This window comes from Solea solea, chromosome 11 (genome assembly GCF_958295425.1).
Source record: "Solea solea chromosome 11, fSolSol10.1, whole genome shotgun sequence".
Lineage (NCBI taxonomy): Eukaryota > Metazoa > Chordata > Actinopteri > Pleuronectiformes > Soleidae > Solea > Solea solea.
Genome location: NC_081144.1, coordinates 15769937 through 15891832, shown reverse-complemented (window position 1 = coordinate 15891832; position 121896 = coordinate 15769937). Strand labels below are relative to the sequence as shown.

The 121896-nt window shown below is 40.3% G+C and overlaps 7 protein-coding genes across 11 annotated transcripts; 4 read left to right on the top strand and 3 right to left on the bottom strand.

The window, feature by feature from the left end:
- Positions 1-2649: 2649 nt before the first annotated feature.
- hes2.1 (hes family bHLH transcription factor 2, tandem duplicate 1) lies at positions 2650-3990 on the top strand. Its single transcript, XM_058643548.1, has 3 exons — positions 2650-2781; positions 2885-3068; positions 3180-3990. The coding sequence occupies exons 1-3, from the start codon at positions 2692-2694 to the stop codon at positions 3539-3541; spliced, it is 636 nt and encodes a 211-aa protein (XP_058499531.1). The 5' UTR covers positions 2650-2691; the 3' UTR covers positions 3542-3990.
- Positions 3991-12275: 8285 nt separating this feature from the next.
- Positions 12276-13619, top strand: LOC131468876 (transcription factor HES-2-like). Its single transcript, XM_058643549.1, has 4 exons — positions 12276-12406; positions 12515-12610; positions 12728-12815; positions 12918-13619. The coding sequence occupies exons 1-4, from the start codon at positions 12317-12319 to the stop codon at positions 13247-13249; spliced, it is 606 nt and encodes a 201-aa protein (XP_058499532.1). The 5' UTR covers positions 12276-12316; the 3' UTR covers positions 13250-13619.
- A 1679-nt stretch (positions 13620-15298) lies between these two features.
- On the top strand, positions 15299-63186 carry acot7 (acyl-CoA thioesterase 7). Of its 3 annotated transcripts, none has more exons than XM_058644216.1 (10): positions 15299-15410; positions 16881-17081; positions 22343-22460; positions 23612-23768; positions 30469-30560; positions 30843-30957; positions 31578-31664; positions 48087-48203; positions 54067-54251; positions 62673-63186. In XM_058644216.1, exons 2-10 carry the CDS (start codon positions 17032-17034, stop codon positions 62769-62771), a joined length of 1020 nt encoding a protein of 339 aa, XP_058500199.1. In that variant the 5' UTR covers positions 15299-15410; positions 16881-17031; the 3' UTR covers positions 62772-63186. The 3 variants fall into 3 exon arrangements, with proteins under 3 accessions (XP_058500199.1, XP_058500200.1, XP_058500198.1); XM_058644217.1 differs by having other exon boundaries at positions 15302-15410; positions 16940-17081; XM_058644215.1 differs by lacking the exons at positions 15299-15410; positions 16881-17081 and adding an exon at positions 20752-20988.
- A 4873-nt stretch (positions 63187-68059) lies between these two features.
- LOC131468690 (probable G-protein coupled receptor 153) lies at positions 68060-98944 on the top strand. Of its 3 annotated transcripts, XM_058643206.1 has the most exons (7): positions 68060-68491; positions 81409-82040; positions 85722-86151; positions 90358-90547; positions 92282-92311; positions 94512-94531; positions 95903-98944. In XM_058643206.1, the coding sequence occupies exons 2-7, from the start codon at positions 81667-81669 to the stop codon at positions 96752-96754; spliced, it is 1896 nt and encodes a 631-aa protein (XP_058499189.1). In that variant the 5' UTR covers positions 68060-68491; positions 81409-81666; the 3' UTR covers positions 96755-98944. The 3 variants fall into 3 exon arrangements, with proteins under 3 accessions (XP_058499189.1, XP_058499190.1, XP_058499188.1); XM_058643207.1 differs by lacking the exon at positions 92282-92311; XM_058643205.1 differs by lacking the exons at positions 92282-92311; positions 94512-94531 and adding an exon at positions 92816-93000.
- Positions 98945-102801: 3857 nt separating this feature from the next.
- her3 (hairy-related 3) lies at positions 102802-104204 on the bottom strand. Its single transcript, XM_058642329.1, has 4 exons — positions 104105-104204; positions 103895-103990; positions 103707-103788; positions 102802-103403 (listed from the first exon to the last, which is right to left on the bottom strand). Exons 1-4 carry the CDS (start codon positions 104156-104158, stop codon positions 102943-102945), a joined length of 693 nt encoding a protein of 230 aa, XP_058498312.1. The 5' UTR covers positions 104159-104204; the 3' UTR covers positions 102802-102942.
- A 5829-nt stretch (positions 104205-110033) lies between these two features.
- Positions 110034-115175, bottom strand: LOC131468276 (taste receptor type 1 member 1-like). Its single transcript, XM_058642334.1, has 6 exons — positions 114930-115175; positions 114382-114697; positions 113526-114251; positions 113148-113354; positions 111820-111940; positions 110034-111423 (listed from the first exon to the last, which is right to left on the bottom strand). Exons 1-6 carry the CDS (start codon positions 115112-115114, stop codon positions 110504-110506), a joined length of 2475 nt encoding a protein of 824 aa, XP_058498317.1. The 5' UTR covers positions 115115-115175; the 3' UTR covers positions 110034-110503.
- A 3001-nt stretch (positions 115176-118176) lies between these two features.
- On the bottom strand, positions 118177-121485 carry LOC131468209 (taste receptor type 1 member 2). Its single transcript, XM_058642212.1, has 6 exons — positions 121301-121485; positions 120748-121054; positions 119893-120618; positions 119526-119732; positions 119298-119418; positions 118177-119192 (listed from the first exon to the last, which is right to left on the bottom strand). The coding sequence occupies exons 1-6, from the start codon at positions 121483-121485 to the stop codon at positions 118264-118266; spliced, it is 2475 nt and encodes an 824-aa protein (XP_058498195.1). The 3' UTR covers positions 118177-118263.
- Positions 121486-121896: the final 411 nt, after the last annotated feature.

The window sequence follows — 121896 nt, the reverse complement described above, 5'->3', positions numbered from 1 at the left end:
CTTTCTCACGGACCTTGATGATATGAATTAATTGGGGGCATTTTAACGATTATTATAGGCTTTTGTTAAGGCCTAGTATTATGTGATTTCTGATATAAAAGGAACATGTAAAACTGGTAAAATGTGAACTTCTTCAGTCTGAACCGGAGCATTGTGGTCAACAAACAGCAGCCTACAGTGCCGTGCAGACGCGTCACAGTCATTCGGATAATGTTGGCGTGTATTTTGGCTTGGGATGCCAGACATCCTTTGATCTACAGAGTACACAGTCTGAAAAACCCGGAGGTCTGGAAAAAAACAACCCTCCGTGTAGTCGCGATGGCGACGATCACCTGCAAGTCAGTCCGTGGACGCTCTTGGTTTCACGGTTCAATAATCCCGCGCATGCAGTCTCCATCTGCCACTGCATTTTGGCTCGTGTCAGCCTCATGCCGTTTGTACTGTCGAATCGTTTCTCTCTTATCATTATTTTCACCCCAAAAATCATCCAAGCTTTATGTTTTCTGGTCAACACAGAAGAAATGTTTACATTTTTATATTTTAAACCAAATTACATTTCTACCAGAAAACTGACGATGTTTGTTGTTTTAACAAAAGTTCGTGATAAACAGCAACACGATTATTATGGAATACACCCTTCACGCGTGTCTTTTGTCTGACTTATATCAAAAGTCCGTCGTTAAACTAGAAGAAGACAAAGACGGTAATCACATGTCTTTTCTGTACAGTTGCTGTAAAGCCCATCTTCATTCCACCTCTCTGTATGTCCCTCAACAAAAGGATCACTGTGAGCTCAGTTTGCACAGATGGATACCCACGCTGAAACCAGGACAAAAAGGCTCCCAACCGAAGCCTTTCTTTCTTGAACTTTTTTTTTTGTGTCTTATCTCGGAGAGCCCGTTTCCAGACTGGACTTGGTGGCAGTTATGTGGGGCCCCATGGGACAGGACGCGTGCAAAACCACGCATATATAATGCCTGAAGGGTTGAAAACCCCTCAAACTTCCACAGGGGAAACATTTCCAGTGTACATTAATATATCAATATTATTATAGCCGAGTAGTAAATGTGCATCGCAGTTCCGTGCGTAACGTTGGTGCGTAAAGCTGGAGTTTGGTTTGTGCCATTCAACGAAATTCAGCACAACACGGTCAACAATATTACATATAACATTTGTACATACATCAAACATTTAAATACATACAATATTTAGAATAGATTGTGTTTCAGTCCGTGTATATTTCCTCGTCGACTGTGCGTTACGAAATTTCCCTTTTATCTTATGGTGCTGTATTTCCTTTTCAACAGTTGCGCTATTGTTTTATGAGCCATGACTCAAGCCTAACTCTCAAAAGACAAAAAAGAAAAAAAAGAAAAAAAGCGTTGTTGAACACTGATGGTGTGGAGCCTGGTGGGATGCTGATGGGAGCAGCAGCGCGCTGGTGCTGCGCTGACAGAGTGGGGGTGGGGTGGTGCGTAAAGAGACGGAAGACGAGGAGGGAGGGAGGTTTGTCCTCCATCTGCTGCGCCGCTGTGGCGCGTGCCGAACGCGTGAGCCCTACTGGCAGCTCACAGCACTGTATGGTTCAAATGGCAGCAGCAGAGATTGACTTAAACTTTTATAAAATACAATTAAATAAAAACTAATTACATTGTTAGTTTGAAACGCAAACACGGTTGTGTTTATGTAAAGAAATAAGGGATTTATGAATAAGTAACGGCCGAGTCTTTAATTATAAGTCATATTGGTATTCATCAGTGTGTTTTGCGTGCAGTTTTTGTACAGAGTTAGTATTGCATCGCTCTATTTGCACACAGATACAGTTCTAGTCGGCAGATAAACTCTATTCTGCATGTGTTGCAGGTTATCACTCAGACTCCTCCCCCACTAGCTGTTCCAGGTAAACACTGTTGTTGATATCGGAGAAAAGCATCTGGGGCTCCATAAGCAGATGTTAATCCATACATAGCGTGGCTTGGGTATCTGGTTTATTAATTTTGGGATAGATTACTCCTGTCACCTCAGAAACACTCAACTGGTTCTGTGCTTCTTTTGTTGAGTGTTTATCCCACATTGAGCCCTTGGGTATTAATAAATGTAGGCTATAATCATTATTATTTGTTTTATTTATTTATTTAAAGTTTAACATTTTCTTTAATAAGGCAAATGAACATTTAGATGCGTCCTGACTCATTTGGCAGTTCATGTGTGGTGAATTTTCGATGCAACAAAGGCAGAATTAAAAACGGAAAGATTATTATTTCAATAATAGAGAAATCTTAAAATAAAACGGTGCTCAGGAATCTGGAATATCATGTAGTAGAAATTGCCTATGTATTGCACCAAGGATAACGACTGTTTGACTTCTGTGCGTAATTGGATCTTTGTTGAACGGTAAAACGTGAAATGTTAACGCAATAAAGCGCAACACCATCGCGAAACCTTTGCATACCAGCGCTAGACTCAGGGGCCCATCACGACCAGATGGTCCAGACATGAGCGCCACTCATTTCCCAAAGGCACCGCCCCACCCCTCCTCCCGTGTCAAACGCTCGACACAATGCTTTGCGTCCCCTCCGCTCTGACGCGCTGGAGCCATATAAATAGGAGGCGCTCCGGCTCAGTCTCACACTTCAGCTCAGCCGCTCCAAGTGAAAGCAGCTCCCATCACAAAGCACAAAAAACCACGAAATGAGTCCCAGCATCACAACCGAGGCCAGCCTGCCTCTCCCTAACCGGTCCACCGTGGCTCAGAGAAAACAAGCCAACGAACTGAGAAAGGTAAGGAAACGAGAAAACACTTTGTTTATTTGACTGCGAATGTTTACATTTCTGACTCCTTTGATTGTGCATCGGAATAACAGTTTGCCATGATTTCTTTCAGACGTTGAAACCCTTACTGGAGAAGAAAAGACGCGCTCGTATCAATGACAGTCTCAGTCATTTGAAGAGTCTGATTCTGCCTCTTGTTGGCAAAGACAACGCACGCTATTCCAAGCTAGAGAAAGCTGACATTCTGGAAATGACAGTCCGGTTTCTCAGAGACCTTCCTGCCTCTCCAGTCAAAGGTGAGCATCATCTCCTGAACTGCTGCCAATTGTATACAAATATTATATATTTCTTACACGGCCCATGTGAAATTGCAGTCACTGACCAAATCTCCCTTTCGTTTCCCCCAGACTCTACAGACAGTTACAGAGAAGGCTACAAAGCCTGCCTCCAGCGCGTCTCCACTCTGCTTCCCAAAACGAGCCTGGATCAAGACGCGTGCCAGCGCGTCAGCGACTTCGTTCAGCAGTCTATGTCTGCCACAGTCACCCCGACCTGTCTGAACTGTTGCGCTCAGAGCTCCAGAACTTTCCCACAGATCCAACAGAGACTCCTGAGCCTCAAATCCAGCTTCAGCCCCAGACTGGAGAACCAGTCCAGCAACAGCAGCAACAGCAACAGCAGCAGCAGCAGCAGCGGCGGTGCAGTGGCTCCCAGCAGAGCACAGCCAGGCCCACAGCCTGTCAACGCTGCCATGTGGAGACCTTGGTAGATTAGATGCACAGATAGAATTGTTGTGATGTATTTTCGTAAACTTGTATTGTATTAGCCTAACTATATAGTAGTCTTGATTGTGTCGTATGAGGTGATTAATTGTTGGAGTTGAAGTTTGATAATTGAATTCAACATTTGGCTCATTTTGCGTTAAAGGGCACACGAGCACGGATCTTAAAGAAAATGTAAAGTCTATGAACTTTCCGAATCGCAATCCTCTTTGGGGTGTCAAAGATATGGGTTGTAGGCAACACTTTTGTAAAACCCCAAGGGTTATTTTATTTGAGGTTTGCACGCTGGACTTAAAGTATTTTGGTCTGTGCAACATAATAGTCTGTAAACACTGTGTGTTATATAGGAATCATGAATGGCATGTAAGGACAAGCAAACGTGTTTTGTGACTCAAACACTGATCATTGAAAATAAAATGTAAATAATGTACGCTCATCGAACATGACTGTGTTATTTGTTCTTTATATTATTTTGTGAATACATATAAGATATAAGTGTCTTAAAATCATTTAAATTCATCTTAAAGAGCGGACTCTTGGTTTTATGAATGGAATGAAAAAGGCGCGCAAACGCATAAAGCCACAGGTCATCCGCAGCCCATTGATGCTGCAGAGCAGCTGCTCCATTGTGTCATGTGTGGCGCCTCTCGCGTTGCCGCCAAATCGGTGGGAATAAGTTGCATTGGTCATGTGATGGGACACTGAGATGACTGCTGCTGTGAATTCACACTCGCATAACCCACACATAACACACGCGTGGTTCCTACACGTGTACAACATGCTGAATTTTCATAAGGAACTGTGCGTTTACATTTAAACATACAACAGAGTCTCTACGTTTTAATCCATACCAGTGGTTCATAGTGGCTCTTTGCCTATAATTAGATGATGAGTGATGATGATATTGTTTATTTTTGGTCATCCAATAACAACAGACATGAAACAAAATAGAAGATACTCAAAATAAAACTGACCAAAAAGGTGTAAGCAACACCCTTATTACAAACAACAGTCTAACTCATTCAGACATAAATGACACACAGCCCTATTAATACATTTGAATCACCTAATTTTATAATAATTGTCTTAAGTAATAATTTTACTATCAAAACAAATAACTATCAAATAAATGTATTCTTAAACTGTATTTTTGTTGTTACATATGTTGTCCTCCATCTTTAAAATTCCCCCCTTTCATTGAAACTTATGAAATTATTTTATATGCAAACACACCTTTTAGCTCATATTTGTTGTCATCTACAGGTACAATGATATAAGCTTAAATGTTTGTTTGTGTGACAAGGACAAACAGGGTTTTCATTTTCTTTACTCGTGGCAAAACTACAGCCATCATTTCATAAAAGATGTGTCCATCTTAAAACACTTGCTTGTAATGAACACATTGTAAGATACCATCCACAATTTAAAGCTAATTGGGGCTTTGGCAATGCATCAGTGACGACTTTTTTGAAGAGAAGTCCCTGCACACTTCTTTTTTTAAAACTCACACTAGTGAATAGTTCTGCATGAACAATATGTTCTTTAGCATTAAACTAATGCTAAAGTTGAAAAATAATTGTGGAAGTAATTCTTTAAAGCAGTCTAAGAGCGCACATGCACCTTATTTATTAGAAAATATTAATAAATAAATACTCAATAAACGTTTTTTTTCCATTCATAATTTTGATAGTTTATGACTGAAGTATTTTTAAAGCAGTTATAGTTCAGTTTTCAGATGGCAGGATATTGAAGTTTATTATTTGCTGTAGTGAGCTGAGTATTTGTATTTGGCACGTTGGTTGGAACACAAACAATTTGGAAATGTATTGGGAGTATCCATTTCAAGCGTTCCATATTCTTATTAGTGAATAGATAGTGTTGGTATATGGTACATTTTGAATGTCTCTGATTCTTTTACGCAGTAGTAGAAATAATACAGTAATATGGTGCAGATTTGTTTAAATTGCCAAAAGCAGTTGAAGGAGAAGTGAATCTGTTTGTTTTTTGTGGAGCTTTGTGATTTTTAAATGGCTGGTCATGGCAAAAAGTGCATATGTTTTATTATTAAAAGCTTTGTAGTTTCAAAGAGGCATTGCATAGATATCAGTATCAGTATCAGTAGATCCTCAAAATGATATTCATTATAGACAAAAAAGTGCTATGAGACAACCTTTTTGAGACCATTTAGACGTTTTAAAATGTTTTATGTCTCTGTGTCTTTTACTGTTACTGTTGAAAATAAATGACCATCAATGTGCCTTTTTGTTAAACCCTTTTATTTCAGTGCAAAAATAAAATCACGGCTGATTTGATTATCAACAAGTGTAAAATGCAAGTGTTCATATGCTCCAGGTCCATACACAGTACAGATTCATTCTGGCATTTTATTTTCATTCACAAATGTGTTTACAGGTCCCTGTCAGCTTAGTACATCTGCATATAATTGATGTTTGCCCACTTTTTATGACAATATATGCTTTGGCAGATGTTTATTGATCATGGGTGAGATCTCAGGAGTAAGATCTGGACTCCGCCCTCTCCAAATCTGCAGGTTTCTTGCCGACAGAATTGATATGCTTTAAACAAGCATCCCCCCCACAAGCATCCCTTACTGGGGTAGAGGTTTCTGGGAAGAGTAAAGATACACCGTCTAGTGTGATCATCTAAGTCCTGGGAAACTGTAGCTGAGGTGGCACAACTTCTTTGAGAGAGTTGTCTTCAACACTCTTGTTTACTGTAGCTGCTGTTGGGTTTTAGAGAGCTGTTGTTGTAGATTTACAGTCTTTCCAGTCGGAGCCTCTGGAGTTTAACTTGGCCTCAGATTATTGTAGTTTGGTGTGTTGTGTGATCACGCTCTCATGCTTTCAAGGTTGTTACGATTGTTCATCTGTCTTCATGGTGGAGGTATTTGCATACTGACTTTATTTATGTCGCTCTTTTCATACAAGGCAATGCAACTCAAAGTGCTTCACAGGATAAAAACATAATCTAAGAAAACAACCCACTGGCCCACCCCCAACCCAGCAACTATTTCAGCCGACAAATGGCTGGTATTATGTAAAGAACACAGCAATGGAGGAGTGAAGAAGTAGGGAAAAGAAGAGAGGAATGGAAATGAGGAATCACTATCATAGAACTCACAAAGAACCGCAAGAGAAAACTCTAGAGACTAAAATACTAATGGGTGATCTAGCAGCTGAGCTATACTCAATCAATCAATGTGGGTAAAGTTAAAATCTAATCTTAGACTTAGACTCTCTTTTATTGTCATTGCACAGAAAACATAGCAGTGAAACTGGCAATGAAATTTCGTTGCTTGGAAACCGGATAAAACAACAACACAGCATTGAATTTTGAGGTAGTTATTGTAAACTATGACTCAAGAAAAAAAAAGGATATATAAAAATATATATATATATATGTATATATATATGTATATACAGTGGGTACGGAAAGTATTCAGACCCCTTTAAATTTTTCACTCTTTGTTTCATTGCAGCCATTTGCTAAAATCAAAAAAGTTCATTTTATTTCTCATTAATGTACACTCAGCAGAAAAAAAACAGAAATGTAGAAATGTTTGCAAATTTATTAAAAAAGAAAAACTGAATACTTATGACCATGTGATATTTCAATATCACATGTGATATTTCAATATCACATGGTCATAAGTATTCAGACCCTTTGCTCAGTATTGAGTAGAAGCACCCCTTTGAGCTAGTACAGCCATGAGTCTTCTTGGGAATGATGCAACAAGTTTTTCACACCTGGATTTGGGGATCCTCTGCCATTCTTCCTTGCAGATCCTCTCCAGTTCTGTCAGGTTGGATGGTGAACATTGGTGGACAGCCATTTTCAGGTCTCTCCAGAGATGCTCAATTGGGTTTAGGTCAGGGCTCTGGCTGGGCCAATCAAGAATGGTCACAGAGTTGTTCCGAAGCCACTCCTTCGTTATTTTAGCTGTGTGCTTAGGGTTTTCCAAGAATATCTCTGTACTTGGCCGCATTCATCTTTCCTTCAATTGCAACCAGTCGTCCTGTCCCTGCAGCTGAAAAACACCCCCATAGCATGATGCTGCCACCACCATGTTTCACTGTTGGGATTGTATTGGGCAGCTGATGAGCAGTGCCTGGTTTTCTCCGCACATACCACTTAGAATTACTGACAAAATCAATCTTGGTCTCATCAGACCAGAAAATCTTATTTCTCATAGTCTGGGAGTCCTTCATTGTTTTTTTTGGCAAACTCTATGCGGGCCTTCATATGTCTTGCACTGAGGAGAGGCTTCCGTCGGGCCACTCTGCCATAAAGCCCCGACTGGTGAAGGGCTGCAGTGATAGTTGACTTTGCGGAACTTTCTCCCATCTTCCTACTGCATCTCTGGAGCTCAGCCACAGTGATCTTTGGGTTCTTCTTTACCTCTCTCACCAAGGCTCTTCTCCCACGATTGCTCAGTTTAACTGGAAGGCCAGGTCTAGGAAGAGTTCTGGTTGTCCCAAAGGTCTTCCATTTAAGAATTATGGAGGCCACTGTGCTCTTAGGAACCTTGAGTGCTGCAGAAATTATTTTGTAACCTTGGCCTGATCTGTGCCTTGCCACAATTCTGTCTCTGAGCTCCTTTGGCAGTTCCTTAGACCTCATGATTCTCATTTGCTCTGACATGCACTGTGAGCTGTAAGGTCTTATATAGACAGGTGTGTGCCTTTCCTAATCAAGTCCAATCAGTTTAATTAAACACAGCTGGACTCCAATGAAGGAGCAGAACCATCTCAAGGACAATCAGAAGAAATGGACAGCATGTGAGTTAAATATGAGTGTCACAGCAAAGGGTCTGAATACTTATGACCATGTGATATTTCAGTTTTTCTTTTTTAATTCATTTGCAAAAATGTCTACATTTCTGTTTTTTTTCTGTCAAGATGTGGTGCTGAGTGTACATTAATGAGAAATAAAATGAACTTTTTTGATTTTAGCAAATGGCTGCAATGAAACAAAGAGTGAAAAATTAAACGGGTCTGAATACTTTCCGTACCCACTGTGTATATATATATATATATATATATATATATATATATATATATATATATATAAAACGGAGGTCATTGACAACTTTGACTAAAGCTGTTTCAGTATTACGATTTACCAGATTGAAATGTTTCAAATATGTTATTGGTAGTCATAAAATCATTTAAAATAAATAATAATTTACAAAAAATCGAATCATTTCTGATTAAAAAAATAAAAAATCTCCTCCTTACAAAGTACTGTCTACAGAAGGGATTTTAATATGGCAGTTTTAAAAGCAGGGGAAAACACCTGGAGAGAATAATTCACAATACTAAGAACAAATTTAGCTAAAAAACTAAAAACTGATTTAAAAAGGGACGTGTAGGAATGGGTTCTAAAAGACACGTAGTGGGTTTTAAAATTGAGATAAGCACTTCGGCATCATTGAGGACCAGGACAGTCTCCAGCGAAGCTAGATTCATTTGGGATGCAGCTGTTAAGTGAAGCCCTTTGTCTCCATTCTCCATATGATTGCTGCACCATGATATATGTATTTTAATGAGGGTTGATTACTGAAATGACTTAGTTTAGTTGATAACTAACATTTAATTGCTGTCAGATATGTATTCATTTTAAGTATATGAGAGGTTTTTAAGGAGGACAGTACAATTAGTTTATCTTAAGAAAGCCATGTGGTTTGAACTCTTGTGCTTTGGACATGAGAAAGCACATGTGTCATTTGATAAATGTATGTAGGACACAGAATGTTTCCTATAAATATATTGTATTAATATTAAATATAAAACGTGCTGCTATGGTTATAACGCATTGATGCCATCATTTATTTTACTGTTTTTATGGCTATTGTCTGATTCTAGCAGTGAACCCAAAGCAACTCTGAGACAACACTACTTGTCAGAAGTCATTGCATTATTCCAGTCGAATATGATAGAGCTACTGCAAAGGCAGCATTATTAAATGTTTTCATTTCACTGTATTTGGCATATTTTTGTGAAACATCCGTGCAGAATTCAAGCTTTCATTTCATACAGATGTACCTGTAATATGGATACATCACTGCATACAATATCATATACAACATATCAACCTGTTTCCTTTCACTCCGGTGACTGAAATGGTTAAGACTCATCGTTTGGAGACCAAACACTATTTGTTTGTAGAATTTGTAGAAAATAATGTTTGCCATTGTTTGTGACGCTGGAGCCTGAACATCACGCAGCATCAGCATCAGCAGCAGCAGGGATCAGGTGGAGTCTCACTCACTCATTCACTCACTGCTGCTGCTGGTGGTGACTCTCTATCGTGTGACTCTTAATTCCCATGAATTGTCGGAACATTTCCAGACAAAGGCTCCCTGTTATCCGGCCTGCACAGATGGGTTACCGACGCCGAATTTGTTTGAAAAGACAAAAGAGGACTCTAACCGTAAGAGCAAAACTCGGCAGAAGTGTTACCCCCACCCAGTCCTCTCCTCTTCTCTCCTCCTCCCATCCCCCACCTCCATCCCTCCGTCCCGGCGGGTCAGTGAGGGGCGCGTGCAGCAAGTGTGCCTCTCAATTTCAGGGCTGCAGCGCGTACATTTCCCCCCTCAGTGTCACGACGACCTTTACATTTCCATTCTGTAGATTTCTTTTATACATACATACATACTGTACATATATAAGGTGTCAGACTTTTTCACTCTCAAGCAGTTACTGTTCATGAATTACTGCTGCACTGTTAAAATGAAAATAAATGACACCAGTGCAATATTTAGATGAATTAAATGTTTATTTCGGGTATAGGTTTATACTAAAATATAAAGATGGCTCCAAATCCCTCAGAAAGCACTTCCTTTTGTTAAACTGATTTAATGGGTTAAAGTTTTCTTTCTTTCTTTCTTTCTGTCTTTGCTCATTGGTATAGGCTTCACTAATCCTTATGACAAACATATTTCACCCCCATCAACAGACAGAGCTTCGTGTTTCGTCATCTTCATCATCATCATCATCATCATCATGTAACACTAATAAACACGCGTTTCATGATAGCGTGGACGCTCAAATATCCAGGAGTCAAGCTGTAGAGGAGACAAACGGGGAGGAGGGGCGAGTGGTGTGTTTCAGTTGGACACTAACGTGGACTCATAACAACAAGCATGCAGATGGGACACCCACGCTAATGCGTGGAGATCATGTGTCATGTGCTTGTAAAGTTTATAGTGAAAGAACTTAAGTATATGCAACGCTGTGTGTGTGTGTGTGAGGTTGGAGTAGCTGTTCGTGATGCTGGTTTGGAGTTGAAGGAGGGTGTGTGTGTGCGCGGGGTGTGGAGGGTGGGGTCATAGATGGAGGTGGGCGGGGTAGAAGGGTAGGTAACAGACAGCCATCTGGTCCCCGTGGCGCGTGCTATGCGCGTGGTTCCCCTGAGTGCAGTGGTATTTGATGGGCTGTCATGTCTCCGCGTTTTATTTTATTTTATTTAAACTCTGCACATCTTAAAGACGTAATACAGAGTTTTATTTGTACCTCACAAAGCATGATGGCCGATTATCAACTATATGCTTAGACCAAGTCCAAAAGAAAAACATTGGTTTAAGTTAAAATGCCTCGTGACGTTTAAAACCAGGCTGCTTTTATTTCTGCGACGGTGGCTATTGTGATAATTAAATATGCTCATCCACCATGCATCCTCTGTTTTTTTCCAGCCCCCACGTCCATGTGTGAGTCTCTAGCAGCAGGCATACACAGCCTACAGGTAGACACTCCCCCGGGCTGAAACTGCATAAAAACGTCATATGCAAAACTATTGTTGTCCAAATCTAAGCGCAGATGTTATTTGAAAGTATAGCGTGGCTTGGGTGTGTGATTGGACTAAGAGTCTGCGTCTCTTTAAACACTTTAACACACGCAAGCGTGACCCCTACGTCAAGATGTATGCATTGCACCCTGCTGTGGGTTTGCGCATTCATTTAATATAAAAATGTTTGGAATTAAATGATAAACAGATATTAAAGTGAGCAAACCAAATAAAACTGAAAACCTCAGCGTTGAACAGCAACAGGGAATTCAGCAGGTATTTAAATCGTATATATACTGTAAACTATTTTTTCTATCACCGAAAAATAGTAATGTAATGAACCTTTATTAATAATACAATATTTTTTATTGTAGTCTGTTATATTTTATAGATATATGGGCCAGTAAATTAATACTATTGAGACAACCTTTCCCAAACTAACAGTATATGTGTGCGTAATTACGCACCGTCAAAATATATGCATTCAACCACCAAGTCTTTCCATTTATATGTTATAATCCTTATTCTTTATTCTTTATTTATACTGTAGGTTGTTAAGTGTAACAAAGTGTAAACTAAGGAGTGTAGGATTTGTATTTCTTGCTCTGACGCTCTGTGCGTCCAAGCCATGCAGACAATTTACGCACGCCTTTCTTCAGCTTCTTCAGGCACTTTTTGTTTGATTTGGTTGATGGATCATATCGCAGACACGCAAGTTGTTACGCTTGGATTAGAGTGCAAGACAGATGGTTATCTTTGCAAATGAGAAGCGTTTGTGTTGTTTTCACGGAATACGTAGCTGGTTCAAATCATTTTGTGTCGGCTTGGGGGCGTAGCCCTGACGCACAAAGACCGAAGCCAGGAGGTGGATAAATACCGCAGCTCTCAGCCGTTAGAGACACTTCTTCCCCGACTTCTCTTTCGAACGCTTCTTTGACACAAAGACGGCGCTGAAAATGTCTCCAAACATGACTTTCGAAGCTATTCAGTCTTTTTCTCCAAGGCCAACCGTGGCCAAAAGAAAACAAGCTCTTGAGCTCAGAAAGGTAAGCGACGTTACTGCATTTATACTGCATTATTTCGGGCATTTTCGTCAGTGTTTTTCTCTTAATTTAAGGAATGAATCCTAAAAATTGATTTAATTTGTTTTCCAGACTATGAAACCGTTGATGGAAAAAAGAAGGCGCGCTCGTATCAACGACAGCCTGAACCACTTGAAAAACCTCATCGTTCCCCTCACAGGCAGAGATGTAAGTTGTTATTTCCATTTCGATAAATGCAAAATACACATTTTTATTAGATACATCGACACCAAGCTAACGTTGTGAATAAGACATTAAACATTTGTTGTTCATTATTTTCTCCAGAAGACTCGTTACTCCAAACTTGAGAAAGCAGACATTCTGGAAATGACTGTGAGGTTCCTCAGTGACATCCCATCGGTTAACGTCAAAGGTGAGCTGTGCTTCTGTTTGTTAAAGACGTTTTCTCATTCATGTGTGCCAAGATGATTCCTCTTTTGTGAACAACGGGACTAACTCGTCATTGTATTTTCAGACTCTGCAGACGGTTACAGAGAAGGCTACAAAGCCTGCCTCCAGCGCGTCTCCACTCTGGTTCCCAAAACTAGCCTGGATCAAGACGCGTGCCAGCGGGTCAACGACTTCGTTCAGCAGTCTATGTCTGCCACAGTCACCCCGACCTGCCTGAACTGCTGCGCTCAGAGCTCCAGAACCATCCCTCAGATCCAGCAGAGACTCCTGAGCCTCAAATCCAGCTTCAGCCCCAGACTGGAGAGCCAGTCCCGCAGCAGCAGCTGCGGTGCAGTGGCCCCCAGAGCACAGCCAAGCATGCAGCCTATCAACGCTGCTATGTGGAGACCTTGGTAGATTTTTAGAACGCATTCACTCGTCGTCACTTGTAAATATACGCACTGATTTAGTGTCTCGTTTCCGTTGATGAAAAGCCAGAATTCATCGTTAAATCGTATTGTTGAGTATTATATACTTAAATTTTGCGCGCGAGTCTGTTGTCCTGCATGAGTTGACAAGTTTAGACGGTCGTATTTTTTTAAAATCTGCATGTATGTAACGGTAAATATTTAGTCATCTTCGCGGACTAAGTTGTTAAGGGCTATTGAAACAGCCCTGTAAGACCCAAAGGGTCATTGTATGTATACATTTGCACTATAGACGTCAGTGTTCTGAGTCTGTGCAGATGAAATTGTAGACACGTTATGTGTCACTGTAAGTATCTCTGTTGGGATTGTGTTCTATTTTTGCTGTTGATAGCAAATGTTGTATATATATGTTATATCGTTAAAAATAAAACTACGCTTTTGTGGTTAGATGTTGTGTTGTCTGGGTATTTTGATTGTAAGAACACTGGTGGTCTATACTCGTGCGTAATTACGCATCATTAACGCACAAAGGGCTTCGATCACACACACAAAGGGGGGGGAAATACTCCTTTATGTGACTGAACGATAAACAGAAAGCAGTTGAAATAACAGGGACGAACCACCACAAAGATCACAGCAGGGTTCGCGTACACACACACACACACACACTCACACTGCATGTGTGCAGCAAAATGAGCTGAAATCAATGACAGTTTCACCAGACTTTGAATTGAACTCGGTGCAGCAAAGGGGTATCGTCTATTATATAGTATATATCTATTGTATATTTTATCATCTAGTCTATAATGTTTCACCAAAGAAGGAGAAACGGTGAACGGAACATCTGTCATCTGAAGAGAATGAAAAACCGTTTGACTCAATGTTGTGGTCAAAGGCGCCCACATCAGGCAGCATGAAGTATTACCTTCTCCGACTTGTCGTTTTTAAACGTGGTCTATGCTGCCCTCCTGTGGCGATTAGAGGTAATGACACGGTGCTGTTTTCTGCTCTTTTAACAACCGTCAGCAAAATCAAAATACCCCCATTTTAAATATCAAAAACAATGTACGGCCCACCAAAACATTTGTAATCAAAACTCTGCACTTTACCTTAGTTATAATAATAACAACACGTTTTTACTGTTGCATGTATCTGTTGCCTTTACATCATTACAAGCCTGTCTGTTCATTCCTCCCTGATCTCTGCCATCAACAAGGTTCTTTCACTTAGAGAACTGCTCCTCATTGACTTTTGGAACATTCTTTGTAAATGTTGACCGTTGAGATGGTTGTGCATCTAAATCTCAGTAGACTGGCAGTTTCTGAAATAACCAGACCAGCCTGTCTGGCAACAACAACCCATTTCCCCATTCTTATGTTATCGCGGCAGGTCATCCTGACCATGTCTATATGTCTAAATGACCGGAGTTACAGTCATGTAATTGGCTTGTAAGATCCACGATCCATCCATTCATCCACCTATCTTCAATTTGTGTTAAATAGTTGGACAGGCGTACCTAATAATGCGACCATTGAGTGCATTGTGAATGTGTGGATTGTAATAGACTGTATAAAAACACATGCTGTGGCTTGGTTATATTACTTTTGATTACTTCTTAAAATGGACTGAATATTTTATGGCTATTTTAAACTTGACTGCAAAAACAATATGGCAAACAAATGGCGCACTACCAGGCCCACTATGACATTGAATTATTACACGTCTTAAAACTGTAAACAGATCATTGTAGTGCCCCATACAGCCCCTGTCTGTATGCCCCCTGACTATAAAAGAAATTAGTTATTAGTTATTTATTGTTCTATTGATATATGACCTATAGCATTCATTCTCAATTGCGAGTGTGTACTAATACTCCATAATTCGGTTTAAGTTGTGATTTCTGCAGCTTAGTTAGGAGTGTAATTGTGCATTACTGCCTCCTCCTGTATTCTATTTCTTCTATCTTTTTCAGCTAAGTCATCCTTTTTCATCCTGTGTTTCCTTTTTTCTTGGGTTCTTTGATCTGTTAGGTCGACATGATGAACTGACGGAGGCAGATGATCTGCTGTGGCCACCTCCTAAAGTGAGAGGCTGAGAGAAGAAGAAGAAGACGCTGGCTAAAGAGGTATTGCAGGGAAATGACAGATAAGGTTTGTCTCAGAATGGATGGATGTATTTGTGTCTGTAAAGAAAGGGCTATGAGAGATAGTGGCAGGAAGAGTGGGAGATGGAACAGACGGGTTACAGATACAATGAAGTTAAAGGGAAGGGACAAAAATGGGAGGACAAAAATGTTTTCACGCCCCCCCCCCCCACTTGTGAGAACCTGATAATATTTATTTATTTATCTGTATAAACCACTGTATGAGTTGTCCTGCCCTGCCTCTCACGCCCCCCAACACCTCACCTCTGTGATTAAAGAACAATGAACCGCAGCATTACACTTCACAGTGTGCAGCTTGCTAGAAATTCTTATTATGAAAATAAGAATTTTCAGGATTGGAAATAATCCTCACCAGTTTTGGCATTTATTTATGCAACTATGGTCTATGGAAGAATTGTGATGGGGGAGCTTTGAACTGTGTTGAGGAACCTTGTGCTGCTTTGAAGGACTTTGGAAGATAGTGAAGAACTTTGTTGAAGAATTTGGAACTGCAGATTAAGAACTTTGTAAAGCCTGCTGAAAAGAATTGTTATTAATATTGTTATTATTATTATTATTAATAATATTAGAAAAAGGACTTGCCAATACCAGTAATCCTTGTGGAGAACAAAACCAACCTGGTCCTAATGAGACAGAGCAGGAACAGGGTAAGTTTAAGGCTAAAACTTGTGTCTGCGCTCATGCTTGTGTGTGGGAATCAAAATAGGTGATATTTAAACAGTGCTTGACTTACTGTATGTATTAGACCACCACCCAAAGCCACAGCTGGCCTAAATGACCAGCATTGGTAAAAATCATTATTTTATGTTACTGTACTGGTTAATATACCAGTATGTAGAAGCTCTTTAACTGACATTACATTTTTAATGCTAATGCTAAATTACAATTATTATTGTTGTTCATGAAATGTACTTCTTTATAAAAAACAGAGAAAAATAGAATAGCACATTCTCATTCCTTGATGATGATTTCAAATTGTAGTTATATACTTGCATTCCTGAACAGAAAAACCTGTTTTAGTGGTTTAATTTTATTTCTTGCTTGATTGACCTCAGAGAAGAAGCCCAGTGAGTCAAATGTGAGCATAAAAAGGTGAATTCAGCAATGTCTTTGAAAGATTTCTAAAATATTTAAGTTTTCTCATTTTTATGACAGGTGGTCTAATACATGTGTACAACACTGTATATCTGTCACACAATATTTGTTCAAACCTTATGGTTTGCCACTGTAATGTTTGGTGCCCTTATTTCACTGGAGCCCCCCTGTCCCTGAGACGTCTGTGCACGTCACTGTGTCCCAGTGTACTCATACAAACCTGTTCACTCTTCACATGACATGTTAGACACCTGTCATTTTAGAGGCGTGTAGATCTCTCTGATCCTACCTACATGGGCGGGGCTTCCCGTCTACACGCCAGTCTACACATGACATCTGTGTCCAAATCTTTATTTCATAGTATTTCCTGTCCGGATGAGTCATAACAGGCCGGCCGGCGTCTGATATCCGCTTTTACAGCAGCACACAGGAACCTCGCTGCAACACAAGAGAGCAAGAGAGAGCTAAACGTCAGCCTCTTCATCATTGTCCTCCTCACCATCGTCGTCATCATGTCGGTACCGCAGAAGCGCGAGGCAACATCCTCCGTCCAGTTATGCAGGTAAGACCTTTACGACACATTAACACGCGAGGGAATATACACTGACTGACCGACAAGTGACGAAGAAGAGCGCGTCGCTGCGTGATGATGATGACCAGATAATCCGCTTCATCATGTCCTCTTACAATACTCAGCACATTACTGTACACTCACACACAGTCCCGCAGAGATTTAACTGTGTTAGTTTGTCATTCTTGTACTGGTGTGTGTGTGTCTCTCTCTGTGTGTGTGTGTGTGTTCCCTGTGGGGTTTTCGGTGTGTGCGTCAGTGCAGCAGCGCACACCGTTTCGCCGATTATGACCTCACCTCACCGCAGCAGGACACCAGACAGACCCAGATAACTAGCAAGGACACATTAATTAAGGTCGCTACTATTTCACCGAAACTCCAATTAAAAAGTTTTACGTCACAGCGCATGTCTGGAGCATGTGTTTCACAGTTCCGTGCGGTGAATGTGTGTAACTGCTGAGCCTTTAATGATTTCCCCTCCGCAGACACAAACATGTGTACATGTGTCCGCCAGCAGGGGGAGACATTTCCCCTTGTCATAGTACCTGCGGTGGACACAGTGATAAAGAATAGATAAGTCTCAAAGTAGAACAAGAAGAATGACAATAAACAAGAAGAGAGAGAGACAATTCATGTAATTAAAAAAAAGACATAGATTTTTAGAGAAATTGGATATAGTATATATAGAAATGAATGAATGCATTGGTAAGCAGGAAGCTAAAAAAAAAAAGGAAATGTAAATTTTGTTGAGTTGGGGAAAATGGGGTGGGAATAAATAAGTTTATACTTCCTCCCACTCCTTTTTGAACATGTAAGCTGATAGATTGTGTGTCTGCATCTGTTTTGTTTTTACATGTTCGAAATAAACAATTAAATTATTTATTTATTTTAAAGAGGGGTGTGTGCTTGGGGTTTTCATCGAGGTTAAGCTCCTCTACTAAATTGCAGAGTCTCACTGCTTTTCCATATACGTGAGAGATGGAAAAAAAAGTAATGGTGTTACTCTTTATGAAAAGTAAAAAGAATGAGGTCTCCCTTATATAAATGAATGTTTTATGTATGACAAATTTACAGAGGGTAATGATTGTGTTATTTGCTAGGCCATGTGTAAACCAAGCAAAACATTCTATCTTGTTGGCTGAAAATAAATGATACATTTAGATGATAACCAATCATATAAAAGCATCAGTGGTGGACACGTTACTCCACCGGAAGTTTTACGTATTACTAATTATACATTTCTCCTTGCTATCAAAACTAATTACATTACTCATTTTATTACAATTACTATAACTAATTTAGTAAATACATATAAACAGTGATGCACAACAAGCCTGTTTTGGAACTGAAATCACATTATTCAAACAAAAATGAACAAAGAGCAGAACAAAAAAAAAAAAATAAATAAAAAGCACTCAATTCCAAACGGCACTGTTTTCTGCCACGACTTGTTGCTTCGTCTACACGTCATCTTAAGGTCACATTTAAAGGATACAAAAAAGAGGGAGGCTCACATAAACTGCTGTTTCAGCACAACAGTGTGATGCTGTAATGGCAAGTATAATGATAATTTAGTTTCACTTAATGTTTTTCTATTGATTGATAGACTCCTGCATATTTGTTTTAAGCGATCCACGTACATCTCATAGCAAAAAGACACAGTGAAAATGGTACAAATATGTTATGTAAACACTGCAGGTCCTGATCATGTTTCAAAGTAAAAGCACTCCAGTGTTTCCGTTCCTCTGTTGAGTACAGAGGAATATTTAGATTTTAAAAGTAGGTTTTATGATGTTCAAAGGTAAACTATGTAAGATAAAACATACACACTGAATACACAGTAATGTGATAAGAAACACTTGACTTTCAGGGGAAAACATTTGCTTATACCTAAAGGTAACTAAAAAGTTCTCACACACCATGATCTGTGTTGAAAAATATGTATGAGCCAGCAATGGTTTTAGGTGTGGCTGTGCTTCCAGCCTCCCCCCGGAGGAACCTGTGGCATTTTTCCGTAAATAGTCTTGAGTTATTTAAAGGTGCAGTGTGGTGTGCAAAATTTAGGTGAAATTACTTTCATTTGGCACAAATGTCTTTGCCGTTGTTCATCAGACAATCCCAATATGTTTTGATAAATAAAACAACTAAAGCTGGGGATGAACTACACAACTTTCAAAGTTGTTAGTGATTTTGAAAAGACTTGGAGTCCACACTAACTGACTGCAGATTTTTATGACATCAGTTGAATTGCCATTGTTGTTTTGATATTCCCGCTACTTCCTGTTGTCTTCGTCTCCTGATGCTATTTCCTGTATCCCACCTACTCTTTTTCATTGGCAAAATGTGTTTGCATTTGGTTCAGTAATCAGTACACACTACCTGATAGCTTCTTGAGTTTGACTGACTGCAACTGAGATCGGGTCCAAGGTTATTATAGTTGACGAGTTGACGAGTTGACGAGTTAACTATAGTTAACTAAATAACCAAAACTAACTAAATAACCAAAACTAAAATTGAAAAAACACTCTAAAAACTAGAGTTAAAAAAAAACCCCAGATAACTAACCAAAACTTAATTGTGTTTACAAAACTAACTAAAATCGTAGTGAAAATGTGCTTAGATTTTGTCTTTGTAAATTTATTTCATACATAAGCCCTTTGGGTTCATATGAAGTGTATTTATTTTTTCTCTGCCGGGAATTTTGAAAGGTTTTCATTCCTAATTAAATGTTTACAATGTGGGACATAAATCCAGATGTGTCTCATGAGGATTATTTAGTATTATTTATGTTATGTTCATGTGTGTCTTTAGTCCGTTGGCTATTTGATTTTTAGTTTTCACACTAACTGCATCCAACCACAGCAGTATTATGCACATTTTGCACTTGTAGACTGCTATATTTGACTCATGGATGGTTGTTCATCCGTCCTAATACATTTTTAAAATGGTATCTTTTGTTAGGTTTTTATGACACAAAACTTATTATGACCTTTTTGCATCTTGCACCGGGCAAATACTCCATGTTACACAAATCGAAATCTAATAAAAACTAAACTAAAACTTGGCGTTTACAAAAAATAAAAACTTATAAAAACGATCTAACCCACTCTAAAAACTAATTAAAAGTAATTTTAGAAACAAAAAGTCAAAACTGAATAAAACTAATGAATAATCCAGAACTATTATAACCTTGGTCAGGCTTATTACCCTCACATACTTGCCGATTTGAGTCTTTACCCTACAGACTCGGATCAAAGTGGGTGATTGTGTCTGTTACATTTAAATTGAAATACCATATATTAGTTCTTTTGCTTTGCTATTTTAACAGCAATGGTCTGTACCACTCACACCTGATTTCTGTGCCAACTCACCATGCCGACTGTCCCCAACTAGTGCTGACTGGAGCAGACTCTGATTGTGAATTGTGTTCCTATCTAAGGCAGATTTTCGTGAAGACAGCCCACATTCAAATTTGACACATGTCTCGTTACAGACAGACAGGTACAGAGTGTAACCACCTTACGCACTTCCCTCACACAAAACCTGTGATTATTACAAATTTCATTGGTCACCTGTTGCATTTGTGGGTGTGGTGTAATCCAGTTTGACCAGTCAACATTACTAAGGCGGGGTTTACATTAAACCCTGCCAGATATCGGCCACTGCACCAACACCAGGGCCCACACACTCTCAGCAGACGTGAATGTTGAGTTCAGAGAGAGCAGAAGAGTCAGCAGAGTGCCGTGATGCGTTGCTTTAGACCTTGGAGCAGAAGGGTATCGGATGAGGTGGATAAGACGGCAGTGGTGGTGGAGAGTCAAAGGCAGCAGGTTAGCAGAGATGTCAGAAAAGATGAAGAGGCTGCAGCTCAGCAGGGCTCCAAATGTATCCTGAGCAGGTATCTCTCTCTATTTCTTATACACACAGTATGAGGTGTGCTGCTGAATATACAGGAATCCTTTTTGTACCGTTTTCAAAAACTGAAGTCAATACATTAAGAGTAGTAATATTATATACTCCAATTATCCACTCTACTGAAATGTTTTAATTGTTGACACACAGTGTCAGAGGAGTATTTAATGGATACTGTGCTCATCAAAGATTGTTGGTTGTACTCGATAGTCTGTCGCAGATTTCATCCCCACTACTACCCCCCTGCGACAGTAGCTCAGTGGTGGTGCAAGTCGTCTTTCAACTTGAAGGTTGTGGATTTGATTGCCCACCCGCTAGAAAGGTGTGTGACAGAAAAATGCGTTACACATACTGTATGAAATGAATGTGTAACAAAACTGTAGTATAAAGCAGCTTTATAAATATATAAATACAGACCATTTACCTTTTATCATAAGTGAGTTTTATCCTAAGGTAAGCATTTCCAAGTCCCACAACTCTTCTGATATGTTTTTCACTAAAGCAGGGTTTATTTCTGTTTTTGTTCAAACGAACTAAATGGAACTTAGACTGACTTCACATCTGTACTCTGTCATTCATCGAGTGTCTGTCTGATTTCCATGATTAGTCCGATCTGAGTGCATACTTTTTGTTTGCAATCTCAGAGTATGTCAGCAGATTAGACTGTAAGTCGCAAGACTTGTTTGACTCACACTGAACAAACGCTGATGTCGTTGAGGTGAAGAGCGATGTCAGAGATAATGAGACCGTATATATGTTGTATCTACAAGTAAATCTCATCACATATGTTCTTGCATTTTATCACCATCGACATCTTGGGTTGTTCTTGGGTTGTTTTTTTCTCAGTTATTTATTTGATATGATTTCATCACACAGCCTTATGCCATGGTGAAAGGCATAATAGCTAAAAAAAAGACGTTTTAGTCTTAATAATTTAATAATTAAGGAAACTAAAGTTCCTTTAGTAAATGTCCAGGGAACGCATATTATGTCCAAACAAATTAAACCACATGTGAAATCAAATGATTTAGCACATTATGTAAATGCTCAATGTCATATCAATTAATTAATACATCCATAATTTAAAGTACTTTATTGTCCCCACAGGGCTTTGGCAAAAGTCTTACGACATAACATAGAATAAAAAAAAGATAAGTCTTGCATCTGCCCTAAACAACATAAAATATAAAATACATTATAGAAAGGACCTGTCATTTAAACCTAAAACACACAAGATCCAGCCAAAAACAATGTGACAATAACACATGTTGAAAACGTATCATCATCATCATCATCATCATCATCATTGTCAGTACTCACGCACATATTCTTTACTGCAGGATCATGCGTCCAGACGATGCCAACATCGTGGGCAACGTCCATGGCGGACACATCCTCAAGATGATCGAGGAAGCTGGTTGCATCATCAGCACAAGGCACTGCAACACACAGAATGGGGTGAGAGACTGCAACAATGGCCGACAACAGCATCAAAATAAAATTGTTATCGTCACTTATACTGCGGGTGTTTAGGTCATAGAAGGAGAAGCGTGGGTGTAAATCATCAAACAAATGATGTTTGATAGCACGATGAGAAAGAAGTGAAGAGTTAAAGTTGGAAAACATACAGTTAGTGACATACATTGTCCAGTTTTAGTCAGTTTTAGGTGGTACTTTCAGTTTAGCTTTTCATTCTCAATCATTTAAATCTCAATATAACCGTGTTGCAGAGATGATTGTGTATTGTTTGTGTAAGGTATCGCATTGCTCATATTTTATTGTCCCATTTAAAATGCTGAACTTTCACCTACTTCACTCTTGAATCATTTGATCTCACCTGCTGCTGCATTCTGCTCATATTTTCACTATGACCCACATTTCACTGTCCAGATAAGATTTTAAGACAAACAACGTCATGGACAAAACATGTTTTTGTATTTGTTACTTAATTAAACTTCCTCCTTGTGAGTGTTCTTCAAACATCTTAAACATCAAAGTCAACCTTAAATAAGGACTATTCATCATTCAACAAGTAGTTTCTTTTTAGTTGAGTTCTTTCCTGTCACGTGTATTAACCAGGTAAACGCTGAATCACAGATGATAATAATCAACTGTATTGTATCTGAGGTGTTGTTTTGTTTGAGGTGATAAAAACACAGTTTCCTCTGTCTCCACACATTCGGATTTATCTTACACAGACGTCACGGTACCTTGAAACTTATTTGACTTTGAAAGTCACCAGTTCATGTCTGGCACTGGTGACAGAAAGTAAAATGAGTGATGGTCGTTAAAATCCTCCATAAACATCTTGGAGTTAGCTGTAAATCTTCTGCCTTTCCAGTTACTTTTTCTGCTTGAAAAATAAAACACCTCACAGTCACAAATTAATCTCATTTGGTCTAAACATGAGAAAGTACAATAACAAGAGCCAATAGGTTGATTTACATTGTTTTTATTGGATTGAATTAACTCCAGTGACTCTGTGATCTCTTTTCCAGGTACTGAGATTCAAAACTTAATCTACGGCTAATCTGCCCAACAGAGAATCATCTTCTGCCACTGATAGTTAGTTAATGATAGTTTTACGGTTTGCTGTCTCACCTCTTCAGGACCGCTCTTTGGCTCTTCTGGTCCGGGTGGAGAAGACAGAGTTCCTGTCTCCTGTGTTCATCGGTGAGGTTGCCCACGTGACGGCTGAGATCACGTACACCTCCAAGCACTCAATGGAGGTGCAGGTCAAAGTCATGGCTGAGAACATCCTCACAGGTGGGTGACTCCTTTTGAACTGTTGCACTGTTGCAAATATGAAGGTATAATGTCAACTAATTCAAATATGCAAGGTTTTTTCTTTGTTTTCCTTTTTTTAATATTTATTTTAACAATAAAGGGAGAGATAAGAACGTCTTCATCCCTTCACTAACTGTCATGCACAAAATACACAGGGTCTATTTGTCTATATGTGGTCCAGGAAAATATTATAAATGTATCATTTCATTGTGTCACTTACTGTCTTTAGTAATGTTGAATTCCTTAATTGTTCATAATACCTGATACCATACTGTCATTTGTTTGTGTTTGGGCTGGTTTTTTTTTTTTGTTAATTTTTTTTTCATCGGTTTGATCCATATACTGGCTAAATATTTCAATTCCAGGCAAGGTCTTCTATGAGATTGTAGAATGGTCTTACAGTGACTGACCAGTAGAGGGCAGCACACAGTAAATAATGCAGTTAATAGAGGTATGGGAGAGGAAGAGCTGAGACAGGGGAATAGAAACTCAGAGCCATGTTGTTTTCTAGTTTTAGTAGAGTTTTTGCCAAGTGCTTCAGTCGGCAACTCTTGTTGTTTATTGATTATTGATTTGTGTGCATTTAATTTGCTCAGCGGACATACATATACATGCACACACCATGTGCTTGTGCAGGCTTACACACACACACACAGGATCACATTGGGCTGACCTAGCATTGTCACTGAACCTTTAAATGCCAGTGGCAACAGTGATGCACAGACTATCTGAAACTACAAAATGCCCCACGTGTGGCACCCTAGTGTAACTGCATGAATTTCTATCAAGGGAGAAGTGATATTGTCTTTACCCATTAATACATGTAAACACACACGAAACACATCATTGAACATTGGTGCAGTTGCTTGGTACATCTCACAGGCCTGTATTTTGTCATTTAATTAGTCTTTAATTAGCAGCTATTGGCAACATGTCCATCTTCCATTTGACGATATTAAAGAGAGTGACACACCGAGAAAGAGACGGAGAGGAGAGTGAGGCGGAAAGACAAATGGGAGGAGAGAAGCAGGCAGACATATCAATGGGCATAAAGATGGCTGCGGGAATGTCATGATGGAAAGAAGGATGAAGGAAAGGAGGTGTGAGAAACAAAAGAAGTATCCCCTAGACAGTCGTTGCCCTAGCAACAGGCTTATACTGGTTGGTTGGTTGGCTGGTTGCTGGGTTGGAAGCAGGTTGACGGAGGCGGAGGCAGTGATATGAGCTGACAGGTGGAGAGCAGTGTATATACATACAGGCATCATCACAGACACCCTCTTGTCACCACAGTGCGCTGCCAGGAAGGACCCCAAGCAGGAAGAGACCTAATGGAGAGAATTTGCTTCAGGGAGCGTTTGTGTTAAATATTTTGTCTCTCAAACTGTTCGGTGTTTTTTCAGCACAAGTCAATTGGGCAGGATGAGCACAGATGTTGGGGGGGAGAAACATTAAATGTAAAACAAATTCATGCAGCTCACTTGATGAGAGCCACCTTTTTTTTTTTTTTTAGAATTCATTTTGTATCTAGTTCATGTAGTTTACACATGCACAGCTACGTGTATTATATGTATGGACGTCACCGTGAGTCAGATCTGAGAACATCATATTTCATTCTAACGAAACCGGAAAAAAATTTGCAGACACACGTTGAGCTTCTGTCCCATTTTACGAACAGGAATTATTTTCCTGCGCTGTGCAGATGAGCTTATATGTCCTCAGGTCAGACACACACAGGCAGCGTTGACATTAAAGGAGAGCCAGAGGAGGCTGCAGCTTGGTGGTCTATTAGTTCATATAGGATGTAGGTCATACGTGTAAAAATGTATGTGTGATGTGCGCATTTGAAATGACACAGCGGTGACCCATATAGACTTATGGATGTTTGTGTTTCTATGGATTTAGTTTCATCTAAACCTGAAGGATTGTCCATTCTTAGGCACAGAACGTGTAAATGAATGGATGTTTTTATTTGTTTTAGATCTAACATTTGCATGATTTTATTCATGTTTATGTGTTTATCGTTTTGCACCGTGCAGATAGATGCATAGTGTTGCCGTGTGGTATACTTGCAAGTATGAGCATGGACATCATGTGTGTTTTCATCAGTGTTTGGCCCTTTAAAAGGTTCCTGCAGGGCCGAGGGGAAAGAGAAGATAACGGGAGCAGACGTTATTTGCCTCTGTCACGTTGGCTTAGTGTCAGGTCTCACACTCACTGTGGCACAGTCAGATACAAACTCAGAGTGGATGTACCTGCGCACATGCTCCGACACAACGTGCACACCCGACTCACAGACACACACGGTCATGTAGGGGAGACCGGCGTGTATACAGAACCTGATCTGCACATGCTGACACGTTGTGCTTGAAAAAGTCACACATATACACATTCTCACACCCGGACAGATTCACGCTGAACACACACACACACATTTGACTTCTTTGCAGAAGACATCTCAAACTGAGGCAGGACTGGTCGGGTTCTCATCTTCCTGATTGCACTTTTGCCTTATTTTGGGCATTGTTAATATAAACACTAAAGGAGGAATGTGCAGCCATACATGCTTTTCCAGTTTCGTAAATATACATGCTTCTTGTATACTGTGACTGAACTTGTATTGCACTCTTCTTATTTATACATATACAGCACATTCGTGGTTTACTTCACATGTGTACATCACTCTCTCTTTCATCTGTTTGTGTGTGTGTGTGTTGGGGGAGGAGGCAAGCGTCCAGGTTCCACAGTCAGTCAGGCAGCATCTCGTCAGGCAGTTCTCAGTCATGGCCCCCCAGGGGAAGGCTGCATACTGTGGGCACGAGCCGTGATGATTGTCCCTGCTGGGGGGATCGCACATGCGCACTAATACGCTGCACATGCTCATTCACACGACCCAGCACACACTTGCGCTCACAGATTTGCATTTATGCTCAAACATGTATGTAAAAAAAAACCACATACATTCTGTACACAGTCACACTAACACACATGCACACATCTAACATGATACACAGAGATGCAGAGTTGCGTCTATTCAGGAATGCACACACACACACACACACACACACACACACACACACACACACACAAGATTTGCCGATATGACATTGTCACACAGAGAAAAAACAGTGAATGTATTGAGGCTTTGAACCCACACACTTAAGCAAAATTCCCACAGAGGTAATAATGCTTGAATTTCATGCACACTAGGGTGTACATTTGAATAAACACAACATGCACACACACACACACACATATATATGCATACATAGAGCTGAGAGCAATGCATTATGGGTTGATGCTTAAAATAATCATGGCAGGAACTGTCATGATCCTGGTGGGTCACACAACTGCACGTACTGAAACATTGCTGTGGGAATACACGCACACACACGCACACACAGTGCTTTCCATGACTTGAGAGGACATTAGATTGACTTACATTCATTTCCTGGAGACTTACTCTAAACTTAACCATAATAACTACTGGCCTAATCCTAACACTAACCTCAGTTTAACTTCAAAACATATCTTCACCGTAAAATGTAATCATTCATGTTACGGGGAATTGATTTTTGTCCCCATTAGGAAGGCAAATCCCCATAATGTGACTGTGCAAACAGATTTATGTGCCCACAACATAATGAATACCAGACACAAAGTTACAATAAATGTTGTATTGCAAGTATTGTTTTTCGGCTTCAATTGAGCTCCACAGTTTGTATTTATTAATTTTAAAACATTTAAATAAAAGACCGTAAGTAAAGGAACATTAGTGAAAAGAAAAAAGCCAAAAATCAATTATTAATGAGGCTAGCTCGACTTTGGGAGCCGAGAAAATAATCCATGGGACGTGTCTGAGATCTGTAACAGGACAGATGCCAACAGTGCTTCAGTGCTGAAAACAAGAGAAAATTTAGATTCTCCCAGCAATGTGTCAACTGTGGAGGTGTTTCTTTTCTCACAGTTGGATCTTCAATTTTAGGATTCAGTGTGAGAAGACAGGGGGAGTACTGTGCTCACATTAACAGTATTCAACACTCATGTGCTTAAAATACACCTTAATGTTTAAATTGAGTGTTGAATGACCTTTGTCTGTCACAAAGCTCGGTCCCAAACTCTTCTCTACTTTTGGCATGATTTCATTTATTCCTGTCAGCCTGTAACATCCCACAGTGCAGCTGTAATGTAGTTAAAACTAATGGAGCCTTGGCTCAGCACAGTGGAAAATGTGGTTTTGATCATGGGGATCAAGCACGAAGAATGAATCTTGCCGCACTTTGGCTGAGCCTGGAACATGCTGTTCAGGAAGGGGGAGAAAACAAAGGGGGGGGGGGTTCTGCTTAGAGGAAGAATGAAGGGTTATGGGTCCGAGACAAAGCGGAGAGCAGAGGGCTGAACGAGTACAAGGCAGCAATAAATCAAGTTAAACTGCTTGTGGTGAAAGAAAGTGATGACGCTGAAGAGGACAGAAAGAGATCAGTGCTGTTAGGAGGAAGGAATAGAAGGAAAGGCAGAACAAGATTAGAGATAAGTGCAAACTGGGTTTGGGATGTTTGAGAACAGGAAATGTGCATTAAGGAAGTTTGAAGAATAGTCTGAGTCACAACTTAAATGTAGATTTAAAGGGTTGGTGTTGTTTGTTTGTTTTTGCTTTAGTTTTAACCTGATTTGCGGCATGTTTGTCCACGTACTTATTGGTTACTCATTTTCCTCTTTCTACATGTCTATGTACTGCTGCATCTGTTCTTTAAATACACCATCAATTTCAGCATTTCAACATTTTCCTACCACTGTCGGGTATCTTGCAAACTGCAGTGGCCCTGTTACATTTTCTGAAGTGAGAAGAAACCATGCACAAAGTCACTGATTACCTCCACTAAAGGTTTTAAGGTGAAAACAGTGACTGGAGCTCATTATTTTATCTCCTTAATCACGTGCTTGACAGTGTCAGTACTTTGAAGGATGCAGGCGATAACATGGTCAAACATTGACATTGAGAGATTTAATATTCAAAGCCCGCTGTGGCCACAAGGGTTATCTGTCAGACTGGGAATGGTTCTTTCTCTACTGATTCCTTCCAGGGCTTCACCCACCAGTCCTTGTCGCTCTCTTCTCCTCCTCTTCATCCTCCATCCTAAACACAGTTCAGTTAAAAGGTCCAGCAGGAGCTAATAATAGACTGGAGTCACTCAGTCTTGGTAGAGTCAAGGATATGTAAATATGACTCTCTTTCTCCTGTGTGCAACTTCCTGGTTGCTGGCAATGGCAGTGAGAGGAGGAGGAGAGAAGTGCGGTTGGTATGGTAACACAGCACAGTTGTCTACATGCATGGTTTTAACTTGGGTGTAAAATGCAAATGTTATTCCCTAAGAGTAGCCTGTTGTGAGCTACCACTCCCTCAACTTCACATTTCTCCATTTTAACTAATCCTCTGTCATGAGTTGTCCTGCATTTGTGTCCATGCTAATGTAGTGGATGCGTAAATGAGGTTTCACGGTATGTATTTGACTCAAGTAAAAAGAACACGTGCAACCGTGCAGTCATTTCAACACGTCAAACTCATCTAAATATCATTCATCCTGGTTAATCCTCTAACCAACTAAACTAATTCATCAAATGGTGCATCCACAAGTGAGAATCTTGATGGCAGTGGTTTAATTTGAAGCAGCTGGCCCTGTGCTGTCTTTAATCTGTGTATGCCATGATAACACAACCTCAAAATAGCCCCCATCTCTGTCTCTGTTAAGTAATTTAGTGAAAAAGTGTAGGCAGAACAGAGCAGATATCACTATGACAACCTGTATGCCTGATTGCTATGAGATGTGATTTGCACGCAGCTTTTGTCCTTTTATGATTCTTACAGTAACTGTCTTTAATGAAGAAGAACTAATGCCACCGCCTCCTATGGCCAACATGTTGTACAACAACAAGTACACAAAGGTCTGTGTTCAGAAGCAGTACTTTTCATTCACTGATGATGACCATGGTTTTATCCATGCATCTGCAGGACTAGAAATGTATAATACTATATAATACTATCATTTACAACATGTTTTTGAGAAATTGTTTTCTTTTCCAAGATAGCCACCCTAACCATGCATGTATACATATATATGTAAACAACAGCAGTCACTGATGTATATAAACACACACTTTTTTTTATATACTTTTTTCAGTTGATGAAATCATCTTTTCACATAATATTTGTATTAAGAATAATGTGTCAACTGACAAAAGCATGAATGTCACAACATACGGGTTTATATATATATATATATATATGTATATATATTTTCACGATACAAAAAAATGCTTACCCTAAACCATCAGCAAACCTCATCCAGGAGGATTTGTGTGAATGTAAGCTTGATACGAAATGAAGGATTGTTGTGGAACAATGTTCTCATTTATATTCTGTTCCTTTGTTTGTAAAAGAAAGACTAAGCCTTTGACAGCACCGATGGCTTTATATAACTTGGATTGCTGTGTGTTATGTCAACAGCCAGCTCGAAATGGTTTGCTCCATTTTTGTTTTGCTTCGAGGACACGTTAAAATGTGACTAGTTTGCAGCCACAAACCTGAAATAGATCAATATGTCTTTTGGTTGAAGGAAGCTGTTAAAGTTCTCATTGAAATGTTCCTCAATATAAAAATTCAATCTTGTCTCTGTGACTACAGGTGCCAAAAAGCTGGCCAACAAGGCAGCGCTGTGGTACGTCCCCTGCTCGCTGCAAAATGTCGACAAGATTACGGAGGTGCCTCCCATCAAGGTACATCTATCCTGACCTTAAGAGATAGAGTTTGGTCTGTTTTCCTCTTTCTAGCCGCCTCTCTTACTGTGTATGTGTATGTGTATGAGAAATAACACAGAGAGATAATCCATGAGAGAGAGAGGCCACTGTGTGAAGATAAAAAATATTGGCATTTAACAGTGTGAAAAGTCCATTTGGCGCATGGAAAATCAGTGTGCTAAAATGATGTTGTGCATATTTAGATCTATGCAGGGAAAGGGTTTTTCATGGACGTGAATGTGTAAATGACTGTGTGGGTAGTATGCCAGTGCAGAGGAAGAAGAGGAGGGCAGGAAACGCTACGAGGGTCAGAAGATGGAGAGACTGGAGACCAAACTGAGGATTGAAGCCGTGGCGTCCCCTTCACCCAACCCAGGTAGTGACCTTTGCTGATGTATCACTGCTAAACACTGACGTCATAATAACTTTCTAAAATGTCCCTTGCATTTATCTGTTTTTGTAGTTATGATGGTGCATTGTTATTTACTTGAGTCTTCCACTGAGCTTGTGCAATGTCATCAGCAGTGACAGCAGTGGATAACTTAGTAGTATTTTATGTTATTGTTATTAATCTTGAGTCTTTGTGAACAGACAGGCAGACTGGAGCCCGTCAGAAGGACATCAGGACAGTTTACTTATGAAACTTTGTGTTTTCAGCCATACGATTTAACAATCTTAACCAGCATTTTGTGAACTCTGAAGCTTTGAATGTAATGTACGGTCATTAATGTACATGCATTTATTTTTAAAAGGTATGATCTACAGGTTTAATAACAGTGATTTGATCAAAAGCGCTTACTGTGCTAGTAATGTTGTTAAATAATTATTTATGCTGGGTTTAACTCAGGGGATGCACCAAGGGAGTCTGTCTGTGCTCGATGTATGGACACATGCAGTTTTGTCAATGTTGGTTTGTTTTGGTAAAATACACATCTTCTCAACTTCTTCTGTGTGTGTGTGTGTGTGTGTGTGCGTTTTGTATTTTTTGCACCACAGAAAAGCACACCGTTGGTTTCAGCCAGTCCAGCCTGATCCATCTTGTGGGGCCGTCTGACTGCACCATACATGACTACGTTAATGGAGGTGAGTACAAGTGTTTTACAGTTGGCTGATTGGGTTCTTAGGTTGATGCGTCACATCCTGTCCAGAGACAGTTTCAGAACATGTTGGTGAGAAAGAGAGTGTGTAGCACATTTAACTACCTTAAATGTGCTACATAGAAATAAACTTAACCATAGCGTACCTTACCGGTCTTGCTCTAGCAGTAGTATCTCAGGTTTATTAAGAATTTCTTCTGCATGATTGTTTTTGCTGCCCACAAAATATAATTCAGCTTTCATTGGTGACCAACAGGTTCAGAAATCAGTGGTTGGTGTCATTTACCTCAAATATTGTCTAAAAAAAATCCTGAAAGGAGTTTGATATTCTTTATGTTAAAAGAGAAAGCTGATGATGTGTTCTCTCTCAGCAGCTAAACAACTGAACAAATCCTACAAAATTGTTGTTTTAGGGTGGTAATAGTTGCAAGTTCAGCACCCAGTTGCCCTCTATCACACCATCTATAGTTACCTGTCATATTTATTTATCACATATTGGATTGCTTTGCGAGGAATAGGCCAGATCATCCTCAAAATGATCATGTATGGAATTCGTGCATTGGGAATAGTGCAGACAGCTTGCAGGAGGAGATCATAAGACACAGACGTTTGGAAGGATGGTGGGTGGGAAGGTGAGAGAAATACAGTATGAATAGTGAGAGCAAAGAGATAGACTGTGTAGATTTGAAGTAAAAAAAGAAGTAAACATGTCAACATCTCACTAATTGCACGTTTCCCTTTCTTTTCTGTATCAGACAATGTTCTATGTTTCCCATCTTCAGCATTTTTCCTCATGGTGCACCATCAAGGTTCCTTTAAGTCGTGAGAGCCTTTGGCATTAACCCCAACACTGTACATCACGACATCGTGTCCTGTGGTGACAGAGCAGAGTCACAGACAAAGAAATACGGCCCAGTTTAATGTAAAATGAAACATCCTTCAAAGAGATTTTCATGGCCATAAGTGCGCATGCTCTCTGTGAGCATGTCAACACTGTGTTTATGTGTGTGTTTACAAACAACTGCCTGGGTTGACGTAGTTCTTTGATTCTTGAATCGACAATATTCTGTGCTGTTATGAGCAAGACTGTAAAGGTAAAAAAATCAAAATGACACTGACCAAGCATTTGTCACTAAACTAGGACAACAAAGGAAAACCAGCAGGTCCCTGTAGCAGGAAATGCCACCTCTAATTCTGTGCTTATCTGACGAGATAGTTGGCTCATTATTTGGTTTTTGACCTTGTATCTGTATTTTAATCTACTATTTTCTCTGCGTGTTTATAAAGAAATAAGTAAAACTTTGTGCTGTAGAAAAAAAATCAACTGGAATTGAAACACATGCTTATCCAGATTTAATGGTTTAGCCACCTATAGATAAAAGTTTAATTATCGAACAAAACAAACCTCAAATCCTGCCTAGAAACCATTCTGGCAACATCTGTAACAAATCCTACAAATCCTACATTTTATCAGCCCAGAACAGATGCTTTATCCATGGAGGTTCATCGTCTTGAGCAGGATGTTGCCAAGAGAAGGAGATAGGACAAGTCGGGCAGGAATGGAGGAGCAGGGAGCAAGGAGAGACGTGTTGCATGAGGCATGGCTGCCTTTTTAATTTGAGAGAGCTCACTGAGGAATCTGTCCAATTGAAGATCATATGTGGAACAAGCATGCAGGTCATTTAGTATGCAAGCACACACACACACAAACACGGCTGCACTCTCTGTACATGCCACCGCTCATTAGGCAATGTTCCCTGTTGTTCACTGCTGCTGCTTTCACTACACTTATTTTGTTTACATAACCGAGTCAGGTCAGGCAGTCCGGCTGCTAGCGCTCTCTCCCTCTCTCTCTCTCTCTCTCTCTCTCTCTCTCTCTCTCCCCCTCTGTCTCTCTCTCTCTCTCCCCCTCTGTCCTTTCACTATACCCTTGTGGGAGAAAAGCAAACTGACTTCCCCACGACAATAACAGTTTATTTGGAAACTGCATGCTTCCCCATTGTGCCGGTAAAAGTAAAAAGCAGCCGACATATTATGAGCCTCAGGAGATATGAAGAACATAAACATAAACATCTGAGAACAACAAACACATCATTTTGTGTACACACAGAGAGTGAATTAGCATCTTTAAAAAAAAAAAAAAGAGGGAATCCTGACAGACGGCAGATGGTAATAGCAGAGCAGCGATGAGACAGCACATCCATACAACCAGGGATTTGATAATTATGTCACTAATACTAATGCAATTACACATGTGTCACATTAATAATATCTATTTGGTCAGGATTGATTTGACAGCCATATGGAATCCCAGTCTGTCTTGTCTCAGCGTCACAGTCCTTATTTTAGTAAGTAAAAACACACGATTACAATAACACTAAAAAATCTGATCTTTTTTACCGACTGTTCGTAGGAACTGATCCCAACACTGCAAAACATTCCTAGAGTCACAGGTTCCTGTTACCAAGTTAACACTTTCAAGAGTGAGTGGTATGTGTGGGTTCAGTTATTTGAGTCTTAAACATATCTGCTGCTTGTCAAGTGCTTGGCAGTGGGAAAACACTGTCACTGATAAATACCAAAACTGTTTACAATACCAGATGTTATGAGGCCGGGGCCTGTGACTGTACAACTGCAGACACCTGGGTATCGGTCTTTAACATGCATGGACATTTTCTAAATGAGGTGAAAGATCAAAGCATCTGAAACATTGAGTCTCATTAATTTGACATTTTTCCTCTTATTTCTCTCTCTTTCCTTTTCTTTCATTTTCTTTGTTGGAGCTTCCCCCCCCCACCCTTTTTGCCCACTTCTCCTCATTATCTCATGCTCTTTTTTCCTCTCTCTGCGAGTTCCCCTCCCCTACCCTCCTCCGTGTTCTAAGGAAGCGTAACAACCCGTTTCTATGGAAACAGCAGTTGATTGCCACAGGTGGACACCATCGCAGTCCTGGTTAAATCAAATTGACAGAAAAAAAGGAGGAAAAAAAACCAAAAAGAAAACCCAGAAATATTGTTAGATGTTGTGTTTTGATGTGTTGCGCTCTCTCTCTCTCTCTCTCTCTCTCTCTGTGAGAAAGACACCAGCATTCTGCGCACACACCTTGACTTAATGTGTGTGTGTGTGTGTGTGTGTCAGAGAGGGAAGAGGAAACCCAGATGTGTGACTATAAAGCAGATCTGATGCAGATCTGAGGCACCTCGCCTGAACATGGGAACACATCCATCACTGTGGCTCCATATATTATCTGTCCTCTGCTGTGATCCATGCTCAGTGACTATATAAACATGTCTCTGCCTGAGACATAGGGATTCGGGGAGACAGGGATATGTCCACTGGAGCTTGTGTGATCGACCTTTATAAAGAGAGAGAGAGAGAGAGAGTGTGTGTACTCGTTTTTGTTACCCCTTTAGGACCTTTTCTGGTAATAAACACAGTAGTTCTCAGAGGCCAAAGTCTGACTATAATGAGGCAGACCCTCTTTTTTTTCAAAGCTCTTGTTAAAGCTTTGAATTGTAGTTATGTTAGGGCATTTACTCTATAGTTTAGGTTAGGGATAAGGCTTTCCTTTAAGCTGTCCTAATGAATGGAAGTCAGTGCAGTGTCCCCCCCAAAAAAAGCTACGCATGTGTGTGTGTGTGTGTGTGATTTCTGACATAAACGCTGACCTTATCATGACCAGTAGTCCTCATGGAGACCAAAACCTGGTCCTAACGAAGCAAACATTCATTTCTCAGGGACTGTTTACATTTAGGGCTAAGATTTGAGTTGTGGATAGGTTAAGGTTTGGGTTGGACACTAACTGCATATTGTTAAGGTTAGCGATAATGCTTTGTTAATTAATTATCTTGTTCATTCTTGTGATTTTAATGGAAAGCAACTCTTAATTTTTGAAAAGCACTATATAAATAGCAGTGTCCTAAGAAGAAACCTGCATGTGTGTGTGTGTTAGGGATGAGCCGATATGATACTCATTATTGGTATTGGACCGATATTGTCCAAAATCACTCAAATCATATCAAATGTTTCACTATACAGACTGTAAAAAGGTCGATAACAATCAGCCATGTGGGCTGTTCCTGAGATGAATATGTTGTGAAATATTGTGAGGTTTATGTCTTTGAAATTACACAGAATGGCACAAATGTCTAAAATAACTGTATTGGACTGATATCAGCACCGGTAGATACTCCAGTTTGTGATATATCGCGCATTATTCATTTTTTTATGTGAATGAATGAACGGATCATGAAGTGAAACATTCCACAACCTCTTCCGTTGCCTACAATTATGAACTGACTTATATGACTTGGAGTTAGGAAAATGTAAAGGATGAGATGTAATGTGCACTCGTGTATGCCTCATGGTAAACATCAGCGGACGACTTCTGCCCTCCATTAATGAAGCAGGCGAGTAGCAAGTGTGTTAGCAGTATATTAGCATAGTTTGCATAAGAATGGAGTCTTCTAATATCACCAAGCAACCAACTTCTAGCACAACACATTCTCCAACAGAAAGGCCACAAAAGCAGAAAGAAAGAAAGTTTAATCAAGCGCAAGCTGGTCAGCCAAACAGGAAAGTGACAGATGCTGAGTGAAAACTGGTGTTGCTTTAGTTTCCTCATCAGTGTGCATCTTGTCCGTGAATAAAATACTGCAGCCTCCTTTGTCATTGTTTTGGCTCAAGCCCAGGATGCTCACTTGCAGATGTCATTAGCCTCCACAAGCACGAGCATTATAATGAGCCTGTAGTTCAGTTATGGCCACACGCGTTGCTTGGAACAACTGTTTTTGGAACTCTGGAACAAGCTGCCCATCTTTAGCTTTGTCCAGGATATCAGCCCTAAGTTCAGCTCAGTTTCTGGTCCTGTGCTGAGAGAATGCAGCACAGGACAGTAACAATTGAAATTGGGACATATTGTGTTATTCTAATGATGGCCAGAGAGTTAAACAACTCGTAAAGTGAGTAAAACAAACTTGGAACTGTGACTGTCAGTGCATTTACATGCATGTTAAAATTCAGATTTTAGTCTGACTAAGATTCGAGCCAGTCTTAATCGGACTATGAATCACATTATCCAGTTATGTTAGTCCGATAAGTCTCGATTTTAGTTGGACTAACTTGTTACTCCTGCATGTATTCACTTAGTCAGACTTTGCGTTCTATGCCTGCACCAAAATTTCCCCCCCGGCAGCGGCTTTCTCTGGACAACCACAAAGGCCATGCTTGATCTAATGTATCATGATTAACATATACAGCAGGTATAGAAACATACTGAACCACAATAGTTTACAGAGAGATACAGCACCACCTACGGAGGCGGAGTCACACATACACTGCCGCATGTATACTTGGTCTTAGTCAGACTACAGCTTTAGCGCGATTAAACTGTGCATGTAAATGTACTAAGTGATAAGATTGCCCTCTCACCCCCTAAATACACCCCTGCCTGCTTTATTACAAGCTGGTTTGAAAAAGGTAGTGATAATGGTTCAGTGGTGAAGTCATTGTGTCCCAGTTTAAAACAGAAAGGAACTGGGGGGCCATGTTGTACATTTAGAAAATGAGTCTGCAGGAGCTTGTGACCTTTACCATCACAGCTGGAGGGGTGTTTTATCTGAAAGCCCTTTATCTGATAGACTTTCCATCACAGGAATCATATCTCATTGATTTTCCCAGTGAGCTAATAGTTTAACAGCATTTCGGACAGCATTCACCCCCAATTTGCAGAACTCAGAGTCACACATAAATACGTTAAGATGCTACCCAGTGTTTAATAAAGCACTCAGCTGCTGGAATGGTAAAATACACAAAAGATCTGCAGCTTGTGGGACTTTGTAAGAAGATGTGGGTGGGTTGCTGCGTGGCAGTAATGTTAACAGGAGCCGTTTCTATAGTAACAGCTCATTAGGAGGCAGTTTGAGCCGTTTGATACTGTCCACGATTAAAGCACATATTGGGGAGGGGATGAAAAGGACAGGAGGAGGTAGGGAACTGTCAGTGGTGGATAAAGGTGGGCAGAGGGTTAGAAGAGGGACGAGAGGGTGGGAATGAGATAAAGATGGAGTAAGTGATAAGAGAATATGTAAGAAAGGCAGAGGTCAGTGATTCTTTGCCGCAATCTCTTGGTGTTACAGTCTCTTTCCCCTCACATCACTGGGTGCTTTGCTCGGAGTGCTGTGTCTGAGTTGTTTCTAATTAAAAGGACTTTAAGTTAGTAGACAGAGTTGATGAATGACAAGAGCTGCCTAGAAGAGTCTCCACTTTGTTCTCATGCCTGCTGCTGATGGACGCCTCCAAATGTGAATGTTTGGGTAAATCATCACATGGGATCTAATCACAGAGGCATTCTGCCCTGTGGCGAACTGGGCTGCACTAGGAACTTGGTTACTAATTGCCCCTTTTCCCCATTTGGAGTAGGTTGTCTTTCCCCTTCACCCGAGCCATCTCCATCCACCCTCCCTCCTCATTCCACACCCTGCCTTTCGTGTTCCCACCCTACGGCAAAGGGAGAGTCATAGTGTGCCATGTCACCCTGTGAATGTGTAACGCCAGGCCCGGGGCTGACTTGGCCTTGCTTGTCCTCATTTCCAGTCTCACACTGAGCGTCGCTTCAACCTTTTACATCGACTGTACAAGGAGAGGGTTGGGGTTGTTGTTTTTTTTATGCAGGGGCTGCATTAACAGTTTCACTGATGGCATGTGACTAATAAAGACAACCATCTATGGTATTCAAGGACAGCACTATTCTCCACTTGATGTTTTTCAATGTTTTAGTTACGAGGTTGCACAAGATGAATTGCTGCAGGAAGCAGGGCTGACAAGTGAAAGTGAAGCACACAGTTGCATTAAAATAAAATAAAAATGCTTAGGGACGCAAAAAAGATGACAGTAAAGGAGAGTCGGTTGAAAATCCTTTGTCGGTCTGTGGGGTAGTGACTGTTGTATATTTCATGTATATTCAAAAAATGAGTGTGTTATAGATAATAAGAAATGTTGATTGGTTGAGTTTTATGTGAGTGTGTGAGTGTATATATATATATATATGTATATATACATATATATATATATATATATATATATATATATATATATATATATAGTGAAGCCCAGGAAGTAAGAAGAACTCGGTTTGAATGGAAGTCTATGGCAAAATGAGTCTACTTCTCACTTGAATTATTGTTATTATTGTTATTATTATTATTATTGTTATTTTCCAGAGGAGTTAATGGTCTCAATCACTAATTTTAGGTCGATTTCTGGATGGCATGTGACTCACTTTGTTTGCAGTGGCATGTTGACAGGAAATGGTGCCAGTTTCAAGCCGTCAGAGTTCACATCCCCTGAGTATGAACAATATATGACGTGATGCCCCCGCAGTTCATTTCACCAATATAGAAACACTATGGAAACAGCCAGAGTGGAACGCTTCTACGTCACAATAAAAGCATGTCAGATAAACTAGATATTAAAGTTCAGGGTTTCTCATACATTGAGCAATTTAAGAACACAACGCAAAGTTCATCGTACATTCATCTCCCTGCCTGTGCTGCTCTCTCTCTCCCTCTCCCTCACACACAGACACAGAGATACATGCATGCACACACACACACACAGATTAACATCTGATTCAGCTGCCCCTTCTCTTCGCACATAATGCATACAGTACATCCAATATCAAATGCAAAGAAGAGGGATATTTGGCACAGAGATGACGTATCAGCGGTGTACCTTACATGATACACACATTTACACCATTATGCCCACTATAAAATCGCCCTCCACTGCCACAAATTGTTCGCTGGTCTATGGAAAACACTGAAGTTAGTTTGTTGGATTATTTACCTGATATGACGTGATCAGTACACAAGCAGAATCTGTTGCTTGTGGATCACGCTGTCTTCTATACTTGCTCTGAGGTCGTTTTATGGCAGTGATCCGACTCTTCTGCAGATCTGGTAAAATATTCTCCCCTTTGCTTGTTCCGGACTGTTTTGGTATCCTGGGGCACAAGCTGTCCAATCGCCTGTTAAGAGATGAGTTGCATGTTGTCTGATATCTTTCTGCCACAATTGAGTTGTTTTGATTCTGACTGTTGCATGATGGGATCATATGAAGTCAGCTACCACACCTCTACAGCACATGATGTCAATTTTGTAAATTGTGTTCCCATTTAGAGGAAAATAGACGATAATGTGGACACCAGTGTGACTGACAGGTAGTGTCTTCTAATAGGAACCTGGTTGCAGGTGACATCTGTGAACTTCCCAAAAACTGACACTGCCAATATCAAGGCTACCCATCGGGAGTTGGTTTTGCAATCAGAAGACTACGTTTATTTTTATACACAGTCTATGTCTGCACATCAGTCATTGTTATGTATCCATGTGCCTCACGTCCACATTTGTCCTTCATTTCCCCTGACAAACTTAATGAAGCGTTCCTATATCTGTCTCAGACGTCTCCGTTTACTTCTGTAGTCACAACGAGGATTGCAATTGAGCCATTTTTAGAAACTGCTGAACCTTTTTCCCCCACAATGTGACAATTTTGTAACCACGCACATTTCCCTCCCAGCTCCGCCATCACAACCAAGTCTTTGTATATGACAGTATTTTCAAACGTGGAGAAAATCACGTGGAAAGTCTCTCGGGGAGTGTGGCAAAGTGAATAGTGTGAACCAACTGCTGTAATTATCCCCCAACACCCGCCATGCTCTTTTTCGAGGCATCTGGAGAGCTGCAAACAGTGGGAGCTGGGAAACGAGAGCATGCGACCCCACTCGCACTACTCCACTCAGTATCAAAAACCCTCAGAATGTGAAAATCAGTCCAAGCCCAAAATAACCATGTCAGTTTCTATTAAAGTAATTTCACAGAGCGTCGCAGTCCGTGCTATTCTCTCTTATTTTTAACTGGTCCAGTCCAGCCATTTAGATATTACCATTCACTTTTTTACCTCAGCACGCTGAGCAGGGTTTCGTTTGAGTGCGGCTGTTTCTTTATTTACCCTGAGGATCATTTCATTCTTGGAAGAGCCCTCATATATTACAGAGAAACACAATACACTTTCATCCTGTCAATATTTGTGCATGGAAGATCAAATGAGATGAAATCTCGAAAAGGTCAGGTCACATTGATTCAAGGATTAGTGTGATCAGCTGATTAGTGACAAAGGCAACAGCGCAGTATATGGCCTAATGCAGTTTGTATTCATCATTTTATAATGAGTACATTTACATTTCATTTGTAATCCTTGTGTCCCTGTATCACAAGTTAATTTATAAGAATACCTAATAGACCTAATAGGTTCAATAGTTTATCAAAAGCAAATAACTTTTAATTTATTTGAAAAGCAAGCAAATTTAGTATGATCAGAAAAGTGGCCTCAGAAGGAGACAGACTTTATGTTTAGGTTTTGTTGTTACCAGGTAGGGACACACGGTGATACAGTGGCTAGCATTGTTGCCTTGACTGGTTCGACTGAGGGCCTTCCTGTGTACATGTGGGTTCTCTCTAGGCACTCCAACATCCTCCCGCTGTCCAAAAACATGCACATTAGGTTAACGGGACCCGTGTGTGTGAAAGTGAATATTTGTTCATCTCTGTATGTTGTCTCTGCCTTTTGCACTATTTCAGCTGGGATTGGCTCTAGTCGCTTGATTTGCATTGTAGGCAGTTGATAATATTGTTGGAATAGTCTCTCTGTCATTTGGTGTGGCGCAGGTATTGTACAGTGTTTTAATGCACAGTGGCTGTAAAAATCCACTTCATACTAACATACATTTGATCCAATAAATGTAAAACTACTAATTAACAAAAGCTGCTTTATGGTATCTTAACTTACAGACCCATTAGCTTCCATCGCAATCCCAAGGACGTCAATGTTTTTAAAATGGATCGGGTGGGGCCCACTGAAACTGACTCACGAAGGGTATCTAATGAGTTAAATGTCTAAATTCAATTTTGTACAATACAGCGTTCAATCTCATCGTTGTGTCAGGCCATGATGAATCTCCATTAAACGTTACATGCTCAGACACGACCACTCATGGCAGCAGCCGTCTCTGGGGAAATTTTCAATCTGAGCCGAGATCCCATCAGTTCTCACAAATAAATAAATACATGAATAAATCCTCACGCTTGAAACGTATGCTGTCACCACCTTCCTGGAAAATGGCCACATCATTATCATTAAACAGAAAAATTGTTTATATTATGCTATTAACACAACAACAACAGCAACAGCAACTACTATGACTGTTACCACTACTGCTGCTAGTTAAAAACAATAAAGAGCAGATTTAAATACTTGAGTTGCACAAAACCCAACAGAGAACTGCTAAAAATGAGGGAAATAAAATAAAATGAAATATAACGTTCTAAAAATAATATAAAAACATAAATAAAAAATCAGTTTGGAGCCATGAGGATGACATTGTATGATTAAAGTGAACTTATAAAGTTGAAGGTGAAAACAGAGCTTACTTCTTGAGAGAGCAAACATCTCATTTAATTTGAAATCGTTGAAGTCTTTAAATGTGATTTCAGGAAAAGGATTTTGCTTCTATCAAAAAAGGCCTGATCCCCTTTGATCCTCAGCTGACCACACAATCACATGTAGACGTCTGAGTTTTGGTAAATCATCATTTCCTATTTTGACATTCCAGCTGCGAAGTTAAATGCCCGTAAGTAAGTGAAATTAAAATGATACTACAACGTTAAAGAAGAGCAAGATGTCAATGTAACAGTGGATTTAATTCCTTATCATCTTGTGTGGTTCTTGTTACAAGACACACTGCATTTGAGAGCAAGCAGCACTTTCTGGTTATACTCCTACACTTTTGGCTGGCATAAATGAAGATGGTGGTACGAGCCTTTTTGGCCAACGTAGCAATCAGCAAGCAGACCTATTGATTTTCTGTAACGTGAGAAATACAAAAAAGCGGCTCCTCAGAGAGAATGACTAAGGCAGCTGGAGTGTCAAGAGAAACATCTGAATATCTTTAAATGAGCATACGTTCACAAAGGCACTCACTCTCACGAGATGAGAAACAGATGCCATCCTCTTCCTCACTTCTCTCAGTTACAACCCACCCATGCGATCCAAGATGTCACACTTTCTGTGAGAAACTCACAAACAACTGTTTGCGTCCCACATGACACAAGCTGCCACAGGGCCTAATGTGTGGTGCAGTCTGACCCAGGTGCAGGATTGTAAGTGTCTGTGTCCGCACTGTGATCTCTGCTGCAATAACTAACTAATGGGTTTCAGGCTTGATTTTTATTGTGAAACTGTGCTTCCCTGCTAACAGTGTTGTCTCATGCTTTAAATCGTCAGCAAGCTTTTAGTGTGACAAAGTGTTCGGTGAACAAGAGATGCACGATATATTCGGCACGATATCGGCAGATAAATAGGCCGCCAACTGTTTATTTATTTTGCTCAATGAAGAAAATGTATAGCAACATCTGCTGCAACATGAGTATGAACAACATTAATATTTAATTTAACTACAGAAGAGACTAAATTGCATAGGGAAAAAAAACTATATACATATCAGTTATCGGCTCAAGCACTTCCAATATATCGGCAAAAATTCCAATACCTTGCCTCCCTACAGTAAACCTTTCAATAATACATTTTTTATTATTATTTATTTATTTTTATTTATTTATTTCGGTCATGACATTTAGATCACTCATCACATAACATTGCAGTTCACACAATATACATAATCGAAAGGGAAAGCGGGAGAAGCAAAGCTTAACTAGTCCCGCCCCCATTATCATCATACATTTCATTTCCTCTTTTTTTTTTTTTTTATGACATTTTGACAAAGAAAACATGTTTCAGCATCCGGTAGCACTCAGAGATATAGTCTAGCTCTAGACAGTCAACTCAGACTCCATGTGTGTCTGTACATGTGTCCATGATGTTCCGTCGCGCCGTCACACCGTTTCCCACAGTGTCTACAGATTTCTGTCCCTGACCTTTGTCATACTTTCTTTCTGTGTCATTCTGTATCGATTAGTAGTCATCTCTACATACTTCTTTTTAAATACACTCAGTTTTGCTGATTTTTTCATCTCCTCATCCAGATTGTTCCACTGTCTGACCCCCGTGACCGATACAGTAAAGGATTTTAATGTAGTTCTTACCCTTCTCTGCCTAAACCTCATGTTCCCTCTTAGATTGTGTCCCTCCCCTCTGTTCAGGAATAATGTCTGTAGATTGTGAGGGAGGTTTTTGTTGGCAGCCCTATAAATCATCTGTACTGTGCGGTATTTTATTAAGTCATAGAATTTAAGTATTTTTGATTTGGTAAATAGTTGATTTGTATGTTCTCTGTAACTGGCATAATGTAGGATTCTCAAGGCTCTTTTTTGGAGTATAAACAGGGGATAAGTAGTGGTTTTGTAAGTGTGTCCCCAGACCTCTGCGCAGTATTGTAGGTGTGGAGAGACTAGTGCGCAGTACAACAAGTACAGTGCCTTCTGGTTTAATAGTTTTTGTGCCCTCCAAAGTATGGACACACTCCTGGCCAGCTTGCCTTTTAACTGTTTGGTGTGTGGCTTCCAACTTAACATGTCATCAATAATCACTCCCAGCACTTTGTACTCATTAACCCTTTCAATGTCCACTCCATTAACTTGTATGTTAATACTAGTCTTACAGCCTTTTTTCCCATACAGCATATATTTAGTTTTCTCTAAATTTAGAGATAGTTTATTTATATTAAACCACACATGTAGCTTGGCCATTTCATTATTGACTGTTTCCACTAATTGTTTAGGTCTTCCCCCGAACAGAAAATATTAGTATCATCTGCAAATAATATTAATTTCAGAATATTGGATACCTTGCATATGTCATTAATGTATAGTATAAACAGTTTTGGGCCCAGCACTGATCCCTGTGGGACCCCACAAATTATGTCCAAGCAAGTCGATGTGCAATCTCCCATCTTAACATAGTGAGATCTGTTGTGAAGATAACTCTTGACCCATTCCAGTGCTATGCCTCTTATACCGTATCTCTCCAGTTTAGCTATCAAAATATCATGGTTGATGGTGTCAAATGCCTTTTTCAGGTCTATGAATATTCCTATTGAATGTAATTTTTGATCAATGGCGTCAGTAATGGTTTCCACAGACTCAGTTAAAGCTAGCGCCGTCGAGTGGTTTCTTCTGAATCCATATTGGCTATCATATAGCAGATTGTGTTTGTTAATGAAGTTGTCTAGCCTATCGTTAAATAGTTTCTCCAGAATTTTTGACAATTGTGCTAGTATTGAGACTGGTCTGTAATTAGTAAATTCATGTATGTCACCTTTCTTAAACAATGGCACTACTTTCGCCACTTTTCTCATTTTGGTGGGAAATGTCCCAGTTTGAAATGACAGGTTGCAGATGTGTGTTAAGGGTGAAACGATTTCAACTATTACTTTCTTGATTAGCTTCATGTCGAGGTCATCAACATCCGTGGATGTTTTTGCTACACATTTGTTGACCAGGTGTGTAATCTCTCTGTCCTTCACTGGGGTGAGAAACATTGTGCTTGGGTTTCTGTCTCTGTCCTTATCAAAGTGGTCCCAGTGAAGGAGTGAGTCAGGAATGTCCTTTGCCAAATTCGGCCCCACATTGACGAAAAATTCATTAAATCTTTCTGCTATGATTTCTTTGTTATCTTCCTTAGTGTTTTTGTCCTTGAAGTAGAGAGGATAGCTAGGTTTGGTGTTTTTGCTTTTGATCACATCATTTAGAATGTCCCATAGTTTTTTAAGTATAGCTCATGTTTTCTGCCAGCAGATTACTGTAGTATTCTTTTTTGCAGTCATTTAGAATGCTATTTAGTTTGTTCCTATATTGTTTGTATCTCGTTTCTGAATGTTCTGTCCTTAATCTCATGTACTGTCTGTACAGGGTGTTTTTCTTCTTGCAGGCATTTATCAACGTTTTTGTTAACCATGGTTTTCCCTCCTTTTTCTGATTTGTGTGTCTTTTCATTACAGGACAGTGTCTATTATACAGCGTGTTAAATATTTGCAAAAAGGAATCATAAGCATCATTTACATCTGTTTCTTTGTAGACCTCGTTCCAGTCCTGCCTCATTAGTTTGTTTTTCAGTGTAAGCATCCCTTTTTCAGTCCTGACCCTTCTATATATATTTCTATTCAGTGTCTGTGTCACAGTGTGCTTCCAGTCATAGATAGTAAAGATTGGCAGGTGGTCGCTTATGTCATTTATCAGTAGTCCTCTTGTTATGCCTCTCCCTATAATATTTGTGAAAATATTATCAATTAGGGTCGCACTGTGTGTCGTGAACCTGCTTGGACGTGTAATGAGGGGTTGTAGGCCCATCGTATACAAACACAGCTTAACACTATATTTCTGCCTTTCGTCACACAGATTTCAATTGTCACACATTCCATTACATATTCAACAGCTTCAGACATATTGTGTAAATAATCTCATACTCAATGTTATTGTCAATGAACAGGGCCACTCCTCCCCCACCTTTATGTCTTCTGCTAACATTGACCAATTTGTATCCATCCAGGTAAAAATCTGCGCCTTTATCCTCATTAATCCACGTTTCCGACGCCGCAATGATGTTGAAAGCATTTTTTAAGTGTTGTAGGTATTCCTTAATGTGGTCGAAGTTGGTGTATAGACTCCTGCTATTGAAGTGAATGAAAGACAATTTCCCATCCATCTCAATGCATTCGTTAAATTGGTCTTCAGTGTAGTACTGGCATTTCTCAGACACGTTTAGGTATAGATGGTTATCCGGGTCAATTATTTCATTTGGGTCTGTTAAGGTGTGGTTCACATGTTCACAGCTCCACATTTTCTTGCTCAGCCATCCTCTCTAATATTTCCATCATCGTTTTAGTCTGTGTAGTGACCCTTGACCTTTGCTGTGCTGTAGTTATGGAGTGTTCGTGAGCCATACCTTAGTTGTTATATTCCTCCAGATCGCCCTCACTCCTGATTTGCATTATTTTGACTTCTTCTGGTGTAGCTCCATTTGTTTTAATGTAGATTCTGCAGTTTGCCGTCCAGGTGTGTTGGATCTTGCCTCCTTTCTTCAGCTGACGTGCCTTTCTGGCGATGTCAGCATTCTTTTTGGTGAGATTCTCGTTGATGTAGACGTCTGAGCCTTTGAGCTTCCTGCCCTGCTTCAGCAGTGCCGTCTTATGACTTCTGTTGGTGAATCTCAGCACGACAGCTCGTGTTCCATTCTCCTGTCTTCGTGGTAAGAGGTGACATACTTCCACATTGTTGAAGTCCACGTTGATCTCTCTGCCCGTCAGGAACTCATCCACCTGCTGTTGCACAGATTTGATTTCTGATTCATCAGGTTGCAGCGACCGATCGTCCGATGGCGCAGCCGCCCTTGCATAGCTCTGACACTTAATCTTGAGGCCATTGACAATCACCTCATTTAGTCTTCCCAGCTGGTCCATCTCCTCAATTTTGTACCCCAGCTCCCGCAGCAGCTTGTCTTTTTTTGCGTTCTCCTCCTGGATCTTTTTGACTTCCACTGTCACCCCTTCCAGCTTCTCCTTGAAGTCTTTTTTTGCGTTCTCCTCCTGGATCTTTTTGACTTCCACTGTCACCCCTTCCAGCTTCTCCTTGAAGTCGGTCAAGAACTCCTCTCTCATCGCCCTCATCCCAGCTCTCAACTCAGCTCTCGTTGCCCTCATCTCGGCGTGAATCGCTTCCATTCCTTCATTCATAGTTTCCATCATAGTTTCCATCATTTGGTCAACTTTAGTTTTCACCATTTTCTTCTCACTGAGTTTTTTTTTTTTCCCCTCAGTTATCTCAAAGTTTTTCTCAAGTTGTCTCAAGGTCGGCCTTTCTCACGGAGCAGCTGCTGTTGCGTCCTTCCTCTCTGAGCGCCAACACACAAAACATTACACACAAACATTAGTTTGATATATATATTCTCAGCTGCTGTACTCACCACCTGCAGTCTTAAAATGGTGGCTGCTGTAGTCTGTAGTGTATTCTCTTACAATTTGGTGAGTTTTCATGGCGAGTGCAAATGAGCAAACATCCAAAATGTTCCTTTCTCCCTCCCTATCTTCACTAACATGTGGTTTCATCCAGTTCAGTGTTTCCAAAACTTTTTTGTACGGGGATGACAAACTATTGGGACCTGAATCACAAATCAATTATGACTGCATTTTATTGAAGCTGTAAATCCCAGTAGTTGGTAATGACCAACCTAGATCACACTGTTCAGTTCCAGTAATAATCTCTCCTTTTAAAATCACTTTAGAGAGAAATGGGCTTAATGGACCGTGAACTGTGGCAGGATGTGACTCAGCATTTCTACGGCCCTGCTCGGACATTCCGCGCGTGCTAATGAAATCAAACGTCGCTTGTGTTTGACACAGGTGTGACCATGAAGCTGATGGACGAGGTCGCCGGCATAGTGGCATTTCGACACTGCGAGACAAACATTGTCACCGCCTCTGTGGATGCCATCAACTTCCATCAGAAGATCAAGAAAGGTGAGGATGACACAAAGACTCTAATTAGAGCTGTGGATCAGTGATACATGCAGATGTCTCAACAGCTTTAAATAACCCATACCTGCGTAATACAGAGTGCTGTTGTGCTGGTACAAGAAGCTGTGACTTCATTTTCCCTGAAGCTGCTTTTGCCCACAAGTGAACTCTAAAACTCATCACACTCATTACAGCGAACCCAAGTCTAAGTCTTTCATTCATTTAGTTTTGAAGTGCTGTGCATAAATGTTTGTTTTCTGCATCTACGCAGCAACAGATGCCGTGTATATTCTGATTTTCTTTTCTGAAACTGGAACACTTTCGGACGACACAGATGATGCTCTGCGGGCAGTTACTGTGAAATACAATAATCCAACTCAGATCAAACATACTCTAGTGCAGACACACACACACACACCCTCAAATATAAGACTGTTACTCAAAGTGCTGGAATCCAAACACGCTAAAAGTGAGTGAAAACAGTTTCCTCGACGTGGTGAAGAACAGTGTATGACATGTACATTAAATAGGTTTATCTGAGCTCAGTGTTTGTGCTATCTGTTCATGCGCTGAACATGAGCTGATCCAGACGTCCAGATGTTTTGATTATCTCAGGATATGATGTTAACAATGGACCAACTGCATCGCTTTCTATCATTGGAATATAAAGGGGGTAAGACAACCTTCATGTACGAGCTGCCAAGTCCAACTGTGATTGCATCACATTTGCAGCACATGCCTTTTCAAACGCTTTTCATTTTGTTCAACGGTAATAAAACATTCATTCCAAAAGTATCTTTACATGGGGTTCTAAGTAAGATGGAGGGGGATGTGGCACTGAAGGTTTTATTAGGTTTTCAGATCAGAAATCTGAACAGTACAGATGAGACTCATGTCCACGTCTCCATCACTCCAGCTGCCTCCATCTGTCCTCTGAGCTCTCAGTCTTCCACAGTGACTTAGGTATTTTCCATTTTGCTTAAGGTGGTCAGGTCTCACAATTCCATTGTCATACTAATACTTGCTTGCTGATTCCATTTGTATCGTGATTCTGATTTATTATGAATCTACATTACTGCAATTCTTAGTACTGCGATTTTCTTTTGCTCCATGAACCAAAATTGAATTATACTCATACAATAACACACAAGTCACAGTTACAGGTATCTGGAACTGAAAAATATAGGATTTAAATTTGTGAAATTTTCGCAAATTCATCCTGCGGGCCAGATTTGACCCTTTTGTGGGCCAGTTCTGCCCCGTGGGCCATACGTTTGACCCCCCTGCTTTAAGCTCTTTCTATTCACCAAGCTTGTAGGGATATCGCTAAACTATTTTTAGAATAGTCTAAAAAGAAAACAAAATCACGATATATGGATTCTTAGTTTTTTCTTGCCCCTAGAGACGTGTGTGTACCAAAAACAAACCAAAAACAAAACCAGACAATAATTGCAGCTGCATCTCTACATTGATTCAGTCATTTTCTCAGGTTTATTCCCTTCCTCTTTGACTTTAAACCATAGCCAGTTAATTATAGATAAGAGGTATAATTTCCTGCACAGATTCAGCAGAGGTTGCAGTCAAATGTTGCTTCTAAATTTCACATTTTGCACTTTTTTTTTTTTTATCACAGGGGAGATGAAAAATTGATTGAATAAATATATAGTAGGTGAGAATAGTAGGGTTTTAAATCTTCAATAAATATGGCCCACCACAACTAAAGGAAGCTTGGTCTTCCTTTCTTAGTTAACTGTCGAGGATCTTTGAGCATCATGAGCATGTCAGAAGTATATAAATTAAATGCTGTTTTATACAAGCAGTAAAATACTGTCCTTAATATGTTCTCTTCTTAGACAATCGCCATTTTAGCTTCAATATTCCTTCGGAAGGAGAATAATATCAACAAACACAGAGTACAGTATTTTCCATTGTGAGTGAGGACCACACACCAGCAGTCAAATGGACTAAATGAACATTAAGGGAGATGGAAAGCTATAGGTCCAGAACATTAAACACACCGAGGTCTCTGTCTGCACATGGCTCATGTGGAGGAGGTTGAGACGATTTGTTTACGGCTTTTTGGAGGTCCCGCTGTGTCGAGCTTGAGCAGCCCACTCGTCTAATTACTCAGATTTCTCAGTCATGTGGGGTTCAGCGGCAGAAGAAAATCCCTGCAGAGCACAGCAGAGACAAAGACACTGACACATTTAATGGAATAAACTATTTTACAAGACCCAACTTTTAAGAGTTAGAAGAAATTCACCATGTCCACTCACATTGTGAGGCATGAAGATGAGTGTTTAAAACGGTAGGGCTGATCTTTGTCTACCTGCACAATGAAGTGTTGGGTGAAGTTTTACTGAACAGTTGTACAATTTTGAACTAAGATCAGTCGTTGAGTTGCTGTTCATTGATGTACCACAGTCATGTTGAGTCGGTGCTTCTCCCTCATCACAGGAAATTGCCCAGAGGAGGAAAAAAAAAAAGACTAAGACTGAGAAAACAGGGAATACAACTTCAATAGGTGGATGTTAGATGAAAGGAGGGGGAGAGAAAGAGATACACAGTGGAAACATAATGCATATTCATAAGGTTTGCATGGTGTTTGTTTATCTAAAATCTATTTTTATTGATCCAGCTTGATTTGTACAAGAGACCCTTGGGTAAATTTGCAGCCTGGGATTTGAGGAAATCCAAGCTGAAGCTTTTTGTGACTTATTACTGTCAAAAGTCCACTGCTGCTGCGTGTCACTCTCACCATGACCAATGGAACCTCCTCCCACCGTCACAACAGTTTAAAGACTCTTACTTGTTGACAGTAGTGTAACGTATGTAAAAGGGAAAGAAATAATGATGTGTGCTACCTATAGGCCCCTTAAATTATAACCAATGTGGAGACACAAAGTAATGGTTTGAACAATGCCATGTGCACGCCTGTAATCTGAGCTACTGAATCAGAATCAGAAACAGATTCATAGCAGAGTAAGTAATAAACATACGAGGAATTTGATTTGGTAATTTGGTGCATGAGACAACACAATATAACATACAGACAACACAATACAAAAAGAAAACTTCAACATTTAGATAAAGATCTGCTGGTAGATCGTTTGAGCTACAGTGGACTATGTTGCTAATAAAAAAACTTGATTTTACTAAATGCAGCAGTTTCTCACATTAAGGAAAAGGTGCAGTACTGTACTTTCTTTGATGGTAAATAAAAAATGTCTTTTGTGAAGTTGTGAAAAACAAGGGCTGAATATCACATTTACTTTTCTCTGGCCACTACCAAATACAAAAACATGTGCGTATAAAAACATTTATAACAGCAAACAAAACACCACTCACTCAATTTCTTGAACTTGTTTTTGCAAATCTATGGCTCATTGCAGTCCCAGCTTAGTGCATGTAACAATACAACTCAGTATGGACTCTCCTCACAGCAGATTAGTGGCATCAAACAGTTCCTTGCAGATGGGGCCAGTTTTTCACGTTGGCTGACCTTCAGTGCTCCACAAGTCCATGATCTACTTTCTGAATAAATCAATTATTAATCCTGAAGGTCTTTAAAAAACATAACCCAGTCTTTTCAAGGCTCATTTTTTGGTGTAATGTCACTGAGCTGTTCATACTTCACAGTACATCTGCACCACAGCTGGTTTACCTGAAACCTGACACTTTTATCTAAATAGTCCTCTACACAGTTCCAGCACGACTCCACTTGGCACGTTTTTTTTATTTTTTGCTTTTCCTTTAGCGACAGTACCTGGCACCTTTGTTTTTTTTAGTACCTGTTTTGACGATGTTCCACGTGAGCTGAGGCGATACTAAATATGACGTCAACAGACTGCTGGCCACTGATTAGACACAGTGCAGAGCATTAACGCGAAGTCCGACACAAGAATGACGTCAAGAAAGAATGATGTCAGGATTTTTAAGTCTTTTTAACTGAACAACGTCGAACTGTAGATCAGTTAAAAAGACTTAAAAATCCTGACGTCATTTACATTTAAGCATTTAGCAGACGCTTTTATCCAAAGCGACTTACAGAAGAGGAATAATCTACATAGAAGTTGTTCCACTAGATAAGAACAGTGGACTGACAGAGGGTGGGAGTGTCGAGTATCGAAAACAACTGCTTTACAAGTCACTAGTCACTGGTTTGTGCGTGTTGCGTTTATAATGGCATCACTGCCGTTTCATGCAGCTGTGCTATGATGACTGTGCCCATGTTGAGGAGGTACTATATTGTAATGGAAACGATACCAAACCAAGTAGAGTCATGCTGTGCTGTGCTGTGCTGTGTCGTGCTGGTACTGTATAGTGGAAAAGCTCCAAAAAAAACAACTAAAGGCCTGCAGTATGTGCACATACTCCCATTTCAGAGTTTTATCAGGGATATTCATTGATAATGCTTTTTGAAATATACTGTAATGCTGATGCAATATTATAACCTACTTATCTGGTAGAGGTCAGCAATCATTTTTAATTATTGTATCTTATTCAGAGCTGAACCTGCTTCTGTGAGCTGAGGGAGTCTTGTCTAAGGCTTTTACAATAATGGATGTGACTTTTATTTTTGCCCAGAAATACAAGCCTTGGAAGGTCCCGCCTCTGGTAGACAATTTGTGGTGTAGACACAGTGTCCTTCAGGAAAATGTAGTCAACACTGTTAAAGAGGGAGAACATAATGTTGGATAGAGCCATGTATTTATGAAAGAGACTGAATCAGTTGATGCAAAATGGTTTATTCCAACAGAAGCCGGGTCAGAACCATTTCAACACAAAATGTTCTCCTGCTTGTTTGCTTCTGTTTACCATAAAAGCAGCATCTCTTACTCTGGCCTTACTGACCCAACCCATCAAAAGGATGTTTCACACACAAAGAGCTTTTCAGGCCTCTGAGGATGTTTTCCTAAGCTAAAAACGTTAGTACAGTCATTCCTATTTGTTGATGTTTTCCATCAACCTTGTTTTATTGTCAGAGGAAGTGTGCTAACACTTTGGTTTTTGAAAATGTGCCAATAAAAGTCTGTTGGAAAACTTTTAAGAGCTGTATCATGTTTAGAGACAGTGTTGTTTTCACTTGTTGTTGACACATCATTGTTTGTTAAGGTCATTTTTATGTTATTTTTCTCTTTTATGAGATCTTGCTCATGTACTTAGGATCTTTTTTCTCAGGATAACACCTCCTCTCATTGTTTCTATGGCAACAGATGCAATAATACTGTACAGCCTGAGGAGAGAGAATAAGGAAACATATGAGCAGGGCGCTGTAATATTACTTGACTTTTGTCCCCAATCCCTGTAGCAACAAAAGGTGATGAGCAGTCATTTTTGATGAGTGAAACATTAATGCATTAGATGAAGCTCGGGCTGAAAGCAGAAGCAAGTGTAGAAAAAAGCTCAGGATAAGTGGACATGATGTCCCCAACATTAGCATCTTTAGAATGGTTTTACTTAAATTATCTGTTCAGTTCTGCTTTAACCTTCGAAGACACATCCTGAATTTTAATAATCCGAAAAGAATAGAGCACATCACTGAGAAAAGTGTAATGCTGATTTTCACTCGGTGAGTCAGTGGAACAGACTTCATGAGGTTTACATTTTCCACAGGTGACTTTGTCTATATTCAGCTTCTTTCATGTGCATGTGTTTGCAGTATGTGTTTCTAGTTTGATTTCTATTCATATTACTCAACATCTAGATTCTACAACTAATTGAACACTACATTATTATTATGTGGATGGCTGGAGGACAAAGAAGCTTTTATGACACATTATACTTTCAGAATATGAACAGTATTTTAGTCTTGTCAGTTTAATGTCCAACATAGTTTTCTTATCTCACTTTTCTTTTGTCCAAGGCGCTGTGGTGACCGTGACGGGCCGCCTCACCTTTGTCAGTGGCAGGTCAATGGAAATCGAAGTGTTGGTAGATGTTTCCCCACTGATCGCGGCAGAAAAAGGGAAATATCATGCCGTCTCTGCCTTCTTCACCTTCATCTCCCTGGATAAGGACAATAAGCCGCTCCCTGTTCCTCCTCTTAAGGTCGGTACCACACTCTGCTTTCTGCAGCTTCTCAATCATTGTTTAAATTCTATAAATAGGACTTTCACACAAAATGTGCACCCTTCTTATTTTCCAGAGATGATTTGATTTAGCAATTTGATATTTTGATGTCAAAGTGACATGACACTGGGCTTTTGAAGGTCATTAGCAATGAAAATCTACATCGACACTGTAATGCAACAGCTTCATTTTCAACCCAACCCAATGTAATGGCTGACTAAATGTCAGTGTGGTCTTATTTAATCTTCTCTTGTGTCATCGTACCAGTCCTTTTGGTCGGTGACATCTGTGACTTTTGGAAAGGTCACAGAGTGAGAAATACTGTCCTTTATTTGGCAGTTCTGCCTTTTAGTGTCTTTTCACCGCATTAAATCCTTATATCCTCTGTTTAAATCAGCATATTAAATGATTTCCTGGTGCATAACGACACCTTTAAAACTCCATTCTTCCTCAAATCCCCAAAGAAAAGATATTGTTGATGATCATTGATTTTAACATTTATTTAATTTCAATGATAATAACGATCCGTTCGTATTTTCTCTACCTCAGTTGAAAAGCTGTTTTATTAGACTTTTTTTCTCTGCTGTTATGAATCAGGTTTTTTTATTTATTTTTATTTGGTAATGATGACAATAGTTTTAAATTTCAGTCATCCAAAATCCAGCACAATGGGATTGAGCTGAGTGGGCAGCTCCAGTGAAATGTGATAGATTGACAGTAGCAGGTCGTTATTCTGTCAAAACTCACAGGGTTTGCACCTGAGCTAATCATTAAACTTTGATCATGCACAAAGTACTAAGTAACCCCTTGAAAGTGAAGGCGATAAAGTGAGAGCAACGCTGTTTCCTGTGATAACCTGCACATTTCATTTTACCTTACTTTAATGAACAAACCAAAGAAAAAGTCTGCAGAAAAATACACTTTAACACGTCCTTATACTTTCTGAGAACAGAACTGTTTGTACCCGTGGCAGAGTTGTGCATCTAATCTGTGTCCCTGCTGCCTTTTTCTGAAGGGCCTGTAAGTCTCCACATTTCCATGTCACAAAGACCCAATGCTTGCTTCCCCCATTGTCTGCCTCCCTCTATGAATTCATTACCTGGTTTTCCATCTCACTCAAGCCCCTCATGGCTTGTGTTCTAAAGGCAGGGAATTGCAGTGATGATGGGAGTCATTGTAATTTCTCTGTTTCAAATTTATGAAAAGAGAGGCAAAAAAAAACAACTTTAGTGATGTTAATAATTCATCCTCAATGCTATAAATGGAAATCTAAATGGAAATCTAAATGGAGCCCCGGGCTGCCTGCGCTCGGATGTTGCATTTTAGATAAACAAGGGCAGGAATCAAGAAGTTTGTGTGTATGAGTGAGAGAGAAAAGGTTGGACAAAGGTACAATATAGACAAACGTGTGTGTGTGTGTCAGAGAAAGACAAATAGAGCTCCTCCCTGTGTGTGTCTGTATGTGTGACAGGGGGCTTTGTGTGTTGATGTGCCTGAACAGATCACTGAGTACACATGCATGTAATTATTTATATGAGTGAGCGAGGGAAGAATGTCGAGGCTCAATCACGGCTATTTCTGTCTTTGGAACTCTTTACTGAGAGCGTGAACATGGGATGAGGTTGACACAGAATGAGGAGGAGAGGGGACATTTGTAGTCTGTCGAGTCTCCTGGATATAGCTTAATATCCAGATTATTGCTGGAGGCGCTACTGGAGAAATGATTATGGGTGGAAGTTCCAGAGCAGCATCCTGCAGTTTGTATAATCACCTGATGAGGAAACCCAGGCTTTGTGATGGGGGACACTTAAGAGGACCCTGATTATACCAGGGTTCGCGATACGTGACGCTCACTTCGGAAACACAACTGACCCTTTTAATACTAAAACACCTCAGAGCTTTTCAGATTGTTCATAGCGCCACCGTCTGTAGCAACGGAGTACATTCAATTCTTTCCATTTAAGATTATTCGGGAAATACAGACACTGTTGCATCACGTTGTTCTAATGTGATATTTATGCACAGTAAGGCAGTCTAGCAGTTAAAGTAACTGCGAGACTCTTAGTGTTATATTAACACTAAATGAGTTAAATGGAATACAATTCCCAGATGATTAATGTCCTAGTTAGCGGTGTTTAATAGACACTTTTAATGTTACCTTACACTGCACGTACTATGTAGATGAAGGCAGAGGAATGATTGCATTAAGGTTTAACAGATGATGTTCCCACATGTTAAATTTCACAATCTCAGTCTGCGTCTAGTTACCATGGAAAACACCATTTCTGCTTCCAGGGACAATTGAAATTATTATTATTGCCAAATACAAAACTGCCTTAGGAGATTATGCTGTTATGTTATATAATGGTATGTTTTTAAATTATAACCAATGACACCCATATACACAGTTTAAACACTGTATTTAAATTCCCTATTATAAATAATATGAAGACTATAATAAACAGGCAAGGTGAATTTGATCTGTTGTGGACACACATTATGAGATTTTCACCTTAGACCTCACCTATGTTTTAAGATGTACTGTGAACATCACACAGTATTTTCATAATATTCCTCTGAGCACCAGGACAAGTCTCCTCATCCTCTCCTTTATTTACATTTTCACTGAATGTCTTATCTTTCTTTCATTCACCTCCAAAATAAACTCCCCCGTAAAGCTAAAAATAAACGTTGGACATGACACTGTGGCAGCTTTTGCTCCAGTTGTGTTCTATAAATAGTCTGATCGAAAGAACCGCTTCAGCTATTTTTGACTGCAGGTGCTTTTCCCCCATTCTCTCCTCCTGGCTTTTTCTCAAGTGAGCCTACTGCATTTACTATCTTTAGATTTTCCTATTTTAGATCTTCCAGGGGTTAGGGACTCTCTCTCTCTCTGTCTCTCTCCCTCCCTCCCCCACCATTTCTCTCTTCTTTTCTGTGTCTGTGTGTATGTGGGGGGGGGGGGGGTTCTCGATGATCTGTCTCTAATGTAGGCATACTGTGGGTGATGCTGGAGTGGGGAATGAGGACAGCATGAGCAGAAGGGAGGATATCAGGGGGATGCTTCGCCTCTCAGCAGCAGTACCCTTGAAAATCACTGAAATAATAGATGGACATGCTGCGCCAGCACAGATGTAATCAAAAAGCGCCTGAGAGCAACGTGCTGTGTTTTGGAACAATTTAAAGTGTTAGTGGCTGCATCAAGGTTAGAAAAACATCCTTGTTACCAGATGGTCAGCCCTGTGAGTTGTTATCCCGGCCAAACTGAGTAGTAGCTGGTGGTGGGAGCGTGAGGATGTAGTGTGGTTACACTGGGCAGAACCAAGTGTGGATGTCTAATATATTGTGAATGAAACTGTGGTTGTTGCCCACAACTGTACAATTACACAATTTACCAATCACCTCTCACTCCCTGTATTTGTCTTGCCTGTCTCCCTCACATTCACCCTCTCCATCAGTCTTGCTTTTCTCCATTTCCCCCTCCTCCTTCCTCCTTCCTCCATCTCACCCCATCCTCGCTAGCCCAGGCTCAGCTGGCCTCCCGTGACACAAAAACAAGCCTGGTTGTCATGGCAACTTCCTGTAGTCCACATGAGGTGATGTACATTTATTTTTAGGTGCCTCCCATTCAAGACAATCAGAGACAAGTTAACAGGTACACTCTCGCCACAGTCGCAGCTGTTTCTTCCTCTGTGGTGATCCGAGGCACTGCACCGAGAACATATTTACATTTGCTCTCACAGCCCTTCAGGGCATGAATATGTCAAGGATGCTTAAGTTTTCATGATATCTTATTCATGAACATGCAAAAGAGCCCTGTGCTCTTCCCTATTTATAACAAAATCGAAATCATATCCACTTCTCAACCTGTTTTGTGAGGAAATGCGACGCAACACTTTCTATGTTGATTCTTAGAAAGGTGATAGGTGCTGGGTCAATTCAATTTGCGTCATATCCCGTATCATCACTTTGAAGCCTGCAGATTGACCAGTTTGACCTGTGCCGTGACAGTTTTCACCTGATCACCTGCTGCAACCAGGCTTTGACGATACCAGCTATCAATCACACGGGTGTCCACTCAGATGTGCCACGCATTTCCATCGATTTTCCTCTAAATGGGATCATTATTAACAAAATTGGCTTGATTTTCTATTGAAGAACACATAAAAACTAGCGATTCAGACATGAGATGGAGACTCATTTTCTTTTGCAACTCCCCTGGTGGCAAACTGCTACTTCTGTCCCACTTCCTGGGTTTAATTTTTCAAACCAGAAGACAACATCCATTTTATATAGTCTATGGAAACATGTGTGTGTGTGTCTTTCAGTTTTTTTTGTCCCTCTGTCCTAACCATTTACTGAAGGTTATGACATTGCGGATGAATATTCTTCCTGTGTACTCTTATTCGTGTTATGTGAGGCGCTTATTTACAGCTCAGTGCTACTTTGGAGACACTGGCGTTTGGCAGTGCCACTGATGCCCCGTGTGCCCACTCTAATAACAGCTCGTGCCAACACAAAGGAGCCCCTCTGGCATTTTGCTGGCTTTGTCTGAGCGATTCTTTTTTTTTTTTTTGTACAAGCCTTGTCCCTGTTCCAGGTTTACACCATTTGGTTTGTCACTGTGCAGCTAATGGATGACCTGCGTGCCAGGTGAAACAGCTGGTTGTCTTGGCTTTTTGACCATGTTCATACAAAGTACTAGGTGCAAACTTGTCTTTGCTCCCACTGGAATTTTTGTTTGTTTGTTCCATTGTTATCTGTAATAGATGACCTTTGATTTATTTATCCGTTTTGTTCTATTCTTGTAACCCTATTTTTTTTATTCTCTCCATTCACACAGTTCTGTGGATGGATGCTTTAGTCTCTTTGGTCCACACTAAAACTGGTGCAGACTCTGAGCCATTGACCTGCAGATCTTTGACACTTGCAGAGTTGCAGGCAGAACTGGGGAATGTGATATATTATCTCTTCACTCTTGGAAAAAATCAAATATTTAACTCCAAATAATGTTTCCAAATTGCTTCTGCATTGTCTTTCCAAACTGCCTTCACGATACATGATGTCTCAAGTATGCTTTATGAGCCACAACATGGCGTCCATTGTCAATGATAATAACACAATTATTACAAGTTAGTGCGACATTGAGTTGCCTTAAACACAATGGGAATAGAAATAAACACACTTAAACACATAAAACAAGCATGCGTGGTTTTTGTGAGGTTGACAGGTTCTGCAGCGGAGAGTCACCGTGTAGTAGCTGGTGATCCTGTGTAATCATAGTTATTAGCGGCGATGGGAATACCAATTACACGGGGACACCAAAAGGACATTTTGAGCATGGCATTGAATTGTCCCATTGAGTTATGCAAATGTGATCCACATTAGCATAAACATATGCATGTGCAGTCGAGCAATAGTGTGCCCATAATGCAAACACAGAGACACATAATGTGTGCTCATACATAGACTGCAGAGTAGAAGAATGTGTGTGAAGTCTTAACAGGTAGCAAAATAGTGAGGGAGTCATTAAAAACCTATAATAAGAGCTAAAAATAAAAAAAAAATACTCTCGGGGGACGAGCTGAATAATATTGCATCGCAACACAACAGGAGGTGAGAAAACCTCCTTTTTCATTGAAAATAAAAGAGTACATGTAGGTCCTCTGTGGATTTGTCTCTCTAGAGACAGGAGTGAAAAACAGGACAGGGATTTTCATTCACGTTAGACCCCAATAAAACAATAAGACTGGAGATGGGTTTTTTTTACCTGTTCACTGAAACATCTCAGGCTATAATTCAGTGTATTCTAAAAGTGCAATTAAATAATGAATTAACCGTTCTGTCAACACATACTGGGGCTTTGCACTTAAATTTAATTTACACATGAGCAGAGGTTCATGTTAACATCTTCCCTCTTGGACAGCTGCTATCTTTAGAACATTGTATTGACTTCTTATCATGTTACGCAGTGAAATCAAGTAGATGTTTATCATTGGCCACTGCAGAAAAATTCTCTCCACCCATAATCATTTGTCATTATAGCTTATAGTGATTTCATTGTGTTGTGGTTACCCTGCTGCAGTGTCTCACACTCACTGCTCTACTTTCTGTCTGACTGACGCTCACATTTAATTTAATTTACACACAATAGAGTCTGTGCATATTGATTTAGAATGAGCAAAGAGTAAGTTTTAAAATACAAAGAATATGGAACCGTGGTGAATATTTGTCTCTCGCTTTCTCCAATTCTATGTTTTCCTTTGAAAGTCGAGGCTCATGGAATGATCCATCATGGAACGTGTTTGTAGCTCAACCTCACTTTTTCAACATACTCCCATCACATTTGAGCTGTGAGCAGGGTCTCTGATAGGATTTTTATTTTTTCTTCTCATATCCGTTACCACCCTGCTCTCTCCGGAAAGTTACGGTGCCATCTGTGAGTGCTGCTGAGTGGCAGGTGCTCTCGACTCAACCGACCACCTGGTGTTTAACAGAAAAGAGCCTCCGTCAACAGAAACATTCACTTTTATAGAACGTTTTGTGTACGAAAAACAAACATGTGTCTGTGTGCAAGCTCACATACAACTTTCCTCCTTGCTCGCTCAGAACAATGTGCGGATGAGGTGGTGGGTGAGCAGGTTGCACCATAATAGTAAGTGTTGACACTGTCACTGGCTATGTTGTTTTAAGTCACGCAGTTGCCAGGCAATCTAATTAAACTGCACAGGCTAGCGAGTGCTTCCTCCCACTAATCAGCAATCAAACTGAGCTAAGTGAGGGAGAAAGAGAAGATTTGCTCTCCAGGGGCTTGAACATGCTGCTTAGAATTTAAAACTTAAGTGTAAAATGATAATTTACAGCTGTAAATCCACAGGGGCTTTACCAAAAATCCTGGTTATGAAAAATATAAATACATAAACATGTATCGGGCGGGAACATACATTCATTTATCTTTTAAGAATTTATCTTAGGACCTTTCTTTGTGAAGTTTGCATGTTCTGCTCTTGGGCACGTGAGTTTTCTTCGGGTACTCGGGTTTCCATAGACATGCAAAGGTTAACTGGACACTCTAAATTGACCATAGGTGTGAACGTGAGAGTGAATGGTCATGGCCCTGTGATGGACTGGTGACATGTCCATGGTGTACCTGACACATCACTCTAAGTCAGCTGGGATTGGCTCCAGTGGCCCTGCGACCCTCATGAAGAGGATAATGTAGTAGATAATGAATGAATTAACTTTATCTTATTAAGAGCTGTGAGGGCGGGGGGGGGGGGGGTCAATCCCAGCTCACTTAAGGAGGTCTGTACATACTCCACAAGAACAGAAAAACGCAAGTCCTCATAGGGCCCTCCCACTGCAGCACACGCACTTCAAATTTCTGACCAATCACGCAATAGCTGTCGAACGCCACACAAGGAAAAAACATTCTGCCCAGATGACGTGTCGAGAACAAGCTGCGAGAACTCCAAACCAGGGCTGCGAAAAAAGAAGTCTCACCCACAGATGTGCTGTGATAGCTTCCCTTCCTCTTTTCCAATAACATCTTATATATCTCCCACTTCAACCCCAAGTGGTCTCACAAATGCGCCATTTCCGGTTGTAAAAAAGGTATTTGTGTGCAGGCGTGCTGTCGTGTTCAGATGCATGTAGTTATGAATGCAAACTGTCAAATCTCACCACAGGGCCAGCGTACAGCCATTCACACCCACAGTCACACCTATGGTGAATTAGGAATCTCCAATTAACCTAATCCCCAATCTGCATGTGTTTGGACTGTGGGAGGAAGTATCCAGAGAGAACACACACACACACACACTCCACACATTAAGGTCCTCGGTCAAACCATCTACAGGCAAACATGTCAGTTTTTTAGTTTAGTCAAACTGGAATATGAACATGGTGACCTTCTTGCTGCGAGGTAACAATGTCAACCATCACACCACATACATATTGAATATATTATAACTATCACAACCGTTTTTAACCTGTTTGGAATTAAAAGTGTAGGTCAAGAAAATTAAATTCCAGTATATTTTAGCAATTTTTGCACATTTCCTAATGTGGAAAACATTTGTCTTGATAATGAATGAATGAATTTACTCATGGTACTGACTGCCAGTGTGATGTAAACGCACCAGTGTTCTGCAGATGTTATCCCTCCTGCAAATCACCACACAGGGTTTAGTTCCACGTCTCTGAAACTGCATCTCACTCTCCACGATTCATCATTCATTCACTTCACCAGGAAGATGAATGGGTTCCACTGTCGCACAGACCGGGACGTTTGATGAAAACATCATCAAGAGCCGCTGAAGTCATTTCACCGCAAGTTGTGTGTAAAAGATGAATGTGCCTGAAAGCAAAACGGTTTGTTTTTTTGTGCTTGTTCCTCAGATTGAAGGAGAGGAGGAGCAGAGACGTTTTGAAGAGGGCAAAGCACGTTACCTCCAGAATAAAGCGAAGAGACTTGCCGAACAGCAGCGCCAGCAGTGACGCCGCTGCGTCAACAAAACATCACGACGCCTGCGACGACCGACCCCACACACGTACAATATGAAGGAGTTGGCATCCCTCTCTCCTCCTCTGTAACCGTATCTTCGTGTTAATGTTAAACCTGTGATTGTCCTTATTTGTGCTGTGCACCACAGTGTCCACAAATATCTCTATGTGTATATAAAAGTCAGAGTACATATTTAAATTTGATGGGATTTTTATTATCGTATGAAGACCGTTCATGCTCACTGTCATTGCAAAGTGACAGCCCGTGTGTACAGTTGGAGTCATGGAACTATTTTGTTGTACGAAGGTTTTTAAGTATGAAGACTTGATGCAGAGTGATAGTCTGAGCGCAAGGAAAAAAATCATAATTAAGTGAGTAAATAATGATAAATAAAAGATCCAAGCGTGAGTCTGGGGCTCTTGCCTCGTGTCCTTGATGGTTTGATGATGATGACGTTGTTGTTTTGGACATGCCTCAGCAGAGAGGACCCACTCGATTTTTTTCATCACTTTCACTGTCACTGTCTTTCACATAGAAATCAGTAGGCTATAGCTTAGGGTCTGTCTGTCACACTTTCACTCCAGCACTTCACTCTGCCTTACTGTGCTGTGCTTTTCTTGTCCCGGTTGCTGTCATGTCCTCATCCATCCTGCAATGTCCCTCTGTCTCCTCTATTCTCCTCACTACCTTATACTCTTTTTGTCTCCTGAATCCTTGCACCTTGACTGGAACCAGAAATAAGGGCAAAACATGTCAGTACACATCTCTCTCTCTCTCGCTCTCTCTCTCTCTCTCTCTCTCTTTCTCCCAATCTTTGGAAGTATCTGAACAATGAATTGGGGTCAGCTGCAGCCGGTGAGAAATCAATATCCATATGGACATGAAGCACTGAAAAGGATGTGGTTAATAAGCTGCCATAAAATCTCTTGTTCAAATATTTTGCAGGAGTGTTTTGCCATCTGTCAGTTGGCAACGTTCTCAGACTTGGGTGTGATCCGTCGGGAAGATATAGGCGTCCACCCTGTGCAACAGATGAAGCCGGGACTAATTTGGATTTTTAAAAAGTAAAAATCTACCCCCAACACACACACACACATACACACATACACAATCACCCACACAGCATGTGTACATTTCATTTCCCTCAGGAAAATAAAGTTAGGTTCGATCTGCACTGGTGGAGGAAATCTATTTTTAACCCCCACTGAAAGTTGGTGAGCAAACAGGGAGCTAAGATCCAGAGATAGTATTGATTATTTAAAAAAATAAATAAAGAAAAGTTAAAGCTTCTGCCTGATCAACATCATCACAGCCACGCGAGAATCATCTTGTGTTTAAAACATTCATAGATTCGAGTTATTTCTCACCATAGCGTTCATTACTGTCTTCTGCCATTTCAACTGGTAGCAGCTGTCTTGTATACATAGAGACACAATATGGTAACCATGGTTACTTATGTCGAAAAGGAGACTTAAAATAGAGGAAGTTGTCATAAAAAGATGTTTCTCCGGTAGCAACAAAAAGAAATATGTAATTTGCTTTTGGAGACACGTGTTGATACTCTCACCGGTTTTACTAAAGGACAGTAATTGAATGAAGGCAAACGCTTAACCTATTTTTCCATTTATGTTCTATTCTCAGCAGGAAGACACTGACAAGGCTACGCAGAGGATAAGTGATCCTCTAGTAGTGCAGATGGAAAACCATTAAGGAAGTAATAAAGTAGAGCGGAGTGTTGTAGGGAAAACTATCTGCTCATCAAAGTGGCCCACTTTGCATTTTCTCCCTTTTGTGTGTGCAGCTCGAGCATGTCTGTGTTGTCAGTCATTTTCTGACAGCGGAGCTCTGATTCCCCACAGACGCCTGAACCGTGTGCACATTACACTGCAAGGTCATGTGAAAGGAAGTGTGCTGATACGCCGACTGCATGCATGAGGCACCGCTTATGTCAGGGTATGCCGGCAGAAGTTTCCGATGCGCAGCGCTCACTGGGAATGGATAAACAATTGAATGTTTCCACTTTGTTTGTAGAGGTTGTTTTATTTGTTCATTCTTGGAACACCTTTAAAAAAAAAAAAAAAAAGGCAGCGATACGAGTCAGTGCTAGTGTTTTCTGGGCTTGGAGCCAGCAGGGCTTTCCTTGCAGAGGAGTAGGTTGACGGGCTGTACTTTGTCTGGCCTGGATCCTCCCTTTTTTGTACAGGCTCAGGGGAGCTTACTGGAAGCACCACTAAATTAGGCTACCTTTGCCTTTAAGGTACACAAACTCCTCCGCACGGAGAGGTGGGAATCCTGAGAGGGTGTGGAAAAGCAGATTGTAAAAGACAGCAGGACATTCCAAACAATGTTAAGTATGAAACAGCTGCCGTGTGTGTAGATGTGATGTGATGTGTGATCATGGAGCTGACGGTAGAAGTGGAGGGCAGCCGTGTGCCAGCAGAGCCAGTGGGCGGGAATGCCTTCTGTTACTTTTTACTTCCAGGTCACCTAACATCGCACAGGAGAAGCTAGAGAAGGACAGGACAGCCGGCTTCTTTGATCAAACTCTTTTGCCCCGTCCAATTCCAATGATTGACTTATTTATGTCCAAAAGTACCAACACTGGCAGGCTGAGGATAGAGTCGTTCGCTCAGTCGGGAGGTTCTCGGTTTTTGTGTAGTCGCCCCATGTCTGTGTGGGTTAACTCCATGTACTGCAGCTTCCTCCCACAGACCAAAGACATGCAGACTGCGGTTTGGTAAAACAAACTCTCTAAACTCGCTGTTATTAATTCAGTTTGATTTGTACCGTACACAGTAAGGCAGAGACCTTTACAATATTAAAGAGAGAAGAGAAACCCAACAATGAGCAAACACTAGGCAACAGTAAAGAGAAAAAACCTCCTTTTTAAGAGGAAGAAATCTCTGACAGAACCAGGCTCACAGACTCACAGCATCTGCCGTGACTGGTTGGGGTGAGAGGAAAAATGGGGGAGAGACCAGGAGTGTTTATATAAGGTTATAGGCTTTGACAGGACATTTCAGAGTGACACAGTACTACAATGTCATTTATACACACAGTAGCAGAGATTGTTTATAAAAAATTATACTGATATCAATTTTAATCATATCTGATAATGATAGCCTCGAAATTGGATCTGGATCCTGCAGCCTGCAAGATGAGGATAAAGAGAGAGAGAGAGGACAGGGAGGAAAGGCACACTAGGGAGAGAAAGAACAAGGTTAATGACATATAATGAAGTCATATTCATACCCCGAGTGTGAGTGCACCACAGAATTTCCCCCAGCAGTCTAGGTCTATAGCAGCCTAACTAAGACGTGGTTCAGGTTTCCCTGAGCCAGCCCGAGCTATAAGCTTTATCAAAAAGGAAGGTTTTAAGTCTAACTTTAAATACAGAGAGGGTGTGTGCCTCCAGAACCGACACTGGGAGCTTTTTTATTCCTGATTATCCATCAACATACTGTAAGTAATGAATTTGGGCAAATGCAATTATTGACTGGATCAGCTGGGAAGCTCAGGGGAAATTCTGACTCAGCATCTTAGGACGCTTTTGTTTTTAAAGCTCTTCAGGGCTGAATGGACTGGCATCTCCCAGGTGTGGTTGTGTGTGTGTGTGTGTGTGCGTGCGCGCGGCTGGCTATCCATTTTGATGAATGGGAAGCAGGGACAGTGTGGAGTACTCATCGGGCCAAATATAAGACGATGAAAACAATCCTTTTAGTTGTGACAAAAACCAAAAAAACAACACTGGGGACCTCTCTATGTCTCTCCTCTCATGCAGGGCCTGTTAGTTTTCTTGCTGGGTACAAGCTGAGCCCTGAGGGGAGAGAAGTGTTCTTACAGAAATCACCCAGTCTTATCATGTAAGGTCAGTGAAAGGGGCCAATTTACAGGAGCATGAATAACAGGAGGAAATGCACTAATGTGATTGATACATATGAGATACGGTGAGTCCAGACATCGTATCTTCTGATGAAGCAACACGTTCCATATCGGCTGCCTGTCTCGACATCTGTCATTCATTTATTCATTGTCTACGGCTTTATCCTCCACAAGCCCAGCTGACATAGGGCGAAGGGCGGCGTATACCCTGGACTACCCCCGTCCATCGCAGGACATCTCACATTCACACTTATGATCAATTTAGAGTGTCCAATTAACCTCTGCATGGTTCTGGACTTCTGCGAGGAAACCGGAGAAACCGTGGGAAACCCATGCACGCACAGGGTCGCGGGGTGGGGGGGCTGCTGTGCCAATCTCAGCTGACATAGGGCGACAGGTGGGGTCACACCCTGGGCAGTTCGCCAGTCCATCGCAGGGCCACATACACAGAGAGACAGCCATTCAACCATTCACTCTCACTCTCACACCTACAGTCAATTTAGAGCATCCAATTTACCTAATCCCCACATTGCCTGTTTTTGGACTGTGGGAGGAATCCGGAGAACCTGGAGAAAACCCACACACACACGGGGAGAACATGCAAACTCCATGCAGAAAGGCATCTGTCTGTCTGTCTATGATATATTTAGCTGTTTAACCGCTGATTCTTTTGTTTTGTGCTATGGGAGACTGCAAACTGTAATGGAGGACTTCTCCTCTCACCCCATCCATCACACGTGTGTCAGCTAACTACGGTGGCCTTCACAGATCAGAAAGGATGCGGTTCTTCTTTGTTTGTTCAGTAAGTGTCCACTTCAAAACGTGAAATGCTTCAGCCGCCGTTAAAACGCGGTGGCACAAGATGGAGGCTCAATCTAAAACCATGGAAACCAAAAGCGAACATTTTATTTTGAAGGTATAATATAATAAACAAATATGGGTCGTTTCTGCCAATTCAACCCTCCTGAGTATAGTTAAGTTCTATTTCTGTTCACTGCTGTATGGAAAATGCCAGTTTTTCAAGACCGTGGGGAGTTTTAGGCAAACCTCCCCCAAATTCAAACTATGTCTTTGAAATCATTTATCTGTGTAAAGAAAGACAGGAGGGGAGAGCAAAACCGCCCTATTTAGATGAAAGAACGACAAGCGTTTCAGTTTATTTATGAGCAAATAAGCATCTCTTCAGTCAAAGCTGAATAAAGCCACTTTTATATTGACCTCATTCACACTCGATATGTAGTGGGAGACGCGTGTGCTGTGGATTCACAGCCCCGTGCATCAGCATCATCACCATAGTCAAAATGACGACCTCTTTTTCATGAATTATTTCTTATTGCGGCTCACTCCACCCACCCCCCGCCCCCTCAACCCCCCCGAGATCTCAGCCGCGCGGACGAGCCTTAGCGGTCGGGAGCGCGCAGTAAGTCATGCCTCATCCGTCGCTCGCCTCCTCGACAGTGGAGGAAAACAAAAAAAACTAACAAACAAAAAAAACAAATCCGTGCTCTTCCCCGAATGCACCTGGTGCTTTTGCCTTCGCTCGTGCGCGTGTCGCGTGGCTAAGAGAAGCAAATGTAAACACACGTCGTCGATCGTTTTCGCCCCTTTTTCGGTTCAAAGGAGGAGCGGAGGTGCAGGAGAGGAGTACAGCTGTGGTGATGTGGTGTTCCGGGGCTCATCCTTCATCGCTCTTTCCTTTAACTTGATGCTGCTGCTGCTGCTGCTGCTGCTGCTCAGTGAGGAGCAGATGTAAACGGACCTAAACTGATGTGACTCAACGAGCGTGTTTTCCAACATGAGCCTGTAGGAGCATGGGCGCCATCTGAAAGAGGTAAGATCACACTCTCACTGCTGATGTCTATCATCACAGACTCATATCTATGTATATATATATATATGTATATATATATTATATATATATATATATATTGATTAGAAGGCTTCATCCAAACAGGTGGTGTCCTGCATCAGCTGGTGAGAGGGTAAAGTAAAGTAGAGCTGCTGCATGTGAATGTTTGCATTAATAACATTCCTGTGGTGTCACTGTAACTGTTTAGCCGACCTATTTATGACCGATCATTGATAAGGAAATTACAGGCAAGATGGAGTAGTGGCCTGAGTCTGAGTTGCTTATATAAGGTACATATATATAGAACTGTATGTTTCACACAGAGGGAGGTCTTTAACATGAGAGAACATGATCTTCACACACAGCTTTTTGCTGTGGGATAATTGGATATGACCATGGTTAGACATGGTTTACACAATTTTTTTTTGTCAAAACTCTTATTGTGCATAAATATGTGCACAAATTCAGCGGTGCTGTGTGGTTTTACGCTCTACTCAATGTCCTCCATGTGAACAATGCAAATGTGATGTGCTGACTTTCAACCCAAACACAATTTAACAAACTTAACGCGTACACAAAAACTGTCGAGTATGGCTTTATATTGAGATTTATTACACTGTAAGGATGATGATGATGGTTTCACATGTTATGTATACCATTTGCGGCCTTTTACATTTAGTATTTGTATCCTTCGGCATGCATGTGATGTTTTTGTTTTTTTAACTGTGTTGTTCAGGAAATATAAAGTTATGCACTTTAAATGTCTGAAAATAGCACCTTTACCGTTCACAGTAACCCATGGGACGGACAAATAATGGAGATCATCGTTTATATTATATATATATATAAATATATATATATATATAATATTTAATATTTTACTAACTAAAAAAAGCAATCAGAAGTAGAGAGTGTCTTACAATTCAGGAGTGGCCACAGATGCTTAGACAAAGTGCTGGAGCCTACATGTGACAGTTGACACTACATCACAAAGCCTCACTACAGACTACAGATCTCTGTGTTTCACTGGGCATAATATGTGACATTTGTTTAGTCACACTTTTGGCTTCTGTCATTTTGAGAGTGTGTTAGCCTGTGTTCACACTGTTCTATTTCCCACTCCACACACACACACACACACACACACACAGAGAGTTTTAGCCTGTATTTTAATAAGGCATTATTTACGACAGTGCAGATGATTACTTATTCTTTTTTCTTTCCATTTTTACTGACCGTTGTTCCATAACATTTCAGTGCACGTCTGTTTCTGATATGAACTCTAAACCTTGTGCCATATGGCACCCAGTGATCCAGCTACAGTCCTAGTTGGAGGTAGCTTTACATAAACAGGAAGAGAGCTCTAGGGTTACACTTGTGATGGAAAATTCAACGACTTACTCTGTGACCACCTGGTTGCTCAGTGAGTTGAGCTCAAAACTTGCCTCAGGATCATCAAACAGCATTTTGTTTTTCTGACCTCTGACCCTTTAACATCTTTTACCTTATTAGTTCATTTGTGCTCAGGCTTCCAGGACACCATTATTGAATAAATACAGACCAGTGCCAGAGTAGAACATGAATGACAAATCGTTTTAAACAAATACAGTTTCCTGATGTTTTTTCCAGGCTTCACAGCTAAAGGTTCATAACAAACTTATAGACATTTAACTTAAACCATTCATTTCTGTCATCATCAGTGCACCAGAGCATTTATAGATTTTGAAAAGACATTTTATTCAGTATGTGCTTTCGTTTTTTTTGTTTGTTTTTTTAAAATGTAGCATAATAGGGACAATACAGAAGAAAGTGTGGCTCATTCTCATCTCATTCACCTTTTCTCCTACATGTTCAAACCTGGGGAAGGACTTTAACGTAAGATTCAGCACAGTAATTATGTTTGATCTGAATATATGGTCTTAGTTTTGCTTTTAAAAAAAGGAACAGCAACATAAGAGGAACTTTCTACACTTACTTTGATTGGCAAACAACAACTCTCAGAATTTGCTCGATTCAACTGCCATGCCGGTGTAAAATGATAAAAATGAAAGTCACTCTGGAACCTGATCCTCATGGATGGGCTCTTAATGGTATTCATTTCACGTGTACTGTGGAGAGAAGAGTACAACAGGCTCCATTGAACAACACAGCACTACAACAGTCGATCAGAGGCGAAGATTTATATATCCTCGGAGTACCACTGAGCTCAAATTCGTTGATAGTAACCGATGAGCATTTAATCAGTCGATCTGATACTTAATCTGACGCTATGTGATCGTCACTCCGTGCTGCATCAGCACGACTCATGCCTGACTCAGCATATGCATCTTTGTGACATCATCCCCTTGTTGTAATCACTGACTGATGCTTTCCTCTCTGTCCTATATTACAGTATAAATAATAATAATGATGATTCAAAAAGATTTCTATACAGTTTCAGATTTAAAACTAAAACTGTACGTTCATGAAATGTGTAATTTCAGTTGGGGTTAATTGGCAGAAAATGAGTATACAACCCACAAGCATTAGGGGTTTGGGGCGTGGGGGGGATAGAAAAATCAATATGGTGTGTCAATTTAAAAAAATCAATTTTCTTCCCGGAATGTGATATTGCTTCTAGCTTGATTGACAGGAACAGCTTAAAATAGCAGTTGCCAATTTACCTCCAAAAAGTATTGCAAGTTCTATTTATCAGTGTCATCTGCAGTCCAGGGTTTAAAAAGACATTTTCAAATTACAATTAAAGACACGTTTACAGTATGACCCAGCATCAGCTGAAAAACACTTTACATTGGTTTAAGGAGGGAAACAAAATCCCAATTATCCATATTATTGAATTGCAATACCCGAGTATCATGATACAATCCTATTGTGGCAAAAGCACATTGTCTCAGGCCTAATAAGTATGTTTGTATCAGCGCATAATCTCTTTAAAATAGGATTGGTAATGTGTAATTCAGGCAGGGGTCATGAAGTATTGAGGCCGCCATCTTGTGCCACCATGTTTCTACAGTGGACAGAAAGTGGACAAATCAGCCAGAGGGTGTGTTAACTGTTACTTTTGTTACAATCTGCGCGTCACACATTTTTACACTCTGGAACTTTGGTACCTTACTTAAGAGGATGGGAACCTTTTTCTTTTTAAGAACATCTGGCTGAGGAGTAAATAAAATATACACTCAGTAGTTTTATACCTGGCCACAGGGAGACAAGCCATTTCATTCTTAAGAGATATTCACTTTTAAGTAGTGCCCTGATTGGCTCATTGATCTGAGAGCTAGCATTTCATTCACTTTGTTATTTTGATGGAGAACCTACAGCAGGAGGCTATTGATTCAGGAGAGAAACCGTCTTAGCTCTCAGGAAGGTCAGAGGCAAAGGTCATGGAGCGCTTTCTATTTTCTGATGACTGGAGCTGATAAAGTTTCACTTTTTCCTGCACAGAGATGGCACATGGACTTTAATCTGGATTCAGGGGCCTCATTTATAAAACCTTGTCAGGATTAACCTGAAAAGTTGGTGTATGTATGAAACACAGAAAGTGCTTATGCATGTAAACATTTTGATTTATACAACCTTACACATGCTATATTCTCTTTATAAATAACAATAAATTGGTAATTATTAGTAGTCAGAAAGCATAAAACATAGAGAGAAGACACACAATGTGAAAATAAGAGATACTTGTTGGTGAAGTGGATTCTTACAGTGCATTATCTCAACACTGTTACATTCTTCACAATAAAAAAAAAACTTTCTATAACGCAGGAATGAGATAAAACTCAAAACATGAACACATCAGTTGAAGCACAATATGATAATGTATGGAAAAATGACTCTGATCTTCTCGGCTGAAGCACAAGTATTGTTTTATAATTACAGCGTTTTTTAATATTTTTTTGCAATAACAAATACCTCGTAAGCATTTAAATGGTGTGTGTGTAAACATTCATATTTCAAGGAGTAATAGGCAAGCAGGTATTCCTTTGTTTGTATAAAAATACGTCTCATACTTTTGCACAAACAATATCTTGTTATCAGTCATAACAGTTTCTGGTTATTCATTCTTCTGCCACTGAAGTCACAGTCTCACCTCTCTGCCGTTTACGTGCGTACACGTTGGTCAGCGTTTCCATGAAGGACTTCACGTTTCCTAGACAAGTTTGTTTTTTGTAAATGTCAAATTTAGCGCAGAGAGAGACGGACGCCTTCTTCTGTGCATGAGCAAACTTTCAAAAATAAGGCCCCTGTCCTGTGGTTGGAGAAATTACTGTGATTAAAGGGAAGAGGCTTTTGCTCCCAACATGTTATTGTTGTCTCAGTCCTTGAGTACGAGTGCTAGAAATGAAAGCAACTAAGCAGAGTTACTGACTGAGGGAAGATCATCACGCGCTACAGGCAGGATGAAAATGTCGACACTGGACACGGGATAACTAAAACCTGCTCGGTCAAATGTAGATTATTGGAGTACCACAGGGAGTGATAGTGGGCACTCCTCACCTCTGACTGCGATTGCTTGACTGATAATTATATTATTAACAGAAAGCAGCTGACTTGAAAGAATCTTGACAAAGGAAATTCAATTATATGTTCATTATACTGTAATTACCATTTCTGATACTTTTGGATTTTCCCAGCATGACTTAAAGGTGCAGTGCGCTAACATTTAGGAAGATGTATTGGCAGATATTGAGTACACTACTCGTATGTGTGTTTCTATACGGGTGTAATTGCTTTATAATCAGTCTGGTTTCGGGTGCCTAAGTATAAGCCTGTCGTATGACCTTTAGTCACAGGGCCTTGCTTGCTGCCATTTTGAGTTGTCGTATTTCTACAGCAGCCTGATTTGAGGATTCCTCTGTTTGTTACTGTCATAAAAAAAAAAATGTGGTCTTGTGGTTACAAAACAAACCCCCGTCTCATTGGAATCTGTACTTGGCAGTGGCGTGCACAGACATTTGGAAGGGCAGGGGCGGAAATAAAAAAAGGGCACCTACTGTGCACTGGTGGGTCAGGCACCACTACCTTATCATTTCCCACATTCGCACACACCTGTGTTTACCTATAAAAGGACATCCTTTACAGCACAGCATCACTTTCTGTCACTGAGATGAGCAGTTTTCTATCCAGCACTGAATGCCCTTTCTTCTAAGGACGTCCTTTGGGACACTGTCATGTAGGGACAGTAGGGAACTTCATAACAGCAGCCTGATTGGTTGGAAGGGCACCCATAGGAAACAAAGTTGCAAGGCCATCTTAAAGGGCACTGCATCACTCCTTCAGTTCAGTTTTTCAAATGTATATTTTGCTTTGGAGGGCAGCCAGTAGGGCACTTCCTCATGTTTTTACCACTCGTCTTTAGGCACTCCATTACGGCTTCATAGGGGGGAAGCCCCCCTGTGCACACCGCTGGTACCTGGGATGGTATGGCTCATGTACGTTGGTGCCCTTCTCAGCATTAGACAGTGGAAACAACTGAACCAAACTGTACCACTTGGAGGAAACAGACATAAGTTGTCTTTGATACGTTAACGTTTGGCCCATGCCTTGTCTATTCTCACTGTAACCACAGTCTTTTTTAAGCACACTGGGTTTAAGCAGATGGTGCTGATTGTTTGTCATGCAGGAGTGAACCTCTCTGGGATTCTGGTAACCAATAACTTAATAATGAGCACTTACTGGCTATGAGGAAGACTGATTGTGTTTTGGCCTCTGAAGGGCACAGCGATCGCTCAGGAGTTGAAGGAGAGGAGAGCTCTCCACCGGCACTGTGTGGGTGATACTTTACACTGGCTGAATCCATAATATGACAGATGATAATCTGCACATCAGCAATCATAGTAATACAGAGCTATATTGCTATAATAATACCATGTCTTATAATATAATCAGTATTTAATTATATGATTAACTTTATGAATGACCAGAGGAGAGGCAGGTGTTTTAAGTCTAACATTGTCTGTAAATTTTTGCTTCTTCCCCTATCGCAGACCATTTGCTTCACCTTAACTACTGTTAATTAGCTGTTTTATTTCTTTATTACCCATTTACTGTTGCCAGGAGGCTAATTGCCTGCACATTTTGAATAATAACCTTAATAACCTCACTGTAAAATTAGAGAAGAGCCTCTGGTAAATCATCTCCTCGGCTCAGTGTTCCTTTGGTACAAAACCTAAGACTGTACCACTGTTTTTAAGGACCTCATTATTTTAAGGACTGTGGGGCTGCCCATGGCCAAGTGAAAAGGGCACTTGGATTGTAACTGGAGGGGCACATCCAGGATAGGAGTGGCATCCAGTGCATCCAGGCATAAAAATCTCTGACAAATGAAATATGCGGGTCATCCGCTGTGGTGAACCCTAGAGAGGAAAGAAAAACACTTTAAAGGACTTAATCTATGAGTATGCAAGTATATATACATTCAAAATGTCTTGCTGTTTGTTCACTGGAGGCTTCGACTTTTCACACAACACTGGCATCAAGGATTCAGAGACTATAAGCTGTAAAGAAATGTGGCCTTTCCTGTTGTGAGGCTAAATACTTGGGAGCTCTTTCTACCTGTGATCATGGGCCTGAATAACAATCACCTGGTAAATGAGGACCAGAAAGTTGCTGATAATAATCTGTGGATCAGGTTTGTTTATAGTGTGTCCAGGATTAAAGAACATTAACAGACAGTAATATTAAAGAGGACATAGCCCGGACGTGCCAATTAACGCTGCATTTCTGTGTGTATCTGCGTCATTACCTCGTTTATGAAGCCATAAAAGTCCGTAACAATCAGTTCAAGCACTGCTGAGAGCGCAGGGTTTGATTGTTTTCCTGAGCTCTACGAAGCGGAACGGCACTTCCGTTGACTAGTTAAGTCACTGGCGAATTTCACCACTCCTCTAAACAGCAGCGCCTCCTAGTCCGGGCACTAGAGTCCGGGCACATCCGGTGACGTACTTTCAACTGTAGAAGAAGAAGAACTACTCTCGTTGTAGCTGCTGAGCTCCGTACAACCGATATGCTCAGCGGCTACAATGAGAGTAGTTCTTCTTCTTCTATGGTTCAAAGTAGCAATATAAAGAAGGACACAGCACCAAACTTCACCTAAAGGAAGGAGCAGTGCCAACAATACGTATATTACAATTTTTACAAACCGTAAAACTGTCTTTGTGTGCTTGTTTTGTCGTTTAGCATTAGCGATAGCCGGCTACACGCTAAGCTACACGCTATGCTCGTGTTTCATTTGCATGTGTGTTTATCATCTCGGTAACCACATTGTTATCTAAGCTACAGGCGTCCTGCAGCAGTCTTTCACTTGTCACAGTGTCTTCTGACTCTGGGTCAGACTCCGGACGGCATTACTCAATGTTTTGATAATTGCTAGCGGTGCATCTGCCTTTCCAGAGGGGGAGCTGCGGGTCTGAGAGCTGACGTGCCAATTACGTCACTTCCAGGTAACTGGCCAATCACAGGACAGTGGGGAAAGCTCTCGTTGGCTGGCCAATCACAAGACAGTCCGTGTTCTGCGTGTGTGGTTTTGGTCTGAAACAGCGTGGCTGACGAGAGCGTCAGTGATGGGACATTTACATCGGCTCGTTTGTAGCGACTAGGACGTTTTTGACCATGAAAACGACTTCATGTTTGTAAGTACACCTCCATATCTCACATAGAAATGAGATAGGACCATGCTATGGCCTCTTTAAAGATCGGTCAACATAACTAAACTATTAGAGTGAAGAAGAACAAAAGCATTAGCAGCAGTGATGTAATAGATTTCATTTCTTTAAAGTGGAGCAGGGGAATAGCCTGCCCTGACATTTCCCGGACAAAAATCAGCCAGGACTGTCTAAACACTGGGCACTGGGAGTGTTTATAACTGTAAAAGTGAAGCCAGGTGCCAGTGCAAAAAGCATACCTGCTGACTCAACTGTCCCAGTAAAACAGCTGTCATGGATAAGTACCTGTGACGTAAAAATTAAAGACCTAGGTTGTGCTCTGGGGAAAAGCTATGCTGCCTCTTGGGGCAGAGTATTTACCTCTGTGACAGCTCTAGGGCTGAGTGGCTGCAGTAAGACTCCATGCAGCAGAGAGCTTTCAAACAGACGTTTACTCCCAACGTCTACTCCAACTTCTGCCAGTTTGAAGCTGAGAGAAGTGGTCAGATTTCAATCGGCTCACACACACGGGGTTCCACACCCAACACACTCTGACCGACAGTGTGCTGAGTGAACACGGTTGTATTGTGATTCTTGGAACAGGTTTCTCTGTAATTATTGGTTTGATTCCACGTCCATCTGGGCCTTAGATCCTTTTGCCCCGATGCCAAAATCTGTTCAGACACACTTGTCTGTTCATCTCTGTGTCTCCACTGATTATAGTTTAAGGTGAAGAATGAAAAACCTTTTCAGTAAGTGCAAATGTTTAAAGTGATAAGTCAATCATTCAGGAGAAGACTTACTCTCTGCATAGAAATAAAAAATAAAAAAACAGCAATGTTGTCTAATCTTTCCTGAAAAACAACATTGAATAAGATTGTAAAACATACCTAAGATCAGGAGTCATTTCTGTGCTGACCAATATGTTCTGCAGTTTACTCATGGTTTTTTTCACTACTTATAGATTCGAGCAGGCACTTCTTTTCTAAATACCTTAGCAAAATGTTGGTGGCACACTCTTATTGCTATTATTACTGAATGTTGCATTTGCAAGGCTGAACCTTTGCCACACAAATGCCTTATCAATATCATTTGCAAATTAAACATGTACGAGTACTTTATTCGTTTGAACAAAGTCTCTTTGTTTGAGTCTCAGAAATCATTTACCGCTCATTACACCAAAGGTTAATTGCTCCATGGAATTTCATCAGTTCAAGATGTGAATTATTGATAGGACCTTGCTCTAAAGCGGCTCTTCATATTTGGACGTAAACAGCGGGGAGGTGTAAAAGGCGTCATTATTAAATAGGTGTGGCGTGTTCCTAGTTTCTGATCTTCCTTGTATCAACACCTCGGTGAATCTGTGCAACACTATTAACACTCAATATCTTGATGTTAAAGCAAAAGTCTGTCCTGCTTGTGTGTAATCGTCGGTGCTGATTTCCCCCGTGACGTGGACAGATTTGGCCTGCAGGCCCAGGGGATTGTGGGTGATCAAGCTGTTAGATCCACTGTGGTGATGAAACTCATCGGTCATCAGTCAACCAGCGCTACAACCTCCAGCTTATGACTGTAACTGCACATAATTATTTGTTAGTGCGCAGGCGGCGCTTCACACCATTTTTATGTTTTCTCTCAGTTCACGTTGTAGTTTTTTAATGTGTATTTTATCAATTTTCTCCTCCGCATGTATACTCGGGCTCGGCGAGTTGTCTGTTCGCCTGTTTTAGTTAAATTACGGCCTTAGCTGGATTAAACTGTGCATGTAAACCTACTGAGTGTGTATTCTTTTTCACATTGAAGCCACTGATGCACAAAAATGGGAGGTGGGGATAGTGATGGGGCAAATTTCCATTGGCATAGGTGTTACATTGATGACACTTTGGAAAAGCTTTGGAATATATAATTTTCAGGAACAGAGGTGAGTTTTTAATCAATGCCAAAAAAGGACATTATATCCAGCTATTCCTAGTGCTTATAAACATGCTGGACTGACCTTGTTAGACCCTGCTGATATCGTTTGTATGTAATTGAAATTTTCCCTCTTCAGCCTCAGGTCACCCAAGCTTTTTTTAATTCACAGATTTCTGCCTATAATGGTGAATTACAGACACAAGTGGGAACTGTTGTGTTCTCTGTCATGTATACAGTGCTTGTTTTTGGTTAATCCCATGAAAGGGTTACAATAAGCTAAAATCAATAGCACCTTATCACAGACAGTGAATTTCTGACAGCCTAGTGAATGATAACAGAACCGGAATATAAACAGTGAACATTTGTAAACCGATTGATAAGATATGGTATAATTACCTTGAACTTAGATGTCAAACTAAGACATCTGTTCATTAGATGAAGCTTTAAAACCAGTTGTGGTGCAAAGCTTTTAATTCTTGTTCCCTGTCTGTTAGTGAAGTTCATTTTACATGTGTTTAAATCCTCCATCTGTTTGGTCTATGCTGCATCCTTCTTCTAAAAACCGGCACTGTCAAGAAGTACAATCAGACTTGGTCACCTGACCTTTGTTTTCTTTTTACCTGAAGGTTGTTGTGGGCGTTTTCACTCATACTCCAGACTGTTTGCAGCCGTCTCGCTCTACTAACACCATGTTGCTGCTGCCTCCATCTGTCTGAAAAACACAGAGAGGTTATTGTGGAGCTGATAGGTCTAATCAGCAACCATTGAAACGAGTGCAACACACATTTGTTTATATTTATGATGTATACACTGGTTTAAAGTGCAGTGGCTGTGCACCAAAACAGTGCAGTCGTGGGTACGATGAGTTTAACAATGCGCTCACAGAGATATCACTGAGTGACTCCTGTCACAACCTTACAGTCATGTGCTGATGCTTATAAGCCCTTATGGTTTGTAGCTTCAGTAACATGTGGATCAGAAAATGAGCAGATTAGCAAATTCATCAGTTACCTGAAGACATGCCGTGTTTGCTTTAAAAAAAAAAGGCTAAAGGCGACACAGTAAAGTATATTCCCACTGAGTGGAAGATGGTGAGGAGCAGTGCATTAATAAACTGAGAGGTGAAAATGTGATTTAACCAATTATGGAACAAGCTGTGATGGAGCCAGTGATTTACCCTCTCTGTACAAGACCTAAAAAGGTGTGGAACTCCTTGTGTTTGAAGGTCACACAGACGCTTCTCAAACAAAACGCAACTACCTAAGTCTTAATACTTGACCTGTATTTTTATTGTCTGATGCTAACTTTCTTAAGTCTTTTTTGCTTCTAAAAGGAAAAATAGATTTGCTGCATGTTTCAGTCACAGTGTGACACTGTTGTTGTCATCTTACAGTCAGAAGACAAACTGTGGAAACTACCATAGGGATTCCTGTTCTTTTAATATCCCAGCCTGCTGTAACGTGTTTTTATGTGATTTTAGGGTGTGATAACACTTTTGTAAAACACTTTGTTTTCTTTGGTGATCTTGCTTAATTATCTTTTTGTAAATGTGATTTCTTGTAAACTAAATTTTCATGGACAATCAGTCAAAGTCTGCTGTTTTTTGTTTGTTTTTTTTGTTTTTTTTTTTACCTTAAGCCTAGTGTAATAGATCGGGTTAGTCAGGTTTAGCTGCAGCTTATTTTAACATTATTTCAGCAGTAGGTGTGTTGATGTAATGCCATAATTTAATTCCTGACCAACTGTGCCATTTTTTCTGGATCAGTTCGTATTTAAGGTGTTACTTAAGGTTAAGGTTAATTGGACTTGCTTGGTTCCACAACAGGACCAGAGGATCCTTGAAAGCTCCTGCATCAGCAGAACTGAATATGATTGGCTGTCCGATGTTTAGCTGTTATCATTTCCGCCGTCCCTTCTCTGAGGTCCTGCCCCCAGCATGTCAGTGTTTGGACAAGCCAAAAGCCAGGAAATGGCTGTGACGCCATGCTCCAGCTGTGCCAAGCATGTTTCCCACCACAGTGAGAAAACCAAGTGTCATTCCCATTGGTTTCCACTCATACTCATCATGCTCCATCATCTAATTTCCACGAAACTGGAATATAATTGAGCAATAATGACCATTAAGTCCTCACTAAAATGAAAGCTACGAGCTTTGTTTTTAAACGTGTGCTACAAAACTGTTGGTGATAACACTGCATACGATTGTGTTTTGTTAAGTGAGCATTTTAAGAAGAGCCTCTGCCTTGATACAAACCAAAAAAACACAGAAACACTGTGCAATAAAGTGAAGTCCATGCCCGAAATCATCATCACAAACGGCTGTGACATCATTCCTGTCAAGCTAACTCAAAATCTCTTTAACAGTGTCAGCCGACAAAAACAAAAACAACTCCATTAGTAGGATTGCGAAACAGAACTATTCTAACTATTTGGATATCGATTATTATTTATCATCAGGATTATTTATGTAGTGTATGAACTGTACATTGGTGCAAACTCAGAAAGATATTTGATTTACAATGATATAAAACACAGGGTCACATGGCGGAGTAGTGGCTAGCACTGCTGCCTTACAGTAAAAAGACCTGAGTTCACAATCCAGTCCAGTCTGTATGGAGTTCTCCGTGTGTATGTGTGGGTTTTCTCCAGTTTCCTCCCATAGTCCAAAAATACACAGAGGTAAATTGGACACTCTAAATTGACCGTGAATGAGAGAGTGAATGTTTGATTTTCTCTGTTTGTCCTGCGATGACCTGTCCAGGGTTTTGCCCTGTGTCAGCTGGGATTGGCAGCAGCGCCCCCCTGTGACCCTCATGTGGAGGATAAAGCAGCCGACAATGAATCATGAAATACTACTCCTTTTAATTTTGTTGTACAAATGACTTACAATGTTTATTCATTATTAAAATGTGTGCCACTCAATTTTCTATTTCGATCAACTACTCGATAAATGTGCTTGGTGTTTGATGAACACTGGTTAAACATTACAACATTTCTTTCTATTTTAATTCCCATCCTGTCTCTGCTCAGGAGTCACAGCTCCTTCACAGCTCCCACATCAGAGCAGTTTGGACATTTAATTCTATAAAATGGCAAATTGCTTAATGCCATTTTCTCCCATATTACTGTTCAGTATTAACCACATTATACGGATGTCTGTCAGTATTAACAGCAACAGTTAACTGCTGTGATTAATGTAACCCTATTAATCCTTCGGGATGAGAAATGATGGTCGATTACGGATTATTTTGAATTGGACTGACTGAATGTAATTTTCCTTGCATCCTCATTCACTCTCTGATCACTGTGTCCCTCCTTTTTTCTCTCCCTCTCTCCCAGCCTCAGGCTTACAAAGGAAGTGGCCTGGCTCTGCTGTCCTCCCCCTCTAACGTCCCACTGTGTCACACCACTGCTATATTCTGTTCCCACTGTGCCCGACCCATGGAGAGTGCACACCCACCCAGATAGGATGCCTGCCCTGCCCAATGCCCTGCATCCCCTCCTGCCCGTCACCACCTCCTCCTTCTCCTTGTGTGTTCCTGCTCTCGCCAACAGTTCCTCCAAGTCTCCCGAGGCTCCACCCCGCCCCACTACAACATGGTGGATGAGATAACCACCATGAAGGATGATGTCATCAACGCCAACACGCTGGCTTGGCTGGTCTGCTCGGGCGTGTCCATCCTGGCCAACACTTGGAGCATCCTCAGCGTCAGTGCCAAGCAGAAGAAGTGGAAGCCGCTGGAGTTTCTCATCTGCACGCTGGCGGGCACGCACATCCTTAACATGGCCATCCCCATCACCATGTACTGTGTCATAACGCTGCGCCGCCATCACTCCAACTACGATTGGAACGAGGGTCTGTGTAAGGTGTTTGTCTCCACCTTCTACACGCTCACTTTAGTCACCTGCTTCTCCGTTACCTCACTCTCTTATCACCGCATGTGGATGGTACGCTGGCCTGTAAACTACAGGTAAGATTCTCTGTCTGTCCTGTGTGTGTCTGAATTCTTCTAACATATTGCCAGGTATTATTGCAGGAGACATACAACTTTACATTACAGTTCCTTAACAACAGTATTTTAATCAGTAATAGTAATAATTAATAATGTTATATTACGGTTATACCATCTCCCAGGATATATCTTAGTAAAAAAGTGGTAATAGTGTTGTAATGACATAGATTATTGTTGTGAAGCTGTGAACCCTGTGAATATTTGCTATTTGACCAGAGACATGATAGTTTTTGCATCTCCTGCAACCAAACACCTACTGGATAATACCAGCTATCAATCACACTGGTGTACACTTATATGTTCTAAGCTTTATCATCTATTCTCCTCTAAATGGGAACATAATTAATGCAAATGTATTTAACTGGCATCCTTCTCTTTTGAAGAAGACCCAGAAACTAGTGATTGAGACCATTAACTCTCTGTTGACTGGAGTTATAAATCAAGTGAGAAGTAGACTTATTTTCTCATGGATTTCCATTCAATTCAGTTTTTTGCAACCAACGGAGTCGCCCCCTAGTGGCTAGCTGCCACTTCAGTCCTACTCCTAGGCCTTAACTTTTCAAACCAAAAGAGTTTGTCAATTTCTATATACAGTCTATGGGTAAATAAGGGCATAATATTACATTAATACCATGTTATTTCCAACGTAATATCAAGTAGCTTGATGATGACACTTACTTTCAGTGTAATACATTAACATGGAAATATTTGGGCATCTAAATGAGTTGAAATTCATCCTCTTTTATGTCCCACAAGCCATGTTTAGTTTAATACTATTAATATGATGTTTAATGCAGGGACTAGTTACTTTGGAAACACCTGCAGTAGTTTCTTTCTGTGTTATAAATCAGAGCTGCATAATGCTAATCGATCTGTTTTTATTTATTATTCAGTTCGTGATTCTATCACATTAAACCAAAACTTGACATCAGTTTCATTTCACTGAAGAAATAATCAGCGTGAAAACTGTAGTCAGTGTGATCTGTGGATTATCACCATGGCTCGATACCAGGAGTAAAGTGAGAGAATTGGTTTTGTGTTGTTATTCAAGGGAGCTAACGCTTTACCATGCCTCGACACTTCCCATCACAGGCACTTGGTATTTTCTGTTTTTCATATGTTTTCATTTGACGTGTTAATCAAAAGGATACCGTGAATACACTGACATACTGAAGTTCAAACACAGTTCTTTAGCAAAATGAATTACTCTGAAGTAGAATTTATGAAAATAAAGGGGGATGTGACTACTGTTCAGATGAATGTCACTTGTTCACCTGTTGACCTTTGTTTTGGCACAAGGTTCATTTCTCCCCTGCTGGTTGCAGCGGTTAGAGGTAACACCACGGAAAACCCACACTCAGACCTCGCCCAGACTTTGCTGACATCACGAAGTAGCTCTGAATAATCATATGGATCAGGTTCACATCACATCAACATTCAGCTGCTGCAGTAACACCATTTCTGTCACGTTAGACTCCCGAGACATCTGCTGCTCACATGAAATCAGATGTTCTGAGCGACATTGCTGCTTCCTTTGGCAAAAACAAGAGTTTGATTCCATTCGGTCTTTATTCAGTTCCACGTGTATAAAACCTGCTTCAACAAGACTGATGTGCTGATGATTATCAATGACCAGTCATCAACTTTGCTCCAATAAGACCCAACGCTTGTCAGACAATTCACGATAAAGATAGTTACAAGATACAAGTTGTGATTGTGTATCTACCTCTGGTCATCAGACAGTGATTTTCAGACAAATGTATTTAGAGGGCAAAATACTGTTAATACTACAAGTTGAGCACATATGAAATCTCTGTTCATAAATGCTGAATACTAACAAGCTACTGTGTGGGTTATTGAAATGATACAGGAACTGATGCTGTGGTGCATGTGGTGAGAATCAATTTTCTATTGCCTCCCTCTTCCTTCACCACTGAAAAAAGTTGTGATTGTACTTCCTGTGGCATCAGGCCTGCAGATGCTCAGCCTACAATCAGCTTGGCCAATTTCACAGCTCGGTGCAGATAAGCACACATTCAAATAAGATGTGCAAACTTCCTTTAAAATACAAGCTCCATCGTACTATGTGTATCGCTCGTACAGCTGTCACTAGTGGTTAATGCTCGCACAGAGATACCAGGTGATACACTGATGCTCGTATCTCCCTCGTCTGTTCTCTCACTCATTCCACTTAAATTGTCTCATCTCCTGTCTGGAAACATGGACCTCCCTCTTGAAGCTTGATTTCCAGTCACGTTCAACAATAATGGCATACAGCGATAGCTCAGGTGTTGCGCTGTGTAATCGCTCTTCATCTTTCATTTAAATTGCTCCACATTTGCCTTGCTGAGCTTGCATGGCTGCCTTTTTCCTCTGACATTAACGCACAGCGAAAGGCCTCATTATGAATTCCTACCTTGTACTTGGGCAGCTGTTCTCATCACCCCGCGCTAGCTATCTCTTAGGACCATTTTCCCTTGCAACGCTCTTTCTCTGGTAATAGATTCAAGCAGCCTGGTGACGTAACCTCGCCATCATACGTACCCCAGGCACATTCAGGAGAGGCTGGCATTATTACTCACACTGACGACAAGGCCCACTTGTGTTCTCACAAAGCCATAGTGCAAAGGTAGAGGCTGCTGCTGCTGCTGCTGCTGCTGCCGCTGCTGCTGCCGCTGCCGTCGTCTTATTGTGTTAGTGCATATAAGCCAATACACGAGTAGTTCCATGACATTTTGGAAAATGAGAAAAGGTGACACTCTGGTTTTCTCCAGGAAGACAGACTGGGCTTCCTCGCTAATGAAACAGGGAAAGTACATGTATGTGAGCATTCTAGCACTCTATCTACATGTCCTTTATTATTATGATTATTGTTATTATTATTATTATTATGACCTAGACTTAAGTGACTTGTGACTACGTCCACAAGACAAAATGTATTTCATTGCCGATACCTTGGACAGCTCACTTACCTCAAGTAAGCCGTCACTGGAAGGATAGTGCAGACTTTAATTACATTTTGGAAATGAGAACACCAGTCAGTGCTTGCCTTTTTTTTCTTTTTTCTTTTTTTTTCCCACTGTTGCAAACCTTGCAAAGAAGCCACGCTGCCAGAGGACACAGACACATTCAGCAAATTGCTCGACTGTAAAAATGACTTGGAGGTGAGAGGAAATAGAAATCTCCTCAAACTGAAATAGACCTGGATGACAAATAGACTGACGTTTATGGAAAGCAATCTTTTGCCATCAGCAAAGCATTGATTTCCCTCCATTCTACTCCAGTTCATCTCTGTGATGACTGTGTGGGTTGTTTTTTTTACACATCTATTATTTTGTCACATGTCTATTAAATTGCCATATCTTGTTCGATTGTTCTTTCTGCTGATAAACAGCTCTTATTTCTAGTCTGTCTGCTTATAAAACAACCTTTAAACAAGTATTTAACTTAATTTTTACTTCTACATAAACATACTTTCACCTCAATATTAGTAGATCAAGCACCTTAACAGTGTGTGTTCGTCAACAATATCGTGTCCATACACTTCCACCAGTAACAAGGGTCAACGTTGACAGGTTGTAAGAGGCAAAAAACAATGTTTTAATCATAATTGTGACAGCAGATCTGTTTCTGTTTCAGGTTGAGTAACACCAAGAAGCAGGCAGTGCACACAGTTATGGGCATCTGGATGGTCTCCTTCATCTTGTCCACACTTCCAGCTGTGGGCTGGCATGACACCAACCACCGCTTTTACACCTCTGACTGCAAATTCATCGTGAAAGAGATTGGCCTGGGCTTTGGCGTGTGCTTTCTGCTGCTGATTGGCGGCAGCGTGGCCATGGGTGTGATCTGCATTGGCATTGCGCTTTTCCAGACCTTCTCCATTCAGGCAGGTCACAATGCCGACAAGAACAAGTTCAATGTCCCCACCATAGTTGTGGAGGATGCCCAGGGCAAACGCAGATCATCCATTGATGGGTCGGAGCCTCTCAAGACGTCCCTGCAGATCACTTACCTGATCAGTGGCATCGTCTTCATCTACGACTTCCTGACTGGCTTCCCCATACTGGTGAGTTGACTGTTTGTCCAAAAGCCACTACCTCAAATTTGAATGAATGAATGATTATTCTCCAACTACTACTATGGGAGTGTTCCAGTGTGAATCTGCTGACACCTAGGTCCACAGACTTTAAATAAAGGGGTATGTTGGTATGGTTTCGCCATTTTACAAGATCAGCTGAGCTTTCAAAAATCTCTGGGCTGTTTGAAAACAAAAGACTATTTTTGCCTGTTATTTTTTTTCTACAAAAATGTTTCCTACCATCTGTTTCCACAGGAACACACCTGTGTGCTGAGCTGCAAGCAGCAACACACATTCTATGATAAACTACAGACCATACACACACAGCTTGTGTTATTATGATTGTGTTAAATGAGCTGATGTTTTTTTTTCCTCTCTCCTGCTTCACTAGGAAAACTTGGGTGTACAGTATTTGAGATATGACTCTCTCTGTAAACTGGTGTGTTGCCTCTTCTTAGAAAACAGCCACACTCACAAGCGTACAGTGAGGTCAGGCCTGTAACCTCTTGTTCAGAGGGTGGGAGACCTGTATGCTGAATGTAATCATCAGTGGAGAGAGAGAGAGAGAGAGAGAGAGAGACAAAACAGAGTTCATTGGGGTAAAAATTAAAAATGAAGGCGAAAAAGAGCAGTGGGTGGAATTATCCACCACAGCTCCTAGTCCTGGACAATACCATGCTGTTTTATTATTTACATGAACTCAAGTGCTTCTGCTCATGTAAGTGGGTCAGACTAATTGAGTATGGGTGGTAAAGTATGTGCGTCTTTATATATATATATACAGTCTGTGGAGTGTATCTGATGGAGGAGGAGGCGGCGAATGATAGCTACAATAATAACAGCGCTGAGAGTGATACAAAGACGAATATGTCTCCCTCGTCCCAGTCTGTGACACAGTATGTGTGGGTGCCTTACGTTTGTCCCAGTTGCGCGTTGCTCGACTTCCTGCTGAAACGAATCACCACTTGGTTTTAAAATTCTACCCTCAAGTTCTCATTCATTTTTTAACAAGTTAGCTCTTTGGTTTTGTTTGTGCCGACTTGACAGCCAGTAGAAAGCCTCAGGCTCACAGTTTGTGATGCATCCAAGTCATCATCCCATCATCAGAGAAATTGGACTGTTTTCGTCAATGCACAGAGCCTCTGCTCGTGTTTAAGCCCCGGGAAATCGCAGCTTAATGTCTTACATTTGAACAAGAAAAACGTGTTTTCTGTTATGATGATATGAAATATCAGCTTCATATTCAAAGTGCCTTGGTTCTATAATGATTTGTATAAGCCATCTGTTACTAGTGATTGTTTTATTAAAACATTTTTTTTTAGTTAAGAGTTGTACACCTCAGGCGGGCCACACAGAAACTACACAAGTCTTTACTGTTGACATCTGAAGCACACTGTGAGATAATAGTTTCTTATTGTATTGCTTGCTGAACTTGAAGGAAGATTCCATCCATTACTAACCAGGAGGGAATTAGTTTTGGGCATTAATGGTTACTAGTGTAGTGCCCATTCAAATATATGCCTGTTTTCTTGAGTATTTATGTTTGTTTTGTGGACAAATAAATGAGTGGGAGGCGCTGTGTAAGAGGGGGAGGTAATATAGTAATATATCTGTCATATTTCTGTGCATTTGCATTTCTTATATAAGCAATGTCAAAATAGACACTGCACACACTGGTGCCCTTAGTAAGTCTTCTGCAAAGTGTGAAGCCTGTCCAGCAAACCGTTCTACAGATGTGTGATTGACAGACAGACAGATGTTTTTAGGGATGTCCAGATCCCGATCTCAAGTATTTTTGAAACAGGTCAGAGATCGTACTCGCCCCTTTCACCTCTCCCTGATCTTTTAGTCCAGCTGCAGTTCTCGACACTTACGCCGGCTGTCGGCGACTAGGCAGGTCCTTCATGCAGCTCTGGAACTGTAGAGTGTAGAAGAGCTGTATTTGGGTCAGACTCATAGTGACATTGATTTCATATTACCTGTGTTTGATAAAACAATACCTCATTTTAATCCACTCCACTCTGTCCTCTCTGCCTGGTGCGCGCACACACACACACACACACACACACACACAAACACAGCCAAAAAGCAACCAAGTGAATGTCACTGTAACAGTAGTCTCCTCAGTGTCTGTACAGAATACAAACGTAAATGCTCTGCTATCAAAACACGTGTTTAACAAACATCAGCATTTTGGTCGCAGTTTCAAATCATGTTGTGCACAAACACAACAATGGTTTAGCTGCAGACCTGCCCTCCCTCCCTCCCCCTCCCTCTTTTCTCTAATAGCAGTACTTGCAGCCTCACAGCAGTCGTCTGTTCTTTTTTCCTGCTTCTTTCTCTCTAAACTTCAGTCAGGCATGTTATTTATTTACTGGCAGTGGCCTTTTGTGTACTTTGCAGCTCTGTTATCAAGGATCAGACCAGGATGTGATATCAGCAGATACTGAATAGCTGGTCAGGACATCCTTGGTTATTTCGAAAGAAATCGTCTAGTTTTTGGCGATGAGTTATATCACAATGATACACTGTCTTGTTGCAAGGAAACAGGAGAACTTCATTTTCTATATTTAAATGCTCACTTTTTGCTGTATATGTTTGAATTCTCTCAGGGAAGAACTTCCTATGAAAATAGCATGGTTTTTTGGGGGGTTTCTTTCTTAATGTGATCATAATTAAGCCTATAACTCCTGTAGAAATAAAATCAAATAAAAATCTCCCCCACTAAGAGATGAAATATTACAAAGCCCTCCCTAGCTGAAGCAGACAAAAAGTCTCTTTAATAAATAAATACATTTCTGTTTGTGTGTTTTTGCTTCCACAGTCACCACTGCGTTTCTCTCCGTAGCCAGTGTCACAGCTCTAGAGCAGAGAACTTTGTTTTCTTAGCAAGTCATAGTTTCGACTACAACAGGATGCGAATTAAGGTGCAGTGAATGAATAAACTTCATTATTAAATCCTTGCAGGTGAGAGTAATTACTCAGCACAGATGAGCTCACTGGTCTTGAGGCACTGCAGCTGCTGTTTGTGGTTCAGAAAGAGTCAGAGCACTGGGAAAAGATTTTGTGAAAGTCAGTGTGATGTGAACGAAATGAGCAGCATAAATGTCATTGTTTCTTCGACCAGTCTGCTGTTCTTACACTGTGTGTTGATTCATTTGAGTGCGTGAGTCACATTTGTGAGGTTTAACAACAGCCGGCCATTTTATCCAAATGTGAAATTCAGGATCACAGAAGAAACTGCATTGTGTTGCTTCATGAAGCTGAAAGTAGATGAAAGAGTTTCTGTGCAAAGACAAAGGCGTATTATTACTCTTACGACGACATCCTATTATGTCTCTGTCTGTGTGTGTGTGTGTGTGTGTGTGTGTGCATATTGTAGAAAGGAAAGATCATATTTTCACAGCAGTGACAGAAACAAACCGCTGCTAGCCATCTTTATGACTTGATGTAATGAGCTATTTAAATGCATGGAAAGCTGTAACACACAAATGAACGTGTATACTTGTGTTCAGTTGTCAGGCCTTAGACTAGAAATATTGAGGAGGAAGAAGTGAAAAGTTCTTACGGTTTTAAAAAAACAAAAAACATTTTTAAATGACATATGTTATCTGTAGTATGATAGAAGTAAAAAGGGCAAATGGAATATTTTTTATCTTTTCTTTGTACAGCACCTTTTTAGTAGATGTTTTAGTAGAACAAAGCAAAAATTGAATTGTTGAAACCTGAGATCAAAAATGTAGAGATCATTGCATTGCAGCACCAACACTCAGAGTATATGGAGTAGAAGATACATCATTACCCTTTCAAGTGCACTCGCAGTTAAGTTCATCAATAATTTAATGGTGTCTTGCTTAAAAGGCTGTTATAAATTCACAGAAGTGAAAGAGAGAATCTCTTAAGTTCAAAAGCGTGGTATCGTACTTTTCTAGCTGATTTCTAAGAGTACAAGGGATGATTCCAAATGTATTGATACTTAGTTTTCTAAACTACACACATGTGTGTGTGGTTAGTGTGACCAGAGAAGTCACAGAACTACCACGATCTGTTTCAATTTCTCCAGTGTCGATTGTTGGTCCTGCTTTATTTTGTCCAGGTCATTCAGTTATTGCTAATGTTCGTTTTTATCCCACCTCACCTTAGAACTGATGTGCGTTTGTTTTTTTCTTACCTTGTTGCCGACACACGGTGCAGGTGGTGAGCTTTGCCAGTCTGAAGTTCGAGCGCTCCTACAACTGGATGGTGTTGTGTGTGCTGTGGTGCTCCATTGCCCAGTCCATCCTGCTGCCTATGTTCCTCTGGGCCTGTGACCGCTATCGGGCTGACATTCGCGTGGTGTGGGAGAAGTGCGTCGCCATCATGTCCAACGACGACGTGGATGAGGGTAAGCATCAGTCAGGTGTCTCCCTCGTGCCCTGCCCCCCTTTTATTCCCCTCCTCTTCACCTGATGATGTGAATGATTCCTATCTCTTTAGACAGCAGTGATGTTTGAGTCTTATATTTGTAATGTTCCGCTGTGATTGTCACACACTTTAGTTTATAAAGCATTGGTTAAAGACAATGGAGCAGTTTTACTAAAGTTGCAGTTCAGAGAACAGAAGTTAGTACCAAGCTAAATAAAATCTCCAATTTGTTCGCGTCAAACATTTGTGACAAGAAAAGCGAGCATTTCAGAATGTTTTGGAGAAAACGTGCATCACTATATTTTATATGCTATAAAATCACACGATGTAGCTGTAACAATGTTATGTGTGTCAGTCGCATTGTTGTGTGTCAGTTAGACAATGCACAATTAGATTTTTCTATCGCCAAGAATCACAGGTTGTTAAGAAGTCGCTCCATATAAGATACCAGAGCGGCTCCTGGTGCAGGTTAAAATTGCTAATTGACTGTGAAGAGCCTGTGATTCCTGCAGCTCCACATTGTCACCCTCTGCTGTGAGTGCTTCGCTTGGCGTCTCTAAATATGAAGCCATGCATTTGCAGCCTATCATCTATTTTAAGTCACAGCGATCAAACACCAAGTCAAACAAGGCAGGAGCTGTGAAGCCACGGCCGATGTAGTCTAGACATCTCAAGACCATAGCTCTAAATAATATATAATAACAATCACATTCACAGTTAATATAAAATTGACATTATGTGAAATAGGATGCATTCATATTCTAGAGCTTCTTCGTGATCGCAATAGTTTATTTTAAATAGTCATTATTATTGATGCTACATTTGTTGTAGTTTAAGGTTTGAAATCACTGGTCAAATGTTATCATGTGACCTATACTGTAATGTGACCTTTGTTGTCAGGAGAAATGACTGATCAAGTGTCTGTGTAATTACATTTTATATACCAACACGTGGTTTTCTGTGTAATTTACAAAATGCTTTGCTGTTTCACGCTTCGAGAATGATGGGGGAAAAAGAGAGACTGAAATATTGCTGTTTTTTACCTCGTGGCATTTCTTTTTCTTTTACACTCCAGTGCATTGTAACTGGACAGTCTTCCTCTAGAATGCACTGGCACGAGAGGATGATAAAATAAATGATTTTTACCACTGGCTTGTTAGAGAAAAAGGAACAAATGTACTAAAGCTGAAAAGCATTTCCATGTCATTGTGATGGTCATATTTTCCTCAAGTCACAAAGGGACACAGCCACGTTCTCAGTTACTTTTGTTTAATTTCATTTTCCTTTTTTTCTTTTGAAGACATATTACTGCATAGTTTACATGCAGAAGAAGAAAGTGGTTGGAAACGTCAGCCTCTCATCACAGAATAGAAATGAAGCTTTTCACAAGGAATCACAGACAAATCAACAATTTCTAATTTAGGTCACATGATAATCATAAAAAAAGCTCCGTGACACATCATGACAATGAATGCCAACTAATGACAGTGTGACGATCCGTCTGTTTTTCTATTGGCACTGTTTAAACTCAACCTGATCTGAACCCCTTCTCTCTCCTGTTTCTAACCTTCCACACCTTCTGATCCTCTCCCTCTTGACACCTCCCCCCCCCTCCCCAACAACTGCTTGTTGTCCAGCAGGAGCCATAAAACCACACAGGGTAGTCCATTTTCTGTGTGATAATTAACACTGCCAGTTCTCTGCTTTTTTCCAGAGGGCTTGCCATGTATAACCCATCACAGTTGTATGTATAAGGATCGTTTCCTGTTTTTTTCAAAGCTACTGACTTGCATGCCAAGCTGCCTGTGCACACAGCCTCTTCCATCTTTTCCATCTTTTGGCCAACATTTTCCTTAAGATCAGCATTTTACACCCATCTCCAATTGCTCTTAAATGAACATGAATGCTGTCAGTGGGTTTTTATTCACAAAGATCGCCAAAGACTGTTTGTATGATTTTATTTTTTTCAGACAGTAACCCCTTTACTAGCTCTCTATCAACTATTTGGCATGGTTTCTGAACCGTTGGCTTTTTATCCCCTTTTTAAACATTGAAACTAAATTATTGGTTCTTTTTTTTAAGCTGTTTTAAATCAAATTTTCCCGAGGAGGCTCGTATGAAAACTCAACAAATCAGAGAACAATTGAACTTGTCTCTCTCTTATCTATTCGTCTGTCTGTCTGTCTGTCTTGTGTATTGAGTCCAATGCTCTCTAATCCTGATGCCCGTGCTTTTCTGCACTTTGCAGAAAACAGCCAAGATGGAGGAATTCATGCCGACTTAATATATGACAGACCATATGACTATAGCTCGGCGCCTGAAATCGTGACCATAGACCGTAATGCCAAGTATGAGTTCTCAACCTTAGAAAGGGGGGTTCTGCAAGGGTATCCATTGAGGGAACAACAGGAAGATAAAATGCAGTATTTGCAGGTATATTGTTTTTATTGATTTTCTTCATTTCCTTTACCTGATCAATTGAACTACAGCATTTTAAAAATGACACTTCATTGCTAATTTGCATGATGAAATGGCCTTGCGGGCCTTTACAGTATCGTGCATCTTGCATTTTGTGATGCTATCTCTTTCAGATAGGCCATTATTTGTCTTTTCTATGTGAATCAAAAATGCACTCTCGCTGACTATTGTTTGGTAAATATGACCATCAGCAGTCCCATCACCACATTAGATGTGCTTCATTAAACAGCTAGAGTGTTCTGGCCATGGCCCTACATGCAACTGATTCAATAAGAGGGTAAGAGTTTAGTAACGGACTTACCTTCTGCATTTCAGGAGTCCCTCTCAGGAAAGCACTCCAAACATCTGCTCATGTTCTACCCATAAGCATTGTGTCCATTGGATCCAGCATCCATCCCAGTCAGATGCAGGGCTGTGAAATGCTTCTCTACAGCCTGCATTAACATTAACACAGCTTGTTCTGACACGCAGCCTTCTAGGGCAACACAACAAAATGTTTCATTTAACTTTTTAAAAACGAGAAAACCTGGCCCAGAATCAAACATTGAATCAATATTGATGATTAATATGCAATAATAAAAACTTTGCGGGACTTGGCCTGGAAGACTGTGGTGATGATATGTAACTTTAGAAAGAATTGATGCAACTCACACAATGTTAACCTTAATAAAGCAGAGACTGTGTCATCTTTGTCATAAACAATGTAGCAATGGCTCCATGAAAATTACACTTAGAATAATTATTATGCATATTGGATTTAAAAAAAAAGAAAAAGAGACTATGTTAAAGTTACACCCCAGATTTCCACAATTATAATTGATATTTGAAGCACCAATGCCCTATTCAATTTGATGAATCAATCTGAAACAGAGATGTATACAGTAGCTACCATTACTTCCAACCATCACTCCATACATTGTTATGTGTCCTATACACCTGTATTCATGTCATTAGATTCCTGTGATTGCAAAGTAATATTGACTCTGCTATTACTTGTTGTTCATGTGTGATTATGAAACAAATGAGGCGCATCTTTCTCAGTTACAGGATGACGGGTTGAACAGTGACACAGTTGTGTTATTTCTGTTGCTGCTTGTGGGGTTAAGGCCCAGTTAGTCAAACCCTTCAAAACATTATAAAGTAGCACCTCCATTTGTGATTTGATATGGCACCTCTCAAGCGGTCTGATTACAGAATAAAGCCTCTTCGGCTTTATTGGCTAATGTTTGAGTCTCTCTCTCTCTCTCTCTCTCTCTCTCCTCATTCAAGTCCTGCATCGTAATTCATTCTAATGCTTTTGCTGCCCTCTGCTGTTTAGCCCTCTCACCTAACACACTCTATGCTACTGTATCGTCTGCTGTCTTCATTTTTCTCTGCATCTACTGAAAGCCACCACTGGGGGGCAGGCTGACCTCAATCTTGTGGCTCTTGACGTCACCTTGACAAATTCTCTCTCTCTTGCATAGTTGTCAGAACAGAATGGAATGTGAGTATAACACATAGGAAACTACCAACCTTTGCAGTTTCAATAAAGAGTAGTTCTTCGGCTACAGCCGTGCCTGCTAGTGTATGTTAGCATTTTAAAAAGTCCATAGATGTCTGAGGAATAAAATCAGGTAAGACTTTATTTTGATAGTCCGTCATTTACTCCTTACTGGTAATCCACAGTTATTAAGTATTATGTCAACATATATATCTACTGTTGTGTAGTATCACCGCTGAAGTGTAGTATCACCGCTAATAGTCTGGTGATTGTCAACTATAGGATAACTGACTGTCAACTGAAGTAACTACTTGTCACATATTGACTTTCAAGTGACTAATCAGAGGTAGATACTCAACTAATAAAATGCTGACACAATCTACAGAGAAGTAGTTAAATGGTGGTTAACACCACACTGCATTATATGGTATTTATAGTCCACAGACACTTTTTATAAGGTTAGGGTCAGAAACACTTGACGTCTACTGGCACTGAGTTCATTGTATATCACTTATCAGTTGAATAAGTGTCAACTTATTATCAGTTGACATGATACTGAATACCTGTTGGTTACTATTAGAGAGTCAACAATGGACTATGAAATTAAAGTACCTATGATGAACATAAATAACTTGGACAAACGTGGACAAGAATCATTTCAGAACAAAATTGCAATTATTAGCAAATCAGATGGGTTGCAATTTCCTGTAATTGTTCTGTTTTTGATTGTTTTATGTTCAATGCCAACTTTAAAGATGTAATACATACATATTGGAGAACCATTTATATTGTTATATCTTCATCCTTACCGTTGATTTATAAACGTTAATATTTTAATGGTGTCTCATGTTGTCATGCTTTGTCATGTTTTAAATCTAGAACACAAACTGAAACTTAACTTTAATTTGATGTTTAATTGGAAATCAAATCTTACAATATTTGTCAGGCCAATTTGCAATTTGATGTTTTCATCCTTTCATCCAAATTATTCATCCTTACCAAAGATATGAAATAATAGATACATAGATGTACCAGTTTTTTGTATTGAGAACATGGTGAGAGAGAGATTTCCTATGAGCTAAAGTACATACAGTATGTGTCATCAACCCAAACATTTTCAAAAAGCAGCTATTTGGGTTCTTCTGCAAATCAGAATTATCCCCAAAAGTTACAGTTCACTATCAAAGTCGCTCCTGCTGTCACATAAATTTCAAGAATCCCACATGTAATATTCTTTTTTTTATAACTGATCTATAATAAATAATCATTACACACGTGCAGAGCCAATGCTTATTTATTCTATGCCATAGAGTTCTAAGCGAATGAATGTCAAACCCATTTGGAGACTGTGTTTGGTCTGTGTCTTGCGTGCAGGTGCCCCCTACAAGAAGATACTCCCACGACGAAACCGACATGTGGACCAACGACCAGATCCCCTCATACCTTCACCGATGGGGCTCTACCGAGGACATGATTGTGAGTGCCCACTACAGCTCCACCTTGCCGCGCCACGAGAGGCGCAGGAGCAGCCTGGTCTCCTACCACGAGGAGAGCCACCATCACCATCATCCACATCGCAAGCGGCGACGATCTGAGGATAGTATGCACTCACTCAAGCACTTGCCCCGTGTGGTTTGTGGCGGGGAGCGCTATGAGGATGAACTGCGCTGTTTCAGCCGTGATGAGGTGATTAACTTTATAGATGAGACGCCGTTGCCGAGCCCTAGGAAGAGCCCGCGGCGCACGTCCACCATCTCACTTATCCCCAATGTGTATGAACACCACACAGTCATCCTCCCTCACTTCGCACTCACAGACTTTGAGCGTGAACCTCAAGCTCTCAGGAGGCTTTCAGAGCACAAAAGGAGCAGTAGTCGGGGCAACTCGCCTGAGACTTCCCCCAAACCAGAAAGACCTGGTGGAAAGAGGAGCCATGGGGCTTGTGGCTCTGGTAAAGTTTACCAGGAATGCCTGGGAATGCACGATGGGAAAAAGCACAGCGGAGAGAGTTCACCTGGGCGCAGCCATCAGAATCAAGGGCACTCTACCTGTAGGCCCAGGACAGGCAGTGGAGCTGTGGCTGGTTCTGGAGGTGACTGGGGAAATCAAAAGCACCTGAGCAAGGCAGAGAGTAAAGGAAGCACAAACAGTTTTGTAAGTACACCCTCGGCTTCGTCCTCGGGATACATCACCTTTCAGTCTGATTCTTTGGGCTCTGCTACCTGAAAGCAACATTTCCCCTTAATGTCAACATTATTATCATTATTATTATTATTATTATTGTTAATAAACTTGTTATCATAATGAAAACCACTGGAAAAGTGGTTGTTATGGAAAAGTGAAGTATTTGGCCTTTTAACTTGTGCTATTACTCCGCTTTACTATGGGTTACCAACATGTAGGCAAATGGCCTGTTAAAAATTCTGAATGGACCTCATGAGACTTGGTATGTAGCCTGGTGAAAAGGTTGAGTGGTCCTTTTATTTAGCTTTCACATCACAAAATATCCACAGAGGACACACGTTTTGTTTCCAACACTGACACAAATTAACTTTTTTCAATGGTGTGACATACCCATATCTTGTTTTTTGCTGTTTAATATCGTTTTTCTATGACACACTCAAAGAATCAGAGGAAGTAGTTGTTTGGGTGTAGTTTTTCTTTCTTTTGTTTTTGCACTTCAACAAAAACTCTCATGTTGGAATTTTTTTTAGCCTGAAGTGGTTTTGTGTTTTGCTGTATGGACACATTTGCTTTTAAACCAAACTTTTCTGAATACTCATTTACATTAAGATTGATTTAGGGTTACGCTACAATACATGTTTTTATTTAACATTGATTTTGTTGATAAAGACTGAGAGTGGTAATGTGTATTGGTTCTACAGCTTACTGTGTCACCCCCAACAATTCTTAATGAAAATGTGAAGTCAGTTTTGAAAGGGTATTGACTTGTTATGTATATATGAAAGAGATTGGATTCATTGTTTTGGTGTTCTTTATTGTTTTTGATGATACATTTGCCTGAAACATTTCCCCCTTTTCTTATCATTCACGTGTTGATGTTAACTTGGGAGGTCATCGGGTGCAGCATTTTTCATTTACATACATAACGTCAAAATAATATCTGGAAATGGTGCTTTATTCTCAGCAACTGAGCATGTCAGCCTGCATCACTTATTTGTTTCAGTAGCACGTTAGAAAGCACCAATAATGCAGGACTTAGAGGGAAGCTCTAAAATATGTCCAAAGTTGATTCCAAAGTTGAAACATTACAGACATCAGGCCGACGAGATGTAGCAGAACTTAAATGCTGGTGCCAAAACCTAAACCAACAAAAATGTTAGCATTATATTTAGAACATTGTGAATAGAACAGGACTGGAGTGTGATCACTTAGAGTAAGTTATACTTGTGTTTAGTATTTTATCTCATAATATACAGTGATACTGCAAATGGTTCTGTTCTGTAAGGTTGTAAAATAAATGTATTTCCCAAGGCATCAGTAAGGCATGTTGTAGGACAATGACAATTTGTTTAATTACCTATTTAATGAGAAGTTGTGGTTGTTTCTGCACACATGTAGATATAAAATACCAAAGATCAAAAAAGCACCACAAGATATCAGCAAATTCTCCATAATGCCAGAAAACATGGTCGCTCAAAATGGATACAGGAGTAAAGCAACAGTACAACTGGCTGTACAGAGCCCTTAATCAATCAATCAATCAATCAATCAATCAATTACTTAATTTGTTGAGTTTATTTTGTAAAAATAAAATGAAAATTCTTCTGTTGACAAAATACAGCAGAACCAAGTTTAAGCTTTGACCTCTTGTGAAGAGTAGCTGTTAATATGAATGTATTTGTACAAACTAGGTGAACAACATCATAGAAATGATTGAGAATCATTTAATATAAGTAGTTAGCTGTCGGCAAGTGGACTTGTTAAGAGTCTTAACTCAAGCAAACCCAGTTGCCCACAGCTAACTACTTAAGATGACTATGACCTGGATGACTGAGAACCTTCACGGACATATCGAGACAAACATTTCACTGTAACCACGCAAAGTTGAGCGTATACGACATATATGACTCCTGCAGTCATTCAGATGCTGAGTTTAAATTCCTTCACTCACTACAGCCTGATTAATTTGACAAGTTAAAACTTACCTTGAAATGTAAATTTCTTTAAAAGCATAACGTCACATTTCCCTGTCAAACTTTGCTATGTCATACATTCTTTCATTTTGTTGTGTTTACAAATTTCAGGTATTATTTTGTAACATACTCAGAGATTTATGGCTCAAATATGAATGATGTTAGATGTTATGATTTTCTTGTGCAGATGATGACTTTGTTTAAAAAAAAAAAAGAAAAAAGATATGACTAATGATTAAATTCACAAGATGGTGTTTCAGAGGGTGTTGTGCCAGATGCTTATTATTGGTTACTGTTGTTTACTTGTTGTGGAACAGTAGTGTGCATCCATGAGTTTATTTTCTTAGTTTTGCCTCATGCTGTTTTTTTACTTAGGTGTTTGATCATCATAAAGTACTAGTTCCTGTACTTGTTACCGCCAGGGCTGCTGCTGTCAGTGTCATTAAACATGACAGACAGATAGACAGACCTCATGTGAATCAGGATTGGGAAACACTGGGCAAGGCAAAGCAAGCAATTGCCTGGGGCACCAGGCTGAGATGAACCCCACCAAGAACAGCTGATGGCACTTGCCTATGGCAACAACAATTTTAACTTGGTTTAACTTAAGTTTCATGATCGGGTATGTGCAGGAGACTGGAATGAAGTTCATCTTCTACCACCTTATCGTCCCCATGAGGGTCACAGGGGCGCCGGTGCCAATCTCAGCTGACATAGTGTGACAAGCGGGGGGCACCCTGGACAGGTTGTCAGTTCATCACAGTGCCACATACAGAGACAAACAACCTGAAATTGGAAAAAATGGTGTTTGGACCCCTCCATTGTTTTGCAAGGTCAGCATGTTCTTTTTGTCTCATGTTCCTGCTCAGAACATTGCCTCCATCCAACAGTCATCATTTTAAACTGTTAACTATTATTATGATTTAGTTGATTGCTGACCTTTAACCTTTCCCTATATAATTTCAATTCCACAATCTTTGTTTTGTGGCTGATACCAGAGGTAAGTTGGTTGGTTTGTAGTTGCAGTTGGCCTTTGTTATGTTGCATTAATGCTTTTATCTGGATTTCTTTTACATTACTTCCTCCTTTTCCTTCTCTCGTTCAGTAAAATTGCATTAATTTGCTTCTCATTCTCCTTCCTAATATGAAAACTCAGTGCGTATCAATAAAAAAATGAAATTATGTACCATGCTTTAATAATAACAATAGTAATAATGCAAAAAGAAGAGGAACAAACTAAAGAAAATGCACATTTGACTAGAAATGACATGCCAAGTTCAAATACAGAAACGATGGCAATATTGGCTAAATGATAAAGAAGAATGAATAAGTGTGTTAATAACTGACATTAGTTGTAAATAAAGCTGATTCAAAAAGTAAAAAATAACTTCCATGCAAAAGCATTGACCCTGTCAATAAAGCTCCGGACATCACGTGACTCGGTTTCGCTGAGCCGCCATGTTGGCGGCCTCAGATGCGGCAAAATGAACATTTAACCTGTCACAGTTCACTGCGCTCTTTAAATCCACCGAGATCGACCGCAGTGAATAAATCTGATCTTAATAGTGTCTCCGGCGTTTTTTACGAGTTTAGAAACCGGAATGAACATTATTATCCTGACATCTTCAACTTCCTGTGTAACTTCATCTTACTCCAGAGTATCAATGAAAGTTTACAAGAGCCTGGAGGAAAACAAGTGGATGATGTCTGGCTTTGTGACGAACATTCAACTCTGCAGTTGTCTACCGGCTACACACAGCGCTGTTGGTACTGGACGGGGTAAGTGTTGCGTTAGCATAACATTAGCATTAGCAACGGGCAGAGTCATGTAAATAGTGGCTGCGCTGTATGTCAGTACGACTGAGACATTTATTTAATTTAGAGAGTTAGCTTTTGATTTCCTTTGCTTGTGTTCGTTTCCATCTCTCAGTCTTCTTATGCTCGCAGTGATTCACCTGGTTATCTGGTAAGAGGTTCTCCTGTTAGCCTGTTAGCTTGTCTCTGACTGTTTTGGCATCTCGGGGCACAATAACTATCCACCATCTTCACTTTTATGAAGGAAACCGCCGAGTTGTGTGAACTATTGCCTGATGTATGTGCCGTCTAGTGTCTACTGTATATGTCTATGGAATGAACGGCGTTGTTTCCTGTAAGTGGGCGTGTCGGAGGCTTTACCTTGATTATCTGACGTCAGCTACCCGTGCTCTATAGAAAAAGTTTGAGTAGATATTGTTAACTTTTGGTGGCAACAACAACAAAACAAAAACAAATCTACGACTTATCAGAGGTATTGCATTTCTTCACCTCACTTAAGGCATCACTCTTACCTTTCCAGGCTCATTATTTAATAATAATAATTTAAGTAATTGCTGTATTTAAACAGGAATCTTATTCACACCATCTCTCAGTGTTTTGAGGGCCACACTTAATGAGACGTTGGTAGTGCATGGAAGCTTCTATGTCTCAGTTGCTCGAATAATCAAAAGCATTGGATGTGAATATCAATATTCCGACGTTATTGTGCTGAACGAAGCAGTGAAATGAGCAGTGAACTGGGCAGAGTCTGTAGCTCTTCATCGTCGTCTGCTCTCTTTAGAGCGCCTGACTGCTCCCAATCTAATGCTAAAACCTTTGTCTCCTATCTGGGGATACTAAGCGTTTGATTTTAGTGGCGAAACGAGGTTACTTACTTGAGTCACGTGGCGTTTCTTTTCTTGTATAAAACAAACTGTTCTTGTCCACTGTAGATTGAGGAAAATAATTACAGGCGGGCTGTCTAAGATGGCCAGACAAAAACAAAAAGCAACCTCTCCATCAAACTCACAAATCCTGCTGTTATCATCCATCCATTTGTATCTACTGGTCATATATCGTCAAAGATGTGGTTCAGTGAAATGCCAACCACAAATACATCACCATTAGGATTGTGGCTCTCAGAATTAATGTGGAAAATACAGAGGTGGAAAGTAATGAATTACATTTACTCGCGTTACTGTAATTGAGTAGGTGTTTTGTCTACTTGTACTTCGTAATTTTTTTGTTTGCACGTGACCCATTTTGACTAATACTTTATGTGTTTGGATATTATATTTTGTCAGCACTTTAATTTGTAAAGGTTTGATTTAATACAATTAATTTGAGATTTGCATCCCCTTGTCAACTTTTAGTACATTTTTCGGTCAGTACTTTTACTTGTACTAAATTTGATCAAAATAGTGGTACTTTTACTCATTGAGGCACAAGATTGATTCTTAATTTTTATGTCAAAGCACTTGGTCCGCTACACTGAATCTGCCAGTTCACATAGTTCTCTCCAACAATTTATGACAACGTCTGGTTACTTTGTTAGTTCGTCAGATCTTTTTCTTATTGTGGGTTATATTTTTTATGTCTTAATAAATTGTTCAAAACAGAAAAAAAAGAAAGCATGTATTACAAATGCTCGCCATAAGGTGCTGGAGCTGGGATACTTTGATTTGTGGACAAGAAAAGAAAAGAAACACAGTTTGGTTCAAGGCACCGGGGTCCTCTGCGCTGCATAGGCGCGCCCCTCTTCCATGCAGGAGCGGTCTTTTGAGCATGTACCATCTGAAAGACATGTGGGCGTTTCAGCGATTCTCCTCGCTGTAAGGTGCCATCCTTCCAGTGATGCTCTTAAAGAATGGAGAGACACTTTATGGCATCCCGGCCAAACCAAAACGGCGGAAGAAATCTATAAACTTTAAAAGACAGGAGGACTGACAGAATGTTTTTTGCGCAAATGGAAAGTAGGCCACAAAAGAGGCAGTGGCAAGGGGACATGACTTTTCTCTTAAAATATTGGCTAAAAAAAATCCATCTTAAGTTCTGAGTATAAGGCGCATGATTCAGAGCCTGTTGCTTTGCTTTGCTCTCCAACAACTATTCCATTTGATCCATTTCCTCGGTGCTTATGTGTGAACCAGAGAAGAATGGAATTAATTAATTAAGCAAAAAAATTGGATGACTAGAGGACAAGAGACATAGAAAATATGGAGCTTGGAGCATTTGTTCAAAAGCTTTAAAATACAATTTCTTTGGACGTACTATGAAAGAAAAGTGTTTTTGTCTGAAGCTCAAGAGACCATCACGTAGAGATGGAAAAAAACAAGAAACGTTCTTTATTGTTGTAACTTTTATTATGAAAATAAAACATATAGCATTGACAATATAAGTAATAACATTTGTGAAAATCTATACAGTGCATTTATAAGAATTAAGTCAGTCTACAGCTTTGTTCTACCAAGGCCTCCAGACACTGTGCTGTGCGTTTGAAACTTCGTTCCTGTGACCCACAGAGAGACACTTCTTGTGACTTGATCTTTGTTCGTGGTTGATGTGCGCGGGCGCAGCAGCGTCCACAGCCTGTTTTGCTGCAGATGAGCCTTCACTCGGTAGTAAACGAGACGTGGTCGCACTGTTTGGTTCCGGTGCTTTAGGGCTGATAGTGTTTCTTTGCTCGTGTGCAGCACCCGCAGATGGTAAGAGCCCTCGCGCCTCCTCCTTTGGCTCAGCCGCGATCAGGCCGCTGTCCATGGTGCTGGAGACTCGACCTCGGCACACTTTACTGGAGAGCTGCGATAACATCCAGTGGTCCATGCCGTTCATTGCGTCTGTCATGACCAAGTACTGATTGACGTTTGCCAGACAACTGCGGAAGCCGGTTTGGTAATCAGAAAACTCTGAAGCAGCGACAGAGCCTGTGACAAAATGAGAAACATCTTAAGGTCAGAGATGCACAGAATAAATGCACACAGTTTTCATAAAGCACACATCATCCCAAATTAGCACAGTGTCTGGATATTTAAAGACGTATGTATATATGCTGAGTATCAGAAAGATCTATATAACTGATACGTTTCATCCATGACATCTCTAGTTTGAACCTTCCCTTCAGTTAAGCGATTTAAACGTCCAAAAGGTCGTTTTATGACATTGTTAAACTTCGAGCTCTGCAGTAAAGTTTGACCTATAGATCTTTATTTGAAGAGACTTTAACTCACAGCTCTGGATCTTTTGGAGGTTCCTGAGATGTTTCACAGTGAGCTCCAGGATGTCGGCCTTCTCCAGTTTGCGCTTCCGAATCTGTGTACAGAGGTTTCATTATTGAGACAGTTCCCTCTAGTGATGTAATTAACAGGAATTGCAATAGGTTCGAGAAAGTGTTTTTTCTTTCTACCTGCGTACTTACATTAGTGCTGTAGTAGCTCTCCAGAAGAGTTTTTAACTGGTCCAAACACTTGTTAATGCGAGCTCTCCGTTTCTTTTCCATGAGTGGTTTGGATACCTGTTTATAAAAAACAAAAAAGAGTAAATTAATATTGTATACAACCCTTTTCAATGCAATCATCATTTCCCTCCTTAAACCTGGTTCCTCTTAATGTATAGTTGGTGGACGCACCTTGTGTCCAGTGATCGGCTTCGACTTTTCTTCGCAGTCTGTTGTCGCCACCATTCTGTTCGGTTTGACTTGAAGTTGTTTGCTGTCCCCCTGAGTAAGAATGAAGGCGCTGACCCTGGGTGCATTTATATAGAGACACTCACTTAACATCTCAATGCAAACAGTCCCGCCTGTCTCTTGTGCTGCGTGAGGGACACATGACGCTGCAGATCAACCCAATCAAACAGCAGAATAAACCATTTTTATTATGTTTACATTAGTTTTTAGTTAATATATGTATGAATTGTTCTGCCTCATACCTTGTTTATTTATTTATTTATATATGTTAATAATGATCCCGTTTCTCCTGAATTATGTTTGTAATTGTTTCCTTAGTTTTTTAGTCAACCAGCAACAACCTGTTAACAAATAGGGACCTGAGGAGAGAAACATATATCGAGTTACAAATTAATGCATCACGATATAACGATATAGATTATTGGCGTGTATAAATGGCTTATGTTGCATCATGGTTAAATGTAGTGACAATATCCAATCCAATAAACAACATGTTGGACAAAAACAAAAATAAGCGTATAATCATAATCATAATGTTTCTTCTTGGTGAGCATGTGGAAAGGATTGCCTCCTATAGTTAGTCTTTTATATGTGAGTTTCACGCCACCCGCTCGAAGGCAGCACCGTGGTAATTCCCTTCGTGTCCCCAAGACATTTCGATTTTCTGGTGCCTCCACGAGTTTAAAGTGTTACACCTGCGAAGGGTCATGCGATTATCAAATGGCCGTTGATCATGTTAAGCAAATATGCAGGTATGTAATAGTTTACACACCAACTGCACGTATATGTAACGAAGATATTTTTGAAAAATTGTTAATTCCTGAGGATTCTTTTTGCCATTGTGCGTCTCCAGGTTTTTGTTTTCTTACCAGGCGCACTGAGGCACCGAGGAGAATCGCGGGCCGCCCCTTATCCTCGGTCCCTCGCCTTCCGATTTTCCACACTCCTCTCTGAAAGGAGTGAAGGCTTGGGAAAGTCATACCAGCAGAAACAATGTCTTGACTAAAGGCTCTCTGCAGCCCACTGCGCATCATGTGTGCTGCCAAACTCAAAACACTTAATTGGGGTGAATTAAAACCACCGTGTGTAGGCCTATATACTGTATGAGTCTGTCGTTATAGGGAAGCACGTACCGTTTTTATTTCCTTAAGTTAATATTTGGGTTTGTTTGAATAGTGAAATGATCATGGCAATGGTGAGAAACCCATGTATACCCACATCTTCCTATTCTTACTTGATCCGGTACACAATACGTGTGTCAAAATGGCTGAGGGCCTAAAGAAGGGGTATTTGTATTCAGTCTGGGGAGAGCACCCGTGAAAAGAGGCCAGTTTATAATGGTGCGCCATTGATCTTTTCTTTTCGTCTGCTTTGTGACGACAAACGTGTGGGCATCAAAAGACTCTCTCAACTTCTAAAGTGAACACACATAGCTTCACTTCTCCTCATTCATTCGATAACACAACATGTAGAATTTGCTGATTCACGTGGAACATAGTCTCATCTCTCAGCTTTAAATTTACAGATTTCATTCCAATTGCCTGCTAGGTGTTTTTTTAAAGTGTATAAATCTGTATAATATATGATAAAATAAGACGAGACAATAACAGTCCCACAACGAGGCATATTACAGGAGCACAGTTCAAGAGTGAAGGTAATACATCGAGATGTTTTATTTGTTGGATCTAATGAACATGAATTACATGCAGGAGTCACATCTCAAATGTGAAATGTGTCAATCAGACTGAAGCACACGCATAATGTCAGGCTTGTGCCACTCGACACTAATTGCGTAAAATGGACCGAAACATTGCAGTTCCACAGTTGCGGTGCCATTTTCTGAAGGATTTAATCGGTATGAAATTTGGCTGAGGTGTCGTGGTGTAAGTGAGCTCTCTGTTGTCCTTTGTCCAGACTCAGCGCCACATTATCTGCGCTTTCACGCTCGCCTTTTAACACAAGAGCGTGGAGCGTTGATTTGCGCCTGCAGTCATGGCATCAAAACAGTCGCCTGTCTTGTTATTCTGTGCAGAATTTCACCGCTGATTACTCGCTATAATTTCAATTAGTGTTGGTTTTTCTATTGCAAAATGACAGGGTGGTTTTATTAAAGATAATTTCTCAGTAAATGTTAACGGCATTAAAAACTATTTCCCTCCAGTAGCACATCGTTTCTCTCAAAAGCCCCGGTTGTCATCACCTATCCATGAGAATGGCGCAACAAGAACTTGTGTCCCAATTAATACAAGTGCCATTAAATGACAAGTTAAGTGTATGTTTATAAAAAGGCTCAGGCTCTCGCTTCACTTTCACTTTTCAGCCTCAGGTCATTCATTAACCCTATCAGACCTTTGTCATGGATGCCTGCCGGTGGGGCCCTGACAATGCTTCTGCAATAATTGGACTATTGGGGAACTTGTTAACAACAATTAGTGAAGCAATTATGCAATTACTGCAATCAACTTTTTTTCTGCCTAGAGGGAAACTGAGACATTTGCAAGCCAATGGTTAGGCCTGCAACAAACGACAGCCTGTCATAAAAGAAATGCACGGAGACTTCTGAGGAAAACACTGGGTGGGTAATTATGTTTGAAAAATAACAAAAGACGACAAAGAAGCATGTGATTTAGCGATTTATTTTACATTATCAATGTAAAATTACATTTAAAAAAAAACTGTAATACAAACCACTGCAGGCTGTCAAAGTGTTATTGAACAAAATGTTCACTCTGTATATGTGCATGTGAATTTATTGCAATACATGCAAGTTACACCATGCTTTAACTTCAGAGCAGAACACTTAAAATATGCAAACACAGGCGGGCAATTTTAACGCACCTGGAGCGGAGCAAATCGATGTACCGCCTTCCATTCACAGTGACCCAAGGCAGCGCTGGTGTGACTAAAACACTCATTGTAAGAAACAAGGTCACAGTGAAAAGAGCAGGTACATGGACATGTGGACTGGAAAAATATTATAAATATGGACAGGATTGTGGGGACAGCCACGCGACGGACCTGTTAAAGAAGCTCTGATCAAACATCAAACAGAAAAACAGCATCATGAATTTCTATAGAGTGGTCTTTGGGTTATTTAAAGACTTCTTACTTTGGTTTGGGAACACAATGGCCAGTGTTTGCCTGTGTGTGCCAGGGTTAGCGCATGAAAAGACCAGAGGTGCACATTAACATCGCTTAGGGTTTTTTCAAGGGCCGAAATGAACTGACTGGAAAGTAACTTTATAACTCGCTGGAGGATGAAGCCTTTGTCGAGCTCTGGAGTGAAAGACATGAGTGCCTAACAAAAGGCGAGCGCCATTGTTAAACACTAAAGCGCATGGGCATTGACGCGCCTTGAATTGCAAAACATCTGCCATTTACTCTGAACGACGTGAGCGAGATTTGAATGAGAATAACGAGTCCTCGGCGCACTGTCTTTAGCCGCGCGTAAAACAACGGGCTCATGAGCAACGTGGAAATGGTTGGAGATTAAAAGCACATCAAAATAAACGCTTGCATTACTTGACTCTCGCCAGTTCATGAAACGACACTGTCATTTTCTAGTCTCTGAGTCGCTACATACGGGCGAACTGTAGTCCACCTTACTGCATTTCGGCTTGATGGATTTATGATTATGAAGTGATGATGCTGATGAGATCCAGCTCTTCATGCTCAGCCCGAGTCTCTCAAACCTCGGTTAGTTTTCAACAATAGCGCACGAACTAAAAATTAACCCAAACGAATGATCATTGCTGAAAGGGATCACAGTCTATATTGACATTGAGTGGATGTAAATATATTTAAGCTCACTCAAAAACGAATCAATTTGATCATTAACTTTGGCCGTCTTTGTTTTTAATTCAAATCAATGAGGATTTTTGCGCCTAATTCTAAAGCAAATATAGGGTCATATGAAGTTAATGAATAAGAACCAGATACCTCAGCAACCATGATGGAGAAATCACCTGATTTTTTTTGAGGACGATATTTTAGGTCCAATCCCGTATGGCCACCAAACGCAAATAGTTATATTCAAGTGCGTTTTGTTTTTGCCTCTTGTGCAGAAAAAGAGAACCAGTTGCTGGCCAAGTTTTTCCCATGGCGTTCCCTTTATCTGCCAAAAGTGGAAAATTGAAAGGTACAAGTGAAAAGCCACGGGGCGTTCCTCCGATTTTCCTCGCTCCATATTTTGTAAAAAAAAAAAGAAATATATGTGTGCGCCCCTCCACCCTCGGAACAACAGACACATTTTAATTCTTAAACAAAGTTTAAAAGAAATCTAAAATACTTAAACATTGTATTAAAGATAATGCACCTGAGCAATTCAAATAATACAAATGTGTATTCGCTTCTAATATTTTTAAATATGTATACTAATTCAATTTTTGTTTTATTCTATGTCATCCTGAAACCCCATCACACTGTGACGGGCTACAGTAATCATTAACTAATCACAAGTGGGTGAATGCTCTAAAAATAAATTCGCTTGCCATCGTGTGTGGTGAATGTAGCCTGATTGTGAAATTGGTATGAAATTGTCAATTTGTTGGTGTCAGCGTTCAGCTCCCCAGACGCGCCATATGCCATGCTAAGTGGCACTATTTACCAATTCGTTCCTAGTTTCACGGTCCGTCCTCCCCTTCTCCATGTCAGGAAGCTGAATAGCCGCAACAAAATGGCAATTTACCCGCTGGAATTGTCACATACCCCCTGCGGCCAAACTCTTTCCGCTTGGCTTGGTGTGGGCACCCCGGCATGACTGCGCTTCACGGCGTGAAACTTTAAAAGGAGAAGGAAATAGTGGACCGTCACTAACCTCCTGTCTCAGGTCATCGTCGTGGATCGTGGGGATGCAACACTTTATGGTTTGTGATCCACACGCCCCACACGGGAATATAGCAACAGGAAACTTTCAGAAAATAGTTTGGGTTAGGGCCGGTCCTATGTTGTTTGCTGCCCTAGACAGACACTTGTTTAGAAACACAGTAACTCCTCAGACCATCAAAGCTATTTTTTATGGAAAAGTGAACTATGCATATGAATGTCAGACAGTCTGGTGACCACAATGAGACTCAAACATTAATAAACAAGTCATAAAACAATATACAGTATGATAGTCAACAGTGAAGTTTACAATAGATGTGTGGACACTGCAGGCAAACTTTGCAAAAAATAGTTAATATAGTAATATAAACATAGTAATAGTAAAAGTAGTAATAAATGTATAATCATCAATAACAGTAAATGTCAGTAAACAAAATAAATATAGTAAATCGAAACATAAACAAACACTACACTACATTACACATGATTTAAATTTGACACATCTGAACTTCCACACACAACTTCAACAACTGAATAGACAAAGACACCAGAGACAAAAACACCTGTCAAATAACATCTTTCAAAATCAATGATATTCCCCGTCTGTGCAGGTTTCTCATTTCTGTGGGCTGCAGCGTTTGCCATACTTATTTTTATTTATTTATTTTACCGTGATTTAACCAGGGTAAGTCAGTTGAGAACCAATTCTCATTTTATGATGACACCCTGGTCAAGGGCCAGCACAACAACAGTTTGGCTGTAAGGTGGCGCCATCATGTGGTGGGATTTCTATGACACCCACTTTAAAATACAAATTCCATGCTGTTTCCTTTATTATAGCGATAACAATTTGACTTTGAAAACATCACATAACCTTCAACAGATCATCAGCCAATAAACTGACCATGTGGGTAATTTAATCATGAAGCAGTTTTATATATACTGTACATATACATATACATATATATATATATATATATTATATTTTTACATTTGCTTTTATGCATCATTGAAATCTATCACCAAACATAGTCTATTCAGTTTTAAAAATGAAAAGAGTTGCACTCAGATGACACAATCAGCTATACCGTACCTGGAGCCTATTTCTAATCTCTAACAAAGCTAAAGCTTCTGTTTTAAAACATATTGAGAATCATCATGTCGTGAACAGCAAATGAGCATCGTGTTCAACTACTTTTAAGTGCTTCATGTTTTCATTGTTATAACATTCCATAATCCCAAAGTAGAAGGATTCACAGATTATTAGGGGTGGAGTGGCTCAGTGGTTACTGGTTACAGTACTGTGTACGAAAGACATCATGGTCGCAATGGTTGCAAGTTCGACTCCACCCCTGGCTGATTGTACCTAATTCCATTGTAAGTCGCTTTGGATAAAAGCGTCTGCTAAATGACATGTAATGTAATGTAATGTAATATTAGCAATGTATTGTACTTTTTCATAACGCCTGAGTCACACCAGCTACACTGAGGGACACTTTCACTGAAATCAGCTACTGGCTAATTGTTTTTGGTATAATTCTGAATGAGTCCTTGGAAATATTGCTGTGTGTTTTTGTGAGGTTGAAAAATGATGATGTAACATTTTGGCAGGAAATACCACAGGAGAAAGCAGTAGAGACTGAAGAGTACTGCCACAGCATTAAGAGTTGTAATACTGTTGCCACGTGTGAGGTTGTGGTAAGTGCCAAAAAGGACCCAGGTGAAGATCAGCAGGACCAGACAGAAAGTTATTACTTTGGCCTCATTGTAATTTTTTGGAAGGTCTTTTCCCATGTAGGAGAAAACAAAACAAAGAGAGCACAACAATACAAGTAAAGTAATAGGAGCATAATTGGCTCTCATATTCATGTCACATTCGAGTAGGATTTTGTCTGGGTACCACAATGTTTCTATGGGCTTGGGTGGTCCTTGTGAATAGCCAATGACAAGGAATAGTGCCTGGGTGACGGATATCACGGTGATGACCAGCCATTGTCCGTGATATTTTATCCACCAACTGTGGGCGTTGGGAAACTTGGCAGATATTGTAAAAATGCAAACAATTTGAAAAGAGCGCACAACAAAGCATGCAATACAAACCGTGTAAAACAAAAAGAATGGGAAGTACCTCAAGATGCAAAAAGAAAATGTTGGCTTGTCAATGTAAAAGAACACGCTAACACTACTCAGACCAAGGCAGCCTAAGATTAGGAAGCACATTGGTCCCCCAGCTGATCTGACAACAGGAGTGTTGTAGTTAATGGCAAAGAGAACAGACATGGCTAGTGTGATGCCCACCAAGACCAGGGCCCCGACCATGATCAGTATGGCTGCACTGTCTGTGAATCTGATGTACTCCACCAACCGAAGATTACATGACGTACTTGCTTCTGTAGACCATTCTGTCTCTGCACATTCTATGCAGTCGTAGGGATTTTCTGTGTAACACAAGAGATGGAAATTATTTTTTATTTCAGTCTCTCTCTATAATACCATAAGGTTGCGGCCTTAAACATGCCTTGAGACAATTTATGTTATGATTTGGTGCTTTACTTTTACATTTTCTATCTTTCATATTGCATGTTCTGCTCAGACTTTGTTTAATTTAAACTTGCTACAATTGCAGGGATTTAATTTTACTTCATCTTTTAACTGGACAAAGCTGTATATGATAATAGAGGGAAACTGCTTCTCTGCAAGTCATTTCCTCAACAGATTTGATTCATACCCATTGCCAAAAAGTCAGAGTGAAAGGGGAATTTGAAGTGTAATTTCTACCAGCCACAGAAAAGAGCTTAGGAAGCAACAGTGACGGCACAGTGTTTGTGTTTTACCTGTGGTGTTGATATAAGTTCCAGGCGCACACATTTCACAAATGAAGCAGCATTTGTGGATTGCATCTGGCTCCTTTGCAAATCCAACAGAACATTCTGGGGAACACACTGAAGTCGGAACCTGCACGGTACATGTATTGAACAATGACTGAATGTGAGTGCAGTGGAAAAATAATGCTGTGGAGGGTGAAGGCAACTATTAACAGGAAAGTAGCCATTTCAGTTTGTGAAGATGTTTTATAGAATTGAGCTATCCGAATAGACATGGTTTCTATGGTTTCAATAGCTTCATATCATAGTCAGTAAATCACATTAATAGCCAGTTGTGCACCATGTTTACACATGTCAGAGCTGCGGGGTGTTTTCATACATTTAAAAACAACTGATGATTGTGGTCTATGCAACAAAAAAATTAATACAATGCCACTTTGGGCAAACGACTGGATCAATCACTGTTAATTCATTCATTCATCTTCTACCACTTCATGCTCCACATGAGGGTTGCGGGGGGCGCTGGTGCCAATCCCAGCCGACAAAAGGCGGGGTTCACCCTGGACAGGCCGCCAGTCCATCACAGGGCCACATAGAGACAAACGGTCAATTTAGATTGTCCAATTTGCCTTATTCCCAAATTTGCATGTTTTTGGACTGTGGGAGGAAACCGGAGAACCCAGAGAAACCCACTTAGGAAGTGAAATAAAACAAATAAATGAAGCCGCAGCTCTGCTGAGAGATGGTGAGATACAGTTCTGCAGGTTCTCTGTATCACAGAATCAGTCTGGACCCAGTGTAATGCACAGATATTTAGAAGGGCAGGTGCGAAAATCATGTATTTACACTTGTTTGTGTGTTTGTGTGTGTGGGTATGTCGCGTGTACAACAAAGTCCCCGCAGTTTCACGCAGCCGTGCAGAGATGACTCCATCAGCCAATTGTGTTACCTCAGGCTCATTCCTTAGATTTGAAATGATCAAGACAATCAATGTCAAACACCAAAGAGTAACTTTCTTCGCAAACATTTGATTCCCAATCAAGATACACCGTTAATTCGGGATTAAAAATTGTTGTGAAATGCAAATTAATAACATTTTGAACGTTAAAAGGCTTCTGTGATTCATCGCAATTAGAAAAAAATTTATCGTTTTACAGCACTATGGACACATTGTATAAGTAAAGCTCATTGAGATAATGTATGTTGTGATTTAAATTCCATTTGATTTGACATGTTCACCCAATAGATTTAAACCAGCCTTATGCAACGTTGTATGTGTGTGCATATATGGGAGATATAAGGAGAACACATTATAGCATTCTACAAAATCAGCTTACCTCTCCATCTGTGAACCACTTTATTAATGTGTTGTTGATGAAGAAATTGGATGATGCGTAAAAACTGTAAAAACCGATCTCCTGTGGAATACCACTCTCATTCCAGAACACTATGGAATAGTAGCCGAACCTGGGGTCACCATTTTCATCAAACTGAATACTTTGATTTAAAAGTGTAAAATTTGACTTCATCAGCTCTGCTTGAACCTGATGTGAAGACACAAAGTGAAGACAACAATTACATGCTGTACAAATGGTGGTTAAAAATCAGTTGAACACTGCTCTGGTAAATTTTAATAAACTTGTTGTTACTGTTAGTGCTAGAAGTTGTTCACAAACCCTGAAAATCATTATGAGTAATTGTATTTGTATACTCACCAGATATGGGTACACTGTAATGTTGTCATTGCATATCCCGGCTCCACATTGCAATACATTGTGTAAGGCATGGGCGATGGCATATACAGCAGAATACACAGGGAAAGAGAAAGATGGGTCTGCACCAATGACATCTTCAGCACTCAAGTTGCTGCAGTTGTGAACCTGAGTACAAAGCCTGAATTGTTTTTCGCTCTCACAGAGAGTCCGACTTAGAGAGGAATAGATATAATCATCAAACCCAGGTATTGTAATTTTTGATTGCGAGATCCCAAGCACCGTGCCAATATTCCTGATTCCTTTCATCTTGGGGAGCCTCCTGTGCAAAGCCCATCCGTCATCTGCTATCCAGACCTTGTGTGTGATGTTTAGCTGTATCGCTGACTCAATGAGAATTTCAGCCCATACTTTTGGAGCGAAAACAATAATTACGTGTATTTGCTGTTCATCTATCTGTCTGAATATATTGGAATAATTTGAATTTTCATGAAGGCCTTTGTTGTATGCCAGGCAGATATCAGTATCCTCAATTCCGTTAATGAACATTTCGAGTCCATCATTGCCAAAACTGTTATCACTGTTCAGGAAAGCAACCCAGTGCCATTTAAAGTGTTGCAAAATATCAATGATCACTTGTATGACATCTGCGTTTGGACTCACTGTGCGTGAGAAAGAGGGGTACACCCATTTGTCTGATAGGACAGAGCTAGACGCTCCATAACTCACCTGCCAAAAGAGCAGTAGGGAAATTAATCATTTCTAGTGACCATTAACCCTCAAATGCAATGTAATCACAATTTTAAGTCAATAAAATTTTTTAATTTAACTCATTAAAATGTAGTAATTGCAAACTTACCACAGGAATAATGTCCACCATGAACAGTGGGGCAATAGTCAGTGCCTGAGTGCTTGAAAAGGGACCAACCACTGATATTACTTTGGGAATGTTCGCCTTATTTGCACGTTGCTTGCGTGGTTCACCCCGAGCTTGGGTTAAGTCATTGACTGAGAGGAAGTCGAACATTTCAGGAAAGTTGTGAGTGTCTGAGCAGTAGTCAAATATCTCGTAGCCAAGAGATACATTTGGCAGTAGGCTGGTGGAGTTATTGATTTCCTCTACAGCAAATCTCATCAACTGAAACATCCGATAATTTGAAGGAAATAGGGTTTGACTGCAAACGAAGAAAAAACCCCAAAACAAAACAGCATGAGAGTCAAGTGTACTCAGTGGGGCTTCAAAAACACTTTTAAACATTGTCGTAGCAAATGAGCGTGAGAGATACTAGGCTGTAGCAATTGATCTTATACAGCAAAGTTCTTGAAATTGTGATAAAAATTCTTATTCTTATTAATCATGGGTTTCAACTTCAAAATGTAATCATTTAGATTTATGACAAGACTCACCTGGAGCAATCGATTCCTTCTGGTCTGTCGTGAAGAACGTGACGGCTGATGTAATGAATATTAAAAAGTCCACCTAACAAATAATCTCCTTCCAGATGAAACTCTGAGGCTGAGACAGTGCTTTGAGTTGAGGCCCACAGAATACATCCGAGCAGACACAGAGAAGCAGGAAGACGTTTCATCATGGCTATTGTTATCAATTACTAAACTGATATGAACGGACTTTTGTTGTGACACACAGGTGGTGTTTAGCCTCAGCGTTCATTTACATGCATGTGGGATACATGGTTGGAAGAGAACTCACAAATCAGTATGCAAAAGCCTTTAAGTGCTGCTGCACTGGCTTCCTGTGACACAAGGTTTTGCAACCACCATGAGCAAACAAGGCAGTGCCTCTGTCATGGATCAATATAGCAGGCTTTAAAAATACACTTTACTTTAAAGCCACTCTCTGTCACAGATATAAATGTGTACAAATCTTGACAAACATTGAAAAGATGTCTGCTTGCATAGTTTTGGAGACAGCTTCCTTTTACTGCAGCACTTATAGAAGACAAGAGGAGAAAAGGACTCCTGCGGTTTATGAAGCCAAAGACAGTGGCAAGACGTGGCAACCCAATGTGATGCGACCCACTGTTTAGTGAACTCCCATTTTGAAGCCTTGAGTTTGATATTTCGTTCAGCACCAAGTTGTTTTTCTTTGAAACCAGTAGAAACCATGGTTGGAAGAGCAGCGATGGGCCACGCTGTGTCCATGACCTAAAACATGCTGCTATTTATTGTCCACTCAATTTTAAACTAGACCATCATTTCCAAAGTGGACATCATGCGGTGTTGAGGAAGATCTGAAACTCATTATTGAGAACATAAACCCTTCATACAGGAGGCGAGGCTGTTCAACAGAGCATGCGTTTCAGACACGCCTCAGCCTCTAGACCAGGAGAATCTATATGGCATAATCCACAGACTGTGGATTTAAAGATGGGCAACATGACAGCTTTCCAAAAATGAAGGCAAACCACCTTGACCCACCCTCATAAACTCAGATAATGAGATTATGAGACTGCTCAGCATTGGCACTCATGCATTGACACTTTTTAATGGCCAGTGTTGACACAATCGCAGTTCCGGAAAATCGCTAACTACAAATAATCCAATGTACTGTATGTGCCCTTTGCATAAAAAGTCCCTTTCAATCCACAGTGAAATTGAAGTGGTTCAGATTACGCCAGATTACGCCAATTAAGGAGTCATGCATGCTCTTGAATGTGAAAACAGAAGTGTAGTCATAATGAAGTTGTCTGTAATGTTGATATATTGTCAAACTGTATATTCTCAGAGTGAATATTATACAGTAACTGTTGTTATTTTATTTACACATGGACCCAATATTATGTTCTCTCATGGGGCCCAAAAAGGAGCCTAGTTCTCACTTGATTTATAATGTCATTTTCCTGAGGACTTATTGCTCTCAATCACTTGTTTCACGTCTTCTTCAACAGCACACGATGTCAGCTTTATTAATTATATTCCCATTTAAAGAAAAATGGATGATAAATCACGGCACATATGTTGACACCTGGTTTTGTTTAATAGTTGCCTGGTTGCAGGTGATGTCTGCCAATTTCCGATTGCAAATACTGTCATGGCGCTGGTCAAATCACAAATTTCATGCCTTCGAAACTTAAGTTGGTTTTGCAACTGGAAGGCTTTGTTCATTTTTATATAGAGTCTAAACACGGTCTTGAATATTTAAAGGACTTCATGGACTAGGGGTGGGTCAAAATATAGACCAGGGCAAATATCGATATTTTAATGAACAAATTAAGGCACTCTAAAGTAAACAGTCTCTTGAGCGGAAGTTACCTAGTCCATGAAGAGGGAGTTTACAGCGGGATAATGGTGGAGAAAAGTGCATTAAGAGATGCTCTATCCACGTTCAATACATAGACTTTATGCACTTTGTTCTCTATGTTGTAAATAAATGGAGAAATCCTGCACTTTTGACTTTTCACAGACGTTTTGTTTTCTTCGGTTAGACAGGTATCGCAATGTATCGCCATATGATTGTCTCACAATGTATTTATTATCACAGTATCGTGATATTATTGGTATCGTGATTCCCACCCCTGTCATGGACACAAATAATATAATCTCAGTAACAAAACCTGTCATGTCTTGCAAGTCTGGAAAAGATGGAACATACAAATAAATGTACATGAATCAAAGTACTGGACATATGGCGAAACATTGCGATATCTGTCTAACCGACTTTTTCATGCTTGAGATCAGTCAGGCTGTGTGGCAGCATGATGTAGCTTATTCCAAGAGAACTCACAGCTAAAAAGGGTTAAAAGCAGCATAAAGTAGCATAAATAATACACCAGAAGTAAAAAAAATATTTTTTTTATTGTTTATTTTCAGCTTTTTTCACACACACACAATTTAAATTCAAAACCCAGACTTTTGCTAATGAAGTCCCACACATTTGAAAGTGATTAAAAGGCTTAGAATACAAAAATGTGAATTTACAATGTATAAAATAGTTAAAAAAAAAAAAAGGAAATTATGTTCCCAGATGGAAGATGACCTGTGTGACTATGCCAATTTAATTAGATGAGTGTTCAGATGAGATTTGAAAAGTGAGAGTCTGAGTAGTATAGCATATATGTCACAACACCATTTTTCTGTAGTTTTGTCTTCAAAGTTTTTTTATTGGATACATATTTTTAATAGCTAAAACAACTCTCTTTCCACTGCACCCACTGCCCGGACTTGTAGAACAAAGTGTTGCCTTCTTTAAAAGGATCACACAAAATTGTCACATGTAAATATACACAAATTAAATGAAGTAAACCCTGCAGCTTTTTGTTTGTGCTTGAATGCCACCTCCTCTTACAAATTGTATCTGCACAATTTAACATTGCACCACACAAGTCATTTGAAAGAGCTCAATTTGCAATCACACAGCAGATGAAAGTGATGAATGGTCCGGACTACGACTACAATTTGAATTCCTCCTCCACTGGAGCAGAGCTCCCTGTTCTACCTTTCCTCACAATTTGAGACAGATTCCATATAGTGAAGTTAAAGGCACATAAAAACACGAGTGGGCCATGTAAGACTGAAAAATTAAAGACAATCAATAAAATAAGTTAAATGTAAAATATATGAAGTAGTAGTAGTTAAAATATGCCCTGAAATATTATTAACCTAATGTATAACAGACCAAAAACTGTAATAATGATTTATGTGTAAGAAATGTTGATTGACAATAAGGTAGGCACAACATGTCTTTGTGTACTGTTTAATCTATTCTTTAAAATGTAACAAACTACTGGCTAATTGTTTTGGTATAATTCTGAATGAGGTCTTGGAAATACTTCTGTGTGTTTTTGTGAGGCTGACAAATGATGATGTAACATTTTGGCAGGAAATACCACAGCAGAAAAGAGTAAAGACTGGAGAGTATTGCCAAAGCATTATGAGTTTCGATTTGCTTGCCACGGTAAAGCATGAATTCAGTGGCAAATCCAGTCCAGGTGAGGATCAGCAGGAGCAGACAGAACGTTATCACTTTGGCCTCATTATAATTTTTTGGGAGGTCTTTCCCCATGTAGGAGAAAACAAAACAAAGGGAGCACAATAATAAAAGTAAAATTGTAGAAGCAGAGTTTGCTTTCAAACTCGTGTCACAACGAAGTATGATTCTTTCTGGATACCACACTGTTTCATTGTAAGGCTGGGGGGGTCCACTTGAATAGCCAATAACTGATAAGAGTGCCTGAGTAACAAATATCATAGTGATGATCAGCCATTGTCCGTGATATTTTATCCACCAACTGTGGATGTTGGGAAACTTGGCAGCTATTTTGAAAATGCAAACGATTTGAAAAGAGCGCACAACAAAGCATGCAATACAGACAGAGAAGAACAAAATGAATGGTAAGTACCTCAGGATGCAAAAAGACATTGTTGGCTTGTCAATGTAAAAGAACACACTAAGACTACTCAGATCGAGGCAGCCTAAGATTAGGAAGCACATTGGTCCCCCAGCTGATCTGACAACAGGAGTGTTGTAGTTAATGGCAAAGAGAACAGACATGGCTAGTGTGATGCCCACCAAGACCAAGGCCCCAACCATGATCAGTATGGCTTCACCGTCTGTGACTCTGATGTACTCCACCAACCGAAGATTACATGATGTACTTCCTTCTGTAGACCATTCTGTCTCTGCACATTTTATGCACGTGTAGGGGTCCTCTGTTTGACACAAGCAATGGAATAAGTATTGATAAAGAAACAGTTTCATTTTGCGTGACTACTATTTTATTAAGATCCCAGTGCACTGCCTGATGCATGGCTTACCTGTGCTGTTCACATAACTCCCATAAGGACAGATTTCACAAGTGAAGCAGCATTTGTGGATTCCGTCTTGCTCCTTTGCGTATCCTTCAGAGCATTCCTCGGAACACAGTGAAGTCGGCACCTGCACAATGTGGGAAAGAAAATACTGTGCCTTGTCTGGAGCTTTTAAGTGTAGTATTATTATTCAAACAACGCTGCATTGTTTGCTGCACAAAGTAAACGGCTTACCTCTCCATTTGTGTACCATTGAACGTTGCTGCCGTTGATGCAAGAATGGACTGATGGGTAAAAAGTATGAACGCCGATCTCCTCTGCGTCCCCACTCGCGTTCCAGAAGACTATAGAATAGGATCCGAAATTAGGGTCGCCATTTTCATCGAACTGAATTCTATGATTCAGCAGTGTGAAATTAGACTTCTTCAGCGCTGCTAGAACCTGATGTGGAGACAAAGTTCGAATGACTCATGACCTTCTGTGTAAAGAGGTTGTTTACGACATTTGTGCAACAAAAATACATTTAAATGAAATGACCATAGACGGTATGTGAAAAATAACATTTAACTGAAATGAACCATCTGATTATTTGTATACTTACCATGTATGGGTATACTGTAATACTGCTGTTGCATTTACCGTCTCCACACTGCAAGACATTGTGTAAGGCATGAGCAACAGCGTACGTGGCAGAGTAAACGGCAAAAGAGAAAGATGGGTCGATAGAGACCAGACGACTGGCACTGAGGCTTCTGCATTTGCAAAGTTGATTACAAAACGTCTGCTGTTCTTCACGTCCATAGAAAGAATTATCGATAGTTGAATAGATAAAATCACTGAAACCAGGTATCGTCACAACTGATTGAGATACTCCAAGAACAGTGCCAATACTCCTGATTTCGTTCATCTTGAGGAGCCTCTCATTTAAGGACCAGGTGTCCCCTGCTATCCACACTTTGTTGGTGATGTTTAGCTCTATTGCTGATAGAATAATAGCTTCCGCAATCTGTTTTGGTGCAAAAACAATAATGACAGGAATCATTTGTGCATCGATCTGTTTGAATATCTGGCTAGAATTTGTCTTGTCAAAAAGGGTCTTTGAGTAAGCCAGACAGATGTCAGTGTGGGCAATCTTCTTTTTGAACAGCTCCAGGCCATTGGTGCCAAAATCGTCATTGCTCTGAAGAAAAGAAACCCAGCGCCACCTAAAATGCAATATGATTTCAACAATCACATCTATGATGGCTTCATTTGAATGCACTGTTCGTAGGAACGAGGGGAATTTCACTTTCTCTGAAAAAGCAGAGCTAGCAGCTCCATAACTGACCTGGTGAAAGAGTAATAAAATAATCAGCATTATTTTCATTCACAATAAATACTTTGTTGTTGAGGTCAACTTTTAATGACAGATGTGTCATTTGATCTTTTTTTTTTTCACTTATTTGTGAAAATTTACCATAGGAATTAGATCCATCATGAAGAGTGGAGCTGAAGTCCAGGTCTCACTGCTTGAAAAAGGCCCAACCACTGCAAAGACTTTTGAATATTTGGACAGATTCTTCTGTAGCTCACCCCAAGGGTAGACTGAGCCATTGACTGAAAGGAGGTCAAAAATCCCCGGAAAGTTCTGTGATGCCGAACAGTGGTCAAAAATCTCATATCCAAGAGATACATTTGGCAAAAGGTTGGTGGAGTTATTGATTTCCTCTACAGCAAATCTCATCAACTGAAACCTCCGATAACTTGACAGAGTTAGCGTTTTACTGTGGACATAAGAAGAACAGCAAGTTTGACATCTTTAGACCTCGTGTACAAAGAAAGAGCTGAGACATTGAATTGACATAGAATTGAGGTCAGATTAAATGTTACACAACAAATTTGATGAACTAGATTGGGTTACATGGGAAGTATAAAGTCGCTGGCTTTACAAGACAAAGCAAACCTTTTCATTGTTGGAAAAAGTAGTTTCAACGTCAGAACATTTCCGTTCCACACGTTATGTGACTCACCTGGAGCAGTCAATGGCTTCTGGTCTGATGTGATGGAAAGTGGTTTTGTCCTGATGTATATCAAAAAGCCCACCGATCAAATAATCTCCTTCCAGCCAAAATTCTGATTCTGCCACATCCGTACATTGAGTAAACACATGGAAAAGAGATTCAAGGAGACACAGAAGAATATGGAAGTGTTTCATAGCTGCAGGTATCACTTATTGGTAATGTGGCTTCAGCAGGGATTAGCCTCTGCTTTTAATAAGCAATGTGAGGCTGGTAATGGCAAACCCCCAGTCGTCACTTCCATGCACTTTATGTCCTACTTATGTAAATGGCAGGAGGAATAGTAATGCCATAGCAATAGCATGCAAAAAGTAAAGCACTTGTGGACTACAAACAGAATTAAACATCATCTTTATTATTCTTAATAAATATTGAATAAATGTATGTACATACATACACATATGTACATATAGGTTTAGAAAAATACAGTTTATCATGACTCGTCAATCCACATAACTGTGGCTGCTACAGGTTCCCCCACAGAAAAAAACTATGGGTCACGGGATGCTACTCCACATAGGACCTATGTATGGCTGAAGCGATTAATT

Coding starts and splice junctions, on each gene's coding strand:
- hes2.1 (XM_058643548.1), top strand. CDS start 2,692: ATGAGTCCCAGCATCACAACCGAGGCCAGCCTGCCTCTCCCTAACCGG. Junction 2,782..2,884: donor AAGCCAACGAACTGAGAAAG/GTAAGGAAACGA, acceptor GATTTCTTTCAG/ACGTTGAAACCCTTACTGGA. Junction 3,069..3,179: donor TCCTGCCTCTCCAGTCAAAG/GTGAGCATCATC, acceptor CGTTTCCCCCAG/ACTCTACAGACAGTTACAGA.
- LOC131468876 (XM_058643549.1), top strand. CDS start 12,317: ATGTCTCCAAACATGACTTTCGAAGCTATTCAGTCTTTTTCTCCAAGG. Junction 12,407..12,514: donor AAGCTCTTGAGCTCAGAAAG/GTAAGCGACGTT, acceptor TTTGTTTTCCAG/ACTATGAAACCGTTGATGGA. Junction 12,816..12,917: donor CCCATCGGTTAACGTCAAAG/GTGAGCTGTGCT, acceptor TTGTATTTTCAG/ACTCTGCAGACGGTTACAGA.
- acot7 (XM_058644215.1), top strand. CDS start 20,837: ATGCGTTGCTTTAGACCTTGGAGCAGAAGGGTATCGGATGAGGTGGAT. Junction 30,958..31,577: donor GTCCCCTTCACCCAACCCAG/GTAGTGACCTTT, acceptor TTTGCACCACAG/AAAAGCACACCGTTGGTTTC. Junction 48,204..54,066: donor CCATCAGAAGATCAAGAAAG/GTGAGGATGACA, acceptor CTTTTGTCCAAG/GCGCTGTGGTGACCGTGACG.
- LOC131468690 (XM_058643205.1), top strand. CDS start 81,667: ATGGTGGATGAGATAACCACCATGAAGGATGATGTCATCAACGCCAAC. Junction 82,041..85,721: donor CGCTGGCCTGTAAACTACAG/GTAAGATTCTCT, acceptor TTTCTGTTTCAG/GTTGAGTAACACCAAGAAGC. Junction 90,548..92,815: donor CAACGACGACGTGGATGAGG/GTAAGCATCAGT, acceptor TGCACTTTGCAG/AAAACAGCCAAGATGGAGGA.
- her3 (XM_058642329.1), bottom strand. CDS start 104,158: ATGGTGGCGACAACAGACTGCGAAGAAAAGTCGAAGCCGATCACTGGA. Junction 103,991..104,104: donor AGCCGATCACTGGACACAAG/GTGCGTCCACCA, acceptor TTTTATAAACAG/GTATCCAAACCACTCATGGA. Junction 103,404..103,706: donor CCTCCAAAAGATCCAGAGCT/GTGAGTTAAAGT, acceptor ATTTTGTCACAG/GCTCTGTCGCTGCTTCAGAG.
- LOC131468276 (XM_058642334.1), bottom strand. CDS start 115,114: ATGATGAAACGTCTTCCTGCTTCTCTGTGTCTGCTCGGATGTATTCTG. Junction 114,698..114,929: donor GAAGGAATCGATTGCTCCAG/GTGAGTCTTGTC, acceptor CTTCGTTTGCAG/TCAAACCCTATTTCCTTCAA. Junction 111,941..113,147: donor AGTGGTTCACAGATGGAGAG/GTAAGCTGATTT, acceptor TGTACCGTGCAG/GTTCCGACTTCAGTGTGTTC.
- LOC131468209 (XM_058642212.1), bottom strand. CDS start 121,485: ATGAAACACTTCCATATTCTTCTGTGTCTCCTTGAATCTCTTTTCCAT. Junction 119,733..119,892: donor TTACAGTATACCCATACATG/GTAAGTATACAA, acceptor TCTCCACATCAG/GTTCTAGCAGCGCTGAAGAA. Junction 119,419..119,525: donor AATGGTACACAAATGGAGAG/GTAAGCCGTTTA, acceptor CACATTGTGCAG/GTGCCGACTTCACTGTGTTC.